This window comes from Miscanthus floridulus, chromosome 3 (genome assembly GCF_019320115.1).
Source record: "Miscanthus floridulus cultivar M001 chromosome 3, ASM1932011v1, whole genome shotgun sequence".
Taxonomy (NCBI): domain Eukaryota; kingdom Viridiplantae; phylum Streptophyta; class Magnoliopsida; order Poales; family Poaceae; genus Miscanthus; species Miscanthus floridulus.
In genome coordinates this window covers 101516019-101660197 of record NC_089582.1, presented here as the reverse complement: position 1 = coordinate 101660197, position 144179 = coordinate 101516019, and the positions used below count along the sequence as shown (strand labels likewise).

Genomic DNA, 144179 nt, shown 5'->3' with positions numbered 1-144179 from the left:
CAGGGTATCAAATAAAAATAGCATATAATGGATTGCAAAATTAGAATCAATGGCATTGAAGTGAACTCATAAGTTTCAATGCAAAATCGGAACAATATTGATTTGGATGGTAACAAAGTAAATTTTCTCATTAAAAGTTGCTTTTTCTTGCTATATGGACCAAATGACGAGAGAGTAAAAACATAGTTTTGACGTGTATCCAACTTTTAATGCATGGTTTGACTCACTACTAGGGATGTGGTTTCATAGTCAATGAGTTTCATGAGGCTAAAAAAAACTATATTATTTTCATAACATGTGAGTCTTAGAAACCGGGACTAGCTTGACAGATTTGTTGGCCTCCATAGATGTCCTTTTTTTGCATAGCCTATTTCAGTTTGGCTTTATAATTATTTTGGAAATGAAAATTAGTTTTATAGCATTGAAAGAACCTTATTTTAGGAAAATACCACTAAAAGGCCATTATCTACAAAATTAACGAAAATATTTTTCACTAAAAACATATTAAAAATATTGGTTGCTAGAAAATTATAATTTGTGTTAGAAATATTATGGCCCTTGTTTATCTTTTCTTTTCACACCGAGTGCAGCCTCCATGTAATTTTGGTGAAATTTTTATTGTACCAAATATTGATTCACCTCCCGCCAACCAGGAGAGGAGAAAAAGACGAGTAGGATAAAAGCTAGAGAAACAAACAACTAATACGTGCGTACTAGTATTTCCTCTCTCTCTCTCTCTTTCTAAGTGCCTTCCGCCATTCAGCCATCATTAGCTGCTGCCTGTGATTACTCTTTAGTCAAAGTGGTCGCCAAGCCCATCTGTCGCCAATTCGCCTTGGCGCACGCCCAGACGGCAGACGCCTGCGATGCGCCGCCATGCTGCCGATGCGGCACGTCCTCCACCCTGTCCAATGATTCATCATCGCGGCCCCGATCCACTTGACCGCCGTTGTGTTGTAGCACACGGTTTGAAGGATAAAACTAGATATGTGAGTTTAGAAAGTCAAATTTTATATATAGCTATAAATAAAGGTAATATCAATAGACAATGCTTAAATACATAGTGTATTAATATAAGGAATATAACTTCAAAGTATAGACAGTGAAAAAATAATTTTGATCTTTAGGTGAAGAATTCATTTTCACAGGGACAACTGACTGGTTGATCATAAGTCTAATTTCTCCAAACTCTAGCAATCTGGTACCCATCCGGGATTTTTCCAAAGATATAAAAAGTAAAGCAAACGTAAGTACATGTCGTACTCAACAAATATAACATGGGGTTCATGAGGCTCAAAAAGCTGACACTAGTTTAACTACAATTAACTTTTAATGAGTCGTCTTTTAGCAATTAAGTAGCAACAAGTTTATCACAAGCCCATGTAAACATATGATCAGGTAAACATGAATAATGAATAATATAAACAGTAATCATTAGTGAGCATCTTTATTATCAGTATCATCAATGTTCATCATCTATTTTGTAAGGGTTCTAAGGCTGCTCGTGACCGTGAGTACGGCTGATATACCAGTTTTACACTCTGTAGAGGTTGGACACTTTCACTTTGAGTCGTGATTTAACCTTTCGCCTAAGATGATCAACCTCTTGATCCACTACCAAGGAAGGTCGGCAGGGTTCACTATAAAGCCTTTCAAAAGTTCGTCTAACAAGTTAGAACCATTAGATTCACTCAGCAAACAGATATAAAGCCCCTCTTTTCGATGGCACAATGGCGCGCAGCCTATACTCAAGAGGACAGAGGCCGCACTATACCCGATTCATCAAGCCATTCTTACGCCAATAAAGGTAACCACTAGCAAGGTAGAAAAGGTTCTCATATTGAGCTAAAGCCAGAGCCATATAGTCCTCATAGTTGTACTGTTAGTTCTGGATGATTACTTACAGATAAGTCCTTATGGAGAGAAATCTAGAGCACCATAAAAACAACCCAATGCTCTAGCCCCCTTGTTCCATGTTGCTAAAAAACATCTTTTAGTGTTTATTGCATATACCATTAGTAAAGTTACAAAATCATGTCTTTGGTTGAGCACTAGCGTTATACTACCCAATGCAATAACCCATATGAATCAAGGAATACAGGATATCAAATACCTAGAAAAATTACTACAGTTGCCAAGGTAGACACTTGCATATGATTAAAATGATATTAAGGTGAATAGGACAACAAGAAAGATCTTATGTTATACTTGTCTTAAAACTCAGATCCTTCTTCTACTGAACTGTAACCTCTAAAGGACTTCTTCTGGATCACCCACGCAAAGCTCACCGACTGGACATGATCATAAAACACCACACAAATATCCATGCAATCATATACGAAGCAAACAATAGAACTAAATTAGAATAATACACCAAACATATAAAACAACAAGTAAAAAGGTTTTAAAGATGTTCTACACGTCGCTACGAACACACAGACACAAAAAGCACACTAATCAGAACTACGGTTGTAAAGAAACGACTACAGGGTTCTATATTATAAAAGAAAAGAGAACACTATAAGCTTGATTTATGTTAATTAGGAAAAACTATGTGACTAGCAGTAATTTAGATTAAACAAATCATATTTATACTTAAAAACTGAGTTGACGCTAATCATATTTTATTTATAAATATTTTGATATCATTTATGCCAATTTAACTTTAACTTGCAAATATAAACTGTCATGTGAGAACATCTAATCAAATTTGATATGTCTGTTTAGAATAAACATATTCTAATTTAGAAACATATTTATGTTAGCAACTAGTCATGTTAAAATTTATTTGCAAAAGAGCATTGTATATAAATATGTTACTTTTATATATAACAACTAGTTGCATGCATATTAATCAAATTAATATTTAAGCATATATATAAAAGTCACTTGACATGAAAAACGACAACACTAGCATGTAGATCACATTGATACGAATCTAACGTAATTGAAACGACTCGAAACGGACTTAAAACGAACATACGACGACGATATTACGAACTAGTGATAATTTCGTAATTACCTCGTCTTCATCCTTTGGCCTCCCGTACAGCCACCATACGGTCATGGCAACAGCAACTACGCAGGGGTGGGCTCGACTTGTTGCATGAAGGAGAAGATGGCTGGGCTAGGCAGCACGACGGCGACGACGAGAGAAGGAGGAGAAAAATCGAATTTACTACACGAGGAATTTCCCAAACTAGGGGCTCCTCTTACGGTAGCATTGATGTGCTTTACCTAAGGGGTTGGTACAAATATATAGAGAGAAAAACTCTTCATATCTATATCAACTAGCAATATTGTACTAATTGATGTTGCACCACATTTACTAATAGGCCTAAATAATCATTAAAGCCCATTCGTAAATAAATGCATGAGCCTTTAGGATTTATTAGGATTATTGCACATGGACTTTGAGCGTTGAAAAAAAATGAGAGATTTATTATTTTTGGATTTAATTAATTTCATGGATAAAATAATTCTAGAAAAGTTTAGAATTAATATTTAAGCCTCAAAAAATACTCCGAAAGTTCTAAAAATTTAGGGAAAATTTCCAGAGATATTATGGAATATGAGGAACCCAAATAAAGTATTTGGAGCCAATGATAAGATAATTTGGAGCATCTAAAAATTAAATTATGCTCACAGACAAGTAGGAACAAGTTCTAGAAAAAGCTGAAAAAATTCCCAAGAAGTTTGTAGAGATTGATTGACGAACGAGGAACTGAAAGGAGTGATTTACGTTACAAAGAAAAGATTTTAGGAAGCTCCCAACAAAAACCAGAGCCAAGAAACAAAGAATTTGATTGTACAAAAAGATAAAGACATGCCGAAAAAGAAAAATCGATCTACTAACGTATTTTAAAGACTTTGCTCACTCTCAACTCACAAAGAAGCAACAAGCGAACAACATATCATCCAAACGCCCGTCAAAATTAGAAAACTTTGAAAATTCATATTTTTTCTATAACTAAATTTACGCTAGCTCAAACTAAACTTGGTCAATTTTATTTAAATATTAAAATAATTCATTTTATTTAGTGTTTTTTATGCATAACCCAAAATCAGAAATTTTGGGGTGTGACAAACAACCCCACTTAACAGGAATCTCGTCCCAAGATTCGGAGAGACTAGGGAGAAAGATAAAGAAGATCTTCACGCCTCCACACTTTCTTGATTCGAAATTCATGAGATGAAGGAATGAACTTGCATAATAAAGTGGATTTTTGAGTTCCATAAGATAGCAAGGAAGATAAAGGTCGACGATGCTTTGTAGAGGATGCTACCCCACTTAACAAGAGTTTTGCTAAACTCTAAATATTTCATATGAAGATCCTTGTGTTGGTGTAGTCTCTAGGGCCTTCCTTTGGATCACAAAAATAGGGATGACATACAAGCAACACACCAAACAAGACAAGCATGCATCACAACATCGAAACTACACGTGCTTCTGTAGCAATGGCAGGCATCCTAGGGAGTGGATTATGATGAAAGGCCATCACAAATTTGAATAGGGTGAGATCAGAAAACTTTAGTAAACCAAAGAAATAAAAATCAAGGAGATAAGAAGCAATAGCTCAAAGGAAGCTATCAACGAGAGAAGAAAATAGGACAAGGATAGGAAAGAATCAATTCAACTAGTCAAGGAGATGAAAAACTAGTTTTGTAGCAAATTCTAAACCTTAGAATGACCAGTTTCTACTAGGCTTACGTTCTACAGTTAGTATTGCTCTGATACCACTTTGTAGCACACGATTTTAACGATAAAACCAGATACACACCATATGTGTGCCTAGAAAGTCAAATCTCATATATAGCTACAAATAAAGTTAATATCAATAGACAATGCTTAAATACATAGCATATTAGTATAAGGAATATAACCTCAGAGTATAGACTGCGGAAAGACAACTCTGATCTTTAGGTGCAGACTCCACTTCTACAGGGACAACTGACTGGTTGATCACAAGCCTAATTTCTCCAAACTCTAGCAATCAGGTACCCATCCGGAATTTTTCCAAAGATTTAAAAAGTAAAGCAAGCGTAAGTATATGTCGTACTCAACAAATATAACATGGGGTTCATGAGGCTCAAAAGACTAACACTAGTTTAATGTTAATTAGCTTTTAACGAGTCATCTTTTAGCAATTGAGTAGCAACAAGTTTAACATAAGCCCATGTAAACACATGATCAGGTAAACATGAATAATGAATAGCATAAACAGTAATCATTAGTGAGCATCTTTATCATCAGTATCATCAGTGTTCATCATCTATTCCGTAAGGATTCCAAGGCCGCTCATCACCGTGAGCATGGCTGATATACTAGTTTTACACTCTGTAGAGGTTGTACACTTTCACTATGAGTCATGATTTACCCTTTCACTCGAGGTGATCAACCTCTTGATCCACTACCAAGGAAGGTCGGTAGGGTTCACTATGAAGCCTTTTAAAGGTTCGTCTAACAAGTTAGGACCATTAAATTCACTCGACAAATAGATATAGAGCCCTCCATTCCGATGGCATAATGGTGCGCAGCCTATACTCAAGGAGACAGAGGTCGCACTATACCTGATTCGTCAAGCCATTCTTATGCCAATAAAGGTAATCACTAACAAGGTAGAAAAGGTCCTCATACTAAGCTAAAGCTAGAGCCATATAACCCTTATAGTGGTACTATAAGTTCTGGATGATCACTTACAGATAAGTTCTTATGGAGAGAAATCTAGAGCACCATAAAAACAACCCAATGCTCTAGCCCCCTTATTCCATATTCCTAAAAAGCATCTTTTAGTATTTATTGCATATACCATTAGTCAAGTTACAAGATCATGGCTTTGGTTGAGCACTAGCGTCATACTACCCAATGCAATAACCCATAGGAATCAAGGAATACAAGATATCAAATACCTAGGAAAATTACTACGGTTGCCTAGGTAGATACTTGCATATGATTAAAATGATATTAAGATGAATAGAACAACAAGGAAGATCCCATGCTATACTTGCCTTAAAACTTAAATCCTTCTTCTACCGAACTGTAACCTCCAAAGGACTTCTTCTGGATCACCAACTTATTTTATATCACCAACACAAAGCTCATCGACTGGACATGATCATATAACACCACACAAGCATCCATGCAATCATATACGAAGCAAACAATAGAACTAAATTTGAACAATACACCAAACATATGAAACAACAAGTAAAAAGGTTTTAAAGATATTCTACATGTCACTACTCACACAGACACGAAAAGCACGCTAATTGGAACTACGATTGTAAATAAATGACTACAGGGTTTTATATTATAAAAGAAAAGAGAAGACTATAAGCTTGATTTATGTTAATTAGGAAAAACTATATGAGTAGCATTTATTTAGATTAAACAAATCATATTTATACTTAAAAACTGAGTTGACACTAATCATATTTTATTTATAAATATTTTGATATCATTTATGCCAATTCAACTTTAACTTGCAAGTACAAACTATCATGTGAGAACATCTAATCAAATTTGATATGTGTGTTTAGAATAAATATATTATAATTTAGAAACATATTTATGTTAGCAACTAGTCGTGTTGAAACTTATTTGCAAAAGACCATTGTATATAAATATGTTGCTTTTATATATAACAACTAGTTGCATGCATATTAATTAAATTAATATTTAAGCATATATATAAAAGTCACTTGACATAAAAAACGACAACACTAGCATATAGATCACATTGATACGAATCTAACGCAATTGGAACAACTCGAAACGGACTTAAAATGAACATACGACGACGATATTATGAACTGGTGGTAATTTCATAATTACCTCATCTTCATCCTTTGGCCTCCCGTATAGCCACCATACGGCCATGGCAACAGCAGCTACGCAGGGTTGAGCTCAACTTGTTGCACAAAGGAGAAGATGGCTGGGCTAGGCAGCGCGGCGGCGACGGCGAAAGGAGGAGAAAAATCTAATTTACTACACGAGAAATTTCCCAAACTAGGAGTTCCCCTTATGGTAGCTTTGGTGTCCTTTGTCTAAGGGGTTAGTACAAATATATAGAGAGAAAAACTCTCTATATCTATATCAACTAGCAATATTGTACTAATTGATATTGCACCCTCCACATTTACTAATGGGCCTAAATAATCATTAAAGCTCATTTGTAAATAAATGCATGGACCTTTAGGATTTATTAGGATTATTGCACATGGGCTTTGAGCGTTGGAAAAAAAATGAGAGATTTATTATTTTCGGAATTAATTAATTTCATGGATAAAATAATTCTAGAAAAGTCTAGAATTATTATTTAAGCCGTGAAAAATACTTCGAAAGCTCTAAAAATTCAAGGAAAATTCCTAGAGACATTATGGAACATGAGGAACCCAAATAAAGTATTTGGAGCCCATGATAAGATAATTTGAAGCATCTAAAAATTAAATTATGCTCACAGACAAGTAGGAACAAGATCCGAAAAAAGCTAGAAAAATTCCCAAGAAGTTTGTAGAGACTGATTGACGAACGAGGAACTGAAAGGAGTGATTTGCGTTACAAAGAAAAGATTTTAGGAACCTCCCAACAAAAACCTAAGCCGAGAAACAAAGAATTTAATTATAGAAAAAGATAAAGGCGTGCTGGAGAAGGAAAATCGACCTACTAACGCATTTTAAAGACTTTGCTCACTCTCGACACACAAATAAGCAACAAGAAAACATCATATCATCCAAACGCCCGTCAAAATTAGAAAACTTTGAAAATTCACATTTTTCCTATAACTAAATTTGCGCTAGCTCAAACTAAACTTGGTTGATTTTATTTAAATATTAAAATAATTCATTTTATTTAGTGTTTCTATGCACAACCCAAAATCAAAAATTTTGGGGTGTGACAAACTATCCCACTTAACAGGAATCTCATCCCAAGATTCGGAGAGACTAGGGAGAAAGATAAATAAGATCTTCACACCTCCACACTTTCTTGATTCGGGATTCATGAGATGAAGGAATGAACTTGCATGATAAAGTGGATTTGGGAGTTCCATAGGATAGCAAGGAAGATAAAGGTCAACGATGCTTTGTAGAGGATGCTACCTCACTTAACAAGAGTTTTGCTGAACTCTGAATATTCCATACGAAGATCCTCGTCTTAGTGTAGTCTTCGGGGCCTTCCTTTGGATCACAAAGATAGGGATGACAAACAAGCAATACACCAAACAAGACAAGCATGCATCACAACATCGAAACTACACGTGCTTCTGTAGCAATGGCAGGCATCATAAGGAGTGAATTATGATGAAAGGCCATCACAAATTTGAATAGGGTGAGATCAGAAAACTTTAGTAAACCAAAGAAATAAAAATCAAGGAGATAAGAAGCAATAGCTCAAAGGAAGTTATCAACGAGAGAAGAAAATAGGACAAGGATAGGAAATAATCAATTCAACTAGTCAAGGAGATAAAAAAGTAGTTTTGTAGCAAATTCTAAACCTTAGAACGATCAGTTTCTATTAGGCTTGCGTCCTACAGTCAGCATTTCTCTGATACCACTTTGTAGCATACTGTTTTAAGGACAAAACTAGATACACACCATATATGAGCCTAGAAAGTCAAATCTCATATATAGCTACAAATAAAGTTAATATCAATAGACAATGCTTAAATACATACCATATTAGTATAAGGAATATAATCTCAGAGTATAGACAGCGGAAAGACAACTCTAATCTTTAGGTAAAGACTCCACTTCCACAGGGACAACTAACTGGTTGATCACAAGCCTAATTTCTCCAAACTCTAGCAATCTGGTATCCATCCGGGATTTTTCCAAAGATTTAAAAAGTAAAGCAAGCAAAAGTACATGTCGTACTCAACAAATATAATATGGGGTTCATGAGGCTCAAAAGGCTGATACTGGTTTAATTACGATTAGCTTTTAATGAGTTATCTTTTAGCAATTGAGTAGCAATAAGTTTATCACAAACCCATGTAAACACATAATTAGGTAAACATGAATAATGAATAGCATAAACATTAATCATTAGTGAGCATCTTTATTATCAGTATCATCAGTGTTCATCATCTATTCTATAAGGGTTCTAATGCCACTCATCATCGTGAGCACGGCTGATATACCAGTTTTACACTCTGCAGAGGTTGTACACTTTTATTATGAGTTGTGATTTACCCTTTCACTCGAGGTGATCAGCCTCTTGACCCACTACCAAGGAAGGATGGTAGGGTTCACTATAAAGCCTTTCAAAGGTTTGTTTAACAAGTTAGGGCCATTAGATTCACTTGGCAAATAGATGTAGAGCCCTCCGTCCTGATAGCACAATGACGCATAGCCTATACACAAGGGGAAAGAGGCCGCACTATACTCGATTCGTTATGCCATTCTTACACCAATAAAGGTAATCACTAATAAGGTAGAAAAGGTCCTCATACTTAGCTAAAGCCAGAGCCATATAGCCCTCATAGTTGTACTATAAATTCTAGATAATCACTTATAGATAAGTCCTTAGGGAGAGAAATCTAGAGCACCATAAAATAGCCCAATGCTCTAGCCTCCTTATTCCATGTTGCTAAAAAGCATCTTTTAGTGTTTATTGGATATATCATTAGTCAAGTTACAAGATCATGGCTTTGATTGAGTACTAGCGTCATACTACCTAATGCAATAACTCATAGGAATCAAGGAATCCAGGATATCAAAAAGCTAGGAAAATTACTATGGTTGCCAACGTAGACACATGCATATGATTAAAATGATATTAAGGTGAATAGGACAACAAGGAAGACCCCATACTATACTTGCCTTAAAACTCAGATTCTTCTTCTACTGAATTGTAATCTCCAAAGGACTTCTTCTAGATCACCAACTTATTTTATATCACCAACACAAAGCTCACCGACTGGACATGATCATAAAACACCACACAAGCATCCATGCAATCATACATGAAGAAAACAATAGAACTAAATTAGAACAATATACCAAACATATGAAACAACAAGTAAAAAGGTTTTAAAGATACTCTACACGTCGCTACTCACACAGACACGAAAAGCACGCTAATCGAAACTACGGTTGTAAAGAAACGACTACAGGGTTTTATATTATAAAAGAAAAGAGAAGACTATAAGCTTGATTTTTGTTAATTAGGAAAAACTATGTGAGTAGCATTAATTTAGATTAAACAAATCATATTTATACTTAAAAACTGAGTTGACACTAATCATATTTTATTTATAAATATTTTGATATCATTTATGCCAATTCAACTTTAACTTGCAAGTACAAACTATCATGTGAGGACATCTAATAAAATTTGATATGTGTGTTTAGAATAAACATATTATAATTTGGAAACATATTTATGTTAGCAACTAGTCATGTTAAAACTTATTTGCAAAAGAACATTGTATATAAATATATTGCTTTTATATATAGCAACTAGTTGCATGCATATTAATCAAATTAATATTTAAGCATATATATAAAAGTCACTTGACATGAAAAATGACAACACTAGCATGTAGATCACATCGATATGAATCTAACGCAATTGGAATGACTCAAAACGGACATAAAATGAACATACGACGACGATATTACAAACTGGTGGTAATTTCGTAGTTACCTCATCTTCAGCCTTTGGACTCCCGTACAGCCACCACAGGGCCATGGCAACAGCAGCTGTGTAGGGGTGGGCTCGACTTGTTGCATGAAGGAGAAGATGGCTGGGTTGAGCAGCGCGACGGCGATGGCGAGAGAAGGAGGAAAAAAATCTAATTTACTACACCAGGGATTTCTCAAACTAGGGGCTCCCCTTACGATAGGCTTGGTGTCCTTTGCCCAAGGGGTTGGTACAAATATATAGGGAGAAAAACTCTCCACATCTACATCAACTAGCAATATTGTACTAATTGATGTTGCACCCTCCATATTTACTAATGGGTCTAAATAATCATTAAAGCCCATTAGTAAATAAATGCATGGGCCTTTAGGATTTATTAGGATTACTGCATATGGGCTTTGAGCGTTGGAAAAAAATGAGAGATTTATTCTTTTTGGAATTAATTAATTTCATGGATAAAATAATTCTAGAAAAGTCTAGAATTATTATTTAAGCCGCGAAAAATACTCCGAAAGCTCTGAAAATTCAGGGAAAATTCCTAGAGACATTATGGAACATGAGAAACCCAAATAAAGTATTTGGAGCCTATGATAAGATAATTTGGAGCATCTAAAAATTAAATTATACTCACAGACAAGTAGGAACAAGTTCTAGATAAAGGTAGAAAAATTCCTAAGAAGTTAGTAGAGATTGATTGGCGAATGAGGAACTGAAAGGAGTGATTTGCGTTACAAAGAAAAGATTTTAGGAACATTCATTCCATTGCTATTTTGCAAGAACATGGCTCCACGGTTGCCTCGATGAATTGCTGAGATGGACAGAGAATTTGATGAGCTAGCCTCTGCTTTATTCAATGATCCAAGAGACCAATTGACCTTTGGTATAGATTTTATACATTTATTAACCTCTATTTTGATTGAACTTATGTAAGAAAAATGGACCCTAGGCCCATTTACTTTGGATTTTGATGTTTGATGACCAATACAACCAAATTGGACTAATGAATTTGCAAGTAATTGTTTTATAGTTCAATAGGGTGCAAGACATGACTTGGATGAAGGCGACATGATGATCATATGATCAACACCATAAGCAAGACCCAAGATATCAACCAAAGTCTAAGCACGAAGATGGAAACCAAGCCAGACGTAAGATCGCGAAGAAACGAGCTCGGCAGAGGTGACCGGACATGGCCCCATGAGAACTGAACGCGTTCGATCAGTTGCTCAGCAACAGCAGGCGTTAGTAGTAGCGACCGAACGCTGAGCGAGGTAGTGACCGGACGCACAAACTTCAATGTTCATCATCAATGGCAATGCTCTGAGCGTGATCGGACACAATGGTAGGACGACCGGACACACCAAGAAGTAGCATATGATCATGTCCAGAAAGGTTCTAGAGCAGCGCCAGCGCGACTGGACATGTCTGATCGAGTGAGACTAGACTTGGCCTAGAGTCCGATCAACACGCGTGCTCCAACGGTCGGTAGGACCGGACATGTCTGATCAGGATGTGATCAACGTCCGATCACTAGCAGAAAGTTGGGTCTTGGGTCCAACAGCTAGTTCTCACTTGTGGTGCTATAAATAGACCCCCAACCGGCCATTTGAGATGTGGAGAGCTGAGAAAACATACCAAGGGTGTTGATACACCACTTTAGTGATCTCCACTTGCATAGTGCTTAGTGATACATTCGGTGATTAGCGTAGATGCTTTACGAAGTGCTTAGGTTAGTTAGACCACCACTTATGCACTTGCTCTAGGTTTAGGCCTAGTGTTTAGTGAGGTTTACACACCTCTTACCACTCGGTGCTTGTGCGCATCATTGTTGTATATAGGAGGGGCTTATAGTCTTGCGAGATCACACCAACCACGTTTGTGGTGTGGCCGCCACCGTGTACCGAAGGGAACAAGACCCGTGGCGGTTCAGTCGGAAGCTTGATAGGGAAGACAGCGGGGAGCGGTCTGGCAGAGGCTTGTCAGAAGGCACACCGAAGACCCACTTGCATGTGGGGAAGGCCCAAGGCTATCCATGGAGTTACCCGACCGGAAGCTTGGCTCTTGCGAGGGATTCCTTGTGAGGGGCTCCAACGAGGACTCGGAGGAAGCTTGCGCGCTTCTCGATATCTTGGTAAAAATACCGGAGTCATCGATGAGAGTTTGTATACCTTACTCTTTAGCTTCCTTATTTACATTGCAATCTTGATTTGTGCTTTACTTTCCTAGCTTAGTGATAGGCTAGTTAATAGGTTTGGAACCTAGGTTGCATAACTCCTTTTTATGGTAGAGATAGCAACTCACTAGCAAAACCGTAGTTGCACATTTAGATAGTTTATCTTTTGCATAGGTTTTTGCTAAGGATAGAAAAAGACATCATAGTTTAGAGTTAGAATTTTAAGTTGACTAATTCAACCCCCCCCCCCGGCGCGCTTAGGCGTCACGGTCCCTTACAACTTACGTGATCTTTTATTAGTTAATAAGGTGTACTTTGTAGTTATCAGCAACGAATTGTTGAGATGGACAGAGAATTTGATGAGCGCCTCTGCTTTATTCAATGATCCAAGGGACCGATTGACCTCTGGTATAGATTTTATACATTTATTAGCCTCTATTATGGTTGAACTTACATGATCTTTTATTAAGTTAATAAGGTGTATTTTATAGTTATTAGCAACTCGGCATATTAGTACTGATAGTGATTCCATTAATATCCACCAATTGTACTGTAATCTAATCAAAGGCTGTAATCCAATCAATTGTATTGTTATCTGATACAATTAATTTGATGAACCATCCTAGTCTTAATGCTTGTTCTTATAATTCATTAGCTGAACTTGTTTTCATGTCATCTAATATATGATTTCTTACTTCATTGTTTTATGTCTTGTAGATAAAACTACATGAAGCACCAAGAAAAGATTAATTCTACACCTATGCCAGCATGACGCAAATTGAGGCTTATAATCAGTGTGAAGCTGCTGCTCAAGCACGTGCAAATGCTACTGAGCAACATACTATTAGTTTTGAGAGTTAATTTGAGTGTGAGTTATTTTGAGAGTTCCAAGTGTTATTAATTTTTGTGTATTGTTTGATTGCAACATTATCATGGTTCAAGAATTATTGAAATAAATATTATTGGTCTACATTTGTGAGAAATGTATTGCTATAATGTATATCTGTTGAGCCTTTTTTGTCACTAAAACATGGGTGATAATGATACATCGTTTGCCACAACATCTATTGTTTGACACAATTGTAACGAAAACAGTGAGAACAAATATCGACACAGTAAACTTGTATAATGGCGAAACTCTGGTCACTGATATGTAGTCTCTAGTGACCATATAATTTGTCACTTTTATAATGCTAATTGTGATGACCAAATTGCCATAAATACTCTATAGTTGTGTCAACTTTTTTCACCACTAAAAACCTTATAAGTGGCATCTTTTTTGTCACTAATGCATATGCTTTTGTGACGAAAAATGGGGCGACAAATGGCCAGTTTACTAGTGGCACCACAATTCGTCACTAATGAGTATGGCCATTTGTGGGGAACAAAAAATCATCACTAGAGTATTTGTGAGGCAAGTATTTGTGGCGATTAGTGGCGACTGAAAAAGTCACCACAAAGGTTGTTTTGTGGCAAAAAAATATGCTTTGTGATGAAAATTTTCACCACAAAAACCCTTTGCCTTTGTGGTGATTATAATAATCTAGATTATGAATTATGATAATCTAGGTTGTTTATATCCTTGGGGTTTATTATAGGTTCTGGATTATAATAGAGTGGGCCTTTTGAGCACCTATAATCTCCTACTGCATTGGTAGGTTTAAAATGGATTATATGACTACAATAATATGTTAAGGAATATTTTAATCCAGCAATCCAAAAACTAGTGTGTTTAGAATACCTAATAAAGATTACTTTATCTGATTAGTATAATCCAAAAGTGAGCCCTATCTTACCTGCTGCCTTACCTGTGATAAGAGATTAGGAGGTGATTTTGTACCGATCTAATGGTGTACCGTCCAAAACAAAATTTGTAAGAAACAACAATGTGAGAAAAAAATGAATAAAGACTGACTGGAATATATAGAAGGAAAGAAAAATACCCATAACTGGCTGGTTATACCGTATACGGCCTATCATATAAGTCGTTTCTCGTCTTCATAATTGCCTCTTGGCCTCGGCCACTAGTTTAAATTTACACTTGAATTTGCAGTTTGCTTGCCTGAACAAAACTCCCTGATGCATTGAACCACACTTCGCAGTGGTTGACTAGAGATTAGCGTCATATATCAATATATATCAGGCATTCTTAGAGTAAATGTTTTTCTTACAGATATTTGTGTGCAACTTGAGAATACTTTAGAGAAGCACCACTACCGAAAACAGTGAGTTTGCCATGCGCCACAGGCACTTGGCAAAGACAAAAAACACTTGGCAAAAGATTTGCCGAGTGTAACACTCAGCAAACAGCACACGGCATCTACAGTGTTGGCAAACACATCTTTGCCGAGTGTTTTCTATTGGACACTTGGCAAACACTTTGCCGAGAGATGAAACCGACGCTCGACGAAAAAAAGTAACGCGACGGTGCAGAGACGGTCACGGCGCCTTTGCTGAGTGTCAACTCCTAGACACTCGGCAAACCTGCATCCTTTGCCGAGTGCCAAATCCCAGACACTCGGCAAAGCTTCCTCATTTTGCCATGTGTCAAATTCAAGGCACTTGGCAAAGATGCCTCCTTTGCCGAGTGTCAACTCCCAGACACTCGGCAAAGATTCCTCCTTTTGCCGTATGTCAAACTCCCTGGCACTCGGCAAAGTTTCTTTCTTTGCCAAGTGTAAACTCTGAGACACTCGACAAAGACTGGACCAGAACATACTAACGTTGGCTTCTTTACCGAGTGTCACAGCGCAGGCACTCGATAAAGAAGCCATTTTAGTCCCAGAAAGCACAGATTTTTGCCACATGTCCCTCTTTGCCGAGTGTATTTTCATGGCACTTAGCAAATTGGGCTTTTGCCGAGTGTAACACTCGATAAAACTGCCATAAATAATCAGTTTATTTGTTTCGGTCACAACCACGTACCATATTCAAATAAACGTCACATCCATCATAGATAGTTCACAATAGGCATCACATGCAGTTCATATAGATATATCGATAACATATTAATGCAAATAAACTTCAGAATCACTAGTATGTTCATTCACAACCACAAATAATCATAGGTAATCCACAAATGCAAATACAAATAAAATCACAAGTAGTCACTTAGGCCACGAGTTCCACTGCGACCATGCTGGGTCATGAGGCTCATTCGATGCCGCCGATTGATGCTGCACAAAGGAGAAGAGATTGCATGTGTGAGTCAAGATTGCACAAAGGAGAAGAGATTGCAGCACAACTAGTTGGTAACAAACATATAGCATTAGTCACTAAGTTTCTAGTGTCTAGGCATCTTTGTAAGATTGATTCTGTATAAACTAGAAACAGTGATTATAAGGTTGTAAAGCAACTCACAGTGCCTAAAACAGTGTTTGGAGCAGGTTAAGGAGGAACTGGCATCGGTGGCGGAGGTTGACTGATTGTAGCATAAACACCCCTCATATATTCAAACATCTACATCTCCATCCTCTGCTGCTCTGCCTCCATCCTCTGCCGCTCTATCTCCATCTTCGCCTCTAGCTCCTCCTGATGCCTCATTTCTTGTTCCAGCTGAGCCTACAATGTTTCATCCCAATGTTACAATGCAATGCAAAAGTATGTAAAAATCAATGAACGATGAATAAAATAGAAATAACCTGGTGTGCGTTCATCTAGAACCGTGTAGAGTTCGGTCATGGGCATATCGTCGGACTAGAACCCGTGCTCCGTGCTTGAATCTAGGAGAGTGGGAGTACTGGCCGTGTCAATTGTGTCATCACCAATCTAGAACTGGACATGCTTCTTGCCTCCTCCCGCCCTCATGACCACTTCTGCATCAAGGTCATGGGCGCTTGGATCATACTCTAGGCCATGGACCACCCTTGCCATTGATGTGTATCCATTGAGGCGGCTATGGACAGACTCGTTGCTATATGCTGAGGGCGGGTCCTCTGGGTTGTAGGTGATGTTGGACATCGCCTTCCCCTTGTGGGCCATAGCATATGCCATGAACTGGGAGCAAGGCTCACCACCATGTGCCGCCGACTACAAAAAAAAGCAATATGATTAGAAATTATGCAGAGTTGAGCAAAAAATAAAGAAATGAATTCACGTACCCATCTAGCCGCGTATTCTAAGAGGTTGAGGTTGCCTTGACCGTGTGGTGCACCTGGCATCAGCAAATGCCGCTCCCGGCAAGCGTTGTGATTCTCCTCCCATGAGGGGTCACACCACCTGTCCACCATCCGGGCTCAGCACTGTAGATTATAGGCGCACCACCACGGTGGCACCTACGTCATCAAGTGTATGACATATAAGAAGATGAAATTAAGCATAATTAATCTCAAAAAAAATAAGTATTAATGTTATATATTTACCTTTAGGTATTGTTTCAAGGTCAGGCTCATGGTTCTTACCACCCTTTTTGGGATCCTCTCTCTAAGAATTTCCATGTGGTATTAGATCACGGCCTGGATGCGCACCTCGTAGTGCATGTCCTTGACGAGTTTCTTGGTGGCTTTGTCAACCACAACATCTGCATTGGCCTCGTATCCCTCCTCGCATCTAAAGAAATCCTACATATATAGACGTGATGTATCTAGTCATTATTTCAAGAATGTTCAATTAGTATGATGTATTGAGCAATGTAGTGCAAGAAAGACTTACCCAAAGCTCAGCCTTGACATGCTGCGCCTTGTCAACGAATACCCTACCATCCTGATCAGGGGTGTCGGGGACGGTGGCATAGTGGGCCCACGTGTAGGCTGGCTTGATAGTTCTGCCGAACTGCACCAGACTAGGGAACTTTTCCTTGATCAAAAGACCAAGGATGCCATTCACATGGCGTGCGTGATCACCCCCACCGACCTTCCTCCAACCCCTGCTCAAGTGATTAGATAAATTATTAGTTTCTATTGTAATTTTGAACATATTAAATGAAAAATTAGTGATAACATATAAAGTTACTTGTCTCCATCGGGTCGAATCAGTGGGCATCTCTCAAGAGGTATTGGTCGCCTCGGGAGGGTCGAGGGACCTCACAACCACACACACGATGAATTTGAGGAAGAGGTACCCCCTGTCTCCTCCTCCTCCACCCCTGCCTCCTCCTCCTCCACCCTTACATACTCCTCCACCTGTACCTCCTCCTCAGAGGATGAGTGAGCGGAAGGTACCTCAGACGACAACAAAGGTATAGGCGATGGTGGCCTCGTCTTGCCTCCACCCTTCCCTTGACCCCTAGGTCTACCCTGAGGTCTCTTTTCGGATCCCTCAGCTGCATCGAACCCTTTACACATTGTTGTCACTTTTGAGTAAAGCAACGTTATCCTCTTTGTACCACCCACCATTGTTCAATCACCTGCAATTAAAAAGAGTAAACCAATTAGCACAGATAATATATTAAAATAGATGCAAAATAAACAAAACATACTTAGAAAATAACATGGTATGACAAATAATAAATCAATTAGCACGGATCATACATGTATTAGAAATAATCATCATGATCGGGATTAGCTGGATCATAAGTCTCATCATCACTATCATGCATGTCGATATAATCATCCCTGTGCTCTGAAGGAGGATTGTTGTCATCACCATCATTGCTTAGATGTAATCGCTGAAGTAATTCTAAGTCCTTCACATTCTGACCCTCATCTCTGGTGTTCTTGTCAGCACCACTTTCATTGTCTACTTCCATACCCTAAGCTTCGGTTAAGTCTATCTCAAAACTCCCTTCAAGCCCATCTTCTTGAAAGAACTCTCTATCATATGTGTTGGGGTCTATGTTGTAATCTTGATTGTTTGGGACAGGTAGTTTACCGTGTGGCAATACCTTGTACACAACATCCCAACCCTTAAGACAGTCTACAGTTTGGCACGGGTATAAGAGATAATAAACTTGCGTGGCCTGTTAAGCCATAATATAGACATCGTCTCCTGGTAAGACGGATGATTATCAAATTTTGACTAGCCCAAGATTAGGGTTCTGCCTCACTACTTCAGGATCAAACCAATGGCATTTGAATATAACGGGATTAAGAGGTTTACAAACATGAAACATGAGTTCATATATTTCTTCAATTCTTCCATAATACTCAACCCCATGTAAGCCTTGCATAAAAACTCTGATATTTATGGTTCTTTGATTAGGCTAACTCTGCTCGTGGCTTGTTGTGTGAAAGCGATATCTATTCACGTCATAACTGGTAAATGACCTAACCCTATAGGGACAACCATCAGCAACCTATCTGAACTCGGCACTCATAGACGCATCGGTTTGTCCCTACAAGTTCAAGAAGGGTAGTTCGTTATATTAGGTGCACGTATGAGCAACTTGTAATGTCAAGCTAAGTATGAGCCAAATTGGACAGTACCTTCTATTTGAACCAAGAAATGAAATTGGGCATTCCATTTCCCACACCCTCTCTAAGAAGAGTCAAAGTTTCCTACGGGGTAGGTTCCCTTAATTCACGTTAGAATCGTTCATGAAATTCCCTATACCAACAAGAAACAAGGGAGTTGGACACAGAATTGTGACTACTTAAGAAAAAGTTTGTTGAGAACTTACAGCATGTACGGCTCCACTTCGGATAGGTTGGTCAAGACATATAGCATAATAGTGCACCACTCTTCATGTTTCAAGGTCTTGTTAATCGCACCACTTGCACTTCCTAGTTGCCCTCGAAAAATGCTAAGGTTCAATTCATCTTCGCCAGCATTATAACGAGGGGGTGGATTATGCATGCTAGGAAGGTTGTTAGCATAGTATTTTATTGTGAAGTTTGACACCTCCTCTAGAATGTATGCCTCTACTATAGATGCTTCAATTTTGCATTTATTTTTACATTTAGTTCGAAGAACCTTTTGAAATCTCTCAATTGAATAGCACCAACAGCCCTACACAGGCCCCCCATTCATACCTTATATAGGAGGTGCAAAATCAAATGCTGCATCAGATTGAAGAAGCTAGGTGGAAAGATCTTCTCCAACTTGGAGAGCAACACAGGCATCATTCTTTTCATGTCTGCAACCACGGTACGAGATAACTCCTTAGCACAAAGCTGGTGGAAGAAATTGCTCAACTCCGCCAACACTATCTAGACATGCCCGTGAAGAGGAGCCAGCACTTATCATAATATGCCTTTGTGGTTGGCTTTGGCTCCTCCCTATGTCCTTCATTGAAGTGTGCTTCATGATAGTCATTTAACATGTCACCTACCCGACATCAGCATTATAATCCTCGATGCATTGTCTCACGACCTCATCTCTCACACGATCTGATTCACCATGGTAGATCCACCGGGTATAGTCCGCCGTAAATCCATTCTTGCAAAGATGTTTACCCATGACCACCATTGTTTGTCGATGTGTGTTTGCACAAATGCTGCAGGGACACCAAGTGGAATGCGCTCCTTTAACCCTTGCAAATGCTAGTTCTAAGAAAGCATCAGTCTTCTCAATCCATTCATCGGTCAATGAACCCTGACTAGAGCGGCCCATGTACATCCACTCACGGTTATCCATCCTCTAACATATCAGCAAGTAATATAAAAATCAATTGCATCTATAGGTTCCTATACTGTCTAATAGGTGAAGATAGGTCCTAATCCCACCCGATGATGTGTAGATGGGGTTAGTTTCCATGCTCTACTCCTATCCGAGATAGAATTTTGGTAGCACCTCCCCGTTATTCTCCAAATACATGTCCTAGTAGGGAGATTGTGTATCCAGAGAACAACAGGGAGATACTGCTAAAACTCTATCTTGGATCCGAGTAGAGCATGGAAACTAACTTCATCTACACATCCCTGGGCTATCCAAAAAACATGAACAATTCAAAATAGATATGGTTATAGATATGCAAAGTTCTGCATATTTCCAACCATATCTCTTTCGAACAAGAGACGCCTAGCTAAGTTACATGATATACGAACATGGTATGGAAAGAGGGGTGTAGGATGCCTCACCTTGCTGTCCTACAAAGTGATGAGTCGAGGACAGTGGGGAATAATCCTTGTAATAGCCTCTCCTACAACAAATGAACGTAATAGTGTCAATTATAAATTTTGGTAGCACCTCCCCTGCACGGTGAGGTAACCAAAACCTACAACAAACCAACAGCACGATGGCCGACAACCACATACATATCAAACCAATGGCATGATGGCCGACAACCACATACACATCTTATACCATGCAAAACCACGACAAGTCGATGGTGTGGGGCGGCAGGAGGGCAAGGCGGACAGTGACTGTAGGGTGGGGCAGGGAGCGGCGGCTGCGTAACCTATTAAACATAAACCAAGCCAAGTCACTTGTCTGCTGAAATTAAATCAATCTTGGAAGTGCATATCTAGTACATTAGACAAGTACAAACCCCAACCATTCTAACAATAGTCCAAGGAAGGACTTTATCTGGGAGAGTTAATTTCAGCCATAGCAAGACAAGGCTATAGCTAAAAGAAACTAATAGTCAAGCATGACCCAGGGAGGGTTCATACTGATACTAGTCAAATTGGACAACAATGATAGCTAAATAACTGACTGAACTAACATGCTGATACTAGTCAAATTAGACAACAATGACAGCTAAATAACTAATTGAACTAACATGCTGATACTAGTTAAATTGGACAACATGCTACGATGATCACAATAGGAGCTTGTTCTTAACTTCAAGACGTTGCGACAAGAAAATGCATCTTCATGACGGAACTGATCAATTACACTGAACTAAAATGAACAGTATATTGCAAGATATCAGGGACTAAGAACACAACGAGATGCTAGTAACCAGATAAAGCAATCCTGGAAATGTGTACAATCAGGATGCACAGTACAAGCAGGGCTTGACACTAAAACATCACATGAATAGATTAATGCCTAAGCACCGAATCTCAGAACTTTTATCGATGTCAATATATACCAAGAACCCCAAAAGCAAATCATCAATTTTGTAGTACTCAATTGAGAAAGACAATGAGTGCAACTAAAATTCATCAGAGATTATAATTTTCCATGAGCTAGTATGTTTACTGTGACCAATGGATCCAAGCCCAACATCTTCTTGAACTCAGGTACAAACATGAGACATCCATGAAAATATTAACAATGGAATTTCATCGAGCACTTGATTGATTGGAAGTTTGGAACTAAGTCTGGAAAAAAAGAGGGCAAGAAAAAATGCTTAGAGAAGTGCTTACTGTGGGAGACAGAGGTGGGACTTGGGACAGGAGGCCAGCGGGGTCACGGGAGGCTGGAGACGACGCTTGTGGCGGTACGGGAGGCTAGCGGGGTCGCGGGGACGGCGCGTGGGAGGCCGGCTTAGACGCGCAAGGCCGGGACAGTCATGGGCATGCGGGAGGCTAGCAGCCATGGGCAAGGCCCATGGCGGTGCGTGAGACCAGTGGCGTTGGCAGGTTGCAGGATGGCGCGAGTCCGGTGCGGCCGCCCCTGGTGTCCACACGTGAGTCGGCGGCAGGGCCGACGCCGTGGTGTGGGCGGGTGTGGGCGGGTGGCACCGAGGGATGGCGTGGGCGGGCGGCGGGGCCGACCAGTGATGTGGGCGAGTGTAGGCTCACGGCTATGTGTTAAGTTTGAGTGTGTGCGTGTGTGTGCGGCCGGGTGCGGGATTGGGGTGGTTACGAGTGAGGTTTGCTGAGTGCCCGCGATCTAGCACTCGGCAAACCCCTATTTTGTTTTTTTCATTTTCAATACCTAAACTTTGTGTGTGGGGGGCCCATAAAGATGTTTGCTGAGTGTCCTAGATTTGACACTCGGCAAACCCATCTTTACCGAGTGCCAGATTAGGGGCACTCGGCAAACCAAGTTTTTTTCTTCATTTCCCTTCGTATCCTCCTTTTCCTAAACCCTAAAATACTATGCATAGGGCCGAGTGAGGGGAGTTTGCCGAGTGTCCCAGATATAAAACTCGACAAACCCCATCTTTGCCGAGTGCCAAACCAGGTGCACTCGGCAAACCCACTTTTTTCATTTTCCTTCGTTTCCTTCTTTTTTCATTTGATTTTTCTACCAATATTATTCCATTATAATATACCAAATCTTAACATGGAGTACCACATGTTGTATGTAGAGAGTAGAAAAGTTTCAAGGCCAGAAGTGAAAAAAGTTATTATTTCATGCAGTTTGTTGCTCAAATTCAATGTATATCAATTAAAATTCTATAATTGCACTTAATAAATTAAAATTATCAAACGGGTCCAAAAAATTACCAAAATTACACAGGAATCAATCTATGTTCCCTATTGCCTATAGAAAAGGTTTTGAAGTCAAACCCTAATTCGACAGTCACTTTGACTCCAAACCTTACCGAATCCTTCTTAACGCTACGATTTTTCTTCTCAGATACTTCGGTTTGTAAACATCATACGTGAAAGATTGTCCGAAACCTTCTTATTTTTTTACCATAGCATACATGTATGATATCATGAGATCTTGACAAATCTCATGATTTTCAGACTTTGTTTGCTTTTTTAGAATTTAAAAACCATTCGGCCACACGTTTGTGGTCGGGTTTCCTGAATAAGATGTTCGAAATTTCTTTTCATTTCCTAGGTAAGGCCTCACACCAAACTCAATAACATGAATATCATGTTTCTACTCATTTTATTCTATTATTTGAATCACTTACAGTTCGAATTTGACTTATACCAAAAAATTCCTTGAAATGCAATAAATTAATTAAATATAGCAAACGGATCCAGAAATATACCAAATCTTAACATGGAGTACCACATGTTGTATGTAGAGAGTAGAAAAAGGTTCAAGGCCAGAAGTAAAAAAACAGTTATTATTTCATGCAGTTTGTCGCTCAAATTCAATGTATATCAATTAAAATTCTATAGTTGCACTTAATAAATTAAAATTATCAAACGGATCCAAAAAATTACCAAAATTACACATGAATCAACCTATGTTCTCTATTGCCTATACAAAAAGTTTTGAAGTCAAACCCCAATTCGACCGTCACTTTGACTCCAAATCTTACCGAATCCTTCTCAACGCTACGATTCTTCTTCTGAGATACTTCGGTTTGTAAACATCGTACGTGACAGATTATCTGAAACCTTCTCAATTTTTTTACCATAGCATCCACGTATGATATCATGAGATCTTAACAAATATCATGATTTTCAGACTTCTTTTGCTTTTTTGAGAATTTAAAAATCATTCGGCCACATGTTCGTGATCGGGTTTCCTAAACAAGATGTTCGAAATTTCTTTTCATTTCCTGGATAAGGCCTCACACCAGACTCAATAACATTAATATCATTTTTCTACTCATTTTATTCTATTATTTGAATCACTTGCGGTTCGAATTTGACTTATACCAAAAAATTCCTTGAAATGCAATAAATTAATTAAATATAGCAAACAGATCTAGAAATATACCTAATCTTAACATGGAGTAGCACATGTTGTATGTAGAGATTAGAAAAGGTTTCAAGGCCAGAAGTGAAAAAAGTTATTATTTCATGCAGTTTGTCGCTCACATTCAATGTATATCAATTAAAATTCTATAATTGCACTTAATAAATTAAAATTATCAAACGGATCCAAAAAAATTACCAAAATTACACATGAATCAATCTATGTTCTCTATTGCCTATACAAAAAGTTTTGAAGTCAAACCCCAATTCGACTGTCACTTTGACTCCAAATCTTATCAAATTCTTCTCAACGCTACGATTCTTCTTCTGAGATACTTCGGTTTGTAAACATCGTACATGACAGATTATCCGAAACCTTCTCAATTTTTTACCACGCCATTCACGTATGATATCACGAGATCATGACAAATCTCATGATTTTCAGACTTCATTTGCTTTTTTTAGAATTTAAAAATCATTCGGCCACACATTCGTGGTCGGGTTTCCTGAACAAGATGTTCGAAATTTCTTTTCATTTCCTAGGTAAGGCCTCACACCGGAGTCAATAACATGAATATTATTTTTCTACTCATTTTATTCTATTATTTGAATCACTTGCAGTTCGAATTTGACTTATACCAAAAAAATCCTTGAAATGCAATAAATTAATTAAATATAGCAAACAGATCCATAAATATACCAAATCTTAACATGGAGTACCACATGTTGTATGTAGAGATTAGAAAAAGTTTCAAGGCCAGAAGAAAAAAAACTTATTAATTTACCGAGTGCCAAAATAAAATACTCGGCAAACAAAACTATTTGCCGAGTGTCAGATAAAAAACACTTGGCAAAGACTCTCTTTGCCGAGTGTCACTAACGGGCACTCGGCAAAGTGCTAACGGCAGGGCGCTCCATCTGGCGGTCGTTGCACGGCCGGCGCACGCGCTGCTATTTTGTCGAGTGCCTGATGTTTGCTGAGTGTTTCTTTATTATTTGCCGAGTGTTTACTTTAAGGCACTCGACAAAGAGGGTTTTTGCCGAGTGCAATATGTTTGCTGAATGTTTCCACGGCGATACTCGGCACACAGCAGATTTACCGAGTGTCCGATAAAATACACTCGGCAAAACCTCAGACACTCGGCATACCTACTATTTCCGGTAGTGCACCACCAAATGCGTGTCAAGGGTCGTTCAAGTTGCATGGACCAGCTGACTAGTCATATAGTAGTAACCCTGGCTAATAGGTGGCTACTGGCTAGTACAAGTTATTCTTTAAGAGAAGAAAATGTTGTTTAGTTATGGTCTTCAGAAGATCGATGTCGTAACTATACTGAGAAAATTTGCAATAACTTCCAGTGACGTAATGTAACGATGGTTTTAACATTGCTAATTAGTCACAAGTTTAGAAAATAACTAAGGCAAACATGGAACAACATGACAAAGGAATTGCGTTATAAACTGGCCCCAATCATTTTTTTCACGGCCGGGGAATATAGTCTGTTTTTTATTAAGAAAAGTGATTTACACGATACAGCTACGAGAAAACCTTCATAGCATATATTATAAACCACCAAGCTAATGATAAGTGACTTGTAATATAAACATAATAACAAGAAAAAAGAATGAAGAAAGAATAACTACCCTCAACACCTAAGTCCTATAACTGAGCCTACAATAAAAAGAAAAGGTTGTCTAGAAGAAAGACTAAGTAAAGTATCCACCTAGCATCAAGCAGCAACGGGCTCCAATCATTTGAAATTAAAATCTCCAAGAGACGTCTTATAACGAGTCAGATAGTAATGCAACTAATACAATCTTAAGTAGACGCATGTGGTCCATACAATAGTATTATTATAAAATATTGATCACGTCTTACAGCAGTATTATACTTCACGGTAAAAACTATAGCAACTATATACCGACTCCTTTAATAGGCTAATTGATACAAAAAGATAAGTAAAAGTAATATAGATGTCATACTGATGGACTGTTTTCTACTGTGAGGAAATAAAAGTAATGTTACACATCAAGGTCCCTTCCTATATAAATAAAACATCCAGCTATCCCTGGCCACAAGGCTCAACCTGTCAGCCACGCCTCCTAGAGACCTAGAGAAAGCGTGCCTGCTGCGCCGCCGTAACGCCATTTCCAAGCCACTCGAGAGAGAGAGAGAGGGCTCGATCTGCCGATCGACTTCACCGCCGCGCGGCGCAATCGAGCAGCTAGCAAAGAGAGAGGGAGATGGGCAGGGCGCCGTGCTGCGACAAGGCGACGGTGAAGAAGGGGCCGTGGGCGCCGGAGGAGGACGCCGTGCTCAAGGCCTACATCGACGAGCACGGCGCCGGCGGCAACTGGATACAGCTCCCCCACAAGATCGGTAGGAGCAGTAGTTAGCTGTGTCATCTGCATAGCATTATTAGCTGCTGCCTGCAGCGAACTCGATCGATCGCTCGTGCATGACATGAACGCTGAACGGGGTCGTTGCCTTTTGCTCATTTATTGTAGGGTTGAACAGGTGCGGCAAGAGCTGCCGGCTGCGGTGGCTCAACTACCTCCGGCCCAACATCAGGCACGGCGGCTTCACGGAGGAGGAGAACAGGCTGATCTGCAGCCTCTACATCAGCATCGGGAGCAGGTGAGCATACGCGTCGTACAGTTCATCAGTAGCTAATATTCAGCGCGTTCAATTCAAGCACCTTTTCAACCACTGCAACTCAAGGAGTTAGAAGGTCAATAATCAGCAGCCCAGCTTGCCGATGCCGAGGGATTATTGATAATAACCATTGATCATATGTGATATGTCTTGGTTGTTCGGCTGCAGGTGGGCAACGATCGCCGCGCAGCTGCCGGGGAGGACGGACAACGACGTCAAGAACCACTGGAACACCAAGCTCAAGCGCCGCCTGCTCGGTGGCGGCCGGCGGCCGAGGGCAGAGGCGCGCCTCCAGCTCCTCACGAGCCCGACCTGGCAGCACCACAACTCCTTCGCCTCGTCGGCGCTCGAGAGGATGCAGGTGAGCATGCGCCTGCACCGGCGCCACCAGGCTCGCCTCGACAACCCGCCGGCGGCGGCCTTCACCTTGTACAACTACGGCAGCCTCGGTGCGCCGCTGTGGCCGAGCCTGTCTCCCTCGCCTTTTCCTTCGCCGGCCGCGAGTGAGACCTCAGAGATTCTGCCGCGGCCGCCACCGACCGGTGCTACTTCCACTGGTTACTCCGCCGGGCTCTGGACTCACATGCCAGGCAGTTTCGGCTACACAGGCGCTGGAGTGCAACAGAACATGGACGGCACCTGCACACCGCCGCTCTCGACTAGCGCCGGAGAGACCATGACGGCAGTAGGCGTGGAGAGCTCGAGCTCGACGCCGACGGCAAGCTCTGCCTCCGCGACGTTTGGGAGTAGTATGGACGATGAGATCGACATGTTGCTCCGGCAGATTCAGTGCTTCGGGGAGAACAACGGCCACCACATCGGCGACGAGGTGGCGGTAGACGGCATAGACCACTGCTTCAGAGCAATAATGGATCATCATGAGACGGCGAACGGCAGCGTTGGTTCTTGGAGCTCCTGCTGCTCCACTCCTGGAGTGGATTCAGTGTTCCATGACTACGCGCAAGGGTACAACCAGTGCTAGAAACTTTGCAGACATGCACTACTATCTAGCACGTGTAAGATATATATATCTAGATTGATGGAAGTTTTAGTTGTGGACGTGTGATATCATACTGAGTAGATAGTTTCAGTCTCAACTCTGAACATATATATGATATATCTAGTGCATCGTTCGATATGTTTTCTTTTCTGAAGATTTGGAATCTCTTGATATGTGTTTTGTCAATGGAGCGGTACATATGAGTCTGCTGGCTAGGGACATACACTAATCTCCTACAGAAATTCAGGATTGGAACATCAACTTAGTATTATGGAGTTCTGCACTGCCTGGTGACACTTGTGTATGAAATGCTATCTTTTCTTTGGTTAGGCGTTTGTATATCGATGTATCTTAGTAACCATCAACAAAGCTTTGACTCAGTGACAGTATTTGATCAATTGCTCAAGAGTGACTAATAAACTGGACAGTCTACGGGTAATGAATTTTATGTTCAGATAATGTTCACTTGGAAACCGCAACAGTACAGTGGTACTTAGCAATTGCTAGTTTTTAGGAATCTGGTATCAGGAGATAAGAAAAAAAAACACAGACAAATTTGCTGTCAGACAAATTTGCTGTCCATTTCAGAGCCACACTTCTATAAGATGCACAGGCACCTCTTTCAACAAAGATTTTACTATGTTAAATTTTCTAGTTAACTAGCCATGACAACCAGCAGTACATGTTAACACACTTGTATTAAACATGAAACTAGAGGCAGACGATACATCTAAATCAATTTCACTGAACTGTATGTGATATGACAATAGAGTTCTTGGTGCTCGCAGTGCGAGATAAAAGAATGCTAGTTACTCCATTGCCCCCTCAGAATGCATGTATGCAAATGATGGTGGACCAGGATCCTGATTTGAAACTTCCCTGCCCGGAGTTCCTTCTCATTCTGGTGTGCTTCCCGTATCAGTGTCTGAATCAACATTCTCGATGATGTGATTAGACATGCTCCATGGACTCTCAGCTGTAGGAGGATCTATCTTCCATTCCAGGCTCCTCTTCATCCGGAGTATTAGAGCTATTATCACGCTCATGAAAAATCTTGAAGAGAATAGCAAGCAATTCATGCCATGATATCTGACCGCTGCCATTGATCCAATGACTCCGATGATCATAAAGGGTTAAAGTGACATGCAAAATCAGTGCCAGTAATGAAGTTGTCCCAGTGATGATGAACAACCCAAGAAAGCTATGCAACGTAAGGCTGCTTCAAGTTTGGGAGTCATCTTTGTCTGGGCACGATGTATCACCATACAACTGTTTCTCCAGTTCATCCATTGTGCCATTTGATGCTAGTTCCAGTATTCCCCTTGAAATTTCAGGTGTAAATGGAGAGCCTCGAGGGAACGCCTGCAGGAATAGAACAGAGATGAGAATCGTAAAACATGCCAATAATTAATATACAAATGCTATAAAACGCCATGTAAGTTATTAATCATTTATAAAGGCCCAATGTAACAGTGGGCCAGTTATATCAACCACTTGCACAAACCCTGTATAATGGTGAGGACAATTAAATTGATCATAATTTTCACATTAAGTGGTTAGCAATCTAATTGAAAAAATTGATCATAATTTTGACATTAAGTGGTTAGCAATCTAATTGAAAACATACTGAACTAGCACCACACAATTACGAGAAAACTGCATGAGAATCTGGTAAAGTAAATTTGTTTGTGCTATTTAATACTTCTAGAAACATGTAATGTAAGCCTTTTATGCCCCTCCCACCCCCCAACTGGAAGCCAATAACATGGCACCATATTTCCAGAAGGTATATGCTTGTTGAGTTACATTTCCACAAGAAGACAAATCTGATCATTCATCTCATCCTTTGCCATTTTTATATCTGGAAGATTTAGGAATCCCAGACAACAATAAACTTCAATCTTTGTCAAAAATTGCTCTCTTTTTTTTCTCGAATACAAAAAATTGCTCTCATGGCATCAGATTTTAGAAACTATGATCTAGTACAATAGCAGAGTTCTGCAACAAAGTAGATGCAATTTGATTCATCACTAAGCTGTACTGAAAACAGACAACTGCGGAGAAGTAAAAAAAAGTCACTTAAATAACCAAATCCATTGAATTTGTAAGTTGGCCCAACCATAGTGTACTTGTGGCAATACTTTGAGAGAAACACTTTGAGGCACGGTATTTCATCAACAATGACGGCAACTTTTCTAGTTGATAGGGCGTCATTGTACTCCTCAGGAGAGCTGAAGGCGATCATTTTTGTTTCATTAATTTTCAACCTTTTCAAAAGCTCAGGCATGAAAGAATCATTGAGGTAGCCAACATAATCCCCTCGTCTGATAACTTCATCTATATTGGTGACTGTTGGTTGAAGCTGTTCTACCGTGAGAATTGAGCTTAAGCTTGCAGTATAACTCTGCTGCAATATTAGCACCACAAAAAGGCAAACTACTGCAATTCTTGATAAATTGTTCACAATCCTCTCCCTATGAGCAAATACAAGTGTTGAGAAGGAGAAGTAGAAGACTGATCCAATTTGACTGGCTGGCGGTCCTCTGAATTCCTGATTCGTTCTGTGCTCGATAAACCAAACTATAAAACCTGTGAAGACAACGAAGGCTCCAGCTCCTAACCATAGATCAGCTGTCAATGGTTCTAGGAATGTCCATGCAGTCTTCTGTCTCCGGTCCCGAACTGGAACCAGCATGCGTACCCCTGACTCAGTATAAGGAAGAGTGTAGTCCACATATAGAGAACGGTTGGCCAAAATTGTTATGTCACCTATTACCGCATCAAATTCCTGCCAGCAATTAACATAAAACTGGTTGATATACTTTGGAAAAACATAAACCATTTTGCACAGAATAAACTGCAAATCATTTGGGGACAATAAAATGTTGCCACTGATGTCACTCCTATTAAAAAGGAAAGCCAACTACATATTACAAGTGCTACTTGCTATCTAAATTAAAAGCTTAATCGTATTAGCGACGGTTCATTGATGTCAATCGACACCAATGGTTACATGCTGGATCCGCCCCTTTTGCAATGGTTTCCATCCGTAAGCTACCTTAGACATTAACATGGTGGACAATCTGTAGACAAATCACATGCTGCCAATTCTGTGCACTCAAGAAGAGCAACAAGGACAACAAATTGCCAAGTTCAGATCACTTTTGATCATGTAATAAATGCACATACCTGGCCAGTATTTAACTACAAGTTCAACACCTCCAGTTTGACTGTAACAAGGAATAAAATGGAAGAAAAATAGGTCCATACATAACTTAAGATAAACTTTGTATACGAGTTCATCATAAGTTCCATTACTTTCTCCTTTTCCATTTCCAAACTCCACATAATGCTTGGGAACTTTGTAGGGCAGTTTACCAATGACTTCCTCAAATACATCAATGCAGAACCCCTTGAGGGTACCATTTTCAGATCTTATAAAACTCCTAAACCCAGGTTTCACAGGTACTCCTATTTTGAGTACTTTATTCACTGGCAAAAGCCATCCTCTAGGTGTCTTCTCACTGCCTCCTGGCCATACGATAGGAATTCTGGATATGTTCAATCCTGGAGTCCAAAAACCAACTGCTCTCCTCTCCCGACCAGCTACATTGATAATTTTGTAAGTTGTTGATACTAACTGCATATCCTGAATGACAAATTGCCCACTAATGCCTGTGAAATTAACCTTCAAGAATACATTGCAAAATTTTTCAGCAGCCCTAGAAGTACTCAGTTTGTCGAAATCAGTGGAGCCATTGTTTGTTTCAGACAGAACAAAGTCTGAATTAACATATCCGGCCTTCTCTGCTGCTAATGCTATTGCCCATACTGTATCATATGCATATAGACCAGACGTTATAGGCTCATTAATTGATGTACCAGGATTTTCCGACCTATATTTCTCACGCCATCTTTGTCTAAATTTGTTTAGTTTCGCAGTTTCTTGAACATAAGGCTCGATCCCAACAACACCTTCCATCACATCAAGTGCAGGATAACCAACCACATTGAAGATATCAGTCAAACCATATGCTGTAATCCAGACAAAGCCCTGGCCCATCATTCCCTCATCCTTAGCAAGCTGGAAAAACTTAAGGGCTAACTGATATGACATGCGCACAACAAAGACGCTTGTCCAATTTTCTTTTAAGCTTGATATAGCACGCTTTATCTCATCTTCTCCAGCAGAAGGACGGATCTTGCACCTGTACAGAACACGAGTATCGACATGTCCCAGGGCATCAACGAGATCAGGGATGAATCTAGCGTTGGAATCATCGTCCTCGATGATAGGAATGACTTCCCTCCAATTGTATTTCTGGACAAGTGAGGCAATAGCTTCAGCTTGGCAGGAGTCGTTCCATGCTGTCCTGATGAAGTATGGGGTCTGGCTGGATGACCGGGACGGGCTATTTGCAGAAAAAAAAAATGATTGGAACTGATGCCTTGTTCCCAAGCTCTGCAAGAAATTTAGCTTGAGTAGATGTCTGTGGCCCGACGATTGCTTGCACACGGACATTTTTTTAGTAGATCAACACCTGCAGTATTTCACAAAGACCCAAACATATGTCAGCGAATAACGATTCATGAAACTGAAAAGTTCGGTGGCATTCATTCATCCTACCTGAACATGCAAAATTAGTTTGAAACCTGCAGCAGATCCAGGGATTCTGAGACTAGGATGCGAAAGGGAAACTTCAGGTGGGGGAAACGAGGTTTAAACGCATCTATGGGCTTATCCTAACTGAAAGCTAGGATGAGCAACGTCCCTTATGGAATGTATGTATTGGGCATTGTAACTCTCAGGCGTCCATACTCCATAGATAGAACCATGGGAAACCCCCAATTTGCGTACTACTACAAACACCAAATGCCGTCGTGGGGTAGCGGGGTACCTTCTCCTTATGCAGAGAGAAAGGAAACGACGAGGGCGCCACGAGCGGGTCGGTAGTGCGGCTAGTGCCCCAGCGGCGCGGGAGACAGAGTACCCTCCGCCGCCGTAAGCGTCGCCGGCCGCCGGCCGAAAAGTGAGAACTGAGAAGCCGCGGGGCGGCGGGATGTGGGCAGGCTGTTGCTATGGGCTGGGCAGTCGCGTTGGGGCGTTGGGCTGCGGTTTAGTTAACGGCGGGCCCTCGCCTGACACACCACATTGGCCATTGGGCCTTCCTGGCTTGGGTCGAGCCGACCACCACACTGCGCGCGCGGATGTAGTTGAAAAAAAGTCTATTTTGCCCCTCTCAACTATTGCAAAAGTCAGTTTTTTCTCCTTAACTAGAAAACCGGACGTAAACACCTCTCTCATCTTTTGAAACCAGACATATGACCTACCTGGCTGTTTCTCTAAGTGGTTTTTCTCTTTTTCTTTTATATATATTTCGATTGAATCTTTGAAAAATCATAAAATAGAAAATCCAATTTTGTTGAACTTCATATGAGTAGATCTCCAGAGTAAACATATGATATAGTATGTTTTAGTACAAATTTTTTTATCTAGATTTAGATCTATGTTTTTCTGTGATTAATTCATAGTTGCATTTCTGTAGTCCTATTGTGGTGAAATTTTTATGATGGACTAATCATTGTATGTTTGAGATGTAGTAAAAATTTCATGTTCATTGGATCATGTATGACTGAGTTATAGATTTATTCAGGTTTATGCTTATTAAATAGTTTTTAAATAGTTAAAAGTGTGTATAAATAGGAAATGTGTGTTCTCTATGTAATTTTCTCTGCGACAATATGGTTATGTTAATGTTCATACTATATAACAATAATATTTTTTATGGTGGACTAATCATTGCATGCTTAAGCTATAGTAAAAATTTCATGCTCAGCCCTTGTTTAGTTCCACCAACTTTGCACCTCCAAATTTTGCACAGTGCAAGATTTTCCATCACATCACATCACATCAAATCTTTGAACACATGCATGGAGTATTAAATATAGGTAAAAAATAACTAATTACATAGTTTAGTTGTATTTTGGGAGACGAACGTTTTGAGCCTAATTAGTCAATGGTTGGACAATTATTACCAAATACAAACGAAATGCTACAGTACCACTACAGTGTTGTGTGCTTTTTGGATGCCCAAAGTTTGGGCAACTAAACACACCCTCATTGGATCATGTACGGTGGGCTAACCATTGCATGCTTTAGTACATATTCGTTATATCTATGTTAAGTGTTCATAAGATACAACAATAATAATATTAATATAATCATGTTGTCAAAGAGAAAATTACACAGAGAACACATATTTTTCTATTTTTACACACTATTAACTATTTAAAACCTATTTAATAAGCATAAACCTTAATAAATCTATAACTCATTCATACATGATCCAATGAGCATAAAATTTTTACTACATTTAAAGATATAATGATTAGTTCACCATAAAAATTTCACCACAATAAGACCACATAAAATGTAGCTATGAATTAATCATTGAAAAGCATAGATCTAAAGCTAGAGCAAAACTTTTGTACTAAAGCATAGCATATCATATCATATGATTATTGTGTAAATCTACTCATGAGGAGTCCAATAATATTAGATTTTACATTTTATTATTTTTCTGTAATTTACTATGATTTTTTCAAAGATCTAGCCAAAATAAATATATAAAAAAAGAAAAAAAAACACCTAGAAAAACAGCCAGGTAGGTCATATGTCCTATTTGGAAAGATGGGGGAGGAGTTATGTCCGGTTTTCTAGATTAGAGAGAAAAAATTGACTTTTTGCGATAGTTGAGAGAGGCAAAGTAGATTTCTTCCTTCTGAAATCTGACCGAGCCCAGCATGCGTCTGGATCTCGGCTCTCGGGAGCGACTTTTAATAAGCTTATTAATATTATTTCCTCAAAAAATAATAAAATGTTGCTAAAAATAATAATAATAACAGCTCAAAAAAACCTTCCTCATACATATGCTCCCACAATTAACTCGTATAATGATGCACCAAGTAGTATAAGAGTTCTAAAATTTAGTTTATGGGTTGAAATGCTTTGGAAACAAAGACACACCACCATCATCATCGTCATCTTTTTCTCCACATTATAAAACATCTTATTAGGTGGCATTGTATAATACTCTCTTGTTCTAAATTATAATAAGATGTTTTGATTTTTTAGATATATTGTTTTTATTATATATCTGAGCATACTATATATCCAAAATGTATAGACAAAACTCTGCATCTAAATAGTCCAATTGTTTTATAATTTGGAACTAGGCGAGTACAATTTTATTATGAAACGGCTAACGTGTAACCAGCGTACTTGCCTGGTGATGGCTTCCTAGCATCTGAGTTTCTAACGCGCTGCCCTTGCACCGCCCTGCCCCGCAACCGGCAATTTACACTATGGGCCTGTTTTGTTTTCCGCTAAACTTGAGTCATTTTAGCTACTAAACTACTAAATAAATTGACTAAAAAGAAACTAAAATAGCTTAGTCACATTAGTCATTCAAGAGTAGCTAATAGTGGACTAAAGTGCTAAGTGGACAAGACTGTCTCTCATTATTTCTGGTCTCCCACCCTGATTTGGGCATTTATTAGGGATAGTTTGATCTTTGTTGAACTGCTTTCATGGTCGTTAGTAACTAAAACTAAACAGGAGTGACTAAAGTTTAATCATTGATTTTATTAGCTAAATTTTAGCTGGGGAACCAAACATGCCCTATATACTGCCACAATAGGATGCAGTGCCAAGCTTGGGGAAGTGGTGTCTCCCACGACAGCGCTGTCAAAGACGCTTACAAGCTACGGAGTATCTAACAATGTGAGCTCTTTCCTTGAAGCCCAACAAGTTTCGGCGCAAGATCGAGCTCGAAATTAAGGGGTGTGTATATACATAGTGCAGCGTACTCCGAACCTATGCAAGCTAGTCTTGTGCAGAGGCCGAAATTTAATAATATAAGCGCACAGCAGGTAGGCTCGACGAATGAGGCCCCGTTTAGTTGCCAAAAAATTTTACATAGTAACTGTCACATCGAATCTTGCGGTACATGCATGGAGTACTAAATGTAGACGAAAAAAAAACTAATTACACAGTTGGTCGAGAAATCGCGAGACGAAACTTTTGAACCTAATTAGTCCATAATTAGACACTAATTACCAAATACAAACGAAATGCTACAGTGAGCCAAAATCCAAAATTTTTTTTGATCTAAACGCACCCTGAATGAAATGAAATGAGCAGCAGTAGGCGGACCGCTAGGACGACGTACCTGCGGACGCGGCGTCGACGGCGCTCGGGCCGGCCGGGGTGTCCCTGAGGTGCAGCCTGACCCTGGTGCTGTAGCTGGCGTGGCTCGCGTCGGCGTAGAAGTCCTGGAGGGCCAGCTCCATGCACGCCCAGCTGACGTTCCCCAGCCATGTCGTCCGGTCCAAGATCACCCCCACGTCCTCCCGCCTCTCTCCGGCACCGGCAGCAGGGGCCGCCTGCTCCGCGCCGACGAGGCAGAGGAGGAGGACGGCGAGAAGACGAAACGAGGGTGCCGATACGGAACCAGACGAGCGAGCGCCCGCTACTACCAGGTGACCGGCCTGCAGCCGCTCCCACTTTCATGGGGACACGGACACCTAAGGCCTCGTTCGGTTATATGGAATCGATTCCTGGTCTAGCTGTTTCTTCGTTATTTTCTACATGTCCGGAACCTGCGGGAACGTCGTAACCAAACGGACCAGAAACTGGTTCTTTTGCTCGATTGGCTAACGGTCGCTGCATCTAGCACCAAGGTGACTAGTAGTTGCCCTCGGTGGCACGGCCTTTCTACATGCAGCAACACGCCACACCTTTGCCGATATCAGTTTCCGTTTCTCCCAAGTACACGCGCTTACGGCCGCCGCCGGTGCGCATCGCGCCAACCAAGGTCGCGGTCACCGCGTTGGCGCCCCGGCACATTGCCGCAAAATTCTACACAGCCATACAGCGCTGCCCCCGTGCCGTGGGAGCCGAGGCTACGGGAATCTCTTGTACACATGTGACATGTCCTGGGCTGGCGCTGCAGGGCGAGCGATTGGTCCTTGGGCGACGCAATGCGAGCCCAGGGTACTACTTTAGTGTCGGCACGGCGTGACCTACCGCGGCCGTGGCGAGAAAACTTCAAGCTGGCCGTGGCTGTGGCGCCGTGGGAGCCGCGTGTAGGTGTTAGCTCGAGCGCCCAGAGGAGGCGTGGAATCAGAGGCTAGCTGTCGTGCGGTCAAAGTCTTCGGGATAGCAGTTTCCGGCAGCTGATGACGTGTTCTTGCTGATCGGTTTCTGGACTGACGTGGAGATTTTTTTAAAAAATTTAATTCTTTTTTAATATAATTTTAAATCTAATACTGTCGGTTTTTTTAAACTAACATTTTTGGCCGTGCCTAGGCGCGGCCAAATGCATGTGCCGCGTCATGTATGGTGGCGTGGCACAGGGCTGACATGGCGTGGGCCGGTCGGGGGGCCGCTGACGTGGCGGGTCTTGCCGTGCCATCGACTCTGGCGCGGCAGTGCCGCGCCCTGTTCGTGGCGTGGCTGGACCAAACATACCGCACGAGCAGCCACACCACCTGGCCGCTGCGCCTGCCGCCGACCCGGGCTACCTGGATGATAGAATCGAAACGCGTCGCGCCCGTATTTTGTTGAGTTTTTTTTCACGGCCGAATAAAGAATTTGATAAGCCAATGATTAGTTTTTTGTCTTTCATAATACGGTTATGTACCATTTTAACTAATCAATTACGAAAAATTGTCACCGGTGTCCAGATACACCGGGACTACCGGTTCCCAAACGCAAGGTACTTGATCTCGCCGGCAGTGCTGCCGCGACTCAAAGAAACGAATAAGAAGCAAGTTGACAAGCTGCCACATAACATTTTTATAGTTTTGACATAAGTTTGACATAACATAACCAAATAACCTCGCAAGTTTCGGATGTCAATATTCGTTTGACCTAAACAAACTAAGACCCAGGAGTGTAAGGATCCCTCGAACGCCTCTGTCTCTTCGGATTTGTTGGCAACACATTGGAAGTGTAGGTATGGTCGCGTCGACGGTGCGTACGGCTCGTACCCTGCAGGTATATGATACACACAATTACTTATAATTCTTTATAATCGTTAGTTCATGGAGCTTACGTATTGAAATAAACTATCTTTGTTAGTACCTGTGAGGCTCCTTGGGTGCCAAACGGGGCACCACCTAGCTGAGACATATCGATCTCGTCCTGCGGCCATTCGTCCCACTGGTCGTGCTGTCCACGGAAGCCCGGGGGTTCGTCGTCGTCGTCATCGTCCTCCTCCTCATCCTCGATTGCAGGGTCCTTCCCAGCACTATGATGTGGTGGTGTACGCACCGCAGAAGTGGCACCCTGCGTCATCGGCTGAGAAGAGCCGGCTGGTGTCCTCAAAGAGGCTGAAGACGTGCCACCCGACCGCGCGGGGAGTGGCGGTTCCTCATAAGGAGTGTCCATACAGCTCAACTTCTGAGCTAGCTTCCTGCAGCTCTTCTTCACCTTCTGCATAAATAGACGTTAAAGTTAGTTCATTACCCAAACGCATATACAATAAAGAAATATTTTTGAAACGGACAAGTTTATGTTTACCTCCACAAAAGCCGCGAGAACGCCTGGCCCCTGCCCTCTAGACTCGTGAAGCCAGAACGCTGCTTCGTTGGATAGCCTTGACAATTGTGTCGTCTGGATACAGAAACGCGGTTGGATAGTTTTAGTACACATACTTAATACCAAAAGGATAACAAATTATACTATTCAAGTATCTTACCACGTATCTTTGAAGCGGGGCTCTCTGTAGTTATGTGTCCTCCCTAATGGTAACGTCGTACACATCTTCGACGACATCTTCCTCTGAGTCCTCGTCAATCTCCATGTCAGTGTATGAGGGCTTGATATGTGTCCTCGTAGACCTATGAAGCCACCGTAGGTACTCGTCGAAGGTGTGCTGGTCGTGTGGAGAACCCGCAAGGACCGCATGTGGTACCCTAGTCTGCCATAAATGGATGTACGAGCTGTATGTCACGCGCCAATCCTTGGTCTTATACCTCTTCCTGTGGTCAAACCTGTAACAAAATGATATTAGTTGTACCAAACACACCTCTGAATTGTAGCATTGTTATTAATCGATAACGCACCCATGCAATACTTGATTGGTGGAGTAAAGCGGTGGTGGATAGCCTGTCATTCTTCCAAACTGTCTACAGACCCAGATGGGCAAGTGAATCTCGACCACATGGAAGAAAATAAGAGGGACGTCGCAGCGATACTCGTGTGACTCATCCCTAGTGACAGGACTCAGATAGTCCTGGAGCTTCGGAGAATTCCAAGGACACCAAAATACATGAAATTTCGTAATTGTGTTAGGTTTTGATATAGTGTACATCGAAGAAGACACTACTACGATAGTATAGAGAGCGTAACCTGATGCTGTATCAGGACGTCGAGACCGTCCGTATACTCCCTGTACTTGCGCCATGCATTCCCTCTAACTAACTGTGCTTCTGTCTAGATATACAGAGCTGTAGGGAGCATATCATGCCTATTCCATTGCTGCATTGAACACGATAATAAATTAGCAACAAATAATCTCATCATATCTAACTGCCTGGAAGAATATAATGAACCGAAGTACTTACCGGTAAACCATTATTAAGGGGCCTTCCAACGGGCAATCGTTCCCAACACTAAACCTAGAGTAGGTAGGAGCAACCCCCAAGGTTCGCATGTCCTGAGGTGCGACAACAGGCAATACATAGCTGTCGATACGTCCATGCCAGGACTACGCTGCCCCAGCTGTACCCCACTATGTTCTCTCACGGCTGGCGAAGTATGTCAAGAAAGATCCAACTGATGGTATTGCCCGAGGCGTCTGAGAAGAGGAAAGCACCAAGAAAGTGACAGAGCCACACTCGAGCGAACCTGTCGATCTGTGCCTCCTCAGCTTGTGGGTTGTACTCAAAGCGCTCTGTGATCCAAGACAATTAAACACCGAAACTTTTCCTGTAATTGATCAAAGAAAATGAGACCCGATGCCAGCTGTAAGCAATGCAAGTATTAAATAGGCTTGAATTACTCACTTATTTTTCTTGGAAGCATCGTCGTCCGGTGAAAGAAAACCAGTAAACTGAGCCACCAGCTCCCTCCAGTGATCGTTGTCAACTATCCCTGTCACTGGAAGTCCCCCCAACCGAAGGCCTAAAATAGCTTTCACGTCCTGCAACGTCAAGGTCATCTCGCCACAAGGTAGGTGGAACATGTGGATCTCAGGCCTCCACCTGTTATAAGAATAGAACGACTGTTAGTTGCCTCCAATTTGTTACAAGAAAGTTTACGTACAAAGAATGCACTCGCACATGTCTACAACTGCAGTAAGTAGTGCTGGGTCAAGGGGCGGAAGACAGTGGTTAACAGCACGGACAAGCTCGAGGAAGCCGGCACGTCGTATGTACGGTGTATAATGCTCGTCCCACTGATACGCCCTGGTGTGAGTGCGGGGCCTCAAAGGAGACAAGGACACCTCTACGTCGTTGTCACTCAAGAAGTGTGCTCGGTGCTGGTCGTCGTACTCCACCTCCAGAATAGGGTACAACGAATGCTGCGTGGGAGAGGCTATCCTGTTACAAATTGATAAACAAAGCGTTAGAGTATTCAAATTAATAAAATTCAAGTTAACATTAGTAAGTTCACAAACAAATTCACTAACCTAACTAGCCTAAATCTCTAAACCCACAATCCTAACTATACTAGATAATAAATACATAATCAATCCATATAAAACTTTGGTTCTAAAATTACAAGTAATTTCTCTGTCTCAAAATAAATACACATCTTGCTTCTCGAGTAATCAAATATGTTTAAGTTTGATCAAAACTAAAAAAACGGTATCAATATTTCTATCTCCTAATAAGTTTATTACGAAAGGATACTCCATGCTTAATGTAATAGTACCTATTATGTATCATAAATATTAGTACGCTATTATATAAATTTGGTCAAAGACACTAATAGTAAATGAAAATAGCCTCGATGCCCCTACATGCTCCTAAAAATACTAGCACTAGCAGACAGGCACTGTAGGGATACAAAAAATACTAACTATACTAGATAATAATAAAAAATATGAAATCGAGAGGGAGGTACCTTAGGAGCGGGCGGCCTTGATGCGCCGGCGTTCGTGGCGCGACCGGCTAGGGCGTTGCGCGGCGGGAGTGGCCGGGCACGGCGTGGGCGAGCGGCCGAGGCCAGGCCATGCGGGCGCGGGCAGAGCGAGGCGAGGTCGGGCGGGTGTGTGCGCGGCGTGGTCGGGCGGGCACGGGCGCGTGCGGCCGTAGGCAGGGCGCTGGCGGCGGCGGTGGCCTTCGGGCGGGCGGGCAGGGCAGGGGTGCGTGCTGGCGGGCGGGCTCACACGCGGTATATATCTGGTCCTGCCGCGCCACAGATCAGGGCGCGACACTGCCGCGCCAGGGTCGGTGGCACGGCAAGACACGCCACATCAGCGGCCCCCCAATCCAGCCCACGCCATGTTAGCCCTGTGCCGCGCCACCATGCATGACGCGGCACAGGCATTTGACCGCGTCAGGGCAATAGGCGCGGCCAAAAGCGTTAGTTTTTAAAAAAACGACAGTGTTGGATTTAAAATTATATTCAAAAAAGGGTTAAAATTAAAAAAAATCGATTTGAGCTGGCTGATACTGATTTTTTATAAGAGAAAAATACTGTTGGCTAGTTAAATAAGCCTGGTTGAAACCGACCAGAATTTAAAAACCCAGTGGTCCAGTTCTTGTTGCGATGGAACTGGAAGTATGGAACACCGGGAGATCTCCGCCCCGCCCGGCGTTGCTTCACATCCCGTCCACTGAAACGGTCCAAGCTGGAATTTTCTGCAGCGACTATCCTGTCCAGATCGATCTCGTGCGAATTTAAAATGGCAAGAATAGGTGGGGATAAGTTCGTTGCAAAGCCAGAACAAACTCGACAGCGACAGCGACGTCGATCGATTATCCAGGGATTAAACAACATGGAATCTTTTCTACCATCTGCTGGATATTATTTCTCTCAAGAGGATAAAGAATTTGTGGAAGCGCACAACGCGGCATTAAATTAATACCGCGTTAACGACCTCCGCCATCGCCATTGGAGTCGTCGGAGGTGGCAGCGACTTTACCTTTGACTTGTATGCACTATGCAGGGCGTGGACGACGATCTTTGCAGTGTCGGTCCTTTGGGCGGATTTGGTTCCGTCTTTGAAATCCCGACTGACCTCTCAAGCTAGAAACCGAAGCAAACATCGTATTTGGTCCCCTTATTGTATCGCCGCGAGGCTCGTGATTTCTATCTTTTGCTCGCTGAAACGAGCGAGACAAAGGGTTATAGCAACAAATCTCAAAGCAGGAAGAACGCATAAGTCAAGTTTATTGTAAAATTTCTTGGTAGACGCAATTTGTCTTTAGAGACCTCAATCACAATTTCTTATGTTGTGAACGCAATTCGGCTTTAGAGAATCCAGTGACCAAGACCTCAATAACAATTTCTTATGTTGTGTTGAGATGATTGAAGAATTTGATTTGATAATACGGCGTCATCTTAGGTATATTCAAAACAAAGAGATTCATTATAGTTATCTTATCCATAAAATCTAGAATGAGTTGATTTCTCTTATGGCCTCTGACATTTCAAAATATATCAAGAAGATTATTAAAGAGGCCAAGTTATCTTTGATTGTACTTCAGATGTTAGTCACCAAGAACAAAATAAGTTTGTTGATATGATGTGTAACATTTATAATGGTAAAATTAAAATCGAGAGTACGTAATTTTTTGGTTTCTTGAAGGTAGATGACACATCTAGTTTTGGGACTTTTAGTGTATTGTTTGATTCCATCTTAATATTGATGACATTAAGGAGCAAAGGTTATGAGCTTCTGATAACAGTTCTAATATGTGCTTGCCATAATTTTTATTACTCTTTATGATATGGCTAAATCTTATAGTAAGATTGTTATGTTTTGTTGGAATTGTCGAAGGGATATTTGTGTCATTGGCTGATTCTATCAAAAGATAGAATTCTTTGCTTGACCATATGGACCGAATTTTTTACTATTTAGCCTTTTTTATGAAAGTTTCTCACAAATAGACTCCTGGCGGAAAGAATTCAGAAAATGGACCCTTAGCTCGACGCCAGCGCCAGCGTTAATGGCGCCGAGCTACTGGGCAAGATGGATGACCTGTCAGAAGTCTCGACGTCAGTAGCTCTAGCGCCGAGCTCGGCGCCGTTCATACTGCCGCCGAGGCTGTCTTGTCAAAGAGAACGAATCGTGGGCCCGCCCAGCTGGTCACATGCATGCGAGTGAATAGTGATGTGCAGCTGCATGCATGCGAGCGAATAGTGAGGTGCAGCTGCAGCTGCCTTGGGCCCGCTCGGCTAGTCACATCTCACATGCATGCGAGCGAATAGTGAGGTGCAGCTGAAGCGAGGGAGAGAGAGAGAGAGAGGAGAGGAGACTAGAGGAGTGAGTAGTGAGGCTAGTCACATCTCACATGCATGCGAGCGAATAGTGAGGCTAGTCACAGTCACGTACTACGCCTTGAAGGATTTCTTATCATTATTTTTTTTAATTCTTATATGGCGCACTTTATCGGTCGATGCCTGGATTGCATAAGTTGCAGCCTGCATGGCTTAAAATCCAACGTGACTGGTGACCTGTGGGGTTCGTTTCTTTTCTAACCCAGTGCCTTGTGCCCGTGCTGCGGCTGCTCTTAGAACATCTTCAAAAGTTTTTTCTTAAATTTATTATCTAAAACCTCAGTTAAAGACTCATTTAAATAAAGATCATTATTTATATATTTTCATCCTCCAACAATTTCTCTATATATTATGTGTATTTTGGAGACTCATTTTCTCTAAGTCAAATTATTTTAAAATTTGACTATATTTACTAAAAACACCAATATGTATGACACCAAATTAGTATCATTTAAATACAATATATTATCTTATTAGATTTATTTGGTTCATAGATGATGTTACTTTTTTTCTATACCAACCTATGGTAGTTTAACTAATTTTATAAAGAAGAGTAACAACTGTAACACTAAATAAATATGCTATAAAAAAACTCGGTCTGCGGGGAAAAATACGGCCCCGAGGATTGCACTTTAAGGTCAATCTTAAGGGGGTTTCAAAGGAGTTTCATTCTCATTTAATACAATGACACATCAATAAATTTGCCGACTTAGCAGTTTATTTATAAAGAAAAAGATAAACTCGTTGTCACACTTACCAATACAAAAGCTGATGTGGCAATCTTGGTATTGCCTAAGGTAAAAAGACCCCTCATGCACCCCGTATCCTACCATTATATTGCGACACCGTATTATACTCTTTCTCTATAAATTAGGTCCAACTTAATATACTTTGACTTTAGGACAACTTTATAAGTTATTTTGGAATGAAGGGGGGATTTAAAAAAACATTTCAAGTTCGTAATAATCCAAACTATCGTGCGAAGTCCATCTATTAAGTAGCCTGTTCGCTTGTTGGTTTCAGCCAGCCCAAACCAGACAGCCAACAGTGTTTTCCTCTCACAATAAACCAGCACCAGCCAGTCCAAAAACCAACCAGCGAACAGGCCGAATGTCGCCTTGCGTTCTAGTAAGTAGGCCAAATTAAACACTGACAACGCATGGACGTGATTATTACTTGTATTGGCTGGCGCGGCCGGGCGGACATGATCACTAGTACAATACTCCCTCCGTCCCTAAAGAATACAATTTAGTATATCATGTTTAACCAATTATAAATAAAAAAAATATAGTTATTTATAATATAAAATAAATATCATTAGATTAATTACGAAATATATTTTAATAATAAATTAATTTGGAGCCATAATTGTAAATATTATTTATTAAAAACTTACTCAAGTGTGAATCACTTTTAGGGGGTGTTTGGTTCCTATAAGAAAATTTTAGTCCCTGTCCCATCGGATGTTTGACACATGCATGAAGTATTAAATATAGACGAAAAAAATAACTAATTGCACAGATTGTGGCTAATTTGCGAGACAAATTTTTTAAGCCTAATTAGTCCATGATTTGACAATGTTGTGCTACAGTAAATATATGCTAATGGCGGATTAATTAGGCTTAATAAATTCGTCTCGTAAATTAGTCTCTATCTGTGTAATTAGTTTTATAATTAACTCATATTTAGTTTTCCTAAATAGCATCCGAACGTCTGATGTGACATGGACTAAAATTTAATCCAGGAAATCAAACACCCCCTTAACTTACACGCAATTCTTAGTTGCGTCCTTTAGGCGACACGGGTCCTGCGTGCTGCGTTGCATTGCGTATGCCCTCCTGAGACGGACCCCCAGTCCTCAGCTCATACTCGTACTGTCCTGGCCATGTTTAGTTGCTCTCAACTTTCAACTTTGACACTATGTAAAAAGAAAATTCTCCGTTACATTAAACTTATGGTACATGTATGGATTACTAAATGTAGACGAAATCAAAAACTAATTGCATAGTTAGGTTGCTTTACGAGACGAACATTTTAAACCTAATTAATCAATAATTGAACAATTGTTATCGAACACAAACAAAATACTACAGTGCTACACAGTCAATCCGGCGGCGCCGGATTCGGCCAACTAAACGTGGCCCTACCTTTCAAGCACAACACGCATGCATTGAATAGAGCGACAGCGTGGTGACGCACATACCACCAGCCCATGAGATCACCGGGCAACTGCACTGTACCGGCGGGTACTGTGCAAAATATATACTAATATTTCAGTTGCAGCCTCTTCAGCTGCACCTCACTGTTCGCTTGCATGCATGTGAGCAGCGGGCCTAAGGCTATCCGCACTTGTCCACCTCTATTTTCATCTCTAAAAAGGAATATTTTATTCTAGTCATCGAGATTCTCTACTCTATATCCATTTCTCCCGCACCCGTGTTATCTCTATCCCATACTCTATACCCACTGTTCTATATTTTATTCCCCTCCCTCCCCCTTCTCTCTCTCCCCAACTCTCTCTCTCTCCTGCTAGCGTACATGCACAGTGCACCTCTAGGTATAGCACGCGTACCGGCCGGCCGCTACGCGCCCGCGCGCTATACAGGCGCGCGGTGCGGGCGCACGCACGCTACGGCTGGAGTACCGGCCGGTTTGCAGGTCCGCAGTGCGGACAGCCTAAGGCAGCTGCAGGTGCAACTGCACCTCACTATTCGCTCGCATGCATGCAGCTGCACCTCACTATTCACTCGCATGCATGTGACCAACCGGGCGGGCCCACGGCTCTTGACCAGACAGCCTCGGCGTCAGTAAGAACGGCGCCGAGCTCGGCGCCAGAATGACCGGCGCCGAGCCTCCTGGCAGGCCATCCACCTTGCCCAGGAGCTCGGCGCCAGCGTCAATGGCGCCGAGCTAAGGGTCCATTTTCTGAATTCTTTCCGTCAAGGATCTATTTGTGAGAAACTTTTAGAAAAAGGGCTAAATAGTAAAAAATTCGGCCATATGAAAGGTTCAATTGTGAAATCTTTGTGGGAAACTTGGATCAAAAGTGTCACAGCCCTCTGTCCAAGAATGATAAGCACATTTATTTGGTCAAGAAGGGTCATACCAAGTAGATTTGACTCTTGATTTTCTCTTCCAATATGTTGGTAATTACTAAATAATCAATATCATCGATCTTGAAGTCGTTTTGGATACAAATCTATTTCATTGAAGGCAAGGGCATTGCCACCATCGCCTGCTAAACCACCAAGATATGGAAAGAAATTATTGCACGGGCCAGAATAACCTTGACACTACCATTATTCTTGTGCCCGCATGGACTCTCGATACACTCTGCGATGATGAGGCTGGGATGCTACAGGTGAGAGCTGGCGCTTGGTGGAATGCCCCTAGAGTTCAATTAGCACTACTACAAAAATCATGTTGAAGACAACTCATTTTACTACATAGATCGACCATAATGGTGACCACCGCATATGTAGTTGGTTAGGAACCCACAACTATGGACCACCTCTAGAAAAAGGGTATTTCTAGAGGTTATGGTCTCTAGAAATACTTCTATTTTTAAAAGTGGTTCATATAGGGAACCGTTTTTGGAAACCACTAAAAAGAATTTCTTGTTTTTGTTTCTTTTTAATTAAGTTGGTTTTGTGATGAAAATTTGTGGAGGAACAAATTAAAGCATACAAGGTATTACAAGAAAATAATGTGTTATCCTCTACACCGATATATTCTAACTATACCTCAATACGTTTATAACACATTTGAAACCACTAAGAATTTCTTAGTTTTGTATCTTTTTAATTAAGTTGAGTTTTGCAATGAAAAATTTGTGGAGGGACAAATTAAAGCATATGAGTATTACCAGAAAATAAAGCTTCACCCTCTACACCAATATATTTTAACAATATTTTGATAAGTTGACAACAAGTGCAGCGAACTCAGCTAGGTTACTTGTGATAGAACATGTCCACCTGAGTTTAAGTCCTAGACTTGATGAGGGTGTTCGTATTTTTCTAAATTTATTTTCAAATTTAACGATTCTATCCTTCCATTTTAGTGGTAGGTGACATGTCTATCGATATCGAGACACATGTGGTCTTCCTCGATCTTGAGATCTGCGGGTGTTCATAGGTATAGGGGAAAAAACTAACTTCACCACCAAACCTTTTGAGAATTTCACTATTGGACTTCCTGCAATTTACAATGCAGTTTTCTTAGACGAGCAGTTTATCTACAATTTACAATTACTTAAAACACCCTATCTTAACACGTTACACGTAAGAAGGATGACCTCCAGCTGGCTACATGCATATAAATAGTGCCATTATCCTTGAGCTCTTGCAATTAAATGAATTAATCTACACGTATCATCGATCAGCAGTTGCCCATTAACATTTCCTGCCAGAGCAGTAAGAGAAGTCGGGAAATAGCAGTAGATCAGTTGTGGACCGTGCCACTTTGATCACCGGAGCCGCCGGGGTTGGGAGCTGCGGCCACCTCGTCTGCCTCGGCGGCGCCAGCCAGCTCGATCTCATTCTCACCTGCAGCTGCAGGTGCCGGGCTCGGCGCACCAAACGAACAGTCACTCATGTCGTACGTGTGGATGGACACGCTGAGCGGGCTGCCGGCTGCAATGTGCGCGACGGCCGGGGGCGGGGAGGCGCCCGCGTCGTTAGCGCTCCGACCAGCCACCGACCCGCCGGCATCCTTGTTGGTCCTGAACGTGTGCGACGAAAGGTCCCTGTCGTCGAGGAGCTTGAGGAAGATCCGGAGCCTGTTCCTCCAGGGCACACGCGACGCCCAGATCCGCCGCCGGTTGGCCACGACGAAGATGAGCAGGTGCAGCGCGCAGCAGAGGAGGGAGGTTGCGCCGGTGATGAGGAACAGGCCCCAGAAGCTGTCGAAGCTGAGGCTGTCCGACGTGAACTGGCTGCCCTGCGCCGCGCAGCCGTCCGCGTCGCCGAACCACTTGCGCTCGATCAAGCTCATCTCGTCGCTCTCCGTGAGGTTCAGGATCGCCCGCGACAGGTCCGCCACGTACGGCGACCCCTTGGGGAACGCCTGCTCGAGATCGTCGTCCATGCACGAGCACGACACATGTTATTAGTTGCCGATCGATCGAAATGCTGCACCTGCACACCAAGTGATGATGTGACGATGTCTAGTGGCAGCAAGCAGGGGCGCTTACGAAGCCGAAGCCGCCGGTCTTGTTGCTCTGGGCGGTCTTGGTGAAGTTGTCGCAGTAGGACTTGAGGAAGAGCCTGAGGTAGGGCGTCTCGTCGACGATGGCGCCGATGGTGCTGTTGAGCAGCGCCTCGTGGAAGCTCTGCGTGGCCTGGTACCGCTCGAGCCTGGACTGAGGGAAGCCCGACTTGTTCATGGCCGCCCACATGAAGGAGTTGTTCATGATCCCGACCTTGTCCGTTCCCCGCCACAGCGAGGCGAAGTCCCCGATCGCCGGCTGAAGCTGCGGCACCGTCAGCATGGACGTCAGGCTCGCCGTGTAGCTGGACTGCAGGATGAGCACCACGAACACCCACACCACCACCACGAACCGCGACAGGTTGCTCTTCAGGTTCTCCCCTGCATCCACCACCGATTCAAGCACGTCGTTACCAATGGGCAATGGCGGATCACCGCAAGCAGCCAAGCAACAGGGGGAGCATTTGCATTACTATGTGCAAAGACGAGGGTTGAAAAGCCGAAGTAGAGGAGAGTGCCGATCTGGTAGGACGGGGGGCCACGGAACTCCTTGTTGCTGCGGTGCTCGACGGCCCAGACGACGAAGCCGGTGAAGACGAAGAAGGCGAAGCTGACGAGCCAGAGGTCGTAGCGGAGCGGCTTGAGGAAGGCCCAGGGGCGCTTGCTGCGCTGGTCGCGCATCTGCACCACCATGGAGATCCCCGACGACATGTACGGCAGCGTGAAGTCCACGTGCTGCGACCGGTCCGCCGTGATGGTGATGTCCGCCACCGCCGCGTCGAACTCCTGTGGACATGAACACGATGCAGCTAAGTTAAGCTCAAATCCTTGGCTCGGATACTTTGGGCCTATCTTGTAAGCTCAAGCCCAACTTAGTTGAGTCTCGGTTTGTGATTCCATTCCAGCTAATCTGTTACGTTCTGATACATGCGCACATTCGAATTAAGAAGAGTGTAAAATAATGTTTGTTGGTTTGTAACAACACGAATCTATGCCAGTCACAGGCATAGTTTAAGGGTCAAACTGTGGTGAAAAAACAGGACTCCAAAGTATAGGTTGTTATAGTTTTTGTTCTAGGTACACTTCTCTTACTTTGAGTCTTGATCAAATTTATATAAAAATATATTAATATCTAATTAGATTTATGAAACTTTTAATGTTATAGATTATGTTGCTTTTTTCTATAATATGATCAAAGTTAAATAAGTTTAATATAGACAAAACTAAAATGATTTTGGAACAAAGGGTATAAGTTGAGACCGAAGTACTACCTTATAGTACGAAAAGCGTGCAACTCTACTTCCGTCCTTAGTCAAACTATCTAAAAGAAAAAAAATATATCAGGCATCAAATAAATATATAATGAATGAAAACATATTTCCTGATAAATCTAGTGGTACTTATTTTACATCATAAATATCAAGATTTTTTAGAAACTTAGTCAAATATAAATTGGTTTAACTCGATACTATAGTAGATTTTTTTAGACCAAGTGAGTAATTATCACATTAACCATACGTCAATTACCTAGCAAAGCAGTCCTAAACTCCTAAATAAAATAATGTAAGAGAAATCCTAAAATAATTGGGCCACTTGCGTGGTAATAAAGTATGCTCACTTATACATCAGTACTCATATATAAAGCTAAAGCAAGTAGACTTACGACTTCGAGACAGACGTTGCTAACTGAACTATTATTATTAGGTGTCATAAACCCACCCATGCACAGGGCTATTGCTAACTGAACTATTATTATTAGGTGTCACTAAGCAGTACAGTGTCTGCATCTCCTTGATCACACAGGACCGATAGCGATTTGATTCAGACCAGCGTCTATTTTACGACAAATTAGGCAAGTGCCATCTGGGCATGGGTTCACACTTCAAGCAACCGGAGCGTCACAGAAACAACGTACGCCGGTGACGTACGCCGGTGCGTCATATACATGTGTAGGTGCTCACGGATTTACTTCAATTCGTCCCTGCACACTATAAACATTTAAATACATGTAACCCTGATTGTTTACTTTCTACACAGTACTTTAATTTCAAATGATTTTCAAGTTATAAAAAATGACTTTTGAACCACATGATATATATATAGTACTTCCTTCATTTCAAACGGTAAGTCGTTTTTTTTTTTCAGATACTCCCTCCGTTGAATAGCTATGTTGTTTAAGACCTTATTTAGATGTTATCGGATTCACCATAATCCACATGTGTTGGGTTGTATTGGAGTGCTACATCCAAATAAGCCTAAGTGAACTAAACGAGACTCAGTTGAATAGATTTCCTATGGAACCGGTAAAACCTGTTCAATTAGTTCAGGTTCTCATGCATTTGACACGTACGGCTACTTGCATTTTATGAAGCTAATGATCCCTTTAGTGCTAGATGATGTGTTTGTATAAATTAAATGTATCTACAACGATATGACTTGATTAATCTCAAATGTTTTTTTTTAAAGAAACTTATAACGGAATCGGTCAACTTTATATATGCAACTCTTGGTTTGGTCCATGGACCATGGATTACTACAGGAGCCAACTTATGTCTTGGAAACGGTCTACCGGTCAATGCATTCCGAGTCAAAATATACGGTCGGTGACAAAGAAGTTTGAACTGACAGCTTCGTATAAATAGAAGTTCAGAAATATGTGACTTGGTGCCCAATTAGTACAGGGACTCTTTACTACTCTCTGCATTTCAAATTATAAGATGTTTCTATTTTTCTAAATACATTATTTATATTATATATCTAGACATACTATACAGTGCATAGCAAAATTTATATATGTAAAAAAGTCAAAATGGTTTATAATCTAGAATGGAGGAAGTAGTATGGTGTTTATTTTAGTATGCTCGACTTTTGTAAATGCAATGCAAGCCATTTTTTGGTATGTATGTCGCATTAGCATGGGGATCGGAGTAGCTATTTGTCTACGGATGAAACCAACCCAAAAAGCATAAAGAAACTCTATGCATTGTCTGGTAGTGTTATATAAAAATAGCTACTAGCTAATTACGTACTCTACATGACATGTACAAGACTTGACTAGAAGACAAATGACAAGAACGCGTGTTTGGACAAAGCCTATGCTAAGGAATCTTCTGAAGTCAACGAACCCTCGTGCTCTTTATATACTCAAATATGGATGTAAATTGAAGGTTAAATTCCTTTCGAATAACACAGACCATGAGAATGTCCCGTTTATTAAGTCATTCAATCCATACACTAAGTCAACTCGCCACCTGTTAAAGCCGACCAATCATTGTGTAAAGCTTATGTTCTACGCTATAGCTGTCCGGCCAATACATGAATAATGTTACTATACCTCTAGCCGTCTGCAATCCTAAATATAAGGAACTTAAATTTGTCAGTCTTTGCCATTTTTCATCTTTGGCCTCCAATAACTAAGAAAAATCATATATGTATTTAAAGCATGATCTGAGATTAATGTGTGCACTACCACGAAAAATGCTTTCATAATATTATATTTTTCCTATTAGATTGCTTTTAGTGGTTGGTATAGCTATAAAAAGCTGCACTTGAGATTTGAGAAGCATGTAAATGGTTGGGGGTGTTGCATAAGATGTGTTTTCTTTGTTGTGTTGATCTCATTTTCATTGATGGTGGTTATTTTATCCTTGATAAAGGTTGAAAATTAGGGTATGATGGAGTATATCTGAATACTCCCTCCGTTCAAAATTATAAGTTGTTTTAACTTTTTTTACATCAATTTTACTATGCATCTAGATATAATAATATGTCTAGATACACAGCAAAATGAATGAACAAAAAAATCAAAGCGACTTATAATTTAGAATGGAGAAGTACTATCCTCAGAGAAGAAACAAAAAAGAAAAGAAAAAGACAAGATAAGAAAAGAAAGCTAATGCCTACTCCCTCCGTCCTGCATTTTAGCATTCAAAATTTATCCTCAAATATAATGCATTCTAAGGACAAAAATCAGTTTTGCATTAAATACTTTCCATTTATCAACAAATCACCGCTAATCACTTTGATAGTAGCGTCTGATTTGGAAATAATATGAGGGTACATGTATCTTTTGTTCTCTCTTAATTTGTCTTAAAATTTCTAGAATGCACTATATTACAAGGAGTATGCAATTAGGCAACAATTAGCCTGTGCAATATACTAACTGCCAATCAATAGCTGCTATCGGATATATATAATCAAATCTATAAAACCTTTGCTGTGAAGGAAATGAACTTCTATGTCATTTAATGTAGATTTCAACACGAATGTTTGGTTGAGGTTGTTATAGAAACCATAAAATGTCAATCTTGCAATGTAAAACATGTACTAACAGAATCAGAGTATATATGTAGAAATTAACAACTTGAAGATTTGATAGTGCACTTACCCCTTTGCCGACCCTCTCGACTAGAGTGTCGTAGCGCATGGAGCCCACTAGGACGTACTCGAACGGCAGCGCGTAGGGCAGCAGACGCACCGCCGCCTCGAACACCTCGATCACGAACCCGCCGGCTACCGTCCGATTCGTTGCTGGGTCGACGTCGAGGTGCATGATCGGTCGGTAGCCAGGGTCGACGCTCCCCGCCGGCATCGCCACCTGCAGCTTCCGGCCGCTCGTCGGCTGGACCCAACCAATCGGTACGACGGTCGAGTCCGCCGGCCAGATCACCGGCGCGAGCCCGCTGTTCGACGCGATCCCGCCGCGGCCGCGCCCAAGCTGCCTATGCAGTCCGTCCTTCTGCGTCCAGAATCCGATGCCCCGCTCCTTGGCGTTGTCCATGATGTTGACGATCCGGAAGGCCGGCACTGCCAGCTCGCCGTCGATGAGCTCGAACCTGCCGCCAAGGCCCTCGAATGTAGTGTTGGTTATTACCTCGAGGAACTTCTCACCGGACATTGACTTCCCGAGCCCGGAGAAGTCGGTGGGGCCGCTCCTGCCGCCGACGAGCCCCGGTGGCGATGACAGGTCGCCGGGGCTGAGTCGCTCGGCCGCGGACGCGACGGCCCATGCGGCGTCGTACGCCCACAGCGCGTAGCATCCCATCTCGGCTTGAGCCGGATCGGCGTCCCGGTGTTGGCGCATGAACCTGTGCGCCCACCTCTTCCGGACGTCGCGCAGGCGCGCGGTGGGCGGCACGTGGGGCGCGAGCCCGATGACGCCCTGCGGCGGTTGGATGGAGCCGAGGAGGCCCGTGAGCCCGTCGGTGATGACCCACGCGTAGCCCTCCGCCATCATCCCGGCCTCCACGGCGGCGGCGAAGACGAGCTCCGCGAGCGCCGGGCGCGCGTGCACCACGAAGGCGCGCGTCTGCTCGGACTCGAGGCGGTACATCGCGGCGGCGACGGCGTCCCTGGTGGCCGCGGCGGGCAGCGCGCAGCGGTAGGGCACCTCCGCTCGCGCCGCCGTGAGCGCGTACACGAGGAACGGCACGAAGGCGGCGCCGTAGTCGTCGTCCTGGTAGATGGGCACGACGCGGCGCCAGCTGAAGTAGGTGGCGAGCGCGGCGATGGCCTCCGCCTGCTTGGCGTCGCTGAGCGCGGCGCGCGCGAAGAAGCGCGCCTCGGAGTGGGACACCGACGGGCTGGTCGCCGAGAAGGACACGACAGGGACCTCGGCGCGCGTGGCGAGGTCCGCAACGAAGGCGGACTCGACGGAGGACTGCGGCCCCAGGATGGCGCGCGCGCCCTGGGCCGTCATCAGCTGCAGCGCTGCACGCACGCACGCGCAAGGGACGAGCGAGACGACGTCAGCGAACGGAGGCGACGGAGTGGTGGGGGCGGTTGGGGGGACACGTGTCCATACCGGCGGACGCGGCGGCGACGACGTCCCCGCCGGAGTCGTGCTGCAGAAGGCGGACCCGCGCGGAGGCGTTGGGGAAAGCAGCGTAGAAGTCGTCGAGCGCCATCGGGATGGTGGTGCTGGCGATCCTGCCGACGGGCGAGTCGGCGTCGATGATGAGCCCCACCGTGACCGTCTCCGGCGGCTGCGCCCGCGACGTGGCCGGGATGAGCGAGGCCAGCAAGCCGATGAGGTAGAAGAACACACGGCGGAAGGGACGGTGCCGGGCGCGGCCGGCCATGGGTGGAGACAACTCGGTCGAGAAGAATTTCTTGTTTTTGTTTCTTTTTAATTAAGTTGGTTTTGTGATGAAAATTTGTGGAGGAACAAATTAAAGCATACAAGGTATTACAAGAAAATAATGTGTTATCCTCTACACCGATATATTCTAACTATACCTCAATACGTTTATAACACATTTGAAACCACTAAGAATTTCTTAGTTTTGTATCTTTTTAATTAAGTTGAGTTTTGCAATGAAAAATTTGTGGAGGGACAAATTAAAGCATATGAGTATTACCAGAAAATAAAGCTTCACCCTCTACACCAATATATTTTAACAATATTTTGATAAGTTGACAACAAGTGCAGCGAACTCAGCTAGGTTACTTGTGATAGAACATGTCCACCTGAGTTTAAGTCCTAGACTTGATGAGGGTGTTCGTATTTTTCTAAATTTATTTTCAAATTTAACGATTCTATCCTTCCATTTTAGTGGTAGGTGACATGTCTATCGATATCGAGACACATGTGGTCTTCCTCGATCTTGAGATCTGCGGGTGTTCATAGGTATAGGGGAAAAAACTAACTTCACCACCAAACCTTTTGAGAATTTCACTATTGGACTTCCTGCAATTTACAATGCAGTTTTCTTAGACGAGCAGTTTATCTACAATTTACAATTACTTAAAACACCCTATCTTAACACGTTACACGTAAGAAGGATGACCTCCAGCTGGCTACATGCATATAAATAGTGCCATTATCCTTGAGCTCTTGCAATTAAATGAATTAATCTACACGTATCATCGATCAGCAGTTGCCCATTAACATTTCCTGCCAGAGCAGTAAGAGAAGTCGGGAAATAGCAGTAGATCAGTTGTGGACCGTGCCACTTTGATCACCGGAGCCGCCGGGGTTGGGAGCTGCGGCCACCTCGTCTGCCTCGGCGGCGCCAGCCAGCTCGATCTCATTCTCACCTGCAGCTGCAGGTGCCGGGCTCGGCGCACCAAACGAACAGTCACTCATGTCGTACGTGTGGATGGACACGCTGAGCGGGCTGCCGGCTGCAATGTGCGCGACGGCCGGGGGCGGGGAGGCGCCCGCGTCGTTAGCGCTCCGACCAGCCACCGACCCGCCGGCATCCTTGTTGGTCCTGAACGTGTGCGACGAAAGGTCCCTGTCGTCGAGGAGCTTGAGGAAGATCCGGAGCCTGTTCCTCCAGGGCACACGCGACGCCCAGATCCGCCGCCGGTTGGCCACGACGAAGATGAGCAGGTGCAGCGCGCAGCAGAGGAGGGAGGTTGCGCCGGTGATGAGGAACAGGCCCCAGAAGCTGTCGAAGCTGAGGCTGTCCGACGTGAACTGGCTGCCCTGCGCCGCGCAGCCGTCCGCGTCGCCGAACCACTTGCGCTCGATCAAGCTCATCTCGTCGCTCTCCGTGAGGTTCAGGATCGCCCGCGACAGGTCCGCCACGTACGGCGACCCCTTGGGGAACGCCTGCTCGAGATCGTCGTCCATGCACGAGCACGACACATGTTATTAGTTGCCGATCGATCGAAATGCTGCACCTGCACACCAAGTGATGATGTGACGATGTCTAGTGGCAGCAAGCAGGGGCGCTTACGAAGCCGAAGCCGCCGGTCTTGTTGCTCTGGGCGGTCTTGGTGAAGTTGTCGCAGTAGGACTTGAGGAAGAGCCTGAGGTAGGGCGTCTCGTCGACGATGGCGCCGATGGTGCTGTTGAGCAGCGCCTCGTGGAAGCTCTGCGTGGCCTGGTACCGCTCGAGCCTGGACTGAGGGAAGCCCGACTTGTTCATGGCCGCCCACATGAAGGAGTTGTTCATGATCCCGACCTTGTCCGTTCCCCGCCACAGCGAGGCGAAGTCCCCGATCGCCGGCTGAAGCTGCGGCACCGTCAGCATGGACGTCAGGCTCGCCGTGTAGCTGGACTGCAGGATGAGCACCACGAACACCCACACCACCACCACGAACCGCGACAGGTTGCTCTTCAGGTTCTCCCCTGCATCCACCACCGATTCAAGCACGTCGTTACCAATGGGCAATGGCGGATCACCGCAAGCAGCCAAGCAACAGGGGGAGCATTTGCATTACTATGTGCAAAGACGAGGGTTGAAAAGCCGAAGTAGAGGAGAGTGCCGATCTGGTAGGACGGGGGGCCACGGAACTCCTTGTTGCTGCGGTGCTCGACGGCCCAGACGACGAAGCCGGTGAAGACGAAGAAGGCGAAGCTGACGAGCCAGAGGTCGTAGCGGAGCGGCTTGAGGAAGGCCCAGGGGCGCTTGCTGCGCTGGTCGCGCATCTGCACCACCATGGAGATCCCCGACGACATGTACGGCAGCGTGAAGTCCACGTGCTGCGACCGGTCCGCCGTGATGGTGATGTCCGCCACCGCCGCGTCGAACTCCTGTGGACATGAACACGATGCAGCTAAGTTAAGCTCAAATCCTTGGCTCGGATACTTTGGGCCTATCTTGTAAGCTCAAGCCCAACTTAGTTGAGTCTCGGTTTGTGATTCCATTCCAGCTAATCTGTTACGTTCTGATACATGCGCACATTCGAATTAAGAAGAGTGTAAAATAATGTTTGTTGGTTTGTAACAACACGAATCTATGCCAGTCACAGGCATAGTTTAAGGGTCAAACTGTGGTGAAAAAACAGGACTCCAAAGTATAGGTTGTTATAGTTTTTGTTCTAGGTACACTTCTCTTACTTTGAGTCTTGATCAAATTTATATAAAAATATATTAATATCTAATTAGATTTATGAAACTTTTAATGTTATAGATTATGTTGCTTTTTTCTATAATATGATCAAAGTTAAATAAGTTTAATATAGACAAAACTAAAATGATTTTGGAACAAAGGGTATAAGTTGAGACCGAAGTACTACCTTATAGTACGAAAAGCGTGCAACTCTACTTCCGTCCTTAGTCAAACTATCTAAAAGAAAAAAAATATATCAGGCATCAAATAAATATATAATGAATGAAAACATATTTCCTGATAAATCTAGTGGTACTTATTTTACATCATAAATATCAAGATTTTTTAGAAACTTAGTCAAATATAAATTGGTTTAACTCGATACTATAGTAGATTTTTTTAGACCAAGTGAGTAATTATCACATTAACCATACGTCAATTACCTAGCAAAGCAGTCCTAAACTCCTAAATAAAATAATGTAAGAGAAATCCTAAAATAATTGGGCCACTTGCGTGGTAATAAAGTATGCTCACTTATACATCAGTACTCATATATAAAGCTAAAGCAAGTAGACTTACGACTTCGAGACAGACGTTGCTAACTGAACTATTATTATTAGGTGTCATAAACCCACCCATGCACAGGGCTATTGCTAACTGAACTATTATTATTAGGTGTCACTAAGCAGTACAGTGTCTGCATCTCCTTGATCACACAGGACCGATAGCGATTTGATTCAGACCAGCGTCTATTTTACGACAAATTAGGCAAGTGCCATCTGGGCATGGGTTCACACTTCAAGCAACCGGAGCGTCACAGAAACAACGTACGCCGGTGACGTACGCCGGTGCGTCATATACATGTGTAGGTGCTCACGGATTTACTTCAATTCGTCCCTGCACACTATAAACATTTAAATACATGTAACCCTGATTGTTTACTTTCTACACAGTACTTTAATTTCAAATGATTTTCAAGTTATAAAAAATGACTTTTGAACCACATGATATATATATAGTACTTCCTTCATTTCAAACGGTAAGTCGTTTTTTTTTTTCAGATACTCCCTCCGTTGAATAGCTATGTTGTTTAAGACCTTATTTAGATGTTATCGGATTCACCATAATCCACATGTGTTGGGTTGTATTGGAGTGCTACATCCAAATAAGCCTAAGTGAACTAAACGAGACTCAGTTGAATAGATTTCCTATGGAACCGGTAAAACCTGTTCAATTAGTTCAGGTTCTCATGCATTTGACACGTACGGCTACTTGCATTTTATGAAGCTAATGATCCCTTTAGTGCTAGATGATGTGTTTGTATAAATTAAATGTATCTACAACGATATGACTTGATTAATCTCAAATGTTTTTTTTTAAAGAAACTTATAACGGAATCGGTCAACTTTATATATGCAACTCTTGGTTTGGTCCATGGACCATGGATTACTACAGGAGCCAACTTATGTCTTGGAAACGGTCTACCGGTCAATGCATTCCGAGTCAAAATATACGGTCGGTGACAAAGAAGTTTGAACTGACAGCTTCGTATAAATAGAAGTTCAGAAATATGTGACTTGGTGCCCAATTAGTACAGGGACTCTTTACTACTCTCTGCATTTCAAATTATAAGATGTTTCTATTTTTCTAAATACATTATTTATATTATATATCTAGACATACTATACAGTGCATAGCAAAATTTATATATGTAAAAAAGTCAAAATGGTTTATAATCTAGAATGGAGGAAGTAGTATGGTGTTTATTTTAGTATGCTCGACTTTTGTAAATGCAATGCAAGCCATTTTTTGGTATGTATGTCGCATTAGCATGGGGATCGGAGTAGCTATTTGTCTACGGATGAAACCAACCCAAAAAGCATAAAGAAACTCTATGCATTGTCTGGTAGTGTTATATAAAAATAGCTACTAGCTAATTACGTACTCTACATGACATGTACAAGACTTGACTAGAAGACAAATGACAAGAACGCGTGTTTGGACAAAGCCTATGCTAAGGAATCTTCTGAAGTCAACGAACCCTCGTGCTCTTTATATACTCAAATATGGATGTAAATTGAAGGTTAAATTCCTTTCGAATAACACAGACCATGAGAATGTCCCGTTTATTAAGTCATTCAATCCATACACTAAGTCAACTCGCCACCTGTTAAAGCCGACCAATCATTGTGTAAAGCTTATGTTCTACGCTATAGCTGTCCGGCCAATACATGAATAATGTTACTATACCTCTAGCCGTCTGCAATCCTAAATATAAGGAACTTAAATTTGTCAGTCTTTGCCATTTTTCATCTTTGGCCTCCAATAACTAAGAAAAATCATATATGTATTTAAAGCATGATCTGAGATTAATGTGTGCACTACCACGAAAAATGCTTTCATAATATTATATTTTTCCTATTAGATTGCTTTTAGTGGTTGGTATAGCTATAAAAAGCTGCACTTGAGATTTGAGAAGCATGTAAATGGTTGGGGGTGTTGCATAAGATGTGTTTTCTTTGTTGTGTTGATCTCATTTTCATTGATGGTGGTTATTTTATCCTTGATAAAGGTTGAAAATTAGGGTATGATGGAGTATATCTGAATACTCCCTCCGTTCAAAATTATAAGTTGTTTTAACTTTTTTTACATCAATTTTACTATGCATCTAGATATAATAATATGTCTAGATACACAGCAAAATGAATGAACAAAAAAATCAAAGCGACTTATAATTTAGAATGGAGAAGTACTATCCTCAGAGAAGAAACAAAAAAGAAAAGAAAAAGACAAGATAAGAAAAGAAAGCTAATGCCTACTCCCTCCGTCCTGCATTTTAGCATTCAAAATTTATCCTCAAATATAATGCATTCTAAGGACAAAAATCAGTTTTGCATTAAATACTTTCCATTTATCAACAAATCACCGCTAATCACTTTGATAGTAGCGTCTGATTTGGAAATAATATGAGGGTACATGTATCTTTTGTTCTCTCTTAATTTGTCTTAAAATTTCTAGAATGCACTATATTACAAGGAGTATGCAATTAGGCAACAATTAGCCTGTGCAATATACTAACTGCCAATCAATAGCTGCTATCGGATATATATAATCAAATCTATAAAACCTTTGCTGTGAAGGAAATGAACTTCTATGTCATTTAATGTAGATTTCAACACGAATGTTTGGTTGAGGTTGTTATAGAAACCATAAAATGTCAATCTTGCAATGTAAAACATGTACTAACAGAATCAGAGTATATATGTAGAAATTAACAACTTGAAGATTTGATAGTGCACTTACCCCTTTGCCGACCCTCTCGACTAGAGTGTCGTAGCGCATGGAGCCCACTAGGACGTACTCGAACGGCAGCGCGTAGGGCAGCAGACGCACCGCCGCCTCGAACACCTCGATCACGAACCCGCCGGCTACCGTCCGATTCGTTGCTGGGTCGACGTCGAGGTGCATGATCGGTCGGTAGCCAGGGTCGACGCTCCCCGCCGGCATCGCCACCTGCAGCTTCCGGCCGCTCGTCGGCTGGACCCAACCAATCGGTACGACGGTCGAGTCCGCCGGCCAGATCACCGGCGCGAGCCCGCTGTTCGACGCGATCCCGCCGCGGCCGCGCCCAAGCTGCCTATGCAGTCCGTCCTTCTGCGTCCAGAATCCGATGCCCCGCTCCTTGGCGTTGTCCATGATGTTGACGATCCGGAAGGCCGGCACTGCCAGCTCGCCGTCGATGAGCTCGAACCTGCCGCCAAGGCCCTCGAATGTAGTGTTGGTTATTACCTCGAGGAACTTCTCACCGGACATTGACTTCCCGAGCCCGGAGAAGTCGGTGGGGCCGCTCCTGCCGCCGACGAGCCCCGGTGGCGATGACAGGTCGCCGGGGCTGAGTCGCTCGGCCGCGGACGCGACGGCCCATGCGGCGTCGTACGCCCACAGCGCGTAGCATCCCATCTCGGCTTGAGCCGGATCGGCGTCCCGGTGTTGGCGCATGAACCTGTGCGCCCACCTCTTCCGGACGTCGCGCAGGCGCGCGGTGGGCGGCACGTGGGGCGCGAGCCCGATGACGCCCTGCGGCGGTTGGATGGAGCCGAGGAGGCCCGTGAGCCCGTCGGTGATGACCCACGCGTAGCCCTCCGCCATCATCCCGGCCTCCACGGCGGCGGCGAAGACGAGCTCCGCGAGCGCCGGGCGCGCGTGCACCACGAAGGCGCGCGTCTGCTCGGACTCGAGGCGGTACATCGCGGCGGCGACGGCGTCCCTGGTGGCCGCGGCGGGCAGCGCGCAGCGGTAGGGCACCTCCGCTCGCGCCGCCGTGAGCGCGTACACGAGGAACGGCACGAAGGCGGCGCCGTAGTCGTCGTCCTGGTAGATGGGCACGACGCGGCGCCAGCTGAAGTAGGTGGCGAGCGCGGCGATGGCCTCCGCCTGCTTGGCGTCGCTGAGCGCGGCGCGCGCGAAGAAGCGCGCCTCGGAGTGGGACACCGACGGGCTGGTCGCCGAGAAGGACACGACAGGGACCTCGGCGCGCGTGGCGAGGTCCGCAACGAAGGCGGACTCGACGGAGGACTGCGGCCCCAGGATGGCGCGCGCGCCCTGGGCCGTCATCAGCTGCAGCGCTGCACGCACGCACGCGCAAGGGACGAGCGAGACGACGTCAGCGAACGGAGGCGACGGAGTGGTGGGGGCGGTTGGGGGGACACGTGTCCATACCGGCGGACGCGGCGGCGACGACGTCCCCGCCGGAGTCGTGCTGCAGAAGGCGGACCCGCGCGGAGGCGTTGGGGAAAGCAGCGTAGAAGTCGTCGAGCGCCATCGGGATGGTGGTGCTGGCGATCCTGCCGACGGGCGAGTCGGCGTCGATGATGAGCCCCACCGTGACCGTCTCCGGCGGCTGCGCCCGCGACGTGGCCGGGATGAGCGAGGCCAGCAAGCCGATGAGGTAGAAGAACACACGGCGGAAGGGACGGTGCCGGGCGCGGCCGGCCATGGGTGGAGACAACTCGGTCGAGATGAGACGAGACGAGACAAGCGCACAAGGCACAAGGTGGAACAGCGAAGCAGCAGTTTGGCGGACCTTTATTTGACGACGAGGCGAGAATTACCGCGCAGTCGCCATGAATGAAGGTCTCTGTGGGTTGTCGTTCCGTACACGCGGCGATGAGGATGGGTGCTGACTGGGCCTGAGCATGATTGGGCCACACCACGACGGACGTCTAAAGCAGGCCTTACCCGTCAGTACTACCGGCCTACAGACGGACACGAGGCTAGCCAGCCCAGGATGACAACATGCATGTTTTATGGCCCGGACTGGCACTCCTTTGGCAGGCCACAGGCGACAGTCTCTTTCTCACTGTGCCAAAGTCATCAAACTATTAATTGCCTGCAGCTGTAGGTATAGAGTAGCGCCGTCATCCACGACGACGGAACGGCATAGGAGCGACCGAGCGACTCATGCTAGCTCGACTGCGCCATAGAACCGGTGTATCTTCTTCCCCTCGTGCGAAAGGACAGACAACCTGTTCGCTCGTTGGTTTCAGCCAACCAACAGCGTTTTTCTCTTACAACAAACCACAAACCAGCACCCGTCAGGATTTTCAGTACACAAACCCACCTGGGAACAGGCCAAGAGCGAGCATACATACGGCACCATTCGCAAATTAAAGTCGCATGGTCCATGCCTAACTAATGGCGTCCCAATTCGTAGTAAAAACGAAGACTTCTGACTTTCAGTTCATTTCGTCGCCATGGTTGCATTGCATGCATGGTCGTCGTTCGCGCTATATATCCTCATCGCCATCGCCATCGTACGTCGATCGTCCTGTTCATTCGGCCGACCACACACAAAGTCAACGGCGTGCGATATATATATATATATATATATATATATATATATATATATATATATATATATATATATATGGAGAGGCTATTCAGTAGCCGGCTACAAAATAAGTTATTCTGTAGCCACCTCCATTTACTATAATTTTATATACTAATTTACCATAATATAAATACATATTTACGATAGTTGGGTTACTATAACACATGGGGATATTTACCATAACGTTATATTAAACCACTTAGTAAGGAGTTACTATAATCTCGTAAAATAACATAGTAATTATCGTAACTCAAAGTGGCTACAGAATAAGTTATTCTGTAGCCAGCTACAGGATAGTAGTTATATATATATATATATATATATATATATATATATATATATATATATATATATGGATGCACCAATGGAGCACCATGTCAATCCCAACAAGGAATAGAGACAGATGGACTGCAGGAACATCATCGTCTCCGTCCTCGTGCTTCTCTCTTCTTGGCTTCTCTTCGTCGGCCGTGATCATCCTAGACTACTGCTGGGGCGGGCGCAGAGGGCGACCGCGCCTGCTGCAGCGTCGAGCGTCCTGCAGGTCGGGGCGCTGCTCGACCTCGGGTCAACTGGCGGGAGGGAGTCACGGGCGTCCATGTCGCTCGCGCTCGACGACTTCTACGCCTCGCGGCCGCCGGACGGCTCCGGCACCAGCACCACCGTGGCGCTGCACGTTGCCGACTGCAAGGACGACGAGATCACCGCTGCTTCGGCTGGTATACTAGAACGTTTTTATTTATTATCTCGTGCTGCTAATTTCCTTTCGCTAGCGATGACCACGCGATAAACGCTGCCAGAACTAGTGTATTTAAGTGTCCCCTGAGATTCGTGTCAATCGTCTTTCTCAAGTTTGATCAAGTTTGTAGAAAATATTAGTAATCTTTATATCTTTGCATAAATTTATTATAAAATAGGTTCAACGATCTATTTATTGATATTAATTATGTACTATAAATATTAATATTTTATTTTATATTTAGTATATTTGATTTTTTGAGAAGCAAGAACAACTCATAGAAAGGGACGGAGGAAGTACTTGCTCCGTCTTAAAATAAGTGTCGCTATGGTATCTAGCTATTTGTGCGGGTCAAACTTTTGTAAAAGTTTAACTAGGTTTATAGAAGATATTAGCAACATTTGTATCTCTAAATTAATTTATTATAAAAATAAATTCAACGATCTATCTAATGATACTTATTATGTAATATAAATATTAATATTTTTTTATATATTGGGTAAAAGTGTTTGATTCCTCGAGAAACGAGAACAACGCTTATTTAGAGACGGAAGAGCATCGTGTTATCACAAGCCGTTATGTCATGGATTAGCACCATTATTAAAGTATAGCTTCTCAAATGAGCCATTATTTGAAAAAATATTTTAAACATTATTAAGTTCATCTAATTTACTTTAAAAATAAACTATTTAACCATGAATCTTTTTTTTAAAAAAACTTTGATCTTGCGTCTTTGTGTGACTCTAAATCCTTAACATCGCTGGGCCATTATCTTTGAAAAAAATAAATCCAGACAAATGCTCAAGAGGCCAAATTGCTATGGGTTTAATTTGACCCAAACAGAGCCAATTTTTTTTTAAAATTTTAATACTTTTTGAAAACTAATTTTAAATCTAACACTGTCTGTTTTTTTTTTAAAAACTAACACTTTTGGCCGCGCCTATTGCCCTGGTACGGTCAAATGCCTGTGCCGCTCCATTCATGGTGGCGCGGTAGAGGGCTGATGTGGCGGCGACCGGAATCATTGATCGATGACGTGGCAGGGTCTGTCGCGCCAAGGTCGATGGCGCGACAGAGCCGAATGAAACCCCGTGGCCAGTCCCGCTTGCCCGAGCAGCAAGCCCGCCTGGCCGCCGCGCCCACCGCCCGCCCGGCGGTACCTGGACCGTTTAATCGGAACGCGTCGCGCCGATAGTGAGAGTTATTCTAAGTATTGCTTGACGTAAAATCAATAGTGGGTTTATTTCTGTCTTTTGTTGAATTTTTTTTCACGGCCGAATAGAGAATTTGATAAGCCAATGATATTTTTTCCGTCTTTCATAGTACGGTTAACCACCATGTTAACTAATCGATTACGAAAACTTGGATCGGATTGAAACGAATATTTTTTTAAGGGAACTTATTTATTTGGCTTTTGGCCCCATATTGTAGGATCGACGGCGATGCGACCATGGACCCGACTTCCTCGACCCCTCGCATAAGACGCCGGCCACCGACGTCGAGATACCTCGGGACTGTCGGTTTTCGAACTAGTTGCTACTTAATCTCGCATGCAGTGATGCCGCGACACATTGAAACGAATATAAAGCAAATAAACGAAGTCCGTGCGCAAGTTGACAAGCTGCCACATAACATTTTCATTGGTTTGACATAAGTTCGACATAACTAAAAGGTCCTAATATGGCTAGAGGGGGGGGGGGGGTGAATAGCCTATTTAAAATCTACAAATCAACTAGAGCAATTTGATTAGTATGACAAATAGCGAAATGCAAACTTGCTCTAGCTCTATAAGGGTTACAAGCCACCTATCCAACAATTCTAGTTGCAATGATTACTAGGCACATAACTTGCAATGTTACTACTCACTAAGAGCTCTTAATCTTGCTACTCTAAAGAGCTCCACTAGATGAACTTAAAATAACAAAGCAAGCTCTTAATTCTAATTACACTAAAGAGCTTGCCACAACTAGTTTGCAAGAATATAAATAAGTGAGTAGGGTGATTATATCGCCGTGTAGAGGAGTGAACCAATCACAAGATGAATACTAAATCATCACCGGGAGAATACCAAAGGGCAAGAGACAACTAATTTTTCTCCCGAGGTTCACGTGCTTGCCGGCACGCTAGTCCCCATTGTGTCGACCAACACTCGATGGTTCGACGGCTAAGAGGTGTTGCACGAACCTCGTTCACATAATTGGACACCGGAAGAACCTACCCTCAAGTGAGGTAACTCAATGACACGAGCAATCCACTAGAGTTACCTTTTGGTTCTCCGTCGGGGAAGACACAAGACCCCTCACAATCACCACGATCGGAGCCAGAGACAATCACCAACCTCCGCTCAATGATCCTCGCTGCTCCAAGCCGTCTAGGCGGCAGCAACCATCAAGAGAAACAAGTGAATCCTATAGCGAAACACGAATACCAAGTGTCACTAGATGCAATCACTCAAGCAATGCACTTGGATTCTCTGCCAATCTCACAATGATGATGAAACAATGATGGAGATGAGTGGGAGAGCTTTAGCTAAGCTCATAAGGTTGCTTTGTCAATGCAAATGGCCAAGAGTGTGAGCTTGAGCCAGCCATGGGGCTTAAATAGAAGATAAAGCCGTTGTACCCCTTCACTGGGTACAACTCGGGGTGACCGGACGCTGGACCCATCGTCCGGTCGCTCGATGCCAGCCACGTGTCATCCTACGTTCAACAGGAGTTGTCTGATCTTAACGGTCATGACATGACCAGACGTGTCAGTTATAAAGTGACTGGACGCTGGACCTCAGCGTTCGGTCATTTCCAGTAAGCTCTCAGAGACGCATTTTGAAACATCCTCATTTTTCCTTGAAGGGAAAATCCACAGAATGAATTTTAATATGATAAAACCAAGAACTGATTCCATCATATTATCATATTTCAGTCGATGTCACAGTCATACATCGTAAGATTATAAGAATACAAGATATTACATCACTGAAGAACACACCTATTACAGAGTTAATCTAGCGGAAGACTATCGAGTGAAGGCTCCTTCACGGGCTTTATCAGAGTTGGCGTAGTGCAGCGTAGATTCCATCTCCGAACCAAACTTGAGCGTAGGCATGAGATCTTGTAATCCTTCTAAAGTCAGTATCTCTGAGAAGCAGGAAATCTGCACACCGCCAGATGTGTGCAGGCCATGGTCAGCACCGATGAGCTTTAGTGGAAAAAGATAAACAAGGGATCTGGCGATCCTAATATTTGGCTATGGTTTGCATCCTTAGCGCATGAGAAGTAAATAACATTAGTAATATAATAATAATAATATCCAATTTTTAACACATTCACTACCACACCATCCATATCCATCCGCCAACCATCCATCCCAAACCATCTCCACTCCCCCACACCACATCTCATCTCACACACTCAGGTCGACAGGCCAACTCCCTCTCGGCCTTGTCTCAATGGCCCGCAGCCCCCAAGGCTCATGACCGGAAATTACCCCAACCTTGGAGGGAGGAAAGAAGGACTCATCTCCTTTCTAGTTTAAGCAAAACCCAGGAAAGGTCCATAGCCGACAAGTCGGCATATGTATCGATCGATCAACCAAACACTCTACAGAGGTTTCACATGCCTACAAGATTAGCCATCCTCGGAGCCATGTATCTCCTAGGCAGAATTCCAGTCGCTTGCTAGCCTAGAACGATGCCACCCTACCTCTCAGCCCTGGAACATCCCAAGTCTAGTCTGGGATGGCTGATACTATGAGTCGTAGACAGAGCCGGGGCCCTCCGGATGTTAAGAGCCAGGTCCACAAGGCCTCCTAAAGTCTCGGAAGGGTGTGGGGGAAACCACGCGCCCCGTACCTCCTTGCACATGTTCGCCTAGCAGTAGTGGCATTGTTCTACCAAGTAGTCCGACCGTCCCGCACCATATAGGGCGAGTGGGATGTAAGGGATTCCCGGTGAGTCTGAGTACTAGTAAGTCCTTAGGGATTGACCAAGCCAGAATGTCTTCATCAGGGTTTCCATTTTACATGCCACCATAGCACCTCTACCCCAGGCTCCACCTCTCCGAGGCTCATACCTAAGGACACCTCCAATTACCATTTACCCACCATAGGTATTCCATATCCAAGTGCCTAGGTAGCACCACATAGCAAGACTTGCCCCAGGCTCATCGTTATTCCAGCTCGGTCGACACAACCCTCACTCTCCACGCACCCAAGACACACGCAGCACGCTCACACACCACCAAGTTCAGCACCCATAGCCAAACCATTCCTAGGGGGTTCACCACCAGCATCACATCCCCGATATAATGCGAAGTGGAGTTAATAATAAGTATAGTGGTGTAATATGCAAGCAAGAAGGCAAGTAAGCATATATAAGCGAGCGAATGCGCAAAGCAGGGTGACGTAGTAGAGTGGGTTGCATCAGGGTAATAATGGCTCAGGTAGTAGCATGCATCAAAGTACTATCAAAGGAATAATTATAAAGTGCTAGCAGTTCTAGATATTATGCATTGTCTAATAGGATTCTCTAAAAGAAGGTGCTACCATGACACCTGCGATGTAGAGGTAGTAGTGGTACAATTCTCCATTCGTTGGTGTTCCATTAGCGGGGTCACCTCCTCCTGCGTTGACTCCATTCCGCAGTCCTTATCGTCGTCCACGTTCTCTTGGTCTGATTGTTAGCTACTCCACGAAGCGACACGCAAGGCAAGAGAGCACTCAACACTCGAAAAGACGACGAGACGCAGGAAATCCAATAACGCTAGTGAGACAATAAGAGATACATGGCCTAGCCCTCTCGGTGTTTGTCCAATTTCCTCGGGCCAAAGAATCACAAGTGGTGGTATGCTGAGCACAAGCTTAAGTCATGGCCAAGCCAGTATGGCTTTACGATAAACGGTTTAAGCCAGAGCTTATCTAGAGCAAACACCATGGCTCATGATCTTTTGATCCGGTGTCATTGAATTGACGGGGATTGGAAGTTGGGCCCCAAGAAAGAAGAACGACAGGGTTCAGCTCTTATAGCCTTATCCCGCAACTCACAATTGGACACGAGTAGCAAACAAGAACGATTAACACTATTGTGACTTGGCTCCAATGTACTTCGGCTCGCCCGCTATGGTAGAAAGCGGTAGCACAAAGAGATTGGACATCAATGGTTCCTCTCGATCCACACGACACAATAACGTCGGGAGCCAAGAAGAGAGTTGCTCAGCAAAACAAAAGAAGCGAGGGTTAGTAGGCACATCCATGTCATGTTCTTAGACACATCTTTGGGAAAGATGGTTTTAGACGGCCAATCAGGTCGACACGCATGGGTTCGAGGTACGACATAGACCATTGCTTCGCTAACTAAAAAGAGATAGTCCGGCCTTTGATCCAATCGCCATGGGCAAGATGGAATCGAATAGAGCGGGCTAATGGTGCAACCAGAGCAAGAACAACAAGGGACAAGGTCTACTTCTTCCAACACACACGCCACGACAGAAGACAGGGCATCGGAAGGAAGCGACAAACACCAAGTGCGCAAACCACTCATAGGGTACCCGACTTAGGTGCATGGGCACTAAGGCATCTCTCTAATTCATAGCAGTGCGGTTGTCACCGCGGGAATCAAAGAAATGCGATGGTCATACAAGGTACAAGCATACGGGGGTTTGAGCAGAAGAGGCAAGTAAGAGCAAAAGAGTGGCGTAGCTCCATGGTCATGGCGAGGCGAACTCATGGCCACAAGCTACACCAACAAGTTGGCATCCATCGTTCCATGATTGTTATATCCCAGGTCATCTCCCATAGGACTTGTTCATGGAGGGCTCAAGGCGTGCAGGTGATATCTGCATCGATGTTAGTATCGACATTGAATCCATCACAACCATGTTCTAGGGCCGAAGACAGGAGCTAACACTCATGGTACTATGAAGTCAACTAAAAAGCGAGGGGTCGAGTTACACTCGGCATCACGGTCATGGCAAGACGGATCCCGCAATCATAACATCCGAACGTGGTACAATCCCTCAGCTGGCTCGAAAGCTCGGCACACAGACAACAACACAGCGATAAGACACGACCAAACAACTCGACAAAAATGGTGGAGTAGCACATTCCATAGCGAGGGGATGGGTAGACCTGCACAAGGGCACGGTGCAGACATATATAAATAGATCAAGATCACGTATTGTAAGTGTACGAACGAGTATAAGAATAAGCAGGAAGGGGCTTTCGTCGGTGTTGGGAATGGCGTTCGACTAGGATTCAACTTCACAGCAAAGATGTGGAGGCCCAAGGGCTGTTGTAACTTGTCCTGGAGGGCTATGGCTGCCTCTGGCCAGCTACGGCCTACTGTGGCTAGCTATGGCTGGCTACGGCTAGCTGCAGCATGCTATAGGTGGCCAAGGGCTGGTTGTTGGCCAAGCGTGGCAGCAGGTGGCCAGAGGGTGGCTGCTGCTGTAGGACACAACTAGGGTTGGCGACGAGGGTATTTGGCCAAGGCGTCGAGGCCATTTGCAAGTCTAAAAGAGAGGTAGATCTCGGTCTTGAGTTTTGTGGCATGAACAGCAAGTGGGGACAAGTCCACCGTGTAGAGCTCGATTTTAGAAAAATGTGGGAACTGGTTTCACATTTTTCTGAGGTCGTATGGATTCTCTATGAATTTCCAAAGGTTAAATCCTTTTCTTGGAAAAGAAAAAGGAAGGGGTGAACCAGGGCTTGACACATGGCAGCGTAGGATTGGTCTAGCGGTAACAGTGGCTGATAGGTGGGCCCTTGGCACTGGTCACTGACAGGTGGGCCCAGTCAACAGTCAATGATCAATGGGGCTAGGCCTAGTATGGGCTTGGATGGGCCAGGTTAGGCGGTCTGCATGGCGGCACTGGGCTCCTACTGGGCTTGAGTCCACAAGCGTGGCTCACGGTGCACCGTCAGGTAGGGTCTAGTGGACCAAAAGCTTGGTTCATGGTGGTCCAGGTCCATTTCCTTCTCCCTTGGTCTATGGCTCACGTGAAACCGGTGCACCATGCTGCTACTCCTCCTTTCCTCTTACTCCTCTGTTTCCCGATGGAGTCCCCTGCTGGCGGTGAGCTGACGCCCTTGGGCGACTTGGTAGCTTGGAGGCATGGACATAGGGCGCTAAGGGTTCGCGGGGCAGTGGCGAGTACTCCGGTGGGCTAGAAGACGGCAGCTGGGGCTCCATGTGGCCGGCGACAGCGACGTGGCGGATCACAGCGGCGGCCATGGTGTGTCGCAGGGCAAGGCAAGGGCTTCCTCCCCATCCAGTGAGTCGGTAGGGTGCGCTGGGTCATGGTGAAGCTCGATGGCGCATCCTCGCAACACGAGGTGGCCAGAGATGGCCAAAACGGCTGCGGCAGGGCATGGTGGCGGCTGTGTTCCCAGGCGCCATCGGCCCGACAAGGCAGGGCCTTGGCCATGTACGTAGGTGCGTGCGTGCGCATGTCCAGGGGGCTCGTGAGCGCAGACCGGCCTAGAGCAGAGGACGATGGAGCGGCTTGGCATGGCATCGGTAGTTCTGTAGGCTTGGGGCGAGGTGGTCGTGGCTGCCGGCGTGGCGAGGCGCTGTGGACTCCAGGAATGCTCCGGGGTCAAGCCAGCGTCGAAGGCTAGGATAGATAGGCAACAAAGGCATGAACAAAGGTGGGGGCTTGGGGGTCCAGTGCTCACCGCTGGGCTTGGCGCCGGGCGTCCATGTGGTGCAGGCAGGGCCCGATGCAGGCAGATCATGTGGTGGTGGCCGGGTGCAGGGGAAGTAGACGGTCGGCGTCCCATGGCCAGGGGCTCCAGCGAGGCAGGGATGGGCTTGGCATGGCCACGGCCGAGGATGAGGCATGGAGCTGAGGCTCAAGGTGGATGTTGATGAGGTGGTGCAGCTGTGTGGACATCGCGAGGTCCTCAAGCTCGGCCTGCGGTGGTTGCCGTGGATGTGCTCACGGAGACGTGGCCACAGACGATGTCGCGGTGTTCCAAAGCCAGTGGCTGGAGGCAGAGCGGGCCGATGCCGTATGGTGATGGCCAGGCTCGAGGCAGACGACGATGGTGTCGATGGTGTGGTCGTCAACATGCTCGTGTCGTAGGTGGGGAAGGAGCAGGGGATCACAGTCGGCGTCGCCATGGTTAGGGGCTCTAACAAGGCAGGGAAGGGCTCCTGCCGGTGGCTTGGTCACGACGCGGAGCAGGGAGGCGATGCTGCCATGGTGCGCCTCCAACGTGGCGAGGCTCAGGGTGAGGCCATGGTGAAGGAGGGTGTAGCTAGGGCGGCGGTGGCTGGGAGGAGCTCCAGCGCGAGGCGGCATCGGGGGTCTTTATAGCGCGCCAGCTAGGGCTTCGTGGTGGGGCGTCAGTGTCTGTGCCGCTGATTTGATGATCGGCGTGACGTGGCGTGCATCCTAGGCCACGGGCAGGTGAGGCGTGGGTGAGGGGGCGCTGGTGTGCACGTCGCACAGCGAGCGAGCGACGGTGGCACTGGGAGCATCTGCTCGCGCTAGGTTTCTCTGGGGCGGCTTGGGCTGGCTAGGCAAGGAGAGGGGGGGGGGCTCGGTTGGGCTCCTGCCGCTTGCTGGGCCGGTAGGCTCGCACTCATGGGCCTATGGGGTGCAAGACAGGCTAGGGTTGCTGGGCTGCTGCTGCTGCCCACGTGGGCTGAAGGCAGGAGGCCAGGCTGGGCTAGTTCGGTTACTTGGGCCAGATGCCCCTTTCCTTTTTCCTCTGTCTTCTTTTCTTTTTCTATTTCTTATTTCTATCCTACTCTATGCCATGGGTTTCTCACATTGGAATACATGTGTTGCCAACATGTATACCTCCTAGTGTGGTCTTCTAGGGGCCACTTAAGGCTCTAGGGTCCATGCCAAGGGTTGACAACTCACGTGCATTGATTTGATAAAGATAGTTGGTTGACTATAGAAATTAGGTCAAGGGGTTCAAAACTAAAGAGATGAATTGAGAGAGAGAGAGAGGTAGAAGGATTCATGAGAGATTCCAGAAGGAGTCAAAAGGATTTGCTATGAACTTGTGCTCTCCAACAAAAACGAGACTCAAACATAGGACAACTCAAAAACTCCGGCAATCACCTACAAACCATCTACATGTATGCAACGTCTTGTTAGCGAGTTGGACTCGTGTTTGACCTAGCAATTACATGTTTCACTCAATTGCAAGAAAATTTTTGAAAGCTCATATTTTTGGTTTCCAAGAAAAATCTAGGTTGTTACACATTTCTTCGACCGTACATGTCCGGTCGCACTTGATCGGACACAGCCAGCGTCCGGTCAGTTACCCTAACTTCTGTGCAGCTACGTTAGTTCTAACTGGACACTGCCTTCCAGTGTCTGGTCAGTCAGAGGCCCAGCGTTCGGTCGTATGACCGATGCCAAGTTATCATTGCCACGCTTGATCGAACGCACCAGTCCCCCTGAGACTAGCGTCCGATCAGTTGTAAAACAACGAGGCTGACCCTCTTTCATCTCTATCTCCTTCACCCTTGCTCAAACGTGCCAACCACCAAGTGTATCACCTTGTGCACATGTGTTAGCATATTTTCACAAATATTTTCAAGGGTGTTAGCACTCCACTAGATCCTAAATGCATGTGCAATGAATTAGAGCATCTAGTGGCACTTTGATAACCGCATTTTCATACGAGTTTCACTCCTCTTAATAGTACAACTATCTATCCTAACTGTGATCACACTCACTAAGTGTCTTGATCACTAAAACAAAATGGCACCTACATTTTATACCTTTGCCTTGAGCCTTTTGTTTTTCTCTTTCTTCTTTTCTAAGTTCAAGCCTTTGATCATAATCATGCCATCACCATTGTCATGATCTTCGTCATTGCTTCATCAGTTGGAGTAGTGCTACCTATCTCATGATCACTTTGATAAACTAGGTTAGAACTTATGGTTTCATCAATTAACCAAAACCAAACTAGAGCTTTTAATCTCCCCCTTTTTGATAATCGATGGCAACCCTTATACAAAGATATGAATTAAAGTTCATTTGAATCCATGTTGCTCGCCCAAGCATATTTACCATGTGTAAAGGATATGGACAAGTTTCATGAACTCCTTATGGTAGCAATTGCTCCCCCTACATATGTGCTAGGAGTTTGGATTGTAGCTGTGCACATATGCTTAGATAGGAAACATAGGAGACAATTTCTACCAAATGATGCTAAGGTATAAGAGATGGACCTTTGAAGTGTGATACCAATCGGAGTGCACCATTATACCATCCTTAGCACCATTAGTAACTAGACATACATAAAAACTAGAATGCCCTATGAGATCAATATTACAAGTAAGGGTCTAATTTCTATATGATGAACATAAGTCTAGTTACTTTAGCTAGATACCACTTGATAGCTAGATACCACTTGTAAATACATGGGAATAAAATCATTAGATGACCTATGCATGCTAGATTTTCATTTCATCATTCAAATATACCACACAAGCATGGATCTTGATCTTTAAAACTTGTGACATGCAAGCAAATATATGAAATGCACATTCAAATGCATCATACAAGTTTATGAGCTTGCTCCCCCTACTTGTGTGCAATTTTGATTGATCCCCTTACAATGTCATTTCATTTGTTTGCTCCCACTATCTATCTTACTATCTTTGTGCATTTCTCTCCCCCTTTGTCAACAGTTAGCACAAAAAAGAGGGCTCAAATTTGAGATAGGTTGGGGTGAAACCATGTGAAGTGAGGATCATTTTCCCAAATTGGTTCAATCTAGATTACTTGCAAAAGATATTTAACTCGGTTTGATCCAAGGACAAGCTTCTTCACACCTCCAAATAAGGGTTATCTTGTACCATGTTGAGTTAAACACTTATAGCTCATTTTATAGATCAAACACTAGGTTTACAAGCCCACAAACATGTCATATGGTAGCACTAGATCATTTCAAGCATACAAGCAATAGTGGTACCATACAAGCATCAAATTCATTTGATTTTCATGAATGAGCCTAGGACATGATAGGAATGACTAGATGCACTAAACAAGTCCTTAGCAATGGATGGATGACATGTCAATCAACTTTACCTTGCTTTGCTCGAAGGAAAGGCATGTCATATAGTGGGGGTGCATCAACACATATTTGAGAAGTCAAGTATGTTCAATTCATTCCTTAGCTTGCAAAACCTCTTTTCATCAAGTGGCTTGGTGAAGATATCGGCAAGTTGATCTTCGATGCCCACACTCTCAATACAAATGTCCCCTTTTTGTTGGTGATCTCTTATGAAATGATGGCGGACATCAATATGCTTTGTTCTTGAATGTTGAACCAGGTTGTTGGTGAGTGAAAGGATCAAGATGCCCAAGAGGGGGGGGGGGTGAATTGGGCTAATTCTAAATTTTCTTGCAATAATTAAATCCTACGGTTAGCCCAATTAACCCCTTGTGCCTAGAAAAGTGTTTCTATTAATCTAACGCACAATGGACTTGCAACCTATGTTCCAAACTTACTCTAGCATGGCAATTCTATGAATGTAACGACAAGTATTGAATTACTCAAAGTAAATGCTCAAGGTAAATAGAGAGAGAGGAACGCGGCGATGTTTTGCCGAGGTATCGGAGAGTCGCCACTCCCCACTAGTCCTCGTTGGAGCACCCACGCAAGGGTGTAGCTCCCCCTTGATCCGCGCAAGGATCAAGTGCTCTCTATGGGTTGATTCTTTGACACTCCATCACGACGAATCACCCAAAACCGCTCACAACTTGAGTTGGGTCACCCACAAGCTCCATCGGGTGATCACCAAGCTCCCAATCACCACCAAGCTATCTAGGTGATGGCGATCACCAAGAGTAACAAGCACGAACTCTCACTTGACCACGCGAAGCCTAATGAGAATGGTGGATGCACACTTTGCTACTCTTGATTCACTAATGAGGCTACTCTCTTGGATTCACGAATCTCAATCACCTCACTAGGACTGTAACAACCCAAAAATCCACACACTAAAAATACCAACTACAAAATTTTTCTTAAAACTCCCATGCGATGATGAGTGTCATGTATAGAAACCCAACCTAAGAGATACATTAGGACTAATCCCAACCCAAGTTAACACATAAGCATGGCTTGTCAATAGTTAATTGTGTTTATTTAAATTCTAACAAACAAAGTGTTGCATACATTGATTATTCAAAATGTGATTTGGATTTCCATTTGAGTTATGATATGCTTAACAACTCCAATGAATATGATGCACCAAATTGGAACCCAATTTAAAAATCGAAATGGAATTCAAATAAAGAAGAAGGGAAGAAAAACAGAAAAGAAAAGAAAAGGAGAGAAGGCCTCGTAGCCCAGGCCTGCTCGGCTTCGCGGCCCAACCAGCCCAGGCAACCGACTGGCCTAGCCCTTCACCTTCCCCCTCTACTAGCCCACGCGCGTGAAATAGCAGGCTGGCCCTAACTCGCGCGGCCAGTCCAGCTTGCGGCCCAGCACGTCGCCCACGCCCGCGCGCCCTGCTGCATCGCTCGCTGCCACTGCCTGCTGGACCCCGCATGTCAGCCCTCCTGTTCATCTTCTCCATGCCACACTCAACCGCTCGCGTGACCAAGAGCCGACCGGGGTGGCAGGGGTGGGCCAGGGGGTCACGCTCGGGGCATGACCTTGTCCCCCTTGCGCCGCGCCCACGCAACGCCGCACCACCATCTGATGCGATGCACACGCCTCCACCGCACGATGCCAGACGCCATGGGAGGCAAGGTGCTCGGCTATAAAGCCAGCCCGCACGCCACTCACGCCCGGTGCCTTAGCCTCTCCCTCAACCTCCGCCGCTGCTCGGTGGCCCAGCAGCCGCACCACACCGAGAGTAGAGGGCCAAGAAGGAGATCGTGAGAGGAGGATCAGAGCCCCCGCGTGCTGCCGAAGTCACCGGAGCCGAGGGTGATGCCATCGTCATCATCACGGTCGCGGGTCAGCACTACATGGCTTCCCGAGCTACACAGCCACAACTTGTCACTGCACCGCCAACCCCTCTTCCACAACACCTATGGTGAGCCCCAGGTTCTTCCCCTGCTCGCCGCCGAACCTTGCTACTCCGGCCATGGTGCTCCATACCGTGAGCGCGTAGGCCAAGGCCATCTCTGGTCTCAAGGCACACAAGCACAGCACACTCACGTGCACACCGTGACCACCTTCAAGCCCTTGGACGCTGTAGACCCTCCAAGCCCCATGGACGCCGAAGCAGAGCACTCACTCGCCACGCTCGCAACGCCACCATCATGGCGTGGCCACCGCTGGTGCACCCGATGACCTTCGAGCACCAGACCACCTCCGAGCACCCGACCACCAGACCACCAGCCCAAGCACCAGACCACCGGCCTGAGCACCAGACCACCAGCCTAAGCACCAGACCACCGGCCAGAGCCACCAACCACCGTGACCAGTACCGTTGGGAGCACTTGGCGCCTCCCTGACTCGCCCGCCCTATTCGCTGGAGCCATGGGAAACACCCGTGACCACACCGTGACCACCCCGCTGGAGCCCCGTAGTTCACCGTGTGCCTCGCCGTCGTCACCATGTCACCATGGCCACCGAGGAGCCCCTACCAGCCACCTGGAAGCATGAAGCCCTACCTTGAGCCCTGGACGCCCACGTCACATCCCCGTGGAGCCGTAGAAGCTTACACGCCCCATCAGGGCACTTCACCATGGCCATAGCCACCTCACCGGTGCCGTCGTCATGCCCGAAAGGCTGCCGCCGTGGCTGGCACACCATAGGACCCCGCACGCCGTGGTAACCCCACCAATGAAGACACCGAGGCTCGACAGAGCTTCCACCCACGTCAATTGCAAACCAGTGCCACCACGGAGGCTCACCAGCGAGCACGCCGCTGGCAGGAGCACAGCCGCGGGAGAAAACAGGGGAGACTTCCCTCGCTGGCCGTCCGCGCCTGCACTTGGTGCACGTGAGCCGAGCCGAGAGAAAAGACGGTGGACTCGGTCCACCATGGACCCCATCTTAGGTCCATGGACCGTGAACCTGCGACCACCATGAACCACGCACTGTGAGCCAGCACTGTGGACGAAGCCCAGTGGAAGGCCACGGCTATGATGTGGCAGCGTCACAGCTTGCCACGTGGCGAGCCAAGCCTGGCCCAGATCTAGCCCTGTCCAAGCCCAGTCGAGCCCCGGCCCGTTTTGACTATTGATCGGTCAACGTTGACCATTGACCTAGCCCCACATGTTAGTAGCACAGACGCTCTAGACCCACATGTCAGACGCTGACGTCATGATGACGCCACGTGGGACCCACACATTAGAAGACAACGCAGCCGGGGTGACGTCATGCTGACTTCACGGTGATGTCAGCTGTTGACGTCAGCAGCCCTGGCCCCACATGTCAGTGGCCCTGACCAATTGACCATAGACCATTGACCGTTGACTCACCGTTGACTGATGTTGACTTTGACCGGACCCACATGTCAGTGACCCAATAGCCCCTAGACCCACCTATCGAAACTGATGACATTGATGATGTCATGCTGACGTCAGCTAGACCCCACCTGTCAGCTCAGAACAGTGATGATGATGTCATGCTGACGTCATCATGCCACATGGACCAGTCACACCGTGACACGTGTCAGCCTAGGATTAATTCAGCCTTTTTCCATTTTCACAAATGATTTAAAACATCAGAAATTCATAACTAATTCATACGACCTCGGAAAAATATGAGACCAGGACCAAAATTCATCTAAAATCAAGCTCTACGCAATGAACCCATGTTTGAGTGCATTTGGCTCTTTTGAATTTCTATTGCTTCTTTGTGCTATTCTATAGACGTCGCTAATGCGATATAATGCGAACGATGCAGACTCGGAGGAGAACCTAACGGACGAGGACCATGAGTACCGTGAGGAGAACAGAGATGACTACACTGAAGGTGCCATATCCCACCCAATCTCATAGCACCTATTATGCATGGCTAATGTAGAACTGCTATTGCTTTACTTTGTTGTTATAATCAAACTATGATAGGACTTGCATGGTAGTATGCTTACTTGATAGCCTTTACCTTGGCGCAACATTACCCCTGCATACCCTACTATTAGGCTAGACACACGCTTACTGCTATATATTTCATTACTTAAACTTCTACTACGCGTATACTACATGCGTGGTGGAAACTGGTGTTATCGGGACTATGGGGAGAGTGCTGCGTGTGTGACTTGGGTGTGTGGAGGGTGAGGGTTGTGTCGACCAAGTTGGAGTATACGACAAGCCTAGAGCAAGTCTTGCCATGGGGTGCTACCTGGACACCCCTGGAAATGGATACCTGTGGTGGGTAAATGGTATTTGAGGTGGTCCTGGGTGTGAACCTATGATGGGAGGAGCCCAGGATGGAGGTGTTGTGGTGGCACGGTAAATGGAAACCCTGATGGAGATATTCTGGCTTGGTCAACCCTAAGGACTTACTAGTACTCAGATTCACCAGGAAGCCTTACGTACCACTCGCCCTATATGGTGTGGGACGGCCGGACTACTTGGTAGGATATTGCCACTACTGCTAGGTTGATAGCGGACAGAGCGAGGGAGGTATAGGGCACGGAGGATTTTCCCCACACCCTTTTGAGACTTCATGGAGACCTTGTGGACCCGGCTCATGACTCATAGTTTTAGCCACCCTAGACTAGACTTGGGGTGTGCCAGGGCTGAATGGTAGAGTGGCATTATCCTAGGCTAGCAAGCGGTCGGAATCAGGCCAGTTGATGACGGTCAGTGAGGAAGGCGGATCTTATGGTTATGTAAAACCTCTGTAGAGTGTATGGTTAATCGATCGATACATGTGCCGACTTGTCAGCTATAGACCTTTCCTGGGATCCGCTTAAACTAGATAGTGAGATGAGTCCTTCTTTTCTTCCCCTGGGAGTGAGTGTTCGGTCGTAGCCAGGGGCTACGGGCCTTGAGACAGTGCCGAGAGGGAGTTGGCCTGTCGACTGAGTGATGGTATGGTGATGGTGTGGAGATGGTGGTATATCGATCCCAGGATAGAAACCTAGCTCTAGGACGGGAATGGGGTGGAATGTGAGTGGGAATGGTGTTAAAACTTGACTATACTTTTAAATACTTGATATGCTAAATGCATAGGAAACCCTAGCCTTATAGGTTCCTTTGATTATTTATCCAACTTGCTTCCAATTTCCACAAAGCAATGCTCATAGGGTTGGGAGTGGCCAGTACAAATAGTACTGATAAATTTTGGCACACAGGTTTAGCTGAGTATAGCTCCGAGGAGTTTGATGGATGAGGGGTTCGTGCCTATGCTCGAGTTTGGCGATCTTATCTTCAAGCTGTTCTGAATGAATGCTACTTTTGATTTCGCCAATGCGGTGATGTAATAATTTATGTAATTCCACACTATTTGTACTCTGATATTATCATTGTATGGATGTGATATTCGACTAGAACTTGGGTAATATGATCTATAATGGTCATACTACACTTCGACGTTGTGGATTTCCCTTCGTGGAAATCGGGGTCGCTTTAGTTGGTATCAGAGCCATACTTGGCCATAGGACAAAACCCTTAGAAATGGATGATAGAATAGGACGTGGACAGCCCTTCTTTCAGTTATATACCGACCCTGCATTTACTTTTATGCAAGGCTTATCTAATATGGACCTGCTAACACCTGATTCCTTAAAACATGCAGATGGCAACGAACGACGACTGGCCGCCTCTAGGACCGCTACCTCTGGACCATGCCAAGCTTACCTTCGACCTATGTGAGCTCGGGGGTTTTGCACAGACCCTCTGCCAAGTTCTCATCACGTTAGGTGTCCCCGATGAGCTTGTTAAGGTTACCTACACCGGGAAGCTAGCTCAGGAAGGAGGAATGGAAGGACCAGTTGTCACCTCAGTCGAGTTCCCAGCTAGCACTACCTTACCTTCTGTCCTAGCTTTCACCGAGTTGACTATAAAGGACACAGTCGAGGAGGGACTGCGAGTTATCTCACATAAGGCACTTCGCAGAGTGATGAGGGACCACTATGAGCATCTGAAGACGACAGAGTTCCATCTACTTCCCCAGGCCCTCGACCTCAGCCTTACCCCCAGTGAGCAGAGTTTCGCAACAGGCAGAGTTATCCTTGCCGAGGAGGATAGATGCCTTCGTGTCTCAGCTATCCACCTACTAGAGCAGGACAGGTATGTGACCTAGCTAGAGCAGAGGAGACATTAGGACTAGGCCCTTCGGTGGGAGTACCAGGAGCAAGACTTGCAGAGAGCACAGGAGCGAGCTAGTCTACTAGAGATAGTTGCCAAGCTACAAGACGAGCTCAACTGTCATGATGAAGTCCACAGAGCCGAGGTCGCTGACTTATAGGACAAAGCAACCGACCTAGGCAACAGGAACTGCTACCTCAATAGCAAGGTCTTGGAGTTGCAGAGAGAGTTGGACGACAAGAAGGCCGAGTTCAACCGCAGAGGAGACAGAGAGAGGTCCAAGGGAATTGATATGCTGAAGATCTAGTCTCGGAACAAGACCATGACTCAAGAGCTAGAGGAGTTCAGGAAGAAGGCCATTCACAACTAGGGTCACCTAATTGAGGCACTTAGGTAGACCAAGTACCTACAAGACAAGTGTGAGAGGACATGGCAGGCTTGGTAGAAGTTTGACAGGAAGCGCCTCAAGGAGATGAAGGGTATGTGGGATCAACTGCCCAAGGAGATTCACAGTAAGATGAAGCCTAGGGTAGAGGAGTTAGAGTTAGCCCTAACTCGCCTTAACCTAGACGCCTGCCCTACTCTACCTGGAGCCAAGCCTACTGAGGAGCTCGCTGAGGCCTTGAAGTACGTGTCCCGACTTCACAAGTCTAAAGAGGAGATCGAGATCGAGAATAGTCATATCCTAGCTACGGTGTACGAGTTAGAGTAGAATGACCCTACGTGGTCATAAGACATGTCAGTAGCTTCCGTAAGTTGTACCCCATGACGTACCCCTTATGAGATGTATTATGAGACATTACGTGTAGTACGACTCTCGCACGTCTTCAAGTGTAGCTACTGGAGATGATGCTATGTAATAAAACCCATGTAATGAATGTTTTGGATCTTATTGCGTCTTATGGATCTTATTGCTTCTTTGTAATGAGTGTTGGATAGTATAAATGTTTTCTTTAAATCGTCAAAATTAGGTAATCATATTGAATTATAAGCACTTATGACACAAGCACTAAATTCTCTATGATCTGTGTTGCAGATGCTGAACCACCGATCTAATCGCCTAATGAACCGTGGACATGCGCCCACCCCTGAACTAGTTGAACCAAATGAGGGACATGGTGGCAACAACCATGGCCATGACCGTGACCGTGGCCGTGGACATGGAGGGATACCCTTCCACCTAGAGAATACTCCGCCACCTGAGGAGAACATTCCGCCACCACCACCACCGAACCTAGCAGAAGTGATGGCACAACAGACCCAACTTCTTGCAGCTCTTGTTAATGGAGCAAACCGTCGCCAGGGAGGTCAGCAAAATGACTTCTAAAGGAAGCTAGAAGGATTCCTGAAGCTAAGGCCACCTACCTATGATGGCACCGACCCTGACCTGCTTGTAGCCGATGACTGGCTCAAGGAGATGGAGAAGAAGCTTGACCTCACTACTTTCACCGATGATGAGTGTGTTGGAGCAGCCACACACCAGCTTACAGGTGCAGCACGTGCCTGGTGGGACAGTTTCAGTGATTCCCATGAAGACCCTGCCAACATCTCATGGGATGAGTTCACCGAAGCATTCACTGAGTATCACATTCCCAAGGGTGTCATGGAGTCTAAAGCTGAGGAGTTTCGCAACATCAAGATGGGAAAGGACAGGGTGACTGAGTACACTACTCGATTCACCAACCTTCTGCGCTATGCACCATCCTATGTTGTGAACTCTGAGAAGGAGAAGCTGTACTATTACCATAAGGGACTTAACCCACACATCAAGCTGAAGTTTGGTGGTATTGAGAGTAACACGTTGTGTGCTCTGGTGGATCGCTGTATCCAAATTGAGAAAGATCGTGCTAAAGCTAGAGAGGAGTACAGGGAGAGGAAGCGTAAGCCTGAGGAGTCCTTCCATGGTCGTGATCGCAAGAGGTTCCGCAGAGACGCACCATCCAGGGAACGCTCTCGCCACAATAGGGATGACAACCTTGGATCGAGTAGGGGTAGTGGAGGCTACACCGCCAAATACTCCCGCCCTACTTAGGATCGTTACACCCAGGACCGTTATGCTTAGGACCGCAACACTCAGGACCGTTTCAACCATCCCTGCTCAGCGAATGAACGCCCAGCACAGAACCGCTCCGCACTAGGCACTAGAAACTGGAAGGCACCCGCGCTAACCCCTATAGGTGGTATGCCTTTCACCTACTTTGCTTGTGGCCAACCAGGTCACAAAGTCGCTGAGTGCTCATAGAACTCAGCTACTCAGAAGTCTTAGTTCAAGGGATCTGCTACTCGTGGACGTCTCAACCATATGGACACCGAGGAAGCACAGGCTGCCCCTAACGTTGTGTACGGTATGTTTTTAGTTAATGGCAATACTACATCAGTTCTATTTGACTCTAGAGCAACTTATTCTTACATATCATCCAAGTTTGCATGAGAGCATGACCTGCCTGTAACCCCATGTGAAAAGCCTATCATCACCAGCTCACCTTTAGGAGACCTAAAATGCACCCACATCTGTAAGGGAGTGAGTCTTACCATTGAGGGTCTTATCTTTAAGGCTGACCTAACCTTGTTACCTTCCACTAACCTAGATGTCATCTTAGGCATGGATTGGTTAACCATTCACCAAGGTATCATATCATGTTCACCTAGATATGTCCAAGTGACCCACCCATCAGGCCAAGTCATTAGATGTGAACCCCAGTCTGGAAAGTCCACCTCTATCTTGTGTGCCCTTAAAGCTAGTTCAGAATCACAGAAAGAGGAGAAGACAGTTCATGATGTGCCTATGGTTAGAGACTATCCCGATGTATTCCCTGAAGAATTACCAGGTATGCCACCAGATCGTGATGTAGAGTTCATCATTGATCTTTTGCTGGGAACAGGACCCATTGCCAAGAGACCCTATCGCATGTTAGTTGATGAACTGGCTGAGCTCAAGAAACAGCTTGATGAGCTCATCTCGAAGGGATATATCAGACCCAGTGCTTCACCCTGGGGATCCCCTATTCTATTTGTCAAGAAGAAGGATGGCTCAATAAGAATATGCATTGATTACCGGAACTTGAACGCAGTCACCATCAAGAACAAGTATCCTCTACCAAGAATTGATGATCTACTTGATCAGCTTAGAGGTGCCAAGTATTTCTCCAAGATTGATCTCAGATCTGGCTATCATCAGATGAAGATTCGAGAGAGTGACATCCCGAAGATAGCTTTCGTGACTAGGTATGGGCAGTTTGAGTTCACTGTGGTATCCTTTGGACTCACGAATGCACCCGCATACTTCATGAACATGATGAATAAGGTTTTCATGTATGAACTAGATAAGTTTATGGTGGTATTCATTGATGACATCCTTGTCTATTCATCCACCGCTGAAGAACATGAACATCATCTAAGAACGGTGCTTGAGAAACTAGCCCAACATTAGCTATACGCAAAGTTCAGCAAATGTGAGTTTTGGCTATAGGAAGTTGCCTTCTTAGGCCATGTACTATCAGCTGAAGGTGTTGCAGTTGACCTAGCCAAGATTGAAGCCGTGAAAGAGTGGGATCAACCCCGCAATGTGATAAAAGTCAGAAGTTTCTTGGGATTGGCCGGATATTATCGCCGTTTCATTGAGAACTTCTCCAAGATAGCCCGTCCAATAACCAACTTTCTGAAGAAGACTAAGGAGTTTGAATGGCGCCCAAGTGCGAACAAAGCTTCTAGGAATTGAAACAAAAGCTTACCACAACTCCTATGCTAGCATTGCCTGATATCAGTAAAGATTTCATGGTCTATTATGATGCATCCCGTCAAGGACTTGGTTGTGTACTGATGCAAGATGGAAGAGGGATAGCATATGCATCTCGATAGTTGAAAGAACATGAGAACTGTTACCCAACCCATGATCTTGAATTAGCAGCAGTTGTGCATGCCTTGAAGATCTGGAGACACTACTTGATAGGCAATAAGTATGATATCTATACGGATCACAAAAGCTTGAAGTACTTTTTCACTCAGGAAGATCTAAATATGAGGCAACGCCGATGGCTAGAATTGATCAAGGATTATGACCTAGAAATTCACTATCATCTGGGAAAAGCTAATGTAGTTGTAGATGCTCTCAGTCGCAAGAGTTACTGTCACACTTTGATCACTGAATCCATATCACCTGAGCTCAAGGAAGAGATTGAAGACTTCCAGCTTGAGATACTACCGCATGGCTTGTTGAATGAGCTCCGCATATAGTATGATCTCATAGATCGCATCCGTCAAGCTCAGAAAAATTGTGAAGAGATCGAATATCTCTGTGGTCTGATGAAACTAGGCTACAAGACCAACCACCAAGAAGATGAACAAGGAATCATCTGGTTCAAGAATAGAATCTGTGTTCCATCTGACCTAGTACTACGAGGGAAAATTCTGTCAGAAGCTCATGATTCCAAGTACTATATTCACCCTGGAGGTTCAAAAATATATCAAGACTTGAAGAAACACTTTTGGTGGAAAGGCATGAAGACAGACATTGTAGGACATGTGGCACATTGTGACACCTGCAATAGAGTCGAGGCTGAACATCAAAGGCCTGCAGGTTTGCTTAAGCCTCTTGACGTTCTCGAGTGGAAATGGGAGAGTATATCCATGGATTTCATAGTTGGATTGCCCCGTTCATAGAAAGACAATGATTCCATCTAGGTGATTATTGACTGTTTGACCAAGATTGCTCACTTTGTACCAGTTAAGACCAAGACCAATGTAGAAAAATTAGCAGATCTATATGTTGAGTGCATTCTCAGACTACATGGAGCTCCCTCTAGTATCGTATCTGATCGTGGCCCTCAGTTTGTGTCCCAATTCTGGGAAGCCCTGCACAAGTCCATTGGAACCAAACTTGATTTTAGTACCGCTTATCACCCATAGATAGATGGATAGACAGAATGAGTAAATCAGATCTTAGAAGACATGCTTTGTGCTAGTGTACTAAATTATGGCTCTGATTGGGAGAAATGCTTACCCTATGCAGAGTTCTCTTACAACAACAGCTACCAAGCCAGTATCAAGATGTCACCATTTGAAGCTCTGTATGGCAAACCTTGTAAGACACCTTTGATGTGGTCCCAACTGGGAGAAAGGTCTTTCTTTGACTCTGCCAAGATTCAAGATGCTGAAGAAGGAGTTGCTCAAGTGAACGAGAACTTGAGAATTGCTCAAAGTCGATACAAGAGCTATGCTAACAAAAGGAGAAGAGAACTTGAGTTCAATGGGGGAGATTTCATCTATCTCAAGGTATCCCCGTTACGTGGAACTGTCAGATTCCATGTGAAAGGAAAGCTTGCCCCTAGATTTGTTGGCCCATACAAGATTTGCAAGAGGATTGGAAAGCTCGCCTACAAACTTGAGCTACCCGAGGAATTGATAGGTGTACATCCCGTATTCCATGTCTCACAGCTACGCAAGTGTTTGAGAGTGCCCGATGAAGTAGTTCCAACTGATACACTTGACATTCAAGATACTCTTGAGTATAAAGAACATCCTATCAGAATTCTAGGCAGAGATACCAAAGAGACCCGAAGCAAGACTATTCCTATGTGCAAGATCCAATGGAGCAATCACACTGAGAGAGAAGCAACATGGGAGGAAGAGTCTGACCTCTGGCTATGATATCCTTACCTCTTCAAAGAGTATGTTATGCTTTAATCTCGAGGACGAGATTCTGTTAAGGGGGTAGGACTGTGACAACCCAAAAATCCACACACTAAAAATACCAACTACAAAATTTTTCTTAAAACTCCCATGCGATGATGAGTGTCATGTATAGAAACCCAACCTAAGAGATACATTAGGACTAACCCCAACCCAAGTTAACACATAAGCATGGCTTGTCAATAGTTAATTGTGTTTATTTAAATTCTAACAAACAAAGTGTTGCATACATTGATTATTCAAAATGTGATTTGGATTTCCATTTGAGTTATGATATGCTTAACAACTCCAATGGATATGGTGCACCAAATTGGAACCCAATTTAAAAATTGAAATGGAATTCAAATAAAGAAGAAGGGAAGAAAAACAAAAAAGAAAAGAAAAGAAGAGAAGGCCTCGCAGCCCAGGCCTGCTTGGCTTCGCGGCCCAACCAGCCCAGGCAACCGATCGGCCCAGCCCTTCACCTTCCCCCTCTACTAGCCCACGCACGCGAAATAGCAGGCTGGCCCTAACTCGCACGGCCAGTCCAGCTTGCGACCCAGCGCGTCGCCCACCCCCGTGCGCCCTGCTACGTCACTCGCTGCCACTACCCGCTGGACCCCGCATGTCAGCCCTCGTGTTCATCTTCTCCACGCCATGCTCAACCGCCCGCGTGACCAAGAGCCGATTGAGGTGGTAGGGGTGGGCCAGGGGGTCACGCCCACGGCATGACCCTGTCCCCCTTGCGCCGCACCCACACAACCCCGCACCACCGTCTGATGCGATGCACACGCCTCCACCGCACAATGCTAGCCACCATGGGAGGCAAGGTGCTCGGCTATAAAGCTAGCCCGCACGCCGCTCACGCCCATCGCCTTAGCCTCTCCCTCAGCCTCCGCCGCCGCTCGGTGGCCCAGCAGCCGCACCGCACTGAGAGTAGAGGGCCGAGAAGGAGATCGTGAGAGGAGGATCGGAGCCCCCGTGCACTGCCAAAGTCACCGGAGCTGAGGGTGACGCCGTCGTCGTCATCACGGTCGTGGGTCGGCACTGCACGGCTTTCAGAGCTACATGGCCACAACTCGTCACTGCACCGCCATCCCCTCTTCCACAACACCTATGGTGAGCCCCCGGTTCTTCCCCTGCTTGCCGCTGGACCTTGCTACTCCGGCCATGGCGCTCCATACCTTGAGCGCGTAGGCCAAGGCCATCTTCGGTCTCAAGGCACACAAGCACAGCACACTCACGCGCACACCGCGACCACCTCCGAGCCCTTGGACGTTGTAGACCCTCCAAGCCCCATGGACACCGAAGCAGAGCACTTGCTCGCTGCGCTCGCAATGCCACCGTTGTGGCGTGGCCACCGCTGGCGCACCCGATCACCTCCGAGCACCAGACCACCTCTGAGCACCTGACCACCAGACCACCAGCCTGAGCACCAAACCACCGGCCCAAGCACCAGACCACCGGCCAGAGCCACCGACCACCGTGACCAGTACTGCTGGGAGCGCCTAGCGCCTCCTTGACTCGCTCGCCCTGTTCGCTGGAGCCATGAGAAACACCCGTGACCATGCCATCACCACCTCACTAGAGCCCCGTAGTTCACCGTGCGCCTCGCCGTCGTCACCATGTCGCCATGGCCACCGGGGAGCCCCTACCTGGAAGCACGAAGCCCTGCCTTGAGCCCTAGACGCCCACGTTGTGTCCCCGTGGAGCCGTAGAAGCTTACTCACCCCATCAGGGTGCTTCACCGTGGCCATAGCCACCTCACCGGCACCGCCGTCGTGCCCGGAAGGCTGCCACCGTGGTCGGCACACCATGGGACCCCGCACGCCATGGTAACCCCACCAATGAAGACACTGAGGCTCAGTGGAGCTTCCACCCACGTCAATTGCACACCAGCACCACCACGGAGGCTCACCAGCGAGCATGCCACCGGTGGGAGCGTAGCCGCAGGAGAAAACAGGGGAGACTTCCCTCATCGGCCGTCCACGCCTGCACTTGGGGCACGTGAGCCGAGCTGAGAGAAAAGACAGTGGACTTGGTCCACCATGGACCCTGTCTTAGGTCCATGGACCATGAACCTGCGACCACCATGAACCACGCACCATGAGCCGGCACCGTGGACAAAGCCCAGTGGAAGCCCATGGCTATGACATGGCAGCATCACAGCTTGCCACATGGCGGGCCAAGCCTGGCCCAGATCCAGCCTTGTCCAAGCCTAGTCGAGACCTGGCCCATTTTGACCGTTGACCAGTCAATGTTGACCATTGACTTGGCCCCACATGTCAGTAGCACAGATGCTCTAGACCCACATGTCAGATGCTGATGTCATGATGACATCACGCGAGACCCACATGTCAGAAGACAACGCAGCCGGGGTGACGTCATGCTGACGTCATGGTGATGTCAGCTGCTGTCGTCAGCAGCCCTGGCCCCACATGTTAGTGGCCCTGACCGATTGACCATAGACCATTGACCGTTGACTTGTCGTTGACTAACGTTGACTTTGACTGGACCCACATGTTAGTGACCTAATAGCCCCTGGACCCACCTGTCGGAACTGACGACGTTGATGATGTCATGCTGACGTCAGCTGGACCCCACCTATCAGCTTGGAACAGTGACGATGACGTCATGCTAACATCATCATGCCACGTGGACCAGTCACACCATGACATGTGTCAGCCCAGGATTAATTCAGCCTTTTTCCATTTTCACAAATGATTTAAAACATCAGAAATTCATAACTAATTCATACGACCTCGGAAAAATATGAGACCAGGACCAAAATTCATCTAAAATCAAGCTCTACGCAATGAACCCATGTTTGAGTGCATTTGGCTCTTTTGAATTTCTATTGCTTCTTTGTGCTATTCTATAGACGTCGTTAACGTGACTATAATGCGAATGATGCAGACTCGGAGGAGAACCTGACGGACGAGGACTGTGAGTACCATGAGGAGAACGAAGACGACTACACTGAAGGTGCCACATCTCACCCAATCTCATAGCACCTATTACGCATGGCTAATGTAGAACTGCTATTGCTTTACTTTGTTGTTATAATCAAACTATGATAGGACTTGCATGGTAGTATGCTTACTTGATAGCCTTTACCTTGGCGCAACCTTACCCCTGCATACCCTACTATTAGGCTAGATACACACTTACTGCTATATATTTCATTACTTAAACTTCTACTACGTGTATACTACATGTGTGGTGGAAACTGGTGTTATCGGGACTATGGGGAGAGTGCTGCGTGTGTGACTTGGGTGTGTGGTGGGTGAGGGTTGTGTCGACCAAGTTGGAGTATACAATGAGCCTGGAGCAAGTCTTGCCATGGGGTGCTACCTGGGCACCCCTGGAAATGGATACCTGTGGTGGGTAAATGGTATTTGAGGTGGTCCTAGGTGTGAACCTGTGATGGGAGGAGCCCGGGATGGAGGTGCTGTGGTGGCACGGTAAATGGAAACCCTGATGGAGACATTCTGGCTTGGTCAACCCTAAGGACTTACTAGTACTCAGATTCACCAGGAAGCCTTATGTACCACTCGCCCTATATGGTGTGGGACGGCCGGACTACTTGATAGGATATTGCCACTACTGCTAGGTTGATAGCGGACAGTGCGAGGGAGGTACAGGGCGTGGAGGATTTTCCCCACACCCTTCTGAGACTTCATGGAGACCTTGTGGACTCGGCTCATGACTCACAGTTTTAGCCACCCTAGACTAGACTTGGGGTGTACCAGGGCTGAATGGTAGAGTGGCATTATCCTAGGCTAGCAAGCGGTCGGAATCAGGCTAGTTGACGACGGTCAGCGAGGAAGGCAGATCTTGTGGTTATGTAAAACCTCTGCAGAGTGTATGGTTGATCGATCGATACATGTGCTCACTTGTCAACTATGGACCTTTCCTAGGATTCGCTTAAACTAGATAGTGAGATGAGTCCTTTTCTTCCCCTAGGAGTGAGTGTTCGGTCGTAGCCAGGGGCTATGGGCCTTGAGATAGTGCCGAGAGGGAGTTAGCCTGTCGACTGAGCGATGGTATGGTTATGGTATGGTGATGGTGTGGAGATGGTGGCATATCGATCCCAGGATTGAAACCTAGCTCTAGGAAGGGAATGGGGTGGAATGTGAGTGGGAATGGTGTTAAAACTTGACTATACTTTTAAATACTTGATATGCTAAATGCATAGGAAATCCTAGCCTTATAGGTTCCTTTGATTATATATCCAACTTGCATCCAATTTCCACAAAGCAATGCTCATAGGGTTGGGAGTGGCCAGTACAAATAGTACTGATAAATTTTGGCACACAGGTTCAGCTGAGGAGTATAGCTTCAAGGAGTTTGATGGATGAGGGGTTCGTGCCTATGCTCGAGTTTGGCGATCTTATCTTCAAGCTGTTCTGAATGAATGCTACTTTTGATTCCGCCAATGCAGTGATGTAATAATTTATGTAATTCCACACTATTTGTACTCTGATATTATCATTGTATGGATCTGATATTCGACTAGAACTTGGGTAATATGATCTACAATGGTCATACTACACTTCGACGCTGTGGATTTCCCTTCGTGGAAATCGGGGTCGCTTCAAGGACCTTGCTCTTCTTGGCACTCACAAACATGTTTCTCAGCTATTGGAATGAGCAAAAGTAACTCCACACACGAGTGGAGCTTCTATTTAAGGCAGCCTAAAAAATGAACTATTATGTGCCTCTGCGGGGTGACGGGACGCTCCGGTCATGTTGACCGGACGCTCCGGTCAGTTCAACCCGCACACTAGTGTTTAAGTGTTGACCGGACGCTGGTAGGGTCCGATCACCACTGACCAGATGCGTTCGGTCGCATTAAACCCTCACTAGATGCTTACTGTACTCGACCAGACGCTGGATCCTCAGGGTCTGATCAGTATTGACCGGACACGTCCGGTCGCAGATTTCCTTCTCGGAAACCTTATTGGAGTCGACCGGACGCTGCCTCTCAGTGTTCGGTCACTTGACCACTGCAGCATCTGGTCGCACCGAACACAATCACCTTGATCAAATGTACTGACCGGACCCTACGACCAGCGTCCGGTCACACCGGAGCCAGCGTCCGGTCAGCATTTGACCCTCCATTCACTTCCAACTCTTGAACATATGTGAATGAAGTTTGCTCCATTGGATCATAGGGCTGTTGTGGAGCTACCTAGTGCTAGTTTAAACAAGTGTGCACCACACCTAACTCACTAGACTAATCTAGGTCAAGCTACCCATCCATACCCCCCTTAATAGTACGGCCAAAGGAAAAACAAAGTCCTAAACTACTCTAAGTGTAACTCCAACTCTAATCGACATTTAGAACTAGTTATCCTTATTCTTGTCGTCCATCCTTTGAAAACTGAAATGATTTCCATTGTAGGGGCATGACAACCTTGATTGCCCAATTGATCTCCATTACCATGACCTAACTTAATTGCCTTTGCAAAACACACGTTAGTCATAGTAATCTTGTATTGTCATTAATCACTGAAACCCAACAAGGGGCCTAGATGCTTTCAATCTCCCCCTTTTTGGTGATTGATGACAATACCACCTCGAGTATGTGAAAGAGTGAGGTTTTTTGTTATGCTTGGTTCATATAAGCTTTTGTCAATAAGAGCAAAAGAGTTAGGCAAACTTATATGAGCCAAGCAAACACGATGTACTCAAAAGATATGAAATAAGCATGAGTACAAGTAGTAAAGCTCATTTGCATCGGAGTATAAACATGGAAGCAAAGGCAAATGAGCATTGCACAAGTGATATAACATATAGGCAAATGAGCATTGCACAAGTGATATGACATATAAAGGAATTAAAAAAGAGAGCACACATGTCATAAATCACAATCACGTAGATATCACTATCACATAGATATAATAATATGCATGAAAGTAACACACGAATGCATAATAGTAATAGTGTATCACACAAATAAAACTCCAAATGTATATAATAAGCTAATAATAGATAACTAAGATACCTAGCTCCCCCTAAATGTCGCTCCCCCTAAGTCTACATACTCGAACCCTCCCCCCTTTGGTGTTAAACACCAAAACCTAAGGGTCGGTTGGCGGGGCTACAACGGATGAGCTGGGTGCTGAGGTATGAGGAGCAAGATGAAACTAGGCACCATCATCATCAGACCCTGACCTCTGTACTGACTGACCCTTTGTGGCTAGAAGTGTCTCTGAAGCGGTCTGGGTTTGAGCTAGAACAGGTGTGGCCTATGATGCTGCTGGTACGTCTATCATAGGATTTGAAGAGGCGACAGACGAAGGGAGCCGCTGAGCAGTCACGACAACAGGGGTTATTATAGAAGTACCGGTGGTATGCATATGTGGCAGTGTAGGCATGCCTATCAACTCGCTGAAGGATGCTCCAAGACTCCTAGAGACTAACATGTCAGGCACAAATAGCGAGGATGACTGATCCAGTGAGAAATCCGTATGATATGATGTGAACTGTGGGGCTACCACTGGCGAGGATAACCACTAGGACACCTGTATTGTGGGAGAGGCAAATGGAGCTGGAGGCTGTCCCTGACTCTAAAGCCCACTGGGCTGTACTGCTAGAGTCATCGAAGTGGTAGTAGGCTGAGCAAGGTGGGGTGAAGGTTGTGGCAGTGGAGCCCCAAGTGCTGTTACTACATGCTACATAAATCCTATAAGCTGTTGCTGTATGAGTAACTACTGCTGCTGCTGGAGGATCTACTGCTATCGTTGGAACTCGCCCTGATGAGCCTGAAAATGTGCAAAGTTGGCAGCTGTCTCCTGAGCCTATCGAGCCTGATCCTACTGCATCCGCTCAAGAATAGCAATCAAGGCGGGGTCCGTCTATGGTGCAGGTGGAGCTGAGCTAGAACTGCCGACCTCTGCATCATGTCTGCGTGGAGGCATATGAGGAATAGGCCGGTAGTCGTCATCCGAACTATCACTAGACTCGGTCTTCTGCTCCTAAGCCTCAAGCTGCTCCTCCTCAGTAGCAGCTATGCCTCTGATAATCTCGTCCCACTGAGCTGTGTGACTCTGGTATATCTGGACGATGGCGAGGCTGAGTGGGTGCCTATGGTGTGCTATGCCTGATCCTCTATGCCATGTTATAAGTTGGAAACTCAGTGGTGGCACCTTTGTACTCTGCAACCATCTCAAGGGTCCTAACCTACATAGCCTTGAGCATCAGAAATGTGATCCAATGTGCATATGGAAGTTGCCTGCGACCCTTGAAGCCCTTAGCTATAGTATCCTCCATCTCTGATAGAAGGAGGTCCCAAATGTCGAACACGGTCTGCTGCATTAGGGCATTGAGGAGCCAGAGCTATAGGCGAGTCAGACCCTCTCTGTATCCCAACCTGGGAAGTAGTGTCCTCCTGATGATAGCCTCTAGCACACGAGCTGTAGGAGTAAGGTCACTGGGGTTCCTCCTCGACCCCTCACCAAAGGGCTCCTTGAAGCAATGTCGCACAAGATTAGTAGGGGGCACCAACTAATGGAGACGGGGATCCCGATCTTCCATCAGGTGATGGTAACTATCGTTGTGGCGGAGAATGACACACCGATCTGGCTTCAGATCGAAAGATCGAACCCTACAATCTTAGCACCACAGCTCCTCTGGTTATCAACCAAGTCATAAACCAGGTTGACCTTGCCAAGAAGGCTAATCCCTGTCTGCGCAACGAAGAACACAAGCAAGAATAAGAAAGATCGCAACCAAATTGCAAATGTATGATTAATCTCATGAATTGGGGTCTCACAAACCGAAGAACGGTGAAACTGTTTCTTGACAGAATAATCTAAGCAAAACCCAAACCCTAATGGAGGGGCGGTAGCTGTTTATGAAGACTCTAGGGTTGTGCAAGACCCCTGGATGTGCCCCTAATGGGCCCAAGCTCGATAAATGGTCCAACAGACCAAAAGACGGTGTCGCAGCACCCTGGCAGATTCTGGATGCTGACTTTTTTGACGATTCCCATTGATTCTAAACAGCTTTTGATGTGAAACCACTTGGATTGGCTTCCTTATCAAATTAGTTTTCCATCCATATGTGGATCATCAAAAACGGAGTCCGAATGCGTCCTGGGCGACCAGTTTAAGGCAGACTAGTCCTGTAGGCCGAGGCAGACTCGAATTCGTGTTGGACGTCCTTGCTAGTCATCATCACCTCCTCCACGTCCTCTTAGTCCCTCTTGACCCTCTCCAATGTTCCTAAGCAAGATAACATCATTAGGTAGTAGTCTATTCTCAAAAGTATGAAAAGGATCGCTTAAGAACGAGCTCACCTGTAAATTGAGTTGACGCATTCGAGCCCGGGTCATTGGACCTTGCATGACGGTTGGAGGATCAGCTGGTACATCCAAATGAGTGATGTCCTCATCATCCTCCCCCTCTTGAATTGGAGTCATCCTCGACTCAAGCTCATCTTCTTCTCCCAAATAAGGTTTCAAATCTGCAATGTTAAATGTGGGACTAACCCCGAACTTGGGTGGCAACTCAAGTTTATATGCATTATCATTTATTTTCTCAATAATCTTATAAGGACCAGCTGCTCTTGGCATTAATTTAGACTTACGTAGCTCAGGAAATCTATCTTTTCTTAAATGTAACCAAACCAAATCACTTGGTTTAAGTTTAATCTCTTTTCTACCTTTACTACCAGCAATTCTATACTTTTCATTCATGCTTTCAATATTTGCTTTAGTTATTTCATGCAACTTACGAATAAAATCAGCACGCTCTCTAGCATCACTATGTATTCTCTCAGTGGTAGGTAAAGGCAAAAGATCAATAGGAACACAGGGGTTAAAACCATACACTACCTGAAAAGGACTTACCTTGGTAGTGGAATGTTCCGCCCTATTATATGCAAACTCCACATGCGGCAAACACTCTTCCCACATCTTCAAATTACGCTTCAAAATGGCTCTCAACATGGTGGACAATGTTTGATTCACAACCTCAGTTTGCCCATCAGTTTGGGGATGACATGTTGTAGAAAACAGCAGCTTGGTCCTCAATTTATTCCACAACGCGCGCCAAAAATGACTTAAGAATTTTGCATCACGATCTGAAATAATAGTAGAAGGCATACCATGCAAGCAAACAATTTCTTGAAAGAAAAAGTCAGCAATATGAACAGCATCGTCGCTCTTTTGACAAGGAATAAAATGTGCCATCTTAGAAAAACGATCAACCACCACAAAAATACCATCCCTCCCCCTCTTAGTCCTTGGCAATCCCAACACAAAATCCATAGATATATCTGCCCAAGGAGTAGAAGGAACAAGAAGAGGCATATACAAACCATGTGGGTTCAATCGTGACTTAGCTTTTTGACATGTGGCACACCGAGCTACGTACCGCTCCACATCACGCCTCATCCTAGGCTAAAAGAAGTGTGTGGACAGCACCTTCTCCTTCTTCTTGGCACCAAAATGTCCCATCAATCCGCCTCCATGTGCCTCCTGCAACAACAAAAGACGAACGGAACCAACTGGAATGCATAGGCGGTTAGCTCTAAACAAAAACCCATCGCTGATCATAAACTAATTCCATGTGCGTCCCTCTCTACAATTAAGCAACACATCCTTAAAATCAGGATCAAGCGCATATTGTTCTTTAATGGATTGAAGACAAAAAATCCGGCAATCAAGTTGAGACAGCAATGTATATCTTCTAGACAAAGCATCAGCAATCACATTATCCTTCCTTTTCTTGTGTTTGATAATATAAGGAAAAGACTCAATAAATTCAACCCATTTAGCATGCCTACGATTCAGATTATTTTGAGAGCGAAGATACTTAAGCGATTCATGATCAGAATGAATAACAAATTCTTTAGGCCACAAATAATGATGCCACGTCTCTAAAGAACGGACAAGTGCATATAATTCTTTATCATACGTGGAATAATTAAGAATAGGACCATGTAATTTTTCACTAAAGTAAGCAATAGGTTTACCATCTTGCATCAAAACACCACCAATGCCAACTCCACTAGCATCACATTCTAGCTCAAAAGTCTTACCAAAATTTGGAAGTTGCGGCAATGGTGCATGTGTAAGCTTGTCCTTCAAAGTGTTAAAGGACTCCTCATGTGCCTCTCCCCAACGAAACACCACTCCTTTCTTTGTCAACTCATGCAATGGGGCAGCAATGGTGCTGAAATCTTTGATAAAGCGGCGGTAGAATCCTGCAAGACCAAGAAAACTCCTCACCTGTGTGACAGTTTGGGGAACCGGCCAGCTCTTTATGGCTTCAATTTTCATCTCGTCCACCTCAATTCCCTATGGAGTTACAACATAGCCAAGAAAAGAAACTCGATCCGTGCAAAAGATGCACTTCTCAAGGTTACCAAATAAACATGCATCACGTAAGGCATTAAAAACAGCACATAAGTGATCCATATGTTCATCAAAAGACTTGCTGTAAATCAATATATCATCAAAGTAAACTACCACAAAATGACCAATAAAAACTCTTAAAACCTCATTCATTAAGCGCATGAAAGTGCTAGGTGCATTTGTTAAACTAAAAGGCATAACTAACCACTCATACAACCCGAATTTGGTTTTAAATGCAGTTTTCCATTCATCTCCAAGTTTCATTCTAATCTGGTGGTAGCCACTTCGCAAGTCAATCTTAGTGAAAATTATAGAACCACACAACTCATCAAGCATGTCGTCTAGCCTAGGAATAGGATGACGATACCGAATAGTAATATTATTGATGGCTCTACAATCAACACACATACACCAACTTCCATCTTTCTTAGGAACCAAAAGTATAGGAACAACACAAGGACTAAGGCTTTCATGTACATACCCATGGTCCAAAAGGTCTTGGACTTGCCGCTGAATTTCCTTAGTCTCCTCAGGATTGGTTCGATATGCAGCTCGGTTGGGCAAGGTCGCTCCCGGAATCAAATCGATTTGATGCTCTATCCCTCTCATAGGTGGCAGCCCCGGGGGTATCTCAGCTAGAAAAATATCCTCATACTCCTATAAAAGGTTAGTGATAGCAGGAGGTACCGAGCTAACAATATCATCAAGTGAAAACATAGCTTGTTTGCATACCAAAGCATAGCAAATATCATCATCAGAAATTTTAGCAAAGTCACATTTTGTTGCAAGCATAACACCACCCTTCAATTTAATCCCCTCAGCCTTAGAAATAGATGTAGACTTATCCTTTTTAGGTGGGAAAATAGAATTAGCAACTTGCTGATTTTCAGATTGAACATCATTCAAACTAGCAGCGCGTTCTCTATCAGCTTGTACAATTTGAGCAGGGGTCAAAGGTACCAAAGTAATTTTCTTTCCTTTATGCACAAAAGTGTATTTATTACTTCTACCATGGTGTGTAGCATCATTATCATGTTCCCAAGGATGACCTAATAAAAGTGAACAAGCTTGCATAGGTACTACATCACAATCAACAGAATCAGCATAAGAACCAATGGAAAATGAAACTCTGCAAGTTTGTGTTACGTTTGCTTTACCAGAATCATTTAGCCACTGAATATGATATGGACGTGGGTGTGGGCGTGTGGTCAAGCTAAGCTTCTTGACCAAATCAGAACTCACCAAATTGTTGCAGCTACCTCCATCAATAATGACACATGCTCGACGGTCGCTGATGACGAAGAAAATCTAAAACAAGTTATGGCGTTGTAGCTTCTCAGGTTGCTGGACTTGTGAGCTGAGCACCCACTGTACAATAATGCTCCTATAGGACATCGTGGCCTCGTCACCATGGACTTCGCCGTCCTCCTTATCTGCATCTTGGTCTTCTTCATCCTCAATGTCAGAGGTGCTGATATAACCATCTTCTGTAGCATTATATGCCCACTGACTTGGGCAGTCCTTCTGCACATGGCCAATGCCATGGCAGCGGTGGCACTGAATACCCGAAGTGCATCCCGTCGATGCAACGGATGAGGAACTCTTGGTAGGCACCTGCAAAGAATTTTTACCTAAATCTAAAGGTCGTGCTGGAGGTGTCTTAGGTGTAGCGGAAACTCTAGAGGCTGTTGGTCACTTGTTCACTGGTGGAGGCGTCCGAAAAGTGGTTGGCTTGGTCAGCCCTGAAGATGGTGCCGAGCGTGGCGTGTATGTGCTGGTGCTAACCTTGCTCTTGCCCTACTGTTCACGCCCCTGCAATTCCTTTTCCGCAAGCATAGCAAACTGAAACAACTGGTTGACAGTGTTAAATTCTTTATAATCAACAATGTCCTGAATGTCACGCCTCAAACCAGAATAAAAACAACAAATGGCATCTTCGTTTCCCTCTACAACACTACAGCGCATCAATCCCTTTTGGAGCTCACCATAATAATCCTGTACAGATTTATCTCCTTGTTCTAAACGCATCAATTTCTTACGCAAGTCTCTATGATAAGGAGGAACAAAACGATCATGCATAGCTACCTTAAGTTCTTCCCATGTACCAGGTAAAGCATCCTGTGCAGCTAGCCTATTCCACCAAATAATGGCAAAATCCTTAAACTCACTAGTAGCTTGTCTAACTCTATGCTGCTCAGGTATAAGGTGGGCACTAAACTTTTGTTCTACCATCATCTCCCAATCAAGATATCCCTCAACATCATAATGACCCGAAAAAGATGGTATTGTGAACTTAATCTTAGCATAAGGATCATCAGGCACACGGTGATTATTACCTTGACGGTGGTGGTGGTGGACACCACCCATACCTGTCGTGTTGTGGCGAAGATGTTGCCGTAATCTCTCTTGTCAGATAGCTGCTCGACCTATGTTTCCAGTGGCATCATGCACCATGTCTTGACCATCGGTGTTGCTGCCGAAAACGTCGTTGTTGCCCGCCACAAAGGTTTCCAACTCAGTAACCTTGTCGGTTAGCATGGAAATTCGCTTGTCCAATCTCTTCATGCTATTGCCAATGTTGAGTTCAATGAGTGCATCAGTGATGGCCTTCCTGATGGCCTCATTCATCCTTTTTTGGGCATCCTCTACAACAGCTTGTAGTTACTCTTGGCTGACACACTCGCTGAAACCCTTAGGATTGTTATCTCCAGTCTGTTCACCTCCTGCCATTGAAAACACAAAAACAGGAACAAACAGATGAAAGTTATCCCTACCAAATGACTATATGGTTGGAGTGGTGTCACTTTTCACAGCAAGCTCTTACCAAGCTCTTACCAAGTTCTTACCAACGCAAGCAGTGGGTGGTACAACCGGCGGCTGGTTTGTGATACCTGTGAGGTAGTGGTACCGAGATTACAAGGCCCTTTGTCTGTAGTGATCTGAAGAATTTGTGGAGCTTGGAAGGCAAACAAAGAGTAATATGTATATCTGGCACACAAGTCAGTAACAGAAAGTAATGCTGAATTATAGTCCAAAGTACTTGTTCTCGTTGCTGGTCTAAAGTGTTGCAAGTACCAGGTTATGACAAAAGTATGGTGGATAGCAAGGTGATAGGTATGAGAAAAACAAGTATGGTGGATGGAAACAACAACACAAACAAGGAACCAGACATCACACGCAAACACAGCTCACTTTGAGCTTCTCTATGTGCTCCTCTAGATATTGTTCCTCTTTTGCCCCTCTCTTTTTTTCTATTTTTTTTGCTGTCGTTTTTTTTGGAAAATTTCAACTTTTTTATTTTATTTTATTTATATTTTTCCTTTACTTAGGAGCACAAAAGCAGTAACCACAGAAAATATGAGCTCAAACAAGTGTAAGACGTGGCCTGTGGAATTTTTAGAAAACTGGATGAAAATCGACAAAAACCTTGTGACCATGAAACGAGGATCTTGTGACCACTTTTTGGCCAATCTAAAAATTCCGAACCCCAACAAAGTGGGGGATGGACGGATCCAAAAAATTTTTTTGATCGATTTGCATATATGGAACGTCAAAAACAGAGTTCGTATGCGAAAACTGGACCAGTTTTAAGAATTGGCTCTGAATTAGAGGACAAAACGGGAACAATGTGTGCAAAATTGGTCACAGCAGCCAAGATTTGATGGAAACGATGAGGGAAAACACACGAATTGGACTCTAACATGACCTAACCAGCAACAAGACCTCGACCAGGACACAAACTCAACACGACGGACTCTGAAACTAAAATATGCAAAGGCTATGGCGCGGAAGGTTCTAGGATAGGAAAAACGAGTATGGCACTAGACTATGGGACCAATATGAAACACTCAAACTAGGGAATAAAAGTAAACCTGATGGTATACCTTAGCTCTAATTACCACTTAATGGAGACGGGGATCCCAATCTTTCGTCAGGTGATGGTAACTATCGTTGTGGCAGAGAATGACACACCGATCCGGCTTCAGATCGAAAGATCGAACCCTGCAATCTTAGCACCACAGCTCCTCTGGTTATCAACCGAGTCATGGACCAAGTTGACCTCGCAAAGAAGGCTAATCCCTGTCTACGCAACGAAGAACACAAGCAAGAACAAGAAATATCGCAACCAAATTGCAAATGTATGATTAATCTCACGAGTTGGGGTCTCACAAACCGAAGAACGGTGAAACTGTTTCTTGACAGAATAATCTAAGCAAAACCCAAACCCTAATGAAGGGGCGGCAGCTGTTTATGAAGACTCTAGGGTCATGCAAGACCCCTGGACGCGCCCCTAGTGGGCCCAAACTCGATACATGGTCCAACAGACCAAAAGACGGTGTCGCAGCACCCTGGTAGATTCTGGACGCTGACTTGTTTCGACGATTCCCATTTATTCCGAATAGCTTTTGACGTGAAACCACTTGGATTGGCTTCCTTATCAAATTAGATTTCCATCCATATGTGGATCATTGAAAACAGAGTCTGGAGGCGTCCTAGGCGACCAGTTTAAGACAGACTGGTCCTGGAGGCCGAGGCAGACTCGAATTCATATTGGACTGGGCCTCTGGCTTGTGTTGGACGTCCTTGCTGGTCATCATCACCTCCTCCATGTCCTCTTAGTCCCTCTTGACCCTCTCCAATGTTTCTAAGCAAGATAACATCATTAGGTAGTAGTCTATTCTCAAAAGTATGAAAAGGATCGCTTAAGAACGAGCTCACCTGTAAATTGAGTTAACGCATTCGAGCCCGGGTCATTGGACCTTGCATGACGGTTGGAGGATCAGCTGGTACATCCAAAGGAGTGATGTCCTCATCACCAACCCTCCATGAGGATGCCTGGGAGGCTCCTACTGTCCATAACATACCTCATGTAACCTGACAGGTTGCTCCTGTAGCCTCAGTATCTCCCTAGCCCTAAAACTCATCACCCTATAGTCTCTGCCTTTGAATGCAAAGTGTATGAAGTTATGTTGTGGGTGAACGTAGAGCGAAGCATAGAACTAGCGAACCCAAGATGGTACATACAATCCTGTCTGGCCAATCAGATCTGTCAGCCCCAGCAAATATGATAAGTAAGGGTGGATATGCTCTCTGGCTGCTGCCACAATAGCCTCAATACTATAGACTCTTTGAGATCTGAACACTACCCCACTGTTGAGATAAGCATTATAGAAATCCTCCTATAGTGGCGTGTAGAAACCCTCTGCTGCTCTCTCATCCCTCCTCGGAGGAAACAACACCTCAAACTCTATAAACCTCAGCTGTCGAACCTGCCTGGCCGTGGCAGCCCTCAAGTCATGATGTACCACTAGAGGCGGACCCTGTGGTCTAGGCGGTGGGTGTGATCCCCTGCACTATGTAGCTGGCCTCGGTGGAACTGGAACACTGATACGACTAGAGCGGCGTAGCTATGGCTGGGGTGCCTACTCGGTCTCCTCGGCCTCCTCGGCCTACTGGCCCTCTTGAGTCTGCTAAGTTGGCTGAGGCTCTACTGGTGGGGGCTGCTGCTGTGGCTCCTACTAGGACTCCCCCTGAGGCCAAGGCTCCTCAATAGCCAGACGATGTCCTGCCATCATGACAGTCCTAGGTGGACCACCATGAAGATGCTCGGCCTCCTCAACTGCTGCCCTCTATGTTGGTGTAAGCTGCTGATCTATAATGACAACACCATTGTGAGCACCTCCTCTCTTAGCACGCTCTACGGCCTCAGTGACTGCTACTGCTCTCGTTGTCTCTGCATCAGGATACTTGCGCTTCTTTGATGTAACCTGCTTTGTTGCCTTGCCTTTTGTTCCTACGGGCAAGCGAGGCGGGGGCCTCCGATCGTCATCTCCTAGACCACCACCAACATTCTTAGTGCGAGCCATCTGATCTGATAAGAGAAAAACTGCCGCTGACAAGATCAACTATCTACTAACACTTTCGAGGCTTGGCCTCGGTCCATACTTGCAAGTTTGGCTCTGAGTTAACTGACAACTGCACCTATCACCTCAACGGCACCGACTCGCTGCATGATGAAATAGATGGATATACAAGTAAATATGATATATCTAATAGATGCGAAACCCTATGAGAGCAAGCAATTTAGATGCAAAATAGAAACGACTGGCTTGCTACCTGACGAATCGGTGATCCGATGAAAAGGAAAGTGACACGTGGGGAACCACCGGAAGACCTAGGGTTAGGGTTCGCGATGAGCGATGAATTGATAGCCCTGGATGCAATTGAAGTCAATGCTATGATGAATTGCTAAGTCACGGCAAGATGGAAACTTGGATTGCTAGGGCACAAGCAGGGCCTTACCGATGCTGGACGTGGACTGCACTGCCGATGAGGAGACATGGCGGCGAGGAAAGGAGCGGCTCTAGCGAGGCTTGTGTGGATAGGCGCCTTGGGAGCACGAGGAGACACGGCGCGGCTCAGGGAGGTGCTGGTTGAGTAGGGCAGCAGTGGCAAGTGGCAGCGGTGGCGCTCGGTCACGGTGGCGCGCGGCTGTGGTGGCGCGCGGTCGCACTGGCTGGCGGCGGGAGACGGTGGCTGCGGGGCTCGGTGGCGATGACGCGGTGAGCTGGTGCAGCGAGCTAGCGTGACTAGAGACGGTGGTTGCGGGCGCACTGGCTGGCGGCTGCTATGGCATCGATGGCGGAATAGGTCAAGGAACTAGTACGGCTGCGTGATTAAATAGATCCCCCAACGCGACAAGAAAGGAAACGGATAAAGAGTCCTAAAGCCGCACGAGATCTGCTGACAGGATGCTCCGGTGGTAGTGACCGGACGCTACCACCCAGCGTCCGGTTGATTCTAGAGAGGTCCAATTCCTCTGAAATCATGACCGGACATGTCCGGTGGTCCATGACCGGACACAGGCAGGGTCTGGCCAGTTGCCTTGAACGCCATGTAGATCGATCGGATGCTGGAACCTTTCCTGACCGGACGCTCAAACGCAGAGTCTGGTCACTCCTTTAGCTTCTGTTCACCTCCTGTGAACTGACCAGACGTTGGACAGCAGAGTCCGGTGCAGTGTCTGGTCACTCTTTTCCAGCAAATCTTCAATGTTCCTCCGCGCTGCCTATTCCCAATCAAGTCCCAACATGAATAAGATCCAAATAAACACCAATTAGGACTGATGTGAGTGACCTCTCTCAAACCCTCATATTTTTCAAAATATTTTGCCTTAGGCTATAATTCTTTTTAAGAAAATAGGCAATAAGAGGGCAAATGGAACAAAACGACAAAACAACATTCATGCATATGCAATACTTTGTAAGTAAATCTAGTTGCTTGTCAAGTTTGATCCAAGGTTAAGCTTCTTCACACGCTTTTCAGCGGATATCTTAACCATGTTAGACAAGCCCTATATGCATTATCAAAAAATAAACATGTTGTATATTACAATGAATGCAAGGGACAACACAAGCTCAATTTTTAGTGAAGTTGCTAAAGTCAAGCACATTGAGCTCATTCCGCAATCTACAAAATGTAGCCTCATCTAGCGATTTAGTGAAGATATCCGCTAATTGATCTTCGGTTCTTACACCTTCTAGTGATATATCATTTTTAGCAACATGATCTCTTAGAAAGTGATGGCGGATATCTATGTGCTTGGTGTGAGAGTGTTGAACCAGATTATTTGCAAGTTTTACCATACTTTTATTGTCGCACAAAAGAGGTACCTTTTCTAGAACTACACCATAGTCTAGCAAAGTTTGTTTCATGTATAAAATTTGTGCACAACAAGCACCCACGGCAATGTATTCCGCTTCGGCGGTGGACAAAGCCACACTATTTTGTTTCTTGGAGGACCAAGACACAAGTGATCTACCAAGCAAATGGCACCCTCTAGATGTGCTCTTTCTATCAACTTTGCATCCGGTGTAATCTGAATCGGAATAGCCAACTAATTCAATATAGCTCTTTTGGGATACCAAAGGCCAATGCTTGGTGTGTGCTTAAGATACCTAAGGATTCTTTTTACGGCAATTAAATGTGTTTCCTTAGGATTAGCTTGAAATCTAGCACACATACACACACTAAACATGATGTCGGGCCTAGATGCGGTTAAATATAACAAGCTACCAATCATAGAATGGTAGAGAGTTTGATCAACCGGGTTACCTCCCTCATCTAGGTTGAGATGTCCATTGGTAGGCATTGGTGTCTTGATTAGCTTACATTCATCCATCTTGAATCTCTTGAGAAGATCTTATGTATTTCTCTTGAGAGATGAAGATGCCTTCTTTCATATGCTTGACTTGAAAACCAAGAAAGAATGTAAGTCACCAACCATGGACATCTCGAACTCCTTCGACATCAATTCACCAAATTCTTTGCATGAATCTTCATTTGATGATCCAAAGATGATATCATCAATATATACTTGACAAATGAAGATATGCCCATCAAGCTTCTTGGTGAATAGTGTGGTGTCAACCTTCCCAATGGTGAAGCCCTTCTCAATGAGGAGGTCCCGAAGGCGCTCATACCAAGCTCTTGGGGCTTGCTTAAGCCCATACAGTGCCTTGGACAACCTATAAACATGATTAGGATATCTAGGATCTTCAAACCTGGGAGGTTGATCAACATAGACTAATTCATTAATAAAGCCATTTAAAAATGCACTTTTCACATCCATTTGATATAGTTTCATTTCATGATGTGATGCATATGCAAGTAGAATACGGATGGCTTCTAATCTTGCAACCGGTGCAAAGGTCTCTCCAAAATCTAAACCTTCAACTTGGGAGAACCCCTTTGCAACTAGTCTTGCCTTGTTCCTCACAACAACACCTTGATCATCTTGCTTGTTGCGGAACACCCACTTTGTTCCAATGACTCTTGCACCTTTTGGTTGCTCTTTAAGAGTCCAAACTTCATTGCGAGTGAAGTTATTCAACTCTTCATGCATGGCATTGATCCAATCCAAATCTTTAAGAGCTTCTTCTACCTTGGTAGGCTCATAGCAAGAGACAAAAGAGTGATGAGCAATAAATGAAGTAAGTTTTTAAGATTGAGTCATTACACCCTTTGATGGACTCCCTATGATGAGATCTTGTGGATGATCTTATAGGAGAGGTGTATTTCTTCTATTGACCACTTGAGGAGGAGGTTGTGGAGCATCAACATCTTGTGCTTGTACCACCATTTGCTCATGGGAGATATGAGTGTCTTTATTTTCTACTCTCCCATCTTTTTCACCATCTTGTGGTATATTTGATGAAGAGGGTGGATTTATCACTTGTACATCATCTTCATCATCTTTAGGCTTGTTGTCTCCAACCAGAATGTTCTTCATAGCCTCCCTCAATGGTTCATCACCTACATCATCAAGATTTTCATGTGCTCCTTGGGAGCCGTTAGATTCATCAAATTCCACATCATATGTTTCTTCAACCAAGCCAGTGGCATGATTAAATACTCTATATGCTTTGGACTTTGATGAGTAACAACAAGAAAACCAATATCACAATGTCTTTGGAACTTCCCTAGGTGTTGCCACTTCTTGTAGATGTAGCATTTGCAACCAAACACCCTAAAGAAGGAGACGTCTGACTTCTTCCCATTGAGCAACTCATAAGGTGTCTTGCCAAGGAACTTTTGAAGGAATAGGTGGTTTGATGCATAGCATGCGGTGTTGATTGCTTCTGCCCATAGAGCTTCGGGGTGTTGTACTCATCTAGCATTGTCCTTGCAAGAGTGATCAAAGTCCAGTTCTTCCTCTCAACTACACCATTTTGTTGAGGAGTATAAGTTGCAGAGACTTCATGCTTGATCCCAACATCATCACAATAAGCTTCAATGTTTGTGTTGTCAAATTCTTTTCCATTATCACTTCTTATCTTCTTGAGCTTCACTTTAAATTCATTTTGAGCTCTCTTGGCAAACTTCTTGAAGCAAGATGCAACTTTGGATTTGTCATGAAGAAAGAATACCCATGTGTACCTTGAATAGTCATCAACAATCACAAGACAATAGAGATTCCCTCCCAAACTCTTGTATGTTGTTGGTCCAAATAAATCAATGTGAAGAAGTTCTAGCACTCTTGTGGTTGACATGAAAGCTTTGGTTGGATGAGTATTTGCAACTTGCTTGCCGACTTGACATGCACTACAAAGCTTGTCCTTTTCAAACTTCACATCCTTCAACCCTCTCACCAAATCATTCTTCATAAGCTTCTTGAGTGAACTCATACCAACATGAGCAAGTCTTCTATGCCATAGCCACCCAAGTGTTGTTTTGGTGAATAGGCAAGTCTTCAAATTTACATCTTCAGAGGTGAAGTCCACTAGATATAAGTTGTATCTAAATCCATTGAATATCACTTGATTATCTTCTACCTTGGATACAACAACCTCCTTCTCAGTGAACAAGCATTGGAAGCCAAGATCACACAATTGTCCAACGGATAGCAAGTTGAAGCTCAATGAAGCAACATAGAGCACATTGGAGATGGAATGGTCATTTGATATTGCCACTTTGCCCAATCCTTTAACCTTGCCCTTTGAGTTATCTCCAAATGTTATTTTCTCTTGTCCATCTACCTCTTCATCTAGTGAGGTGAACATATGAGGATCACCGGTCATATGTTGAGTGGAACCACTATCAATAACCCAATGACTTCCACCGGTCTTGTAGTTCACCTACACATAAGAGATTCAAGCTTTAGGAATCCAAACTTATTGAGGGCCCTTCACCTTCTCAACAAGTGACTTAGCCACCCAAATCTTCTTAGGCCTATTCTTGTTAGGGGGACCTAAGAACATGACTTTCATCTTTCCACTAGAATCCTTTCTAAGCATGTAGTGAGCATTGAAGGCAAAGGGTCTAGCATGCTTGGGCAAGGGTTGTGGCGGTGGAGTTTGGCACTCATGAGCAAAATGGCCTTCTTGTCCACACTCAAAACATCTCTTTGGCTTTGGCTTTGGCTTTGATTATTGTTGTTGAACTTGAGCCTTCTTCTTCTCTACACTTGCCACATATCCAATGCCACTTCTATCCATCTTCATGATGGTGTTCATGAGTAGCTCACTTTGGAGGTGCTTGCCTCTAGCAAACTTGCTCAACCCAATCTTGAGATGCTCTTTCTCCAACTTGAGCTTCTTATTTTCTTCCTTTAGAGCATCATCTTTCTTTTCTTCCTTGAGCTTCTTGGTTTCTTCTTTGAGCTTCTCATTCTCAAGGATCAACTCTTTGTCATGATCAAGAGTTTCTAGCACAATGGTGTTGTGGCTTTTCATCTCTTCAAGATCTTTCATGAGCTTTTCATTTGTATTCTTGAGCTTGACATATTCATCATAGTCATTGCACTCAACCACTTTCTTGCCTTTGCCACTAGATCCTTGCTCAATGCTCTCATCAATCAAATCATCACATGATATAGCTATATCAATCTTAACAACATGGTTAGTAGCATCATGTGGCTCATTTGGTAAAAATTCTTAAGCAATTACAAGAGTATCATGATTGATTTTAAGAGTTGTATATTCATCTTTTAGCTTGTTGTGGCTAGTGATGAGCTCATTGTGCACCCACTCAAGTTTATCATGTTTATCTTTAAGCTCTTTCTTAGAAGATTTGAGCTCCTTGAGTTTGGATGATATAGCATCATTTGTTTCTCTGAGCTCATCATTAGCCTTTTGCAATGTATCACACTTTGCTAAGAGTGAATCATTTTTAGCATCAAGTTTTTCATTTTTAGCTCTACTCTTTCTAATGATCTTAGTGTATTTTCTTAGTATTTTGACAAGATCATCATATGAAGGTGAATCATCATCATCGCTATCACTATCATCATCGCTAGCTTGCTCATCATCACTACTATCATCATTATTAGTTACCTTGCGTTCACCCTTGGCCATAAGGCATAGGTGTGTAGAGGATGATGGTGATGGTGGCGGTGAAGATGGAAGATCAATAGCAATGGCAGCCACTTTCTCATTGTCACTATCATCATTGGATGATCCACTAGATGAATCAATGTCCGTGAGCTAATCACCGACGATGTAGGCCTTTCCACTCTTCTTCTTCTTGTGGAAGTCCCTCTTTTTGCCATCTCTCTTCTTGTATGGCTTGTTCTTCTTCTTCTCATCTTCATCTTCATTACTTGAGTCATCTTTCTTGCCCTTGTTCTTGTTCTTGAACTTGTCTTTCTTGGGCTTGGGGCATTGATGTGCTAGATAACCAAGTTCACCACAATTGAAGCAATCCATTTTGGAGATTGGCTTTCTTCTAGAGCATGTGAAGAACTTCTTCTTGCCGTCGAACTTGATGCCACTCTTGTTTAGCTTCTTTAGCATCTTGGCGGCTTTCTTCACCATGAGAGCAAGATTTTCATCTTCATCTTCTTCATCACTTAAGCTCTCATACTCAAGTCTTGCTTTGCCCTTGTCTTAGCTAGCTTTGAATGCTAAGTCTTTCTCTTTCTTCTTGGTAGAGGATGAGCCATCTTGTGGTGTGATGTGCATGTACATCTCATGAGCATTAATCTTTCCCAAGATTTGTGTCGGTATAGTAGTGAAAAGATCACCTTGGTGTAACACGGTCACAATATGCCCATATTTGTCAATGGGGAGGACACTCAAGATCTTTCTCACAACATCGGATAGTGACATTTGAGTAAGTCCAAGCCCATTGACTTCCTCTACAAGAACATTCAAACATGAATACATCTCATTAGCACATTCTTTGGGAAGCATCTCAAATGAATTTAGCTTTTTAATCACAAGATGATAGCATTCCTCACGCTCACACTTGGCTCCCTCATGGAGCGCATAAACGTTCGACCATAGTGCATGGGCATCTTTGTGGTTCCTTACGCGGTTGAACACATCTTTGCAAAGGCCTCTAAAGATGGTGTTTTGAGCCCTTGCATTCCATTTTTCATAATTAACCTCATCGCCTTGTAAGTTAGTAGCATCCTGAGGTTTTGGGAAGCCTTGTGAGGTGGCTCTAAGAATACCAACGTCTAGAGCTTCTAAGTACGTCTCCATGCGGATTTTCTAATATGGAAAGTCATCTCCCTCAAAGATAGGAGGAGGTCCATCCCCGTGAGACATCTTGCTCTAAGCGGTTAAGCTTAAAAATATGAGCACGAGGCTCCGATACCAATTGAAAGGATCAAGATGCCCAAGAGGGGGGTGAATTGGGCTAATTCTAAATTTTCTTGCAATAATTAAATCCTATGGTTAGCCCAATTAACCTCTTGTGCCTAGAAAAGTGTTTCTATTAATCTAACGCACAACAGACTTGCAACCTATGTTCCAAACTTACTCTAGCATGGCAATTCTATGAATGTAACGACAAGTATTGAATTGCTCAAAGTAAATGCTCAAAGTAAATAGAGAGAGAGGAACGCGGCGATGTTTTGCTGAGGTATTGGAGAGTCGCCACTCCCCACTAGTTCTTGTTGGAGCACCCGCGCAAGGGTGTAGCTCCCCCTTGATCCGCGCAAGGATCAAGTGCTCTCTACAGGTTGATTCTTTGACACTCCGTCACGGCGAATCACCCAAAACCGCTCACAACTGGAGTTGGGTCACCCACAAGCTCCGCCAGGTGATCACTAAGCTCCCAATCACCACCAAGCCATCTAGGTGATGGCGATCACCAAGAGTAACAAGTACGAACTCTCACTTGACCACGCGAAGCCTAATGAGAACGGTGGATGCACACTTTGCTACTCTTGATTCACTAATGAGGCTACTCTCTTGGATTCACGAATCTCAATCACCTTACTAGGACCTTGCTCTTCTTGGCACTCACAAATGTGTTTCTCAGCTGTTGGAATGAGCAAAAGTAACTCCACACACGAGTGGAGCTTCTATTTAAGGTAGCCTGAAAAACAAGCTGTTATGTGCCTCTGCGGGGTGACCGGACGCTCCGGTCATGTTGACCAGACGCTCTGGTCAGTTCAACCCACACACCAGTGTTTAAGTGTTGACCAGACGCTAGTAGGGTCCGATCACCACTGACCGGATGTGTCCAGTCATGTTAAACCCTCACTGGATGCTTACTGTACTCGACCGGACGCTGGATCCTTAGGGTCCGGTCAGCATTGACCGGACGCGTCCGGTCACAGATTTCCTTCTCGGGAACCTTACTGGAGTCGACCAGACGCTGCCTCTTAGCGTCCAGTCACTTGACCACTCCAGCATCTGGTCGTACCGAATGCAATCACCTTGATCAAATGTACTGACCGGACCCTACGGCCAGCGTTCGGTCGTACCGGAGCCAACGTCTGGTCAGCATTTGACCCTCCATTCACTTCCAACTCTCGAACATATGTGAATGAAGTTTGCTCCATTGGATCATAGGGCTATTGTGGAGCTACCTAGTGCTAGTTTAAATAATTGTGCACCACACCTAACTCACTAGACTCATCTAGGTCAAGCTACCCATCCATACCCCCCTTAATAGTATGGCCAAAGGAAAAACAAAGTCCTAAACTACTCTAAGTGTCACTCCAACTCCAATCGACACTTAGAACTAGTCATCCTTAACCTTGTCGTCCATCCTTTGAAAACCGAAATGATTTCCATCATAGGGGCATGGCAACCTTGATTGCTCAATTGATCTCCATTACCATGACCTAACTTAATTGCCTCTGTAAAACACACGTTAGTCATAGTAATCTTGTATTGTCATTAATCACCGAAACCCAACAAGGGGCCTATATGCTTTCAGTGAGCTTTACGACACTCTCATTGTCACATAGCAATGGCACTTGCTTGAATTTAATTCCAAAGTCACTCAAAGTAGCCTTCATCCAAAGTAATTGAGCACAACAACTACCGGCCGAAATGTACTCCGCTTCGACGGTTGAAAGTGCTACACTATTTTACTTCTTTGATGACCAAGACACAAGTGATCTTCCCAATAGTTGACATATGCCCGATGTGCTCTTTCTCTCAACTTTGCATCCCGCATAATTGGAGTTTGAATATCCAATCAACTCAAATCTTGCTCCTTTGGGATACCACAATCCAACATTTTGTGTATGCTTCAAGTACCTCAATATTCTCTTTGTTGCCTTCAAATGACTTTCTCTTAGTGAGGCTTGAAATCTAGCACACATATATACACTAAATATCACATCCGGTCTTGATGCGGTCACATAGAGTAGGCTTTCAATCATAGACCAATACATCTTTTGATCCACCATGTTGCCACTAGCATCACTATCCAAGCTTCCACTTGTCCCCATTGGTGTACTAATAGCTTTACTATCATTCATTTCAAACTTCTTGAGCATGTCCATGATATACTTGCCTTGACTTACAAATGTGCCATTCTTCATTTGCTTGATTTGAAGACCAAGGAAGTAACTAAGCTCTCCAATCATAGACATCTCAAACTCACTTGCCATCATCTTGCCAAACTCCTCACAAAAATCTTGATTTGTTGACCCAAATATGATATCATCAACATAGATTTGCATTACAAACAAGTCATTTCCAAGCTTCTTGGTGAAGAGAGTGGTGTCAACCTTTCCCATCTTAAATCCCTTAGAGAGTAGGAAATCCCTCAATCTCTCATACCATGCTCTAGGTGCTTGTTTTAATCCATACAAAGTCTTTCTCAACTTATAAACATGGTTGGGTTTCTTTTCATCTTTAAAACTAGGAGGTTGCTCAACATACACAAGCTCATTGATGTACCCATTGAGAAATATACTCTTCACATCTATTTGGTACAACTTGATGTTGTGGGCACAAGCATAGGCTAACAAGATCCTAATTGCTTCTAATCTTGCAACCGGGGCATATGTTTCTCTAAAGTCAAGACCTTCAACTTGAGTGTAACCTTGAGCCACTAATCTTGCTTTGTTCCTTATTACTATCCCTTCTTGATCTTGCTTGTTCTGAAAGACCCACTTGGTTCCAATCACATCATGATCCTTAGGCCTCTCAACTAACTCCCATACTTGGTTTCTTGTGAAGTTGTTTAGCTCTTCATGCATAACATTGACCCAATCAACATCCTTCAAAGCTTCATCTATCTTCTTAGGTTCAATGGATGACACAAACGAGAAATGCTCACAAAATAAAGCCAATCTTGATCTAGTTTGTACACCTCTTGAAATATCACCAATGATAGTGTCCAAGGGATGATCTCTTGCAACATTGGTTGGTTGAAGCACTTGCACTTGATTGCTTGCATTTGATAGATCACGTGGTTGAGATGATGAACTAGCCACTTGATGTTGATCTTGCACTTTGTCATCACTAATTCTTGCTTGAATTTGATTATGAGAACCACTAGCTTGCACATTTGAGTTAGAGAGCACTTGATTCTTGTCATCTTCAACATCAATCACCTCTCTAGGTCTTATATCACCAATGTCCATGTTCTTCATTTTATTGACTAATTGAGTGCCTCTTACATCATCTAGATTCTCATCTTCCTCTTGGGAACCATTTGTTTCATTAAACTCCACATCATGAACCTCCTCAAGAGTACCACTAGCCAAATTCCAAACTCTATAAGCCTTGCTAGTAGTAGAGTAACCAAGCAAGAAACCTTTATCACATTTCCTTTCAAACTTGCTCAATCTAGTGCCTTTCTTCAATATGTAGCATTTACAACCAAAAACCCAAAAGTATGCTATGTTGGGCTTTCTTCCATTCAAAATCTCATAAGGTGTCTTCTCCATCATGGGGTGACAAAAGAGTCGATTGCTATAATAGCAAGCCGTGTTGATTGCTTCGGCCCAAAATGAATGACTCACATTGTACTCACTCAACATTGATCTTGCCATATCAATCAAAGTTCTATTCTTACTTTCAACTAAGCCATTTAATTGAGGAGTGTACTTGGCCAAGAATTGATGTCTAATTCTAAATTCATCACACAATTCATCAATTCTAGTGTTCTTGAATTTACTACCATTGTCACTTCTAACTTTCTTGATGGTTGTTTCAAACTCATTGTGAATGCTCTTGACAAATGATTTGAATGTTGCAAACACATCACTCTTGTCAACAAGAAAGAATACCCATATGTATCTAGTGAAATCATCCACAATCACAAATCCATATTTGTTTCCATCAATGCTTGTGTATATGGTTGGTCCAAACAAGTTCATGTGCATCAATTCAAATGCCTTAGATGTGCTCATCATGCTCTTCTTAGGATGTGTGTTACCAACTTATTTTCTAGCTTGACATGCACTATATAGCTTATCCTTCTCAAATGTGACATCTTTCAAGCCTCTAACTAAGTCATGCTTAATCAACTTGTTCAATTGTTTCATTCCAACATGACCAAGCCTTCTATGCCATAACCAACCCATGCTAGACTTAGTGATCAACCATGTTGTCAATTGAGCTTCTCTAGCATTGAAATCAACTAAGTATAGATTTTCATATCTAAATCCTTTGAATATCAAGTTAGATCCATCTACACTTATAATCTCTACATCATCCACACCAAATATGCACTTGAAACCAATATCACACAATTGAGCCACCGACAAAAGGATGAAGTTCAAGCTCTCTACTAGTAGCACATTGGAAATGCTCAAGTCATTGGATATTGCAATCTTACCAAGCCCTTTGACCTTGCCTTTGCCATTGTCACCAAATGTGATACTATCAATCCCATTGCTCTTGTTTTTATTGATTGAATTGAACATTCTTGGATCACCGGTCACGTGTTGTGTGCACCCACTATCAAGCACCCAATGCCTTCCTCCAGCTTTATAATTGACCTACAAAAGAAGATCAATTCTTTTTAGGTACCCAAACTTTCTTGGGTCCTTGAAGGTTAGTTACCAAGGTCTTTGGTACCCAAATAACCTTCTTCTTTGGGCCCATAATTGGTGTACCAATGAACTTAGCCTTCACACCATTGGCACCCTTAACAAGCATGTCACAAGAATCAAATTTAATTGAGGATACAATAGGTAGCTTGTTCTTGTTAATCTTGCAATATTGCTCTACTTACCCAACTTGCTTGCATCTATTGCAAAACCGACCATTGCCCTTCACAAAGTTAACTTTGGGAGTGACAAAGGCTGCCTTGCCTTTCTTGGGGGTATAGCCTAATCCCTCTTTATTGAGAGAAAACCTTTGGCTACCCAAGCACTTTAGCAAGCAGGCATCTCCACCATAGGCATTGCCTAAGGCACAAGTGAGCTCATTCACCTCCTTCTTAAGGGTCTCATTTTCCACCATTCATGAGGCATCACAAGTGAGACCATCACTCAAAGGTGAAGTAGAAGTAGTAGTGCTACAAGAAGTGTTAGTGGGAGAAACTATAATGAGCTTATAAAAAGATTCATCAATAAGATCACATGTTAGTCCCACATCATATGATACAATCACTTGCTCCTTCTTGGCTTCCTCTTTGATTTGCTCGATGAGAGAGGAGTGAGCTTTCTCAAGCTTTGAGTGAGCTTTGACAAGCTTCTCATGGGCTTCCATTAGCCTCTCATGAGTGGCATTGAGCTCATCAAGGGATTGCTCAAGAAATTTGACTTTCTTGTTCAATTCCTTGCACTCCTTTCTCTTCATCTCAAAGCAAGTATGCACTTGCTCACACATGTCCATGAGCTCCTCCTTGGAGTACTCCTCATCATCATCATCACTCCTACAAGCATCACTTTCACATTCATCATCATCACTCACATCATATTTTACCTTGGTGGGTTTTACCATGAGGCATGTCGAAGGAGTGTCGAAGATGGAGGGCTTGTTGTTGATGGCGATGCTTGCTAGTGCTTTCTTGATAGATTTCTTGCCATCATCACTAGAGTCATCACTATCTGAAGAGCCATCACTATCCCAAGTGACCACATAGCCTCCACCCTTCTTCTTTTGGAAGGTCATTCTCTTCTCCTTCTTTTCTTTCTTATCCTTCTTGTGCTTCTTCTTATTATCCTCATCATTGTCACTATTATAGGGACAATTTGCTACAATGTGATCAAGACTCTTGCAATTGTAGCATCTTCTCACATATTCTTTGCTTTTGGTGTGATCTCTTCTCTTTCTTGCACCATAGCCCTTCTTCTTCATGAATTTTCCCATCTTGCGTACAAAGAGGGCCATAGCTTCATCATCAATATCACTAAGATCATCATCATCACTTGATTCTTTCTTGGACTTGCCCTTGTTCTTGGATGATGATGAGCTAGCCTTGAATGCTATACTCTTCTTCTTCTTCTCTTCTTCTTCCTTCTTGTCATCCTTGTCATCCCCCTCCCTTTCCACACGGTATGTCTCTTGGGTCATGACATCACCTAGTACTTGGTTAGGGGTAATCTCCTTCAATCCTCCTCTTATGATAAGCAATCTCAACATCTCAAATCTTGGAGGTAAGCACATCAAGAACCGATGAGAAATATCATCATCCTTGATCTTCTCTCCCAAGGCCTTCAAGTCATTTACAATCACTTGCAACCAATGGAACATTTTCAGAATGCTCTCATCTTCCTTCATCTTGAAGCTTGTCAACTTATCCTTGAGAATGTACAACTTAGCACTCTTCACCGCCAGTGTGCCCTCATATGCTTCCTCCAATCTCCTCCACACCTTATTTGCTCTTTCACAATCCTTGAGTTGCTCAAACACCTTGGAATCAATGGCATTGTATATGGTGTTGAGAGCCATTGTATTACATTGCTTGTTGGTCTTGTCTTGGTTGGTGGGGTCATCAGGATTAATGATAGCATAGTCATTCTCGGTCACCTCCCATACTTGATCATTGATTGAACCAAGATACATCATCATCTTTCTCTTCTAATAATCATAGCATGTGTCATCAAAGAACGGTGGTTTGCTCCCCACATGGTTGAACATAACTTGAGCCATAATTTAACACCAAGGTTGTTAAGCCTTCAATCAAACGGTGACCACGGCTCCGATACCACTTGAAAGGTCCTAATATGGCTAGAGGGGGGGTGAATAGCCTATTTAAAAATCTACAAATCAACTAGAGCAATTTGATTAGTATGACAAATAGCAAAATGCAAACTAGCTCTAGCTCTACAAGGGTTGCAAGCCACCTATCCAACAATTCTAGTTGGAATGATTACTAGGCACACAACTCGCAATGTTACTACTCACTAAGAGCTCTCAATCTTGCTACTCTAAAGAGCTCCACTAGATGAACTTAAAATAACAAAGCAAGCTCTCAATTCTAATTACACTAAAGAGCTTGCTACAACTAGTTTGTAAGACTATAAATGAGTGAGTATGATGATTATACCGCCGTGTAGAGGAGTGAACCAATTACAAGATGAATACTAAATCAATCACCAGGAGAATACCAAAGGGCAAGAGACAACCAATTTTTCTCCCGAGGTTCACATGCTTGTCAACACGCTAGTCCCCATTGTGTCTACCAACACTTGGTGGTTCGGCGGCTAAGAGGTGTTGCATGAACCTCGTCCACACAATCAGACACCGCAAGAACCTACCCACAAGTGACGTAACTCAATGACATAAGCAATCCACTAGAGTTACATTTTGGCTCTCCACCAGGGAAGGCACAAGACCCCTCACAATCACCACGATCGGAGCCAGAGACAATCACCAACCTCCGCTCAACGATCCTCACTGCTCCAAGCTGTCTAGGTGGCGGCAACCACCAAGAGTAACAAGTGAATCCCACAACGAAACATGAATGCCAAGTGCCACTAGATGCAATCACTCAAGCAATCCACTTGGATTCTCTCCCAATCTCACAATGATGATGAAACAATGATGGAGATGAGTGGAAGGGCTTTAGCTAAACTCACAAGGTTGCTATGTCAATGCAAATGGCCAAGAGAGTGAGCTTGAGCCGGCCATGGGGCTTAAATAGAAGTCCCCATGAAATAGAGCCATTGTACCCCTTCACTGGGCACAACATGGGGTGACTGAACGTGCTGGTTATATCGACCAGACGTTGGACCTCAGCGTCCGGTCAACGGATGCTCACCACGTGTCATTGGCTTCAAATGCCGATCGCCCGATCTCAATGGTCAAGTGATGACTGGACGTGTCAGTTAGAAAGTGACTGGATGTAGGACCCCAGCATCTGGTCATTTCCAGTAAGGTTCCAAACGCGAAATTTCACGACCAGATGCATCTGGTCATGCTCGACCAGACTCACCCAACGTCCGGTCACTCAACTTTTCTTCTATGCTACTCATGTCAGTGTACATCAGCACTGACCGGAGGCACCCTGCCAGTGTCCAGTCAGTTTACACGCCAGCGTCCAGTCACAAGACCGAGACCGTGTGCTTACTGCTGTCACTGATCGGACTCTGAATCCAGTGTTCGATCATTGCACCACCAGCGTTAGGTCACTCTTTGAACCCCTATCTTTTTTGTATAGGGCACCGATGAAGTTTCTAACCCTTGCTCAAATGTGCCAACCACCAAGTGTATCACCTTGTGCACATGTGTTAGCATATTTTCACAAATACTTTTAAGGGTGTTAGCACTCCACTAGATCCTAGATGCATATGCAATGAGTTAGAGCATCTAGTGGCACTTTGATACCGCATTTCAATATGAGTTTCACCCCTCTTAATAGTACGACTATCTAACCTAAATATAATCACACTCGCTAAGTGTCTTGATCACCGAAACAAAATAGCTCCTACTATTTATACCTTTGCCTTGAGCCTTTTGTTTTTCTCTTTCTTCTTTTCAAGTTCAAGCATTTGATCATCACCATGCCATCACCATCGTCATGATCTTCGCCATTGCTTTATCACTTGGAGTAGTGCTACCTATCTCATAATTACTTTGATAAACTAGGTTAGCACTTAGGGTTTCATCAATTAACCAAAACCAAACTAGAGCTTTCAGCCGCTATGTTCTCCCACGGCTGGCGTAGTATGTCAAGGAAGATCCAGCTAATGGTGTTGCCCAAGGCATCTGGGAAGAGGAAAGCACCAAAAAAGTGCTAGAGCCACACTCGAGCGAACCTGTCGATCTGAGCCTCCTCAGCCTATGGGTCCAAGTAATCAGAGCGCTCCATGATCTAGGACGACAAAACACAGGAAGTTTTCCTGAAATTTACCAAAGAAAATGAGACCCGATGGCTGCAGGAAAGCAATGCAAGTATTAAATAAGCTTCAATTTCTCACTTATTTTTCTTGGAAGCCTCATTGTCCGGTGGAAGAAAGCCAGTAAACTGAGCTACCAGCTCACTCCAGTGATCGTTGTCAACTATCCCTGTCACTAGAAGTTCCTCCAACCGAAGGCCAAAAATAGCCTTCATGTCCTAAATGGTCAAGGTCATCTCGCCACAAGGTAGGTGGAACGTGTGGGTCTCAGGCCTCCACCTGTTATAAGAATAGAATGACTGTTAGTTGCCTTAAATTTATTACAAAAAAGTTTACGTACAAATAATGCACTTGCACCTGTCTACAGCTGTAGTAAGTAGTGCTGTGTCAAGGGGTGGAAGACCGTGGTTGACAACACGGATAAGATCGAGGAAGCCGGCACGCCGTATGTACGGCGTATAATGCTCGTCCCACTAGTGCGCCCTGGTGTGCATGCGGGGCCTCAAAGTAGACAAGGCAACCTCTGCGTCGTTGTCACTCAAGATATGTGCTCGGTGCTGGTCGTCGTACTCCACCTCAAGAATGTGATACAATAGGTGCTACGTGGGAGGGGTCATCCTATTATAAATTGATAAACTAAGCGTTAGAGTATTCAAATTAACAAAATTCAAATTAATATTATGTAGCATTGCAAAATTTTAACTACTTGTTATGCAATACGAACATAATATGAAAGCACATGTATATATTCAAAGTAACATTAACAGACATATCACGCACTAGTAACATAAACAACTTCACTAGGAATATAAGCATTTGATGAAACTTCATGAAGTCATCAAAATCGACGTATCATGCACTAGTAAGTATAGATATTTGTAAACTAGTATCTATACCCAAAATCCCTAACTAAATAACTAACTATAAACTAAATGATAAATACCTAATCAATCCCTAAACCCAAAATCCTAACTATACTAGAACACACAACCTCAAATCTAAAAACTACCTACGTAAATCACAAACAAATTCACTAACCTAACTATCCTAAATCACTAACTATCCTAAATTTGACAAACTATCATAAATCAATAACAATCATAAAACCCTAACCATCCTAAATTACTAACTATCCTAAATCACTAATTATCCTAAAACAATAATAATCAAAATAACATAAAATCGAGAGGGAGGTACCTTAGGAGCGGGCGGTCTTGACGCGCCGGCGTTCGTGGCGCGGACGCTGCGTGGCGGGAGTGGCCGGGCGCGGCGTGGGCGGGCGGGCGCGGCCGACGCTGGCGCGTGCGGGCGTGGGCTCGTGTGGGCGCTGGCGACGGGCGCTGCGCGGCGGCGGGGCGCATGCGGCTGGCGGCAGGCGGGTGGGCTCGCTCGCGATATTTATTTGGCCCAGCCGCGCCATGCTCCATGGCGCGGCACTGCCGCACTAAGATCGGTGGCGCGGCAGAGCCCTGCCACGTCAACGATCGCGATTCCGGTCGCTGCCATGTCAGCCCTCTACCGCGCCACCATTCATGACGCGGCACAGACATTTGACCGCGCTAGGGCAATAGGCGTGGCCAAAAGTGTTAGTTTAAAAAAACAGACAGTGTTAAATTTAAAATTAGTTTTCAAAAAATGTTAAAATTAAAAAAAAATCAACAGAGCCCAATGCTGGATTGAGTCACCACTCACCAGCCCGTACACACCCGGCTTGCAGCCGGGGACTGTGGACTGCGGAGTGGCGGAGGGCGGCAATGCCGGTGAGGCAAAACCACTTAACCACCAGCAGCAAAACCACCGAGACGTGATGCTTGCCCATGGGTGCCGCTGTGCGTGGGTTCAACCTTGCGGACCTAAGCTCCAGCGGATTTTGGGCTTGCCAAGTAGAGGGCGCGGTTGTCAGCGGGGCCCGAAACCCAGCCTGGTCGAGCGACAGAGCGGCCGCTGGCGCGCGGCCGCCAGATGGGAAGCTGGCTCACCCATCACTCCTTGTGCAAGGCCGAGGCTGTACCGGCGAATCCGTGGCGCCTATCAATGTTCAGCATCAGCGAGGTGAGTACGTTGGGAAAAATATTAGTGGTTGCAAGTGTCCTGCAGTTGCAGATTATTCATAAATCATAATGTCTGATTAGGGCCGGACAAAATAGTCACGTTTCGTCAACTCGCTCGACTCGTGGCCGGCTCAGCTCGGCTCATTTTAACTTTTTTATGAGTTGAGCCGGAAGTCTAGCTCGCTATTTTAACGAGCCAACTCACGAGCTAAAACAAGCTGATGCCTATCAGCCAATGACCATGAATCCAGAAGATGATGATGCTGACCTAGAAGTGTACACTTATTCTATTGGTATGTAATCCTTATTTTTCAGCTGATTCATATGAATTTTAATTTTATAATTGTTGTGGTACTTAAATATTAATTTTATGGATTGTTTCCAGAGAGAAGATGATGATGCTGACAATGAATCTATGGACTTTCCTAAGTTTATGGTGGCAAGCAACTAGTTAGTATGCTGGAACTGCATGATCATGGATGAACCAGCTATCGCCATGTTCGCTTGGCTTATAAGTCATACTTTTTCAGCCAACGAACAGTATTTTTCTCTCACAATAAATCAGCCAATAGTAGTTTCAACTATGCTTATCAGCCAAGCGAACATGACATATGTTGCATGGTTGATACTTTTGATGAACCTGATATGTATTAATCATGTATGGTTGCATAATGGTAGACGACACCTTCTGGAATTAATGTAGCATAAACATTATAAACATGTACATCCTATTTTTTATTAGATCACGAGTTAAACGAGTCAGCTCGAGCTCTGTAACGAGCTAAGCCGAGCTGCCCCTCTAGCTCGGCTTGTTAGTCTAACGACCCAGCTCGAGTTGGACCGAACCGAGCCAAGCTGATATGAGAGTGAAATTCTTGCTAGTCGCTAGCCCCTTCAATCCACACGAAAAATGGTACCCTTACTTGGCATTAACTGCCTTAACTTTGGGTTGGGAATGGTGCTAGACAGTGCAGCCATGAACCATTTTAGAGCTTGCGCCCTGTTTTATAGTTTTATTGGCATCATGGAATGCCTACCATCTTTCAAGATGTGTGCTAACAGCAACCAAGAGGAGCTCGCAAAGGCATTCCCGGAGAAAAAAGAAAAAAAAATAAAAGGAGGGAAGAGTTATTGGACCCACTGGAAGAGCTTTCATTTGTTACTATGGCTAAGGCTTAAGAGTTTAAGCTGGCCAGGCCATTACAATAAGCTTAGCTTAGCTTTCAACACCTTCGATCTTGTGGTAATCCAATAGGATTGAACTACCACAGCATGCGTGCCATGCTCAATTTAGTTACTTACTACCCTAGTGTTGGACAATGGCGAATCCATGCTTATAACCCCCTTTTCCTATGTTGCAGCAATAGACCTGCTAAAAGACTTCAAAATGCAAGCCATCATTGGGCCAAAGACATCAATGCAGGCGAGGTTCATTATTGGCATCGGCAACATGACAAATGTCCCCATCTTGTCTTATTCGGCCACCAGTCCTTACTTGTCAGCTAAGCAGTCTAGGTACTTTATTCGGACTGCCCTGGATGATGCCTCCCAGGTCCCTGCAATAGCTTCTCTGATTGAATACTTCAGTTGGCGCCAAGCCGTACTTGAGGATTGGTAGAGGCATTATACCATATCTTGTGGATGCTCTCCAAGACATTGACACACACATCCCAAACCGAAGCATCATACCTTCTGTGTCCTACTGATGATCAGATAAACGTGGAGCTTAACAAGCTGAAGACTATGCAAACTCGAGTCTTTGTCGTGCACATGTCATTCGATGTTGTAGCACGCCTCTTTGCCCTTGCACATGATGCTGAGATGCTGGTTGATGGTTATGCCTGGATTGTGACCGACAGTGTAGGCAACATGTGTAGCACCCTTGATGGGAACACGATCCATGCAATGCAGAATGTTCTTGGTGTGAGGCCTTACATTCCATGGTTGGACAAGCTACTCAACTTCTGCGCTCGATTTCTTTCACGGTACAAACAACAGAACCCAGGTGCACCTGAACCAACAAATCTGAATGTTTTCCACATGTGGGCATATGACACAGCATGGGCCATTGCAACAGCCCTAACAAAGGTTGGACCCCTTACACTAGGCTTCAAATCGCCATCATCACATAACAGCAATAACTTCAATGATCTGCATGTGCTTGGCGTGTCACAAGATGGGCCAAGACTTGTTGATGCCATCTAGGCCACCAAGTTCCAAGGCATATCAGGTGAATGTATTCTAGTTGATGGCCAGAGGCAGGCATCAGTCACTACTACACAAAGCATTTTTAGGGGCAGCTGGTAAACCTTTGTAGAGGTGGTTTGACTAGCCACCCCTACCGAACCGTCTCTGCAAATTATGCATTTGTAGGGGCGATTCTCAGGCCGCCCCAACAAATCTATTTGTAGGGGCGGTTGGTGATTGAGCCGCCCCTACAAATCGTTTTGTAGGGGTGGCTGGCATTATGAACCGCCCCTACAAATCTATTTGTAGGGGCGGCTCAATCACCAACTGCCCCTACAAATCTATTTGTAGGGGTGGCTATAGTGCTAGCCGCCTCTATAATACCTATTTGTAGGGGCGGTTTAATCTAGAACCGCCCCTACAGTACGTTTTCCTGCCAAAAAAATTCAAATTTACAATTCAAATTTGACCAGAACTGTTTGTTTCTGCGTATTCCATCCAGCGTTCGCGTTGCCAAACGCTCCACGACCAATGTTCCGAACTGCGTTTGTGTTGTCGAACGCCCCGCGACCAACGTTCCGAACACGACTACCAGCACAATAGTATTATATAAACTACAATTACAAGTCCAATTCGTAAGGATATATACAATCCATCATTTAATATACAAATTCCATAAACATTGTTATCAACGTCCTAGAGCTAGCCTTTTAGTCTCACGAAGGTGTTGGTACTGAGGATTTCTACCTAAGTCAGACTCTTGGTCATGGTAGGCGCCTTTGACGTGTACAATCTAGTCCAATATGAAGTTGCAAAGGTCGCCGACGAGCTCTAAGAGTTGGTCATCCTTGTATGGGTCTTTTTTTCATTCCTTTCTCTTCTCTCCACTACAAGAGAATAAGTTTCAGTTTAATATTTCATACCATGTACGAAGTTTTTATACTACTGATGAAGAGGTTCAAACTTACCTTTAAGGGATGTCTCCTGTAGGCACTGGTGTTACTCATCATAGAACATATATAGTATCCACAATGTACACTCCCAGGCCTCTGCTTGGGGCACTGTGTGTTTTGCATATGAAAATGTTAGGTAATGCTTTTGATAGCCATGTAATGGAGTACTGAAGAAGTAAGTTACACTTACCGCACATAGTGTTTTTATAGCCAGCTTTTCCTTCCTCGCTGGATCATGCCTTCCGTGATGATGAGTGACATAGAACCTAAATGCCCTGTTCAAATTATTTTAGCAAATACAACTTGTTAGTATCCATAAGTGAACGTTACAAGTATGTATACAAACATATAAGCTAATGAGGATTGTCGATATGTATACATCTTGAGAATCGATATGAAGTCTTTGTATGTCACCGGGTCCTTATCTATTGAATCAAAGACCCATGCCATGCTCCTCCCGACATCGACGGCTATACAAATCCAGTGGTTGCTGCATGGATTTAATCATAGAACTAGATAAGCTCTTTTGCATCGAATAAAATATATCAAACAAAGCTTTAAGTATATAGTTGAACTTACTCGAAGTTGTATGGTAGCCATATAATAGAGTGTTGTTGTAGATTTTTGAAAGCCAGAGCAATGTATGCCGCAACCTTAAGGGACTCTTCCTTTAGTTTCATCGTAATGCGCTCTTTCTCCCGAAGAGTCTTTGCAGCAGCTAGCTCTTTGGCATCCACTGTCCACTATTTAGGGTAATTAAAATTTGGTTGGGCTATAGCTTGAGGGTCTACATACCTGGCTTTTAGACTTGGCATTTGTTTGACAATGTGCACTTGCATTCTACAAATCACGGCGTTGGTTAGTTACAACAAAATTCAAAGATTACATTCATATCATATCAGGAGGACAAGGACTTACAAGCACCATGTGCGAATTAGATTCATCTCCATTTCTCCTAGGTGAAAGCATGTGTGCATGTCATTGAAGTCAAAGACAATTTTCCCGGCTAGGCTTCCAAATGTGCCAGTGGGGAAGCATGCTTGTACGAGATCTATGCTCGTTGGGAGAACACTCAAGTACCAATCATGGAACCTTCTCATTCCAAGTGGTAGGCGCCGGATGTCCTGGTTTGGTATAAAGGGCTTGCCTCTTTCATATATTTTTGGGCAATCCTTTGACCATTTGATGTCATCAACATTTGGATACTGCTTTGCAATTTGGTGGAGTTTGCTAGTTACGGCCTCCTCAGAACCTCATTCTGGGACTTGTTTAACTTGGTTCTCAGGCTTGAACTGGTCATGTGAATACCACTTGGACACCGACGAGACGTCTTTCACTAAAACATAAACTGGCCTTATGTTGATTGGAATCTTCTTTTGAAGTTCCCATTCAGGCACGTCCTCGTCTTCTTGTGCATCACCTTCTTCAGGAAGCACTCGTTGTTCATGTATCGATTGTGCTTGTTGAGAAGACTGTGGCATCTCATCATGCACTTGCTTGGTACGAGCTAGAGAAGGTTGTGGCATCTCATCAGGCACATGCTCGCTAGGAGACAGGGAAGAATGTGGCATCTCAGGTATGTGGTGGTCATGAGAAGGTGAAAATATCTCCCCAACCTCAACAACTTGCTCCAAATTTGGGAGAGGGGGAGGCGGCAAAGAAGCAGTCAATATAATGTCCCATTTATGCTAGAGGATGAACTGCCCAATAATGTCTCCGAGTAACACCAGCCCCCCGAGAGTTGTGTAGTCTATCCTCCACTTCATGAACTCGGGCTTCACGGTATGCACCTCGACCCTAGTGTAGTCCAGTGGTATCTTATTATTGTGGTGTAAGCCACCGGGAGGATGTGCCACACCCATTGCCACCTCCATCACAGTGTTCTGTTAGCCGCTTAGAAACACCAAGGTGCAACTAGTTGGTTCCCGTATGCGATCGACGGGGGTTGAGGCTGCAGTGGAACCTTGGCTGCTAGGAACTTTCGGAGGGCTGCCAACTAATGCCAGTTCTCCCGACGACGTCACTAACACCCGTGGCTCCGTAGATAGTCCTTGCTCCTCCAGCACCTTCGCAACTAGAGCCTTCACTTGGAGCTCAAGACTAGTCTCCCGGTCTCAGCCATGTTTCTTGTACATGTGCCTGTCCTCTTCGAATCCTTGCTTCTAGGTCGTCCTTTTCCCTAGCCCCCGTGTGCGACCTGTGTGCTCCTTGTTTCCCAAGCCAAGGCTAAGCTCATCCCTCTCTCTGGAAGGATTGAAGGAGCCCTTCTCATTGTCTTTAGCATATTTCAGTATCCTTGATACCGCCTCTTGGGTCTCCGGCTTATCAAACTTAAGATTACTGCCGAATGTTTCTGTACTCCTCACATATATCTAATTCCTTGAGCGTACCTTTAGATTTGTCACATCGATATTCCTAGCAGTTGCGGCCTCTTCGTCCATCTTCCTAAACTGCTCTTCCTTGGCATAGTAGCCACCGGGGCCTAGATGATGGTGGTGTTTGTTCCTCTTCGCCAGCTCGATGTTATGAGCACTGAGCTCCAATGCCTCCGGTGAAGTCTTCTGAGCCACGAGCTCCTCCCATTGACTAGTAGTTATTTTGCTGAAATCTTTGAAGGGAGTTAACCCCTTTTGGATATACTTCGTGTTGAGCTCCGACCTCCAACATCGGAATACCTCTCCCATCATCCTGAAAGTATTTTTTTACCAGTTCATGCTTACCCTCTGGAAATCTAAAATTAACCCTCAGGTGCCTATCCCATAGTTCATTCTTTTTGTTCTCTGGTACCTCTTTCCAGTTAGGGATTGCTGGGTTCAATTTATCTCTTACTAGGGCCCCGATCGTATTACAGAATCGTCCTCTTAATTCCTTCGGCTCAAGGACCTCCCCTGTTGGCCCAACCTCCGTTATCACATAGCATGCCTTATCTGGATATAGATTTCCTTTTCTATCCCCTTTTTTCCTCTTAGGCTTGGTAGTCATGGTTGTGTCTTCAGGTTGTGGAGCAAAGGCATCATGATCCGTCTCTGTGGCTGTTGCCTCTGCTCTCCTTTCCTCTACTCTGTCTTGTCCAGTGAGATGTCGCAGACATCAACGTCATCTTTTCTGAGTTTTAGGAGGGACCTATATATATGATAGGTCAAAGTGTTAGCAGAGGTAACACAGCCGAAGCTTTAGCAAAATTTACAAGCTAAGGCTTTTTCCCTACCTCCTCGTTCGGGTCAAAGTCCTTGTCCAAATCTTCCTCCGTTGGCCTCCTTCTGGCTTCACGTGGGAAAGGATCCTCAGGACTTACATATCCCTCTTCTGAGTCATCATCAGCATCATCCTCTTCTTCTTCGCCTTCAGTAGCCTCTCCTTTAGGGCCTTCCTCCTCGTCACACTACTCCTGAGTAAGCATCACTTCTAGATCATTTTGTACCTCCTTATTGAACTGTTCTTGAGTAAGCTAGTCCTCTAGTGCTTGCTCCTCAAGGGTTGGCTGCTCATCATGCTCGGGGCATCAGGCTGCATTGTCCGGTGTCCGCGATATTATTTCACGCTTTATTCTAATAGATGCAAGAAAGTGTGCTTTAGGTACATGAGAAGGTATAAGAAATCAAAAAGGTCTATAAACCAAAGTAGTCTAATAAAACAACAATATATAAAAAACGAGAAGTAGCAGTGGTAGAGGCCACAGAAACATGTCAAACATCATCTGATCTTGAACTTGGAGCATCAAGGCATCATAACAGAGAAGAGAGGAGAAGATAATGTAGGGGCGGCTACTAATGATGCCAAGTTCCTCACAAGTTCTTGGTCATCAGCTCATATTCCATATAATGTATGGACTTGGACAATTTCATCATTGGCAAAACAAAGGAGAGAAGAGGAGAGGGGAGATTTGGCAAAAAAGCAACAGCTGCTTAACAAATATAGATAGGAAAAGGTGTAAAAAAGCAGCTGCTGCTTCCCAAACATAGAGGATAGTAAAGGTGGCAAAAATAGAGAGGGGAGATTTGACAAAAAAAGCAGGTGCTGCTTCCCAAAAAAGCAACAGCTGCCATACTGACTTAACATCATATGCTTAATATCTTCCGAACCTGATAGACAGATCGGACAATCAGAAGTAGTAGACAGTAGTAGTAGGAAAGTAGTATAAGTAGTTGATAGAAGTATAAGTAGTTGATAGAAGACAGAAGTAGAAGTAGTAAACAGTAGTAGTAAGGAAGTAGTAGAAGTAGCAAAAAAAAGCAACAATTGCTTAGGAGAGGAGAGGAGTAGAGTGGAGTAGAGGAGAGTAGTAGTAGAAGAGGAGTGGAGAGTAGTACGAGAAGAGTAGGAGGACAGTATAGTAGTAGAGTAGTAGTAGGAGTAGCAAGTAGTAGTAATAAGAGTTGTAGGAGACCAACCACCAGCCACTAGTAGTAAGAGTAGTACATGAAAGTAAGGCACATACAAGCTAAATACTGTGAAACATACACAAGAGATAAAAGTTCATATAAAACACAACGCATTTCTACACATGAAAAATAGCAAGCAAGGAGCAGCCAACATAAGGAGGACGTCGTGCACTAACTAAATAAAGACAATAGGACTCTCCTTTTTCCTTTCATCACAATTTGTTTGGTGAAGGTGTAAGAGCAAGTCAATAGAACCTATACAACTCCAGTACAACAATCATGTTCTACAGGTGCCATCTAGTTAATCAAAATCAGCTATCAAAGTATCTAAATTTTTAAGGCTGCAGCAATACAGATGCTTAGAAAAATCATAACTAGAGTTCTGGACAACGAAAAAGAATTATCCTTTAACAATCCGGAAAGCCTATGCAATTCTCTACATCTATCTAGTTATTACTAGAATCATACGTTGCAGTTATCAAGGTCAAAAATAACAACGACCCACTGCTGCGCAAAGCAAGGTCAAAACCTGCCAGGCTACATCTAAAAATCATAACCAGAGTTCTATCCATCCAAAAAGTATGTTCTTTAGCAATCCAAAAAGCTTGGGAAATACTCTACATCTTTCTAGTTATATTAGGGAGCTGATTAATAATACAACAAATAAGCACACAAGCTGATGACTGCATTGCCCACTATTTCACTGTCATATCTAAACAAGCTCAAGCAACAATGCACATATCTAAAAGTAGTGGGCATTTCTAAAAACAGTGAGCCTTCTTACAAGTTGCAGTAACTGACTCAAGTTGCACCATGGAGTAGGATGTGGGGGAGAGGGCTGTGCTCTAGGGTTCTCGTAGATGGTGCTCGTCGTAGCAGCAAGTTGATGTGGCCAGAGCTAAATAGGCAAGCCAAAGGGTGAGGGGCAGGCCAGCCAGATCACCGCAAAGCAGCAAAAGCATGTAATAAATCCTGGGGCGGCTCTATATTTTTGTTTTATCAAGTAGCTTAGAACTATGCATGAACTAGAGAAGAACTATATTTTTGTTTTATCAAGTAGCTTAGAACTATGCATGAACTAAACACCTCCTGTTTCTCATCACTGAACTATGCATGAACTGGAGAAGAACTAACAATACAGTTCTACCATATTCAAGAGAAATTAGTGACATATGTATACATCTAGGTCTAGCAGAATCAGAATGAGAAAGACAAATTAAATCTGTGTCAAATTCTTTGTTTTGAGCAGTAAAATGTGCTCAGTTTTCATGTGTAATTGAGTACTAAAAAACATGCTATAGATCGACACCTAAAACAGCTTGATAAACAGAACAAAGCAAAGAAATTTAATGCCAATAGGAAGGGGGTCAGAACTGTTTAATAAACTTAACAAAGCAAGCTAACTGAAAGGTGGCTTTCCTTCAGAGTTGAGAACTAAGACCAAACAGTACTAGCTGTAGTTGAAAGGTTCCATGCATATAGTATAGCTAGCCCTTTGTGATGCAGTTGGTCAATATGTGAAATGTGTGCATTCAAAAAACAAGATAGTACCATGATTCCCAGTTTCATTACAAATTTCACAGCCTAGCAGAACATGCTAAGAGCAAGCGCATCTCAAAGAAGCAGGTAGGCATCTAGCACAGGCATAGGTAGTACGACATATGATGTTTAATACATAAAGCATATAAACTATTAAACTTAGAGACTATATTCTTTTTCAGAGTATTGCAATATCAAGTATAACAGTTTTGATAACTGCACACTGATCTTGCAAACCTTTAAGTGCAAATATATCGCATAATTATTTAGTTCAGTACGAAGATTGTAGAATATTATTGTAGCACAATTAAATATATGTAGGCAGTAAAAATTGGGTCAAAGCATATTTCTGATGATATATGCCCAAGTACCAAATAGGAGTAAAGGTACTTGTATCAATGACATGAATACTAGAAAACATGCACAGATAAATAACAGTTATTCTACACACCACTAATAATAGTGAAGACTCAATGATAATAAGAATGAGTAAAAAAAAGATGCAAATAAAAAGGACCAACCAACTAGCGAAGAAGACTGAAATGCATCTATTGACAAAGCAATCAAAGTAAACCAAGGCTTCTAACAAAAAAAACAATAAATATAGGTACACATTTTACCAGAAACCATATTTACTGCAACAATTCTCATATGCAACGTAAATCCTAAACAAGCCAACATACCAATCTCAAATCTCATATGTCAACAAACATCTAGCATCAAGTGCAAACCAGCAAGGTGAGATACTAAGATCTAGTAAATAACCAAGACAGATACATATTATTGGTCATCATCATGATAAAACTTATCAGGAATACCAAATCTTGGTGATCCCAAGCATCAGGATAAGTAAGACAACAAATTAGAATCCAACAAGCACATCTGCAAGAAACTAACAAGGGCAAAGGAATGAAACTAAACCAGGATGACTCAACCCACTATGCAATCCAGGATGACTCAACCCAGGCAGTCAATCTCATGATAACCAACAAAACTAAATAATAGTATCACATGAGAATAGCTACTTTGTTTGCTACTTTCTAATTCATAAATCAGAGAGGGAGAGGCACAGGGAGAGAGAGCGGGAGATCACTGACTTGGCCACTGTGCAATCCTCCAGCTGCTTCTCGCCACAGCCTGTGTCGTTGATGCGCGGGGGCAGGGGGTCGGACGCGGGGCGCTGGGAGCGTGCGTCTTCGACGTGCGGGGGTGGGACGCCGGGGGCTAGGCGCGGGGCGCCGGGAGCCTGGTCGTCGGCGTGCGGGGCGGGACGCCGGGGGCCGGGCGCCGTGGGCTAGGTGCGGGCGCAGGACTAACGGCGTGGCCGGCAGCGGAAACCCTAGGCGTGTGGGGGCGGGCGCTGGGGGCCAGGTGCGAGACACCGGGGGCCGAGTGTGGGCCGGCGCGGGGGTGGGACCGGCGGCGTGGCCGGCGGCGAAAACCCAAGGCGCACGGGGCAGCCTGACGGCGTTGGAGGAAGAAAACAGCGCCCAGATAGTCTGACTCCCGTGCGACCTCCTATTTATACTTGGGACTATTTGTAAGGGCAGTTTCTGATCCAGCCGCCCCTACAAATGCATTTGTAGGGGCGGTTCTTGATCCAACCGCCCTACAAATAGTTTCTATTTTTTAAATTCTAAATTCTAAATTTTTGATATCATAAAAACACAAATTAATATAAAAAAATTGTGTATATGCACAAATATAATATTTTGTATTATTCTATATATGAAGAAATATATATATAAACAATTGTAGTCAAAACAATATAGAAAACAAAAAAACAAAAATTAAAAATTTGAATTTTAAAACTTCAACAATAATTTTATGATATTAAATGAAATAAAATGAAAATGTTGTAAACATAAAAGTTGTATAACTCATCGACATGTACAACTTTTATTTTAGTCATCTTGTCATGTGACTTTGTTTGAACGATTCAAATTTTAAAATTCAAACAATTTCAACTTGAAACAATATTTTGAAAGAGTAAATGATTTTAGATGAAAAACTCATGAATACCAAAGTTGTAGAACTCATCAATATGTACAACTTTGATTTTTATCATATTTTCATTTGACCAAATTTGAATAGTTGAAATTTTGAGTTTCACTAAATGGCAACTTCAAACAAGATTTTGAAACCTTAAATGATTTCAACAATAAAAGTCGTGAACATAAAAGTTGTTGAACTCCTCACTGTCTACAACTTTTATTTTGGTCACTTCTTCATGTGACAAAGTATTAGGAAACATTGTTCATAAATTCACATATGACTCATAGTTTCATGAACTATACGAGAAACATGTTGATTTATGAACAATGTTTACTATCACTTTATCATATGAAGAAATGATCAAAATAAAAGTTGTACATCTTGATGAGTTATACAACTTTGATATTCAACACTTTTTCAGCTGAAATCATTTAATGGTTGAAAATCTTGGTATTCTCACACACATGCATAAAATGTAGTCACACACAAATACAAAAATATGTAGTCTTACACATGTACATAAATATATAATCTCACACGCATGCATAAATGAAGTCTTACAAACACACACTTACACAAACACTCTACGTTCAACAACTAGCTAGCCCGCTGTAACGACTTTCCCCTTCACACCTTTTTGTTCCCATGGCATTATGTCTTTGGGGAGGTTCTTTTCCACAACACTGATCTTCTTAGGAAAGTTTGTGAATAGCGGCATCTCATCATAGTTATTGTAAGCTTCAACATCGTCCACGCCATCAACTCCAATAATGTGTTGTTTCCCGGAGGCAACCACGTGCTTTGTCTTCTTCTTCGGGGGGAGGTTACTTTGTGGGTCTGACATATAGAAAACTTGTGCGACACGTGAAGCGAGCACCCAAGGGTTATCTTGGTAGCCTAGATTCTTGAGGTCCAGGACTCTCAATCTGATCTCGTTTAGTTGGTGTTGTTTGATCCAGCGGCATCGAAACAGGGCCACCATTATATCCCTTCCATAGTCAAGTTCCCATATCTCTTCAATGATGCCAAAGTATTGGATCTTTCGCCCTAATCCATCAAGAGCCTCTATTCGAACGCCGCTGTTTTGATTCACATATTTACTATCCTTTGTGTGGGTATAGTACGTATACCCATTGATGTCATAAGCATTCCAAGATGTCACTTGTCTCGATGGCCCCTCTGCCAACCTACTGATAGTAATAGAGTCTATGGTTTCTCCAGGCGGTATATTTTGGTCCTTCAACCATGTAGTTAGTCGTTGCTTGTGTTGTTTCATGACCCAATCATCTAAACGACCATTTCTCTCCGCCATAATGATAGCCAAGTGTTCATCAATATACGGTTGCATCAGTTGTGTACTCTGCAAGACACTATAATGCGCTCGACTCACCTCTTTGTAATCATGGTCGATGAACACTTTTCTACCACTGGTGCCCTTCCCAGCCAACCTACCCTTGTGATGAGAATCGGGTTTACCAATCCCTTTCTATACTTTTAGGTACTCTTGACAGCACTCGACGACTTCTTCAGTACTATAACCCTCTATCATGGAGCCCTCTGGGTATGCTCGATTATGCACGTATCGACTTAGAACTGACATGAGCCGCTCATAGGACCACATTTCATGCAAGTAGCAAGGGCCAAGCGCCTGTATTTGATGAACCATATGAATCATGAGATGTGGCATTATATCAAAAAAGCAGGAGGTAAACAATCTCCAGTTGGTTTTATGTCTCCACCACAAATTCATGTAGGTCACTTAGCTCGTCCTTGCTAATCGTCTTCTATGAGATCTTCGAAAAGAAGTAGCACATGTGGTTGATGGCCATTTTCAAGAACTCTGGCTTTATAGCCCTGATTGCAATAGGTAGAAATATTGTCAGCATCACATGGCAATCATGAGCCTTGCAGTGTGTTATTGACAAGTCCTTCATCGACACTAGCTTCTTCACATTTGCTAAAAACCCAGTTGAGACTTTGATCCCTCTCAGGAAAGTGCATATAGCTCTCTTCTCGTCTGGTGTTAGGTTGAAGCACGCCGCAGGCAGAGTGTATTTTCCATTAGCCTCAGGTACTAGGTGAAGCTGTGGCATCACGTTTAGTTGCACCATGTCTTTCCGTGCTTTCAGACCATCCTTTGACTTGCCTGTGTCCATCAAGGTAGCAATGAGACTCTCAAAGACATTCTTCTACACGTGCATAGCATCAATGGCATGGGGGACCTCTAAGTTTGGCCAATAAGGCAGATACTGAAAAAAGATCGATTGTTTCTTGAAAGGTACGCCTTTGACAGGAGGTGTGCTTCTATCTCTATTCGTCCCATCCGGATTCTTCTTTCCATAGACGACGTGTATGTTTTTCACCATTCTATACACGTGTTCTCCATTATGACGTCTCTCTGGAGGGGGTTCAATCTCTGGGGCGTTGTCATAGAATCTAAAGAATAATTTGCTGCAGTACTTGTGACTTATCTTTAAGAAGCATCAGTTCCTTAGGTAAACTATCTTCTTGGATGCATCTAGGTACACCCATGTAGTACCATCCAAGCAAACCAAGCATCCTGTCTTCCCTTTGATCTGTCCAGACAAAGCAAACAGCGTAGGGTAATCATTGGTAGTAACAAATATTATTGCTCTATATATGAAGTCCTCCTTTCGGAATGCATCGTACATCTACTCCCCATGCCTCCATAGCCTCTCCATTTCTTGCATCAAGGGCTCGAGGAACACATCTATATCAATGCCTGGTTGTTTAGGGCCAGAAATAAGAATAGTGAGGAGAAGGTACTTTCTCTTTTGACACAACCATGTTGGGATGTTGTACATGGTCAAGATCACTGGCCATGTGCTGTGGTCGCTCATCCTCTCATTGAAGGGATTCATTCCATCGGTGCTCAAGCCAAACCATACATTCTTTGGGTCATCGCTGAATTCTTTGTGCTTCTTATCAAACCTTTGCCACTGACTACAATTAGCCGGGTGTGCAATCTTATCATCATCTACCATGCGCTCATCATCCCACCATGTCATGAGTGCGGCTTCTTTAGGGTTTACGAAGATACGTCTCAAGCGGTCGGTCACTAGCAGGTACCACATTATCGGGGCAGGAATTATTCTCTGCTTTCAATCGTTGCCTAATGGAGTGTCCTCTGGGGGCTGAGATTCTTGTACCACCTTTTTGGTACCCTTCTTATTCCTCTTTTTTCTCGTGGAGGCTTCGTCTCCACCGTAAAGGTCATTGTTCTTGCACCGGCTGGCCCCACACCGAGGACATTTATCCAGTGACTTGAACGTTTCGCCACGAAAAAGTATACAGTGGTTGGGGCATGCATGGATTTTTTTCAACCCCCATTGTCAATGGACTTATGACCTTCTTCGATTGGTATGTGTTGGTGGGAACTGAGTTTGGTTGTGGCAGCACCCATGACAGGAGATGCAATAGATCATTGAAACTACAGTTTGACTAGCCATACTTAGCCTTCAGGATGAGCAGCTCAAGCACAAAACATAGCAATGTTCAATGTATCGGACAACCTTTTCAACACCATACACAGTCTCCTTCGATGCTTTTGTCACCCTTTCCAAATTTTCTAGACCTTTCGGGCTATTTAGTAAAATTTCTGGTCCAAGGGCTCGAATCATGTCCTCCAAATCATCTTCATCCCCGACACGTGCTCCACCATCATTATTGGCACCACCTTCGTCGTTACCATCCCAACCACCAGCATCACCACCTTGTTCATTACCAAACTTGAAATCCATTCGTGCATCAAGCTCTGCTGAATATTGGGACATGGATTCTATGGTTTTGTCGTCGTATTCCTCCTCATCCTCGTCGTTAACAATAACCGTTTTACCATGATGAATCCACACTGTGTAGTCCTCAACAAATCCTCGTATAATCAAATGTGATCTGATGATAGTCACATCTATCCATGCCATACGGTTCTTGCAATCTTTACATGGACAAATAATTGTATCCTTATTCTCTTTCAATATCGTTGCATGCTTCTTTGCGGCTTCAATAAATTTATCCACCTCTTCACGGAAACCTGCCTTGAACCTTAACGAACCATACATCCCAGAGTTCATGTACTCCATCTTTTACAACAACAACAAAACAAACATTAAAGCAGTACTTATTCAGATATATATAAAAATGAAACAAATTAATAATTACTTGAGAATAATTATATATACTTCAGATATATATGAATATAAATCTAATATAATTACATGAAGCATACAAACACACCATGGTAAAAGAAAATTAATTAACGGCCCATTTATCCATAAATAATTAAAATACATATTTATTGATTACAATAAATAATTTCAAAGACAACAATTAGCAAGAATTATACTTTACCCAATATCTTTCATACAAACCCTAGTCCAATTTCATCAAACATAAATTTACAAAAATGAAATTAATAAAAAAACAAACCCTAGATCTAGATCCACATGCACATGAAACATCCATAAAACTAACTAATTGTTCAATAAAATCAAGAAACATGGACCAAATAAGGGTATGATCTTGTTCCCCTCCCTAATTTACCCTAGTACATTCAAAAGTTGGTTCTAATTTGCTTCATAAATAGCTCATGCAACATAGAAGAGAGAGAAAAACAAAACTCTAATTACTCACTAACCAACCATTAAAACTTAAAAAAGTATGGAATAACATTTTCTTACCTTCTACAATCTCTCCACCAAAGGATTTGAGACCAAAACCTTCCCCCCTTAGTAGAGCAATTTTTGGGAGGTGCCCAAGGCCTCCCCACCTTTTTTCATGGGTTGGAGTGAGTGACCCGAGGAGGAAGAATGTGTTGCATCTGTTTTATATGGGGGCATTTGTAGGGGCGGCTGGTGATTGAGTCGCCCCTACAAATCGGTGCTATAAATATGGGGCCATTTGTAGGGGCGGCTCAATCACCAGCCGCCCCTACAAATAGCATTTCCAGGGGCGGCTGGTGATTGAGCCGCCCCTACAAATCAGACCCCATTTGTAGGGGTGGCTCGTAACACCAGCCGCCCCTGCTGTTCTATTTGTAGGGGCGGCTGGTGTCTGGGCACTCGAGCACGCCACTATAGGGGCAGCTCCATCACCAGCCACCCCTACAAAAAAATCGAACCGTTGCTAAAAATCATTTTTTACGTAGTGAGTATTTGAGATATTTAATGTGATTGGTAATTCATATCAAAGTGCTGGGTTCTGGACACCCAAGTTTGGCCTAAGCAAGAAACTTGTTACCTCTTCTGGTCGAAGTGATACCGTTGGATTGAATACACTTATTTGGCCCGGTGGTTCAGCACAGGCTCCTAGGGGTTGGGAGTGGCCTGTGGCTGGAAAGAAGTTGAAGATTGTTGTGCCAGTAAAACCTGCTCCTAACGCATTTGTGAATGTTAAGAAGAATCCAGCTACTGGAAAATTCGATGTGACCGTATACTGTATAGATGTCTTTGAAGCTGTCATGCAGGAGATGCCGTATGCTGTCCCCTATGAGTATGTTCCTATTGTGGACCATCAGCCTATTCGCTTGGTCGTAAACGATCGTAAATTTTCAGTCAGAACAGTATTTTTCTCTCACACCAAACCAGCCAGCAGTAATAATCTACGATCGTATACGATCGTATCAGCACCAGCTGAACAGGGTGCATATCATACACTGAGATATGTCACGAGGTTTCCTTGAAGGTAAGCATGAAAATATTTTACATGCCATATGCCGCACTTGTGCTATTAACTTGATCTGATCGGTAAGATTCAACATGAATCAGAGAAATAAAATAAAATAAAAAAACTCGACCTGCAGAGGGTAAGACCACCCCGGGCATTGCTGTGATAGAGAAGAACTTCTCACACAGGCCGAGAAAATCCCCGAACCCCTGCCCCACCCTGACACATGAAATTCACTCCCATAGGGAGCCGAACTCAGGACCTGTGGAGTGCCGCCGAGGCACTCTAACCAGATGGACTAGAGGCTCGTTGGCAAATCAGAGAAATAATAATAGGGTAAAAAAGATGGACAAGGAAACAAACAGACGAGCAATAGTAACTCCAACGTATTAACTCAAACAAGTATGTGATCTAATTACTCACTCATTTGTGTTGAACAGAAATATGATGCAATGGTTGGGGACACCACAATAACCATTAATCGCTCCTTGTACGTGGACTTTACATTACCTTACACTGAATCGGGAGTGCAGATGATTGTTCCCATGAAGAAGAACTGGAGCATGAGCTTGTGGGTTTTTCTTAAGCCTATCGAACCAATTCTATGGGCAGCCTTCTTGGTTGTTCTTGTATTCACGGGTTTTGTCATATGGCTTGTTGAGCACAAGGAAAGCAGGGATTTTGGTGGCAGCGCTTGGAGGCAGCTTGTCAACATTGCTTATTTCAGCTTTCAAGCACTTCTTGCTGTTCCAAAGGGTGAGCTACAAAAGCTTCTCACTATCGCACTTGCCAACTTTTACTATCCTTTTTGCTCTTACCTTCCACTACTACACAAACTTTACTGGAGGCGGGCGTTTTTGGTTTCCCATGGCGGGCAAAGCCGTCCGCCGTGGCCTAGAGGCCACGGTAAATCGTGGCCTTCCCGCGGCGGGCCGCTTTGCCCGCTGCGGTTAATCGATTTTCCGCGGCGGGCACGTTAGGATGCCCGCCGTAGTTAAACGTTTAAAAAAACAAAAAAAACCTAGGAACCCACCGGCGAGCCCATTCTCGAGCCCACCGACGAGCCCATTCACAACCCAATACTGGCGCCACCGCACCTCGTTGGATCCGCCGCCGGGGTCTCCACCTTGCCGGATCTGCCATCGGGGAGGTCATCCTCGCAGGATCTGCGCCATTACCGCAGGTTGGGGCCGTCTCGCCGTGGATCTATGTCATCGCCGTGTGGATCCATGTCGTTGGAGCAGGGAGTAGACGCGGCCGCCCTAGATCCGCCGTCGTGTGGATCCACGTCGCAGGGAGTCGACGCGGCCGCTTGGATCCACCGCCGTGTGGATCACCCATCCCTGCGCGCCACGCAGCTCCTCGCCTACTAGAGAGAGAGATGAGGGAGGTACTGAGAGGAGAGAGAGGGTGGGAGAGAGAAGGAGAGAGAGATACCGGGCATGGCGGCGCTCTCCTCGCCAGATCCGGTCATGGTCCTGGACCCGCGTGGTGGCGCGCGCGACAGAGAGGTGGTGGCGCCCGCGACCTTGCTCAATGCTGCGCCGCGGAGAGGCCTTCACACGCCAGCGGCGCGCGCGATGGAGAGGTAGTGGCGCGCGCGACCTCGCTTGTCCCTGCGCCGCAGAGAGGCCTTCACACGCCGGCGAGGGAGAGAGAGAGGGAGAGAGAGGGAGTGGGAGAGGCCTTCACGCTGGCGACGGAGGGAGTGCGTGCGTCGTGGGGTGGAGGTGCTCGTCGCGGGTCGCGAGGTGGGCGAGGTGGGAGCGGCGCCTGGGGATGAGAGGTAAGAGGAACTGAAACCCTAAGTGCTCATTTTATACCAGTACCCGCTACAGGCCTCGCCCTGGGCCTATTGGGCCTCAGCCTTAACCGAGGCGGGCTTTATAGGATGCCCGCCACGGTACATCGATTTACCGTGGCGGACCTCTTAATATGCCCGCCACGGAAAATAGGTATTTTCCGTGGCGGGCATATTAAGAGGTCCGCCACGGTAAATCGATTTACCGTGGCGGGCAAAAGTGCCCGCCTCAGTAAATAAAAAATGCCCGCCGCGGTAAATCGTGGGATTTACCGTAGCGGGCAAAAATAGGAGCCCGCCGCAGAGAGCGTTATCGCAACGCTGCGCAAATTTGTTTTTGTAGTAGTGTTCTTACACTAAACAAATCTTCGCTATAGAAAGCATCTGCCTATTTTGTTTGTATGTATAACTTGCAAAGTTTTTCAACCTTTTTGCACTTAGCTATTTACACTAAACAACCTTCGCTGTAGATGTAGAAAAATACAATTGTTGTTTTTGCAATTTTAGATATTGGTATCAAAATTTAGATAAACCAAAATTGGCAACTTTGACCATACATTACCTTCTCTTAACTTGCAGATTTTTACCATCATTTTGCGCTTACCTTCTTACACAACCAACCTTCACTACAGAAAGCATCTGCCTATTTTATTTTATGGTAACTTGCAGCTTTTTACTACCTTTTTTTACTTAGCTTCTTACACTAAATAACCTTTGTATAGATGTCGAAATGCAATTAATGAACTATGGAACTATCTATAAAATAAAAGGATCATCGGAATCATACAGTGCTGGCTAGTTTAAAACACAAATATTAGCATAACAGTTTCTGTATATATTATGAGGACTAATTTATAGTTTTATACAATTGTTGTTTTTGCATTAGACATTGATACCGAAATTAACTTAAACCAAAAATTGGCAACTTCGATTGTTTGTGTTGCTAACATTTTAGTGAGGCTCTTATTCTCCTTTCATTGCCTTCAAAGTTTATTTTGTTACCAAATTAAGCCAAATTCTTAGGGAACCAAATTTTTTTTTGGTAATACAAAATTTTTTGGTATGGCATTTTGCTTTCTAACAAAATGTACATAACCCTGATAAGTTTGTGCTATATATTCTTGCAGACCCAAAACTGAAGAAATGGTTATCAAAATTTGCACTAATAAACTTGGTGTTACTGGTTTGGTTGTTGGAGAAACTCTACAGTGCAAGCTTGACCTCCATGATGACTGTACACCAACTCTAGCCAACGGTTGTTGACTTGAATCAACTTATTAGTAATGGAGATTATATTGGTTACCAGGGTGGGTCTTTTGTTAAGGATTTCCTGAAGAGCCAAAAAGTAGAGGAGCACAAAATTAGAAAGTACAGCTCTGCAGATCAGTATGCTGAGGCACTGATGAAAGGGAGCTGGAATGGCGGTGTTGCAGCAGTATTCGATGAGATACCGTACCTCAAATTGTTTATGTCGAAGCACTGCAGGAACCACAGTATTGTTGGTCGTGTTCACAAGACTGGTGGATTTGGCTTTGTAAGTGTTTCTTTTTTTTTTTTGTCCATTTAATCCATTTGCTTCCTGACTACTTCCTCAGGCCATAGATGTATGTCGTTTTGGAAGTAGAAACTTAAACCTAACGCCACTGTTTAACCAGGCACTCTTGTAGCTTTGACGTGGTTAAACTTTTGAAACTGTCAATATCCAAAAGGGCATGCGATTTGTGACTGGTCGGGAGTATATATAAATTGGTCGCTTTGGGTAGTAGTTAGGCAGGTGGACTTATGACTTGTCACTAACATTTCAATTTTCCTTCTTTTTGTGACTAACATTTCAATTTTCCTGTGCATCAAGTTTGCATGGTTTATATTTCAAAATTATTCATCTTATTCTGGTTGCTTTGCAACTGACAGGTTTTCCCCGAGGGCTCTCCACTGGTCACCGATGTGTCAAGGGCCATACTGACAGTGACAGAAGGAGACAAGTTTGCGGGCATTGAGCAGAGATGTGCCATGTTCGTTTAGCTGATAAATCATGGCTGAAAGTATTATTGGCTGATTTGTTGTGAGAAAAAAATACTATTCGTTGGCTGAAAAAGTACGGCTTATAAGCCAAGCAAATAGGACGATGGTTTGGAGACGAGGTGACCTGCAACAACCAGGCAAATGCCGTTGAGTCAGGCTCCGTTATTACCTTGAGCAGTTTAAGAGGAGTGTTCTTCATAACCATTGGTCTTTGGGCTGTTGTGGGGATAATCTGTGCAGTCATATGGTTCCGACCAAGGCAAGAAGAAGAGCCAGTCGAAGCAGTTGCAGAACTTGCTGTTGAGCATGTCTGTGGCAACAGAGATGAGAGTATTATTTGGCTCATTGGCAGAGATAGTCATCTGCTCATTCAGTTGCGTGGTAATCCACCACGGCCTGCTGATGCAGGGGCTGAAGGAGTGGCACAGCCAGAAGCTAGACTTGATGGTGTAGAGCCACCGCCGGATGCCATAAATTTGGAAGGACCGGATGAGCAGGTGCGTTTGGTGGAGCTCCCGTTGCTAACAGCTGCAGCAGAAAACGACAAGCGTCATGAATAACGAAACTGAAGCTGTACAGTACACTTGCTGGCGTTTTCTGCCAAAATGAAAACGAGCATGTATAATTTCTACTCCCTCCGCTTGTGTTTACTTGTCAGCAATTTTTTATTATAGCAAATTTGACCATCTATTTTTTCTTCTAAAAAAATCTTAGATACTTTAATGTGTATAACACTAATAAAGTATGTTCAATAAAGAATCATAAAAATCTTTTATAAAAAACGTACGATCAAAATTGCTACAATAAAAAATCGGTGACAAGTAAATGAAAACGGAGGTAGGTTTCTATTGTACGCCTCATCGCAGTGTGGTCTATGAACTAGATGTGGACAATGCAAACAAGGGTCTACACTGTGCACATGCCAACCTTGATTTACCTCCGTTCTCAGTCACCCATGGGCCATGGCTTAGTTGGGAATAATACTCTCTCTATTCAAAATTATAACGGTTCAAAATTTTAAGAGACGTTTTGAAAATTTTAAAAACATTATAAAAGTTATATATCTAAAAAAGCTTAAACGTCTTATAATTTAAAATGAAGGGAGTAACTTTTGTTTTTGGAAAAGTTTAAGTTTCTTTTCTTATAAGCATATTATACAAATGAGGCAAAACAATCCCCAATCAAAGTTCTGGAGTGCCCTTTGCTATCTTGTTTGTTTACTCTTGCGAGCTTTATACCTATCAAAGATTAGGAGTACTGTGTGAAGATTAGGAGTATATTTCTTTTTCATTCCTTCATTTGCTAGGTGTGAAGAAATATATGGCAGCACATCTGAGAACGTTCAGCCGCTACCTCCTCTGGAAGGAGGACATGGCCTAGTAGAAGACTGAAGAGCAAACGCCGGCATCGGAGAGCCACCACCGTCTCCACAAGTATAGCTTACGTTGCTCCCCGTCGAAGCAAAAAAACAGGAGCGCCGATGAGCGTAACGAAACCGAAGCTGCACTAGCCCCCGAACATCTGGCCTAACAGCGCGACCAGATGCAGCTCCCCACCCATATAGCTCCCCACCTGTACCATACGATCTACAGGAGCCCGTCCAATACGAGCGACTCGGCCAACCTTCCCAAAGCACGGCGCATGCCGCCCCAGCCCACCCCGTCCGCGGCCCTTGGCGTGCCGCACGCCGCGCGCCCCATCCACAGCCCCCCGGGCGCCGCGAGGCCCATCCCCTAGTGCCTGGGGGTCTGTTTGGCAGGACTAAAAAATACTGTTTCGGCTGATTGTTGTGAGAGAAAAATACTGTTCTGGCAGGACGTGAATAGTGATTTCATGAGGTGGCTGGCCAGCCAGCCGAACACTACCTGGGCTGTGCCCCCATAACTCTCTGAACGTATCTTTCAAACATGAAACACTTGTGATATATGTGTGAAATATTTACAACTTGCAACATGAAAATACTTATGCAACGTAAGATTGAAACGGCTAAAATATTTGGAACATACCGTTGTAGCATATGTGTGAAACATATGCACTATTTAGACTAGAACGCCTGCAACATACGTCTGGAACAGATGAAACATTTTGAACAAACGCTTATAAAATGCCTCTGAAACACTTGCAACATATGCAAACATCCCCGATCTACTTTTGCAACATCCATATGAAATAAATGCAACATACCTCTGAAACGTTTGAAACATTTGAAATATGCATTTATAACATAGGGGAGGAGTGGCCTGGGCCGGTCTATTCCTGCAGTCGGGGTGGGAGCCGGCGGCGCGCGGCTATCACCAGCATCTGGCCGCGCTCGTGGGTGCCCTAGGCTCAACCGGGGATGACCCGAGGCGCCCTGGCACGTGCGCCT

At 44.2% G+C, this 144179-nt stretch overlaps 4 protein-coding genes and 1 pseudogene across 4 annotated transcripts; 2 read left to right on the top strand and 3 right to left on the bottom strand.

The window, feature by feature from the left end:
- The first annotated feature begins 26144 nt into the window (after window positions 1–26144).
- Window positions 26145–27993, top strand: LOC136546275 (transcription factor MYB36-like). The gene is made up of 3 exons (XM_066538247.1): window positions 26145–26576; window positions 26705–26834; window positions 27021–27993. The coding sequence occupies exons 1-3, from the start codon at window positions 26441–26443 to the stop codon at window positions 27832–27834; spliced, it is 1080 nt and encodes a 359-aa protein (XP_066394344.1). The 5' UTR covers window positions 26145–26440; the 3' UTR covers window positions 27835–27993.
- A 491-nt stretch (window positions 27994–28484) lies between these two features.
- LOC136544126 (glutamate receptor 2.9-like) lies at window positions 28485–36760 on the bottom strand (annotated as a pseudogene).
- A 10797-nt stretch (window positions 36761–47557) lies between these two features.
- Window positions 47558–54654, bottom strand: LOC136546274 (glutamate receptor 2.8-like). The gene is made up of 5 exons (XM_066538246.1): window positions 54378–54654; window positions 52962–54283; window positions 49048–49360; window positions 48561–48955; window positions 47558–48433 (listed from the first exon to the last, which is right to left on the bottom strand). The coding sequence occupies exons 1-5, from the start codon at window positions 54652–54654 to the stop codon at window positions 47810–47812; spliced, it is 2931 nt and encodes a 976-aa protein (XP_066394343.1). The 3' UTR covers window positions 47558–47809.
- Window positions 54655–55256: 602 nt separating this feature from the next.
- LOC136546273 (glutamate receptor 2.8-like) lies at window positions 55257–62392 on the bottom strand. Its single transcript, XM_066538245.1, has 5 exons — window positions 62077–62392; window positions 60661–61982; window positions 56747–57059; window positions 56260–56654; window positions 55257–56132 (listed from the first exon to the last, which is right to left on the bottom strand). Exons 1-5 carry the CDS (start codon window positions 62351–62353, stop codon window positions 55509–55511), a joined length of 2931 nt encoding a protein of 976 aa, XP_066394342.1. The 5' UTR covers window positions 62354–62392; the 3' UTR covers window positions 55257–55508.
- A 1258-nt stretch (window positions 62393–63650) lies between these two features.
- On the top strand, window positions 63651–139361 carry LOC136544125 (glutamate receptor 2.4-like). Its single transcript, XM_066536390.1, has 7 exons — window positions 63651–63966; window positions 122612–122850; window positions 122964–123235; window positions 137515–137851; window positions 138429–138744; window positions 138836–138894; window positions 139014–139361. Exons 1-7 carry the CDS (start codon window positions 63651–63653, stop codon window positions 139359–139361), a joined length of 1887 nt encoding a protein of 628 aa, XP_066392487.1.
- Window positions 139362–144179: the final 4818 nt, after the last annotated feature.

What these genes read in the sequence shown, in the direction of transcription:
- LOC136546275 (XM_066538247.1), top strand. Translation starts at nt 26,441, where the DNA reads ATGGGCAGGGCGCCGTGCTGCGACAAGGCGACGGTGAAGAAGGGGCCG. An exon ending in ACAGCTCCCCCACAAGATCG is followed by an intron (nt 26,577 to 26,704) that starts GTAGGAGCAGTA and finishes CATTTATTGTAG; the next exon opens with GGTTGAACAGGTGCGGCAAG. An exon ending in TACATCAGCATCGGGAGCAG is followed by an intron (nt 26,835 to 27,020) that starts GTGAGCATACGC and finishes GTTCGGCTGCAG; the next exon opens with GTGGGCAACGATCGCCGCGC.
- LOC136546274 (XM_066538246.1), bottom strand. Translation starts at nt 54,654, where the DNA reads ATGGCCGGCCGCGCCCGGCACCGTCCCTTCCGCCGTGTGTTCTTCTAC. An exon ending in TCGAGAGGGTCGGCAAAGGG is followed by an intron (nt 49,361 to 52,961) that starts GTAAGTGCACTA and finishes TCATGTCCACAG; the next exon opens with GAGTTCGACGCGGCGGTGGC. An exon ending in AGACCGGCGGCTTCGGCTTC is followed by an intron (nt 48,434 to 48,560) that starts GTAAGCGCCCCT and finishes GATCTCGAGCAG; the next exon opens with GCGTTCCCCAAGGGGTCGCC.
- LOC136546273 (XM_066538245.1), bottom strand. Translation starts at nt 62,353, where the DNA reads ATGGCCGGCCGCGCCCGGCACCGTCCCTTCCGCCGTGTGTTCTTCTAC. An exon ending in CGTCGCCGCCGCGTCCGCCG is followed by an intron (nt 61,983 to 62,076) that starts GTATGGACACGT and finishes GCGTGCGTGCAG; the next exon opens with CGCTGCAGCTGATGACGGCC. An exon ending in AACCCTCGTCTTTGCACATA is followed by an intron (nt 56,655 to 56,746) that starts GTAATGCAAATG and finishes TGGTGGATGCAG; the next exon opens with GGGAGAACCTGAAGAGCAAC.
- LOC136544125 (XM_066536390.1), top strand. Translation starts at nt 63,651, where the DNA reads ATGGACTGCAGGAACATCATCGTCTCCGTCCTCGTGCTTCTCTCTTCT. An exon ending in GATCACCGCTGCTTCGGCTG is followed by an intron (nt 63,967 to 122,611) that starts GTATACTAGAAC and finishes CCTATGTTGCAG; the next exon opens with CAATAGACCTGCTAAAAGAC. An exon ending in GCCGTGGCCTAGAGGCCACG is followed by an intron (nt 138,895 to 139,013) that starts GTAAATCGTGGC and finishes AAAAAAACCTAG; the next exon opens with GAACCCACCGGCGAGCCCAT.